At 37.3% G+C, this 128,918-nt stretch overlaps 3 protein-coding genes and 16 non-coding genes across 19 annotated transcripts; 15 read left to right on the top strand and 4 right to left on the bottom strand.

Moving 5' to 3' along the window:
* Positions 1-9,026: 9,026 nt before the first annotated feature.
* On the bottom strand, positions 9,027-17,510 carry LOC115924432. The gene is made up of 4 exons (XM_030986489.1): positions 17,349-17,510; positions 12,802-12,880; positions 11,837-11,960; positions 9,027-9,408 (listed from the first exon to the last, which is right to left on the bottom strand). Exons 2-4 carry the CDS (start codon positions 12,828-12,830, stop codon positions 9,187-9,189), a joined length of 375 nt encoding a protein of 124 aa, XP_030842349.1. The 5' UTR covers positions 12,831-12,880; positions 17,349-17,510; the 3' UTR covers positions 9,027-9,186.
* Positions 17,511-22,858: 5,348 nt separating this feature from the next.
* LOC585840 (transmembrane protein 161B) lies at positions 22,859-38,008 on the top strand. The gene is made up of 11 exons (XM_785646.5): positions 22,859-22,990; positions 25,123-25,170; positions 26,322-26,425; positions 28,038-28,127; positions 28,828-29,100; positions 29,617-29,768; positions 31,243-31,447; positions 32,535-32,660; positions 33,334-33,508; positions 34,316-34,412; positions 35,404-38,008. The coding sequence occupies exons 2-11, from the start codon at positions 25,168-25,170 to the stop codon at positions 35,730-35,732; spliced, it is 1,554 nt and encodes a 517-aa protein (XP_790739.2). The 5' UTR covers positions 22,859-22,990; positions 25,123-25,167; the 3' UTR covers positions 35,733-38,008.
* Positions 38,009-41,130: 3,122 nt separating this feature from the next.
* LOC579925 (serine-aspartate repeat-containing protein F) lies at positions 41,131-86,988 on the bottom strand. The gene is made up of 9 exons (XM_794967.4): positions 86,520-86,988; positions 66,254-66,583; positions 65,600-65,838; positions 64,508-64,585; positions 63,529-63,763; positions 45,468-45,511; positions 44,424-44,858; positions 43,160-43,928; positions 41,131-42,717 (listed from the first exon to the last, which is right to left on the bottom strand). The coding sequence occupies exons 1-9, from the start codon at positions 86,593-86,595 to the stop codon at positions 42,599-42,601; spliced, it is 2,325 nt and encodes a 774-aa protein (XP_800060.4). The 5' UTR covers positions 86,596-86,988; the 3' UTR covers positions 41,131-42,598.
* On the bottom strand, positions 73,731-73,801 carry TRNAG-GCC. Its single transcript has one exon. It is a non-coding gene; the product is annotated as a tRNA-Gly (tRNA).
* A 7,812-nt stretch (positions 86,989-94,800) lies between the features above and the next one.
* TRNAG-GCC lies at positions 94,801-94,871 on the top strand. Its single transcript has one exon. It is a non-coding gene; the product is annotated as a tRNA-Gly (tRNA).
* Positions 94,872-96,840: 1,969 nt separating this feature from the next.
* TRNAG-GCC lies at positions 96,841-96,911 on the top strand. The gene has a single exon. It is a non-coding gene; the product is annotated as a tRNA-Gly (tRNA).
* Positions 96,912-97,438: 527 nt separating this feature from the next.
* On the top strand, positions 97,439-97,509 carry TRNAG-GCC. The gene has a single exon. It is a non-coding gene; the product is annotated as a tRNA-Gly (tRNA).
* A 561-nt stretch (positions 97,510-98,070) lies between these two features.
* On the top strand, positions 98,071-98,141 carry TRNAG-GCC. The gene has a single exon. It is a non-coding gene; the product is annotated as a tRNA-Gly (tRNA).
* Positions 98,142-98,664: 523 nt separating this feature from the next.
* Positions 98,665-98,735, top strand: TRNAG-GCC. The gene has a single exon. It is a non-coding gene; the product is annotated as a tRNA-Gly (tRNA).
* A 759-nt stretch (positions 98,736-99,494) lies between these two features.
* Positions 99,495-99,565, top strand: TRNAG-GCC. Its single transcript has one exon. It is a non-coding gene; the product is annotated as a tRNA-Gly (tRNA).
* Positions 99,566-100,515: 950 nt separating this feature from the next.
* On the top strand, positions 100,516-100,586 carry TRNAG-GCC. The gene has a single exon. It is a non-coding gene; the product is annotated as a tRNA-Gly (tRNA).
* Positions 100,587-101,162: 576 nt separating this feature from the next.
* Positions 101,163-101,233, top strand: TRNAG-GCC. Its single transcript has one exon. It is a non-coding gene; the product is annotated as a tRNA-Gly (tRNA).
* A 543-nt stretch (positions 101,234-101,776) lies between these two features.
* Positions 101,777-101,847, top strand: TRNAG-GCC. The gene has a single exon. It is a non-coding gene; the product is annotated as a tRNA-Gly (tRNA).
* A 248-nt stretch (positions 101,848-102,095) lies between these two features.
* Positions 102,096-102,166, top strand: TRNAG-GCC. The gene has a single exon. It is a non-coding gene; the product is annotated as a tRNA-Gly (tRNA).
* Positions 102,167-115,554: 13,388 nt separating this feature from the next.
* On the top strand, positions 115,555-115,625 carry TRNAG-GCC. Its single transcript has one exon. It is a non-coding gene; the product is annotated as a tRNA-Gly (tRNA).
* Positions 115,626-117,231: 1,606 nt separating this feature from the next.
* On the top strand, positions 117,232-117,302 carry TRNAG-GCC. The gene has a single exon. It is a non-coding gene; the product is annotated as a tRNA-Gly (tRNA).
* A 2,041-nt stretch (positions 117,303-119,343) lies between these two features.
* On the top strand, positions 119,344-119,414 carry TRNAG-GCC. The gene has a single exon. It is a non-coding gene; the product is annotated as a tRNA-Gly (tRNA).
* Positions 119,415-119,673: 259 nt separating this feature from the next.
* TRNAG-GCC lies at positions 119,674-119,744 on the top strand. Its single transcript has one exon. It is a non-coding gene; the product is annotated as a tRNA-Gly (tRNA).
* A 338-nt stretch (positions 119,745-120,082) lies between these two features.
* Positions 120,083-120,153, bottom strand: TRNAG-GCC. The gene has a single exon. It is a non-coding gene; the product is annotated as a tRNA-Gly (tRNA).
* Between the last annotated feature and the right edge of the window lie 8,765 nt (positions 120,154-128,918).

Genomic DNA, 128,918 nt, shown 5'->3' with positions numbered 1-128,918 from the left:
GAGATCTTTCATGGCAGGACCTTAATACTGTATAGTCTTTATTTTTTATCTCATACATGTACCAACCACACATAGATCTACCGCAGTTAGAATTTTACAGATAATATTGCTTATTTTTCTCTTGTGTATATTCTTGTCGAAGCTATAGCAAATCACAGTCGTTCATGACTAGCTGCTACTAAATGAGCCATTCCCTAGTTCATCTTCTTATGTTTCACACGACAAATGAACAACATATCGGGCGATTATCACAATCAACATCAAAGTAAGTCGAAACAGGACCGATGTGCAAGTTATGTTAATTACGAGTCTTTGTCGTGATTGATGATGTCATTAGGCCTAATGTCCGTCTCAAAAGGTTTAGAATGAGAACAATGAATCCACAAATGAATGTTCAAACTGTTTTAAGGAATCCTCATGAGTTTGGATAGCTTTCAATTCAATTCAATTCAATACAGGTCATTTAGAACATGTTCCACAGTACAAAAAATAAATGATATACATGTATGTTTTACAAAGATGTGAATTGCAATTGTGAATAAAACCTTTATTGAATTAAATACCAATTTACATGAAATACTTTACATTGATAAAATTTTCGGCAATGAATGTCAGATGTTGAAAGATGTCGTAAAAAGTATTATCAATGCATATATAATTTAAAGATGATTACATTTCCGCTATCGTTGAACACAATAATATCCGATTAAAACAGTAAGAGGTCAAGGAGAAAAATCTCTTCTATTCATGGACTGTCTACATCCAAGTTACTCAAATTATCCGCAGATATCATTGCAAAACCACTCATTATATTATTTAATCAATCATTAAAAACTTCACGATTTCCATTTGATTTCAAGATTGCAAAAATCACTCTGATACACAAGCGAGGAACATTTAGTGTGAATAATTTCAGGCCCATGTCAACAATTCTAGAGAAAGCCTTACACAAACAATTGTATTCTTACCTTAAAGGGATAGTTGAGTTCTGTTGCAGGGGGCGCTATACAAAATAATTTTTTGTGTAATAATGAAAAACTGAGTGTCAAATTTGAAAGAACATAATATTTAAATGACAAAACCATCTTTGTTTGATTAAAGTCGGTTCATAGACGGCTGAAATTTAACGATTTCTAATACTTGTGTACCACCACAAATATTAGATATTGTGAACATTTTGGGGTCTAAAATTACCTTCATAGCAATTTTAGGTTCTAAAAGGGCACTATAAATGTCATAGATAAGATTAAAAGGATTAACCATGCACTTTGAAGGCATTTGCTAATACTTGTGTACCACCACAAATATTAGATATTGTGAACATTTTGGGGTCTAAAATTACCTTCATAGCAATTTTAGGTTCTAAAAGGGCCGACTATGAATGTCATAGATAAGATTAAAAGGATTAACCATGCACTTTGAAGGCATTTGCAGTCTGAAAACAGAACTCAACTATATCCCTTTAACCAAAATAATTTATCATCAGAACATCAGTCTGGATTTAGACCGAGTCATTCTACAACCACGTGTCTCACAGAAATTACTGATTACCTTCTTGATAATATGAATTCGGGTCACATTACTGGAACAATATTTTACGATCTTAGGGAGGCATTTGACGTTTTTCCACATAAAATAATACTTGATAAACTAATTTTCTATGGCATGAGTAACAGTGTGACTGTATGAATGGTTTATATCTTACTTAATTGGTTGACATCATTGTGTTACTAGATAATCATTGTAGCGAGTATTTAACTGTTAAATCCGGGGTGCCTCAAGGGTCAATTCTGGGCCCATTGATTTTTTTTTATTATTAATGATATTAGGAATTTAAAATGTCATTATAATTCCGAAATCTCACTTATGCTGACGATCCTTTCATTTTAAATAATTTTGATAATATTTCTGAAGTTCATTTATTTTAAATAAAACTTGAATAAATAAATAAATAAATATTAAATATATATATATATATATATATATAAGGGATTTTATTAAACAAATTCCTTTGTCGCAGTCTTACAACTGAATTGCCATTGGAATACAATTGGAAAGTACTTTAAAAAATATGTCGATATTTTATGAATGAGTGACACTCCTTTTAAAAACTGCAACATCCAGATTTGACAACCATTAATATTTGTTCTGGCTGGTATCGCGAATCGTTCTTTTTTTTTAAAAAACATTATATTTGCAGTTATTTTCATTGGTCACATCAGTTGGGTTTTTGATTGAGTTATTTATGAATTGATTGATTGATTGATACATTGATTGATTGATTGGTTCGTTGGTTGTCTGACTCAGTATCAGGATTAAAGCTTAGACTGTAATCTCTATCATTTTATCGGCCACCTGCCTTTGGAAATAATTTTATCAAGAAGGATATTCTTCTTCGCCCCATATCGATGATTATTTTATGTCAACGCTGTATTCTTTCATCACTCGTGTCGACATGCTGTGCGTGTACATGTTCCTCTATTGTTATTCCTACTCCTAGGTTATTTTCAGCCACGTTTTGTTCACAACAACAGCATGATTTTGAGATTTGTGCAAACATCCCTTGCGGGCCAATGGTCCTACAAAGTGATATAAATAAGAACAGTCCGTATACCCAGCTGACAACCATGACTATCATTAGAAATGTCCCCAACTGAACATAACTGAGTACTGTGGCAGGCAACATGCATCCACCTGCAACCAAGGTGGTAAGTGCTGCGAGTGTAACAGCTGAGCCAAGTGTCTGTAATGCATGCATTGACCGAGATGTCCTGTCTGATTCGGTTGCCTGACGGTAAGCAACACCTAGATGAACTGTGAAATCCACTGATAGACCAACAGCTAGAGAGAGGACAGTTGACTCAAATATGTTGAGTTCCCATCCTAGTAGAACCACCGAGGCGATAACAACAAACACGGCACATGTAATGGCAAAAATCGCGTAAATAGTCACTAAAACGTTTCTGATAGTCATCAAAAGGACACAAGCTGCGAAAACAAGCGACATGCCCACAGAGAGTGGTGTTCCCCTAGCTAAACCTTGTTGCAGATCAAAGAACCTCATCTGCAGGTCAATATCACTTATGAACCATCCTCGACGCAGACCCGTAGGAGCTTCAGCCATTCGATCTGCTATGAAATCATTTACATCAGACCAAAATTGACCAATGGTGTCATAGCTCAATGAATACTTGATACTTGTTTTGATTACGAGGACCATTCCAACTACTTCATTATCTGAATTAAACCATAAACCAGGTATATAGCTTCCACAAGCTTCCAAATCCTGACACACAATACCGTAGAATAAAGGCACACAACGATTGAAAAGAGAGGACGAATATGGGAATGTTCTTTGGCCACAACATGGAGAAATATCTCCTAAGCACGTTTTCTCCATGAAACCTTTGAATAAATCAATGAAACAAAACTCGTTCGGCGCAGTCGCCATATTATTATCATGAAAGCTTGCATTTCTAAGATCTGTACAGAAATTATAAAGCCATGTTTGAGCTTCGGGTGATTTGACATCAAAGTTCTTGTCAATGACTGTAGTTCCATCGGAATCTGGATCCCAATGGTTCCCATTATCTACAGGTTCTATTCCCCAAACTATATAAGCCGGCATTTTGTTTTCCGAATCAGTCTCAAAGTTAAACATCTCTTTGTAGACCTGGTCATACTGCTCCAAAATATGACTTTTCCTAAATACCTGAAATTCAGATTGGGATGGGAGACGGAGGCGTGGCTCCACGAACACTACACAGAACCCACCTATTCCAAGACCACTTAGAAGTAGAATCCACAGAAACCGTAACTTAACAATGATAATTGGCAAGTACTCTTCGAACAACTTCCTGCCAACTCTGCTCACATGGTCGTATATTCTCCCCAGGAAAAAACATAATCCACAGCATCTACATAATCCTTCTTGCCCCTCTTCGTCGCATATGAAATATTTCTCATGAAACATGACTGCCGCTGGTATCCAAGTAACTGTGAGGACGAAATTTACCAAAATGGAAGTACCAGCAAAGACAGAAAAGCATCGAACTGCTGTGATGCTGCTGACGCATCCTGCAAAGAGGGCGCTTGCCGTTGTGAGACTTGTAACAAACATGGTGGTCACGGCATGTTTCAGAGTCTCACGAAGTACTAATACTCGATTCTCTCGACCACCACCATGTTCTTTTTTGGCCAACTTCCAGATGTCGACATAAACGAAGCAGTCGTCGGCCCCTACACCGATCACTAGCACTGCTGTTATTACATTGACAAAAGGAAAGAAAACTAATCGAAAGACAGTATGATAGAGAAAGTAAGCTACAACCATCGACATAATAATGCTAAACATAGTCATAATTGTGACAAACAATGAACCCACATACATCCAAATGATGGCCACTACAGCAAGGCATCCGAAACCGATATAGATGGAGTCTGATAAAAGGTAATCACCAAATAAACCGAATTTAAATCCTCCACCAATGGCGACAACTTGTACTGCATCATCGGTTAGTCGAGGTTTATCGGTATATATGTCATATAAAGTTTGATCCCAATTTGGCACAGGTTGAAGCACCATGACAGTTTGCAGATCAAAGGCACCTTTCGCTACTTGCAGTGCAAAGTTCTTCGGGGTGAGATAGTGGAATATGGTGTATACCCCGGAGTTAGCTGAACAGTTTACAGGAACATCACTGCAAATAGAGCCACCATCACCGCCAAGGCATCCTCTTGAGTACAATGCAATGCATTCCTCTAGCAGCTGTTTCATTCCTAGTACATCACTGTCATCAATGTCATCGCAAGATTCTTTGCCAACCATCAATGATGTCACTTGTCCTAATGATATCGAAGGGCAACAATTGCCATTTGTACGATAATCGCAGATCTGATCAAAACCGACGTAACTGCGAAAGTTTTCCTTGTCATGTTGACACACAGCTTTCATGCCAGTAGAAGTGAACATCTCCATTGAGTCGGTAGATCGGTAGACCATTTTGAACCTAGATGAAACTACGGAAGAATAAAAAAAGAATTGTAAAGATATGATATATTCAATATCATTCTGTCGACACGGTCACATAGGAAAATGCATCGCCGCTTGATTATTGTGAGAAAATTATGAATGCATCCTTCTTATTTATACATGATATTGAATTGAGTGAATGAGAGATAAAAAAAAGACTGAATACCCATTATAAATGTGAGCGAGCTTTTGGGGAAAATTAATGAAAATATTGCTCTAAGTCGCTCTATAGGGGCGTATATTATAAAGAGAAAGGAAAAGGAGCAATTATCAGATAGAAGGAGAAGGGGCAATTATAACAAGGAAAAGGGGGCACTTGTCAAAGTAAAACGGGTACCACTCAGATTTTGAATAGGGGCAATTATCAAAAGTGAAAATGAGCACTTCTCGCACTTGTGAGAATGGAAAGTGACATATATGGCAAGGAAAAGGGTCACCTATTAGATTGTGTTAGGGTCATTTATCAGATATGAAAGGGGGCATTCATGAGAAGGGAAAGAGGTTTTCATGAAAGAAATGGGGGGGGGGGCTTATCACAAGGAAAAGGAGCAGTTATTATAAGGGAAAAGGGACACGCGTCAAAACAAAAGGGGCACACACTAAAGGTGAAAAGGGGCACTTATTAGGAGGGGAAGGGGCACTTCTTGCAGAGAAAAAGGGCACTTGTCAAAGTAAAAGTGGGAGAACTCTAAAAGTTGTCTACACAAAATAAAATAATTCAATTTTCTCACGTACGATGGTATATGATAGTTTGGGCGACATACTTTTACTTGATAATATCTGTTCCTTTTTTCTATAATCAAGAAAAATCAACACTTCGAGTCATTTTGTGCACACTTTAAATGGAAGTTATCCTTGCAGTGTATATCGCACATAAATGCCAGTTGGAGATTCCCCATCTAATTACATGTATTGATCTCGATTTTCAAAAATTAATAACTTTCTCATTCATTCTATGTCCGATTTTTTTTTCTCATACTTACACTAAACTTCATTTTATTGTTTAAAAAAAACTTTCTACTTCCTCTCAAGACAAATTTCTATAAAGGATTCTTTTCGTAACTAGGCTATCTCGCGAGTCATCCCTCGATTGCTATAAATTCTCCCTTTCTTCCTCTCCCAATCTCTCTTGCCTACACTTTTCGAGTATTCTCTACGCTCTATCTTTCTCCAATTTATCCACATCTCCTCATATTCCAGTTTATGCACTTTATTAATACTTAAACTACATGTAGATGTTAATATGTTTACAAATGTAAATTACACTCAGGATCCAGCCAATTTCGTTAATCGTTATTTTACATGTACATGTATCATTAACATATGTTTTGAAAAATACCACGGTGATGAGATCGATGTCGTGGCAAAATTCCGGGGGCTGAGCCCCCGGAAGTTCAGGGTTTTTAGGCATTAAATTAAGGTCAGATGAGCATCCAGGGGCCACCTGAGAGCCCTTAGGGGGTCCAGGGGCAGATCCCCCGAAAGCTCAGGGGTTTTAGGGATTTAATTACGGTCAGATGAGTATATTTTAATACCTCATTTGTGACATTGGCAGGTCACTCATTTTTTTTCTCTCTCTGTGTCTTTGTTCCCCTTTTTGACATACTTTTCGAAAATATGAAGGGGGCTCGACCCCCGAGCCCCCACGTTCTGACATGAAGGTTTCTCAATAAACATATTTTTTCGCCCGACTGTAATTTGGGAATTTGTAATTTTCCAACAAACGCATAAAAAGGTATGATTTACCAAAAAATACCTTCATGTCATGTCAGCAACATTAATTTTGTAAATCACTGGTTTCAGATTACAATTACCCCCTATCAGTACGCCAGTATAGGGACATGCGGAATGAATAGGAAATTTAATTCCTGTAAACTTTCCTTTTCTTTGAATGGAATATCATGTATATGTGCTTCAATTAAATTTTTATTATTTTTAATGTTCATTTTGGTTGAAAAATACAAACCATTTTACTCCTTTACTGCTTTAAAAAAAAATTGTGTTTTGCCCCCCCCCCCAACTTTTTGGGTTGGGGGCGAGCGCTCCCTGCCCCCCGCCCCCCCCCCCCCCACACTTCCGGCGCATATGTAGGTAGGACACTGCACTTATTAATCATACCGTTTTTTGGGCAGAAAAATGCAACAACACAAATCCCTTCCGTGGAAGGATGGACCCTCCCTCCCACACCTTTTAGTTCATAATAATTTGTTTGTTGATGGGAGATTCCCCTTGGCGTCCTCTGCTAAATCAGGCGTATGAAACCTCGCCACATTTCTATTCTTTCTTTTAAAGGGAACTCTCTTTTATTTTGCTCCTCAGAACTCAATAGATTTTTAGTTTAATGATTTATTTAATTGCCATAGTTAGCTCGTTCTTTAGAAAAAGAAAATGTCAGAATGATTTATTTTTGTCCCCTACTTTTTCTTTCGTTAAAAGGAAAAACGCCTATTTCATAATCTCGACATACATCCTGATTCCTTGTAAGTGTCGGCTTGCATGGTGATGTAGATATACAGTAGGTTTGCGGTTGCACCATGTGTGAGAGAGAGAGAGAGAGGTTTGAGGAGTCCTGAAAAAGGACTCTGGCTCAGTAATCTGACGACGGATAGTCAACCTGTTCGAAACGTCGAGCCACTCATCCTCTCCAAGCGCTATAGTTCTCCTGAGAACTATATGCTAAGAAAGATAACAAACAGTCCTTTTCAGGACTACACTCCTCCAAGAAAGATTACCGAGTCAAAGTCCTTTTTCAGGACTGTTCAAACCTCTCTCTCTCTCTCTCTCTCTCTCTCTCACACACATGGTGCAACCGCAAACCTACTGTATATCCTGATTCCTCTTTAGAATTTTTTTTCCATTCCACTTTTTAAAAAGAGCTATAGAATTTTCTATTAAAAAGAAAGATGATTGTGAAGTTTTTTAAAGTTCATAATAATCTTGTTTTTTAATGGGAAATTCCCCTTGATTCCCTGTCCAAGTTAATCACGCGCATGAACCCTCACCACATTTCATATTCTTTTTGTTAGAGCCAACTTTCTTTTGTATTCGCTCCACAAAAGTCAACAGTGAGGCGAGGTGAAAAACCCCTAACCATGAAAAGATCTTTTTTTCCATGAGTTATTAATCCACCGTAGCAAGCTCGATCTTTAGAAGAAAAAAAATGTCATAATTCATAAGATTTGTAAGGCGTCAAATCCACTTGACAATCAATCAAATGCTCAAGGCGCAGCTTGTGCGAAAGAGGAAATACATGATAAATAATGATTCCCTAGTCATACCTTCAATATACATCCATAGAAGCTCCTTTTTTATCGTTCGCCTTTTTAAAAGATCAGAATTTGCCGTTTTATAAAGAAAAAGAATTAAAAAAGGGTGATATGATTTTGCATTCCCGATGGTGAGGTGGGGTTTATAATTATGAAAATGGAACATTTTTCGTAAGTCCTAATTTAAAATATAAAGCGATGATTTTTATGGTTCATAATTTCGAAAATTAAATAAACCGGGCTGTTAATTTTTTTCTCACCTTCTTTATCACACGTTTGTAATCTTTTAATCAGGTATTGATACCAAAAACAATATACTTTAAAACGATATAATTTAAAACATTTATTATATATGTAGTACGCCACCCCCACCCCCCCCCCCCCCCCCCCCCCCCCCCCCCCCCCCCCCCCCCCCCGCTGAAAAGAAATTATACTCGACAATAAATGGCGGCAGTGTCCTTTTTGTAGAACGCCCACGCGATTTACCAGAAATCTTTTCCTTATCTTAGCTTCATATAGGTGTACAGTCACATTTTTATGATATTCGGGCTCCTCCGTACTCGAATATCGAAACGTCAGAAATATCGTTGTTTTTGGGGGGAGAACCCCCCCCCCCTTAACTCGTATGTCCATGAGTAACTTTATTAGTATATATAATTATGAGTTACAATTTTGATTTTGATTTTGATTTTTTTTTTTCGTATTTTTTTCGTTTTTTTTTCGTTTTTTTTCTTCTCCATTTTTGTGAATTTGAATTGTTTCAATGTTTCGGTTTCCTATACTTGGTTTCTAGAGGTGGAAGGACATAATTGTAAAAATCATGTCATTTCATGTAAATTATTCACTGTGGGGAGAAATATCTAGTCTCGTGGCATAAGAAGGTTTTGGTCAAATAGCAAATATTTTATTCTTACAATCTAGGGTGCAGCTACCTAGTACATCATCATCTAGAGTTTGGTTTTGGATGTCTCTGGTTACACGATGAGAACACATGTCGCCATCTGATTTGTTAGATGATGATGGGCATGGGTAGACCCCATCAGCACCATACTCCATTCTCCTCAAAGCTTTCAATCGCCCACTGATGACTGTTCCTCGGGCTTCGAATCCCTGTCAAAATGAAATACAATTGAAGGAAAGTCAATCGTCTCGTACCCTCCTTCATATCATAAGATAATTTTTCTTGTTACACTTGTATCAATATCCTTCTGATGAACAAAACAATTTCCCTTCATTCGTACTGAAGTGAATTGATAGCAAACATTACTCAAGAGTTTGGAAGCTTGGGTACAGTAATGGGGCCCTATCTATATTACTGACATTACATGGGAACTCGACAGTAAAACCTTTGAACCATCATGTATATAAGTTATTGCATGAGTAATTTATGTTACAAGAATACCATATAGACAACCTTGAGTAGAATTCTTTTAATAAAACTTATTATTACTAAAAAATAATTATAGGCATTTCTATATAAACTTAATTGTGACGTTTCCGATCACCTCCCCATTTTCCAGTTGACAGAATGTGTTCGTTAGCAGGAGTGTACTTCTCATCTCACAACAAATGAGTCAGTGTTTTCTAAATTAAATTATTGAAATCCTTCAAAGGAATTAAGTCTGAATAATTGGCTTTGTGTAAACAGATGTGATGATACAAACTCAGCATATGAAGCATATTTACATACACTGTCTGGGATATGTAAAAAGTTCAACGGAAAAACAGAGATATTCCAAGAAAACCATGGATAACTCAAGGGATTTTATGTTCTATCAATAAGAAGCAGAGATTATTCCGGAAGTATATAACAAAAAAATATCGTCTAAAAACAGTTCATTATACAAAAATGTATAGTAACAAATCGAAATACATTACTAGATTATCAAAACGAAAGCACTATGCACACCTTTTTGGAGAAAAAAAAATTGAATCTCACTAAAACTTGGCAAACAATTAATGATATTCTAGGAAGAAATAAGAAGGTTAAACTACCGCAATATATCTTGGAAAATGGCAAACAAATATCTAATGAAAGGGAAATGGCTGATTCGTTCAATTCTTATTTTACTAATGTGGGTGCATCAGTTGCCAACGATGTTCAGTCAACATCTAACCACTTTTCGGAATACTTGAATCCCAGGACTTCGAAATCTCTGTTTTTTAATCCTACAGGTGAATGCGAAATTGTACAGATTGTTAAGGATTTGAAACCCAGTTCCTCGTTTGGGTATGATGGTATAAGTACCAATTTTGTGAACAAAATTATACATTATATTTCTTATCCTCTGAAACACATTTTCAATTTTTATTTGTCCATAGGCATCGTCCTAGACAACCTAAAGAGAGCTAAAGTAATACCTGTTTATAAAAAGAATGATCCAAATTCAATTAAAAAAAAAAAAAACTATCTCCCTATATTTCTACTTCCAACTCATTCAAAAATCCTCGAACGTATTATATTTTAAAGACTCTATAGCCGTCTGTCTAGAAAAAGCATTCTAACAAAAAAACAGTTTAGATTCAAACCCAACCAATCCACGGAAATGGCCCTTTTACACGCCTCAGAGCATATAACCCCATGTTTAGATTAAGATAATATACTTTAGGAATATATTACAGTATATTGATTTAAGTAAGGCATTCGATACCTTAAATCATAACATAATGGTACAAAAATTGAAAAATTATGGCGTACGTGGTATACCACATAACTGGTTTGTTAATTATCTCAGCAATAGAAAACAATTTGTTAGCTTTAAATGTTTAGGTTCTGAGACAATGCCTGTGGTATGAGGAATACTACAAGGGAAAATAATAAATTGTTTACGTCTTGCATTTTGTTATATTGTGAATTTTAATGTTTTGTATTTTCCACTTTTGTCATTTATGTTATGGGTCCACCCACTTCCCTCAAGCCATCGGCTTTATCGGGTGCTAATGATCCAGTACACCTCTCAATATATTGTACATGTATGTGATTTTGTTTAATGAAATAATAAATTGAATTGTATTGAATTGAATAGCGACGTCTACATGTATCTAAAAATTCTATTCCGAGGCGCATTCATTATTACCCCGGCTTAAGCCTAGCTGCCACTACAGCGCTCCAGAATTTTAAGGAATTAAGTCCTGCCAGGTACCAATTTACATCGCCTGGGTTGAGTGTGGCAAATGTAAATCAATATCTTGCCAAAGGACATTAGTGCCGCGGCGGGACTCGATACCGAGGACCTTGTGATTGACAGTCTGGCGACGTATCCACTCGACCACGACACCTCTACAAAATTAATGTTTTTGAATAACAAATAAATGAATAGATAAATAACTATATAAACAGTATCGACATACAGTCAACATCAAATTTAAAAAACACTAAGCCAACCAATCTTTCTACTCTTCAGGCGTTTTAATGTTAATGAACAAAGGTAATGTATTATTCAAAATACATTATGGGTGTCCCTTACAAAAGTGATATAGTGTAATTTCAATGCTCAGTAAAATGCAAGCCAAAGGAATATCTCGAACATTATCTAACCTTGGTTGGGTTATCGAAGGAAGATAATTCATTGAGAAGGACACCAAGGCCGGCCGAGATGATGACCACCAGTAAAACGAGTAACATGACCACGGACGGGTATGTGACCAAGAACTGAGAATACCTGAAAGTGTTTAACAAAGCACGTAAATTGATAACCAATGCATTCGATGAAACGAATCGTTTTCTGTAAAAATGTAAGAGATAAAATGACAGAAATATTATGCGAACATAGTGGAGTGCAGTCTCTCTCTCTCTCTCTCTCTCTCTCTCTATCTCTGTTTAGTTGTTTGGGAAAAAAATACACATAAAGAACGATCTGAAAGGTAAAGACCAGTTATGGTCATGCGATTGCATTGTGAAAGAAACGTTGTGGAATCGATCAGAAAAGGTTGATCATCTAGCATCTAGCATCTGCAAGGTTCTGGAATCATCAAAATGATAAGAAACTTGGCCCATTCTTCGTAAAGTTACAAGCACTATACACAGAAAGATGTATATGGGACTACCCTATATCTCTCACAGACCATGATAGAAACAAATTTACCAAATATATGAATTAGTAGGCGGGTTCCGGCAAATTTTGTATCATCATGTATTAGTCAAAACATATTCTTTCACATGATTGGTAATGAGAGCTTCCATTTCATTTTTTGAAATTGGGGCGTTTCCAATACTGGTCTTTACCCTTAATGTATATGAGATACTTTAAGAATGCCATAAAAACCTAGAATTCATCCCTAATAATGATTAACACAAAAATGACTTCAAGTCAGTGGTGGAATGTTTAGTGAAAGAGACAATGGTCCTCTAAATAATTTTAATTCAATAACTCTAGAAGTAACACTGGTTTTCTATCCAAACTTTATTCTGGCATCAACACCCTAGCTCAGAAAGTGCAATTGTAAGCAAAGAGGTTACTAAGCAGCTTAATTTTACGTTTTGTTTTTGTTTAATCCACTAACCTCTTTCCAATGATTCGGAAAATCATCATGATAAAACCAGGGGTTGGTCTCTCTTCAGTTAAACTGACGTCCGCAGGACCTTCGAAAAAAGAAAGGAAAAAAAATTGTTTATATATTTCCTCTTCTATAAACATCGTCTACAAAAACAATTACAAAAGGGATCATAATGTAAAACTTGTCTTATACAATTAATGGTAATAATTAGTCAAGTACTAAGTTTATTAATGTTTTACACATTTGAAAAATTATTATCAAGACCTTGTTACATGTTGAAGCATGCTGGGAGATAATCATGACTGAAATCTTACATAGTTCTTCATACCGGAGTGTTGGCTCAGTCAGTAGAGCGTCCGCCTCACAACCGGGAGGTCGTGGGTTCGAACCCCGGCCGCGTCATACCAAAAGACCTTAAAAGATGGGAGTTGTTGCTACCTTGTTTGGCGTTCAACAATAAGGGATAGAGCAACGTCGATCTGGCGCTGCTCAGTGGCTGCCGGGCTCACGATCAATTGGGCAAAAAGAATTTCCGTTTCGGTTTAATAAAATTTGGAGTGGACTTGTTATAGGCTATTATTATTATTATATACTTATATCATTTACAAAAAGTAAGATGTTGTTGTCCGAGCTCTATTAGGTACAACTACAAGGTCAAACCAATACACGTCATCTTCTTCTCTGATATTATTATAATCATTATTAATATTGTTGGTATCATTATTATCATCACTAGTAGGACCACCACCACCAGCAGTAGTGGTAGTAGTAGTTAGTAGTAGTAGTGGTGGTGGTGGTGGTATAGTAGTAGTTTCACTATCATCATTACCTTCATTTATATCATCACCATCTCTATCATTATCGTCGTCATAATTATTGTTATTATTATCAACTATTATCATCATCAAGGATAATCTAGACTCTAGAAAATTCAAATTTGAAAATGTTTACTAAAAAACCCACAAGATGATAACTTCAAGGCGATATATAATGTATGGGATAGTTAATTATGAAAAACGTAACTTATCTGAAATTCTACTCAATCATGAACATTACCCTATATTGTTTCTCTTTGATTGGACAAAATAGAAAATTGAGAATTAAAACAAATTGTTACAAAAAAAGATGTTGGAAACTTGCACGTAATGATAACAAAATAATGACGAATGACAACATGTACCACGGGGGTAACCCGACACATGCTCCGCCGACGATTGCTCCGCCGACATTTACTCCGCAAAACGCGACAATTGCTCCGCGACATTTGCTCCGCCGACAACTGCTCCGCCGACATTTGCTCCGCCGACATATGCTCCGCCGACATTTGCTCCGCCGACATTTGCTCCGCCGACAATTGCTCCGCAAAACACGACGATTGCTCCGGTGACATTTGCTCCGCCCACAATTGCTCCGCCAACAGTTGCTCCGCCGACATTTGCTCCGCCTGAAGCGACACTTGCTCCGGTGACATTTGCTCCGCCGACAATTGTTCCGCCCAAAAATGTCTTAACAACAATTGAAATTTCTTTCAGGAAGCCTAACACTAAAAGTTGTTTTTGATTCAAAGAGCATCGTAGAGACTATGAACAAATAAGAATAACAATACATTCACTAATACATTTTCAATAATACATTTTCCCCGCCAAATAATCCGAACAATAGAATCAACCGAGGGTAATCAACTGTTAAACGAATGTATCACGAGTCATTGAAAAATTAAATAATACTGCTTGTCAAATTATTGAAGAACAGCAAAGGCGAACGCGATTGTCGCTACAATTCAGAAATCATTGCTTGCATTGCTTTTCTCTCAAAATTACCGTGAGATATCAAGCTACATAGAACTATGATCGACACAAAAGATATTGTCTTAAAAACAGTCGGTCGGCCGACAAGTTTTTTTCCCTACGAACTGTGACTTTGTATCCACTGTGACGACTTCGAGAGTGACTACAACTACAATACTTGTATTTTCTCTAAGTTTCACTTTCCTATAATATCAGCTAAAGAAATCAGAGATTTAACATTTTCAGGGAAACTAAATTCAAACAAGGATTAAGAGTCAACAACGATACGATGAATCGTCTTCTTATCTCTATATTTTGATGAAACGCCAAAATTTCAGCGCTTCGCGCGGGATGGGAAAACTTCATTTAGACGAGTCGAGAACGGTACAATAAATCGTCTTCTTTTCCTAATAATTTAGGGAAACGTCTAAGCTTCAGCGCTTCGCGCGGGAGGCCTAATACCGACACCCCCTAACGAGCGCGCTTCGCTTGCTCACTACCGCCCCTCCCTAAAATAAGATCCTAGCTCCGCGCCTGCATTAAAATATATAGCTATGATGTTGACTAAGTTGACAAAATAATTCGTATATTTATGTCGTCGAGGAAATTGATCATTTGCGCATACGCAAGTACTATAGATAGTCCATAGGAAAAACAATTTAGCCTTCGGCCCCGGGTTTATAGGGTTATTTGTAGATATTGAGACACTTAATTTTGTGGGTAATTGGTGGCTAGTTTTGTCGGTAATCGTTGGCCTCTACACCAGCCCCCCCCCCCCCCCACTGAAAAAGGTCTAGCGACGCCCCTGATACAATGTATTAGGTCATCGTGGAAGTTCTGGAAAGCAACAGGGGAGGGATCAAAATAAGCTTTGAAGGGCACTTATACGTAAAGAAGAGAACCCATTCAGACGGGAAAATTAGATGGCAGCCTTTCTGCTTATTCCCATTCATACAAATCATTTTGTTGCAGTTTGATGTCAGTTCTTCACGATAAGCCAATTGCTCTTCTTCCGGTGGTTCCGTGAGTCCCTTAAAGTCAGTGAAAACAAAGTACTCGAATGAGACGGGGTGTTTTACACACTAATATATATATGTAGTAAAGCTACATACACTTAACTGAAGGAAAGAAACCTATAGAAGACGGACTGGATATTATTGAAAATACTATTCTAAACAAGAATGTACTACATGTACTACATTACGTTACAATTTCACGAGAGAACTAGAACTCGAGAGGGGAAGAAAAGAAGAAGTGATGAAAATGAAAGAAGACTAATAGCATGAGAGGAAAGAAAAAAAACATGGTGACCGTTAATTTACTGTTTAATTAACAATAATACTTGAGCCAGCTAATTGTGGGTTATATAAGCAACACGAAAATGCCAACAAAAAAGCCAACATCGGCATTGGCTGAAATACAACGTAAAAAGGCATTGTTTCGTTTTTTTCATCGGTTTTTTCAAATTTTTCAAAATATCTAATATTTGTGGTGGTACACAAGTATTAGAAATCGTTATATTTCAGCCGTCTCATAAGCGATTTTGATCAAACAAAGATGATTTTGTCATTTAAATATTATGTTCTTTCAAATTTGACACTCAGTTTTTCAGTATCTCACAAAAAAATATTTTGTGTAGCGCCCTCCGCAACAGAACTCAACTATCCCTTTAAGTTTGAATTGAATTGAAAATTTTAGGAAATTCATATGACTTCATATGCAACATACAGGCTTTCTTTTTTATAGAAAGAAAATGTTACTTTTAATAGTAATAATCAGGTTTCTAATTATCATGCACCCGTAAAGAAGGGCTTTTTTACGTCATCTAAGAAGAAGAAAAAAACAGTTTTGTCGGTTTAGTCAATTGACTACTATAACATAACATTGATAGCTCACTACGCATATGCCAATTTTACCTTCTTTTTTAATCGTCCATACGTATTATTATCATATGAATGCAATATAGAATCATCAATAAGTAAACTTAATTAAGAAATGAAGCAGACCGTTCAAATCATTTCGTAAACATAATCATACTTTATACGAGAAAAAAATTCTTCCCAAATCAAAAGAGTTTCTTTCAAATCACATTTCATCCGTATATTATGTAATAAGTTTATTAGCCATTTTCATTATTGAGCCAATAGTTTTGATTTGATTTGATTTGATTTATTTATTTATTTCTGTTTAATTTTCTTTTTCTTTTGCATTTTTACAAATATATAACAAACAAAACATTGCAAATTTTACTCATTTCAAAAGAATATAATGTCGAATAAAGTAACTTATCGAAAACATCAAACAGGAGGGTTGACAAAGTAAGCAAAGCTTGATAGCATGACTACCCTCAACGGATACATAATAATACGAATATGGTGGAACAAAATGTTGGTAAAAGGGGAAAGAGAGAGAGAGAGAGAGGAGAGAGAAAGAAGAAAAAAGAAAGAGGGGGTGTACATCAAGATTCACAGATGTATGTGGTACAATGTAGTTGGATTTCAATTTGATATATGAAGATAAAAAAAGAAGATGCACATTTGAATATTGATAGAATGAGAAAACTCATGAGGATTCTACACAATATGAATAGAAATGTGAGATCAGCGAGCTGGTTTATATAGACTGTAAACCTTTGGATATAATTTTTGCCCATGCCTTAAAAGAAATGTATATACCGTATCATGTAGGGAATCATATAGTTGCTATAAATGAATGAATGAATAATGAAATCTCTACTACTACTTTAAGATATGATGACATATTTACCGTAATAGTGGTTCCACACAAAATATCTGTTAGATCCTTCGTAATGTCTTCAAAAAATAATGCGTTTCTCCCGGTATCGAGGAACAACGTTCATCTCCTAAGTCAAATTAAACGGAAAACTGATGTTGGGAGTACGAGTCATTCGCAAGCCATCACATTGTCTGCGTGTAACAAACATGAATAATGTTATGAACTCGCCCGTGCACGCCTGTTAAAGGTATTACAAAGTTTTGGTATGGGGTCATGAATTTGGTTCAAATTAACACATTGGAAGCGTATGCGTTCCTACAACATTCATTGTTCGTTGTCGCGGTTGAAATCGAGTCTAAAGTTATGAAATTGTAAATAATAAACTTCTTATGTTTATAGCTCCCTCTCAGGTCAAGATATTAATTTAGCTATGAAACAATATTTCTTGACTAAAATCAACCGATTAGCTATTCCCATTTGGAAATTAGATATCACAATTACGTATTCTGAGATTTTCATGATCGCAGCTACCATTGTACGGCCATAGGCGCTATTTGAAATTTATCAAAATTTACCGGGAGCACCGGTAAATTATTATATTCAATTTTTCTCGAAAAAAGAAGTGTTTTAGGGGCTATTTTTTTTAGTGCTTATAATACATCCACAGGGGCATCCAAATATATCAAAATTGTAAAGATTCACTATCCACCTAATTTTCAAAATTTCCCAAAACTTTGTATTACCTTTAAGGTCTTAAAGTGCACCATGGTCTTAACCGTCTTAAAGTGTAACACGGGGCTTTCGCACCTGAAAAATAGTCGCTTCGTGCGGACAACATCGCGTTGACATGCTCCTCGCTCGAGGGGGCTGAGCATCTTCTAAAGTTGGGGGGGATAACAAAAAGGGGGACTTTCTAGAAGAAAAGGGGCATCTCCAAAGGAAAACCTTAAAAGTAATACAAAGTTTTAGTATGGGGTCATGAATTTGGTTTAAATGAATATATTAGAAGCATATGCGATCCTACAATATTCAGTGATCATTGTCGCGGTTGAAATCGAGTCTAAAGTTATGAAATTGTAAATAATAAACTCTTTATATTGTATAGCTCCCCTCAAGGTCAAGATATTAATTAACCCATGAAACAATGTTTCTTGACTAAAATTGACCGATTGGCTATTCCCGTTTGTAAATTATATATCAGAACTACATATTCCGAGATTTTCATGGTCGCAGCTACCATTGTATGACTGTAAGCGCTATTTGATATTCAATTTTTCTCGAAAGCGGAAGTGTTTTAGGGACTAAATTTTCTAGTGCTTATTACATCCACAGAGGCATCCAAATATAATAAAAGTGTAAAGAACCACTATCCAACCAATTTTTAAAATTTCCCAACACTTTGTATTACCTTTAAAGCGAGAATATACAATAATCTGTATACATTAAATACCCCTACATCGTGATTAGACCTACATTGTCAGGGATGATTTCAATATTTATTGTTCTCTTTACATAGTCCAACATACTGTTTAAGCCTCTAACTTTGCAGTTGAATGTGATAGTCTGAATATTCTTTTGCAAGAGAGCAAAGCGAGACAGCAAATAATACAGATTTGTGACGTCGCATAGTTTGACAAATTACATTTTATGAAGAGGAAAAACAATACTGGTGGGGTTTAAAGCACAATCTAATCATGATAACTGAAAATGAGTAACAAGATAATACACTGTCGCTCATAAAGGTGGAATATTTTAGTTTTACCCCCAATTTATGGAATTATTTTTAAAATTATTTAAAAATAATAGATCTATATAATAGTATACATTCTCAGGTTTTATTGAATAATAATTTTCCAATGTGTGTTTTGCGTGACTGCTAAAGCAATTGTGTATGCTATTATGCTTATTAACTAGGGGACCTATGCCCTCAAGTCATAAATGACAGTTACGAGGATTAATGCCCCACAAAAGGGCACTAATATAGCACATCGACACGGTTTTGATCCTGGGGCCTCACAGTTACGAGGTCATTGTTTTGTCACTGAACCATGACTGTACGCAGCGGGGGCTAGGGTAGGGGGCAGTTTCCATAAATAAAAAAAAAACACAGAAAATGCAATAAATTTTCAATAATTTATTGCATTTTACCCCGGTCCCCAACATAAAAAAATCCTCTGGACGGCCATGCATTATGGCTCAAGGCATGGGCACACAGAAGATTTGTATGTTGGGAACCGGGTTAAAATGCAATAAATTATTGAAAATTTATTGCATTTTCTACCTTTTTTTAATAACATTGCTCAGATGAGAGAAAATGGTGCTAAGGTAGTGACTTCAATGGTAAATGTACAATAATAGATAATCAGAGAGTTTGAGTGAAAAAACAGACTATTATTAATGATACAAATTGGGAAAAACTGATCTGATCAATTCCTTAATTCTCTCAACTATATTATTACAATTTCATGTCATTTTAGGTGAATGAAAATCATCACAAAGCAATGCATTTGCTTTATATACCATTCCAAACAGTTAACCTACTAAGGCCGGGCCATTATGCCCCCCCCCTCCACGATTTTTCTGACTGTTCGAGAACGCATATGGACGGCGCCCCGCGTCTCGCAGACTCTTTTCTTTCGAGTCTTGCGCATCTTTTAAAATAATTTTTTTGAAAATCGGACCTACAGTTACAAGGTCACGTGATCTTTTGCCTTTGCATGTCAGCCCGAAAATCGCTCATTTTCGTGATTTGTGTACAACACATATGGAAATATCATTTTTCCTAAAAAAAGATCAAACATTGGTTATTGGGTCTTGTTTAAAGTTTAGGTGGTTGTTTTGGGAGTCAAACAAGTTGAATTGTAGTTAGAAATGAAATAAAACAATAAAAATTAAAAACAATGAAATACATAAGAATTATCAAAACAAGAGATAACATAAGGAATAAGCTGGCTCTTCCAAATTTGTTGTTGTATTCCTCATGGTCTAATGAATATGTGTAGTGAAAAGGAATGCTTAAATATAAATAATATATGATTTCTGGGTAAAAATGTGATTTATGACCATATTTGCATAAATTACCATAAATATGCAAATAAGCAAATTTTTCAAAAAATTTAAATTATCATAGTATTCTATACACTGCACTTGACACGCGTGCAAATTTACGCGGAGATCGGCCGTTTCACGGCCGAGATCTTAAGGGGGGGGGGGGCATATTGCCCCCCGGCCGTACTAAGAACTCAAATAGCCCTGCCTTTTTAGCAAAGGATTTTTTAAAGGCCTGTTTTATGTCTTATTTTCATGGAAAAACGGTTTGAAAAATTCAAAATTGGTTGTGAGAATTTACTGTATGAGGGTGTCACACTATTGCCTCGAAGAAAACCATCAATAATTATGTGGTTCAAGAATTTGTTCAGGATTTGTTGCATGTTAGAGGGTTAGTACAGCAGAAGGAATAACATAAGTAAATTTCATACAAAAATTACGTAGTTTTTTCATCAAGCTTCAACGATGTTACCGAGTCACTTTAAGATTAGAGAAACAAATAAGAGAAAGAGAAGGAGAGAGAAGAGAAAAAGGAAAGAAACAACGAACATGGTATTAAAAACAAGCGGTAGATAAAAGAACGAATTGAAGACATTGTATCAATGTTATCTTGCTCCTTTAAGGTACTAGGTCCCATTTGCCGGCCCAAAAAAATGAAAAGGTTAAAATGAACGGCATTTGAAAGACGATATATTATTTAGAACTTCCCTAAAAAAAAGAGGGCTTGAAAATGTCTTTAAGTGGGAAAATAACGACTATTAGTTGTTAAATCAACTGAGGAGCTATAGAGCCAGTAAGTAATAGTCTGATTTTTCAGACCATTGTCCCGAATGGTCGTACGTTTTATGCTGCGCAAAGATTAAATCAGTTTAATTTTGGCCATCACAAGAAGTGGGTATGATGTAGACAAAATGCTCATGTACCCTTTACAGCTCATTTTATGTATGGTATTACCAAAGATGAAAAAAGCCAGTCAGTCACTCAATAGTGTCTGACAGTGAAGTCTAGCAAGTAAACGGGTTTCCTTGCATAATTTGAATATTAGGACACTGCTCAAGTTTAAATTTCACAGATATGACATACATAACATATTCATAATTCCTGCAAAGTTCTACAGAATTTGATGTTGGCTGCAAAAAGGACATATAAGATTTTTCTTTCGTTTTTCTTTCATTCTTGTTTCTTCTTTTTCTTTAATTTTTTTCTTTCTTTTAAAATATATACATATATATTTTTTTAAAAGCTATACAGCTCTTCGTGGTCGACAGCCAACAGCAATGAAGCAGAGTACACGCAGTTTCCAGGGATTATATCGGCTCGAGCAGACGATTTCTTTCAATTGTTGAACCTTTACAAAATGTCTACTCAACTATTATATTGGGGTGCAATATTTAATAAAAGGCGTGTGAAACTTAAATACAAGCTAGCAAAGCACTGGGATTATGCTGTTCATTATTTTTTAAAATATTAAATCATTGTTAAATTCATCAGCCATATCCTAATCAGGGGCGCAAACATTACGATATCCTGAAACAACATTTGCAAGGTGGAACGAATGAGCTTTAGAGACTTTTGCATTTCAAGCACTCAAAAAAAAAGTTTTTTTAATGCACCTTACCCTGCATATTGGGACGTATAGGTCCCTTTTCTAACACCCATTTCTTCGAAAAAAGTTGCGATGCGCCATCAGGGTCCAGTTTCAGAGGTTGATGGACACGGGTGAGTAGCACTTGTGTATGAGAGTGACCCCCCCCCCCCCCACCCCCGGAACTCCCCCTTTCCCCGGTAGCTCCCTTCCCCATTTATTACCCCACCTTGTTCAATCGCATTTCGATTTCAGCCACTTCAGCTCCAACTTTAATGGATGAGGACCGGAGGGGTCCGCTCATTTCATATTTTTGACCGCTCTCGACTGCCATGGACTGCTCACGTTTTTTTTGCTTTTTTTTGGGGGGGGGTTGGTTTTTTTTTTTAATTAAAAAAAAAATCTTATATAATTTTTTTAAATATCCGTTTGTGTTTTAATTTGGGAAAGGGGGTTATTAAGAAAAGATTTTTTTTCGTTCAAAATAACTGAGTTGTGTATATTGTATATATATGTTATGTTATGTTATGTAAGTAATTTGAAATAATTTGTATTTGTATGATGTACATGTACATGTATTTGGTTCCCCTGGGAACCAAATTTTTTGCAAGCATTGCTTCTTTTTGGTTCCCCAATATTTCACGTTATGTTAATTACAAACAAATTGTTGATTATGTAATATTTTATTGTACTTTAGTCTTCAATTTATTCCTTTAATTGTATTTAGTTTTTTAATGTATTGTTTGTTTGTATAACTAGATCCTACTTGTTCAAATTTATTTGTGAATTATGGAAATAAATTCAAATCAAATCAAATCAAATGTTTATGTAATGAATGACGACAATAAAAAATACTACAAAAAAAAAAAAAAAAAAATACGCTTTGTTCCGCTAAGACATATAGAGGGCGCGCTCGCGCTACAGCATAAATCACGAAATAATTGAACGTTATTTCCGGTCATTTGTTGTGGCAAATTTCAATCATTCGAGATATCCTACATTTTCAGGCCTCTTCCGGCTTCCAATGCTGATGCATGAGGTATGTTATCTTTTATTTCCTTAGAATAATAATTCTACTTGAAAATTGTTATTCGTAGATAGGTAGAACAAGGTGTATGATGCATGAAATAAGGATATTACAAAGTCTGAGTCTGAGTGACTCTTCGCCGGGTTCGCCGGGTTCGCCGGCTGCTTGGCATGGCTTGCTTGTCTGTTTGTCGGCGGTGCCCGGTTGGGTCACTCCCCCGCAGAGGGTGACGCGTCTATGACCGTTACCACAAATGCAAATAACCCCTTTTGCGGTCAATTTCCACTCCAGCAAATCATAGAGAGTCAATACTAATGCGTATTAACCTCTAGCACTCCACTACGTGTTAATTATATAGGCAGCATTTGAATACATGAATAGTCAATACCAGAGTCAGACTAGAGCCGACAGAGATGCCAAGTTCAAAGATCAGCAATGCATAACATTTGCATCATGAATCAGCGCGCGAGCGTGCAGGCGAGGGTATAACACACGTATAAGGTATAGACCTAGCGTTTTTCAAAATCTAGCGCGCGCGTCGTGCGTGAGAGCATTTCTAGACCCTCAAAATGTGTGATGTCACGCCTAGATCTAATGCGTGATAGACCCTACTTGGTAGCTCTGCATTAATACACTCACTCGCAGCACACAAATGCACACAATCATGCTGATGCAGCTGATCGGCAAGTTGGACAGGAGACTTAGCTGTAGGCCTACTAGAGTACTAGACTCACAATTTGTATATTTAGATTATTCTTCCTAACATCAGAAAGTTGAAAAATTGTATTTTACTGCTATTAAGGTGTCATCAATCGTCACTAAAGTAGGGTAGCAATTTTCTGCCTAGAATTCGGTCACACAATTTGTGCGTGGTATCTCCGTTGACAAGGAGCAAAGCGTATTTGCGCACTATTTTCACACAATTGCGCAACAAAGCACTGGGTGTCAATTCGTTGACCGAATACTGGGAGAACAATACCGCATGGCAAGGGTATCGTATAAATACCTCTTGCACATAGGCAAGTGCATCATTTGGAAATCAGCTGTGATGGAGCGAACACGGAAGAGCTCCTCTTCACACACATACTAAATTCATTACGACAGCACACGTAGTTGTTTCGCAATAGACTTCTACATATGGCTATGCATGTTTAAAGCTACACCTATAACGCAATGCGCAACACTACGTGCTAGACAGAAATAACCGTCTGGTATGGGTCATTCTTTAATAAAACTGACATTTGTCAACGTCAGATGTAATCTCAGCGGAACAACCGTCGATATCAGGGACGAAAGCTTTTGAGTTTTGCGCAACGCCGGCTGCCACGACTCTTGACTATTTGACTTTTGTGAAAAGTGAAATTTTCAGGCTCTGTGTTTTGCTGGTGTTTTGCTGGCAATCTTGCTTCTAGACTACTACTAAGCTAAGCCATGGTGTTTGAACGGTTTTCAATGTTCCCTTTTGGATTTTTTTTCACCATTATGGTTGGATAATTGAAAAAATCCACTACTAAGAAAAACACATTTCAAATTTCAATCAAGGCATTTCTATCAAAAGATACAGGCCCCCAAAATCTAGGCAATATATTCATCCAAAATTCCAATTTTTTTTCCATTCTGACAAAAATTGGTACACGCCTAGTTATAATTTTTGCTCAACAGCTGCATAGCACAATATGCAAAGCGTGGAGGGGAGGGTATTTTCAAACTGTAACTGCTGTTTCCTGTTTTTCTTTATTTAGATCTAAATGTATGATTAAAAAATCAGTCATAAGAAAGTATAGATAGTTCTTTCTTATGACATTTGTCAACCTTCCCCATACTCAGACGGTATCCCTTAAGGCTTGCACAAGGGGGAGGGGGAGGGGGAGGGGAGAAAACTAGCGATTTTTGCCAGAATCGGTTGAAAAACTTTCCTGTTTTTCTTTATTTAGATCTAATTGTCTGATTCATAAATCAGTCATAAGAAAGTATAGATAGTTCTTTCTTATATTAATTGTCATTACGTACTTCAAATGGCGAAATTTTGGTATGAAAGTATGATGCACACATGTTACACTTGCAATTACAATGAAGGATAACGGACCAATGATAGTTGGTTAAAAACGATTAATATCTGATATTCTTTCATTTTCTTGTTGCAGAGATCCACCAACTTCTTCATCGTCGTGATCTAACAAAATTCCACCATGGTAAGAATGTGAACTGTACACTTGACATTTTATTTACTACTTGTAGAGTGCATTCATCAATTCAGTGGGTGTGTAATTGGGTTTTTACAGACGTGTATCAATCAGATATGATTATTTATGTCTGGGGACTGACTTTTAACATCACCATCCAAAAGATGTGACTCAGTTTCAAGCCTTCGTCCTCGGCTGAATCAGTTTGTAATTTACATTATTAGCTGGTTTACAGGCCCACGCCACAACGCTCTGTCATTTTAATGAGTCTACATGTATGTGTCTGGAGACACAAGCTGATACCATTGTTCTATTTCCATTATTACAGATAAAGCTTTATCTATGCAATCTTTATGCAATGATGTTGCATTAATAATGATATTCAGATTGATATTCTGGGGGGCATTTCACAAAACTTGTCATCAGTGACAAATGACATTTTTTGTTATAAGCTACTGAAATCCTTGCTTCTGATTGGTTATCAGCAGATTTGTCACTGATTTTTGTCATTTGTCATTGAAAAAAGGCTTTGTGAAATGCCCTCCAGATCATCCGAAGCTAAGTTGAAATATTTAAAAAGGGGTCCAGCTGTGTATATCTAAATTGGAGAGGGGGGGGGGGGGGGCAGAGTTTAAATTGGAGAGCTCATGTGTACAAAATAATAATTGTTTCTTGGTAACGCTCATGCCTGTCAGACTTCTACCTCCTGTTACTCCAGTTGTTATTATGCTGCATTATTGTAGAGCGCTTAGAGACTTCTGACAAAGTAAGTGTTAGGCGCTATATAAGCACTGTAATTATTATTATTAAGAAGGGACAGGTACTAGTACTACTATAAAAATATACAGTCAAACCTGTTTATAACGACCATTCAAGGGAAACACAAAAAGTGGCATTTGTAGACAGGTGGTCTTTGTAGACAGGTTCCTTTAGTACATGATTCAATGAGAAACCTTTTTCAAGGGAACAACAAATGTGGCCTCTGTAGACAGGTGGTCTTTGTAGACAGGTGGTCACTAAAGCAGGTTTGACTGTATTTAGGTTCAATATTGAATTGGATACTACCGGTAATCATGCAGTTGTTGAGGAAAATCAGGAAAATTGTATTCATGTGTGTAATTTTGTTTGTTTGTTTTGTTTTGCTTTGTTTATTTTTTCAGCCTCTGCTAGGTCCTCAGCTGGTGTTTACCCTGGTCATGTCCAGTATCATGCAGAAGGTCATTGTACCCTATCACTCCTTTGCTCAATGGCTCCTTGCTAGAGGGTTAGTACTTAGCTAAGCTCCCCCTCTTTCAAGAAAATAGGATAATTTGCATGATAATATAGAGATATCGACTGCTTTGAGAAACTGTCTGTTTATTATCGCTTGTAAAATGATTTAGGAATCGCAGACAAAAAGCACTGTATGGTGTCCGCGCTCGCACAAAGAAAATTTTAAGACGTAAACTAATGGGGATGTGTGCACAATTGATTTATGTGGCCTGTTACCCGGGGCAACGGATATCACTCATGAACTATTGGCCATTTGCTTGTCTCTTTAAGGGAATATCCAAAATCACGACTGCAATTTCGACTAATCAGATGGCTAGATTTCTAAAGAGAGGGATATATAATCATCTGTATAGTGCCTTTTCCACTGGATTCTAGGTGCTTCTGGATCTCATCCCACAGTCCATACCATTATTAGAATAAATTGAGTGATTAATTCAGTGCACCTAATAAGTGGTGGCTGCAGTGTAACCTGTATTTAGAAATCCATGAAGTTACAATGAGCAGTTGTGGGGGGGGGGGGGGGATATGTTGATGGAGAGCCATTATCTATTAAAACTCTTAAGTGCAGCAGTTACAGATTTGTATGACTAATATAGAATATCTGATTGTCAATCAAACAGTATAAGCATTGAAAAGAATTCATGATGTTGATTAAAGATCCAAATAAATCAATTCAATTCAATTCAATTTAATCTTATTTTAGATTCAAGTACTAACCCGGTGATTGGTTCTTATTGGCAAGCTTTGCGAGAATTTGTTATCTTGACCTCCCTTAATTTGACTGTTAGGCCTTTAAAAAAAAAATGTTGTATTGCCCTTTGCAACCGACCCAAAAATCTTGATATCTACCGTCAGCTTTTTAAAAAAGGTTTTTTTTTTTACAGTTTTTTAGAAGATTTTTTTTTCAAGCATTCAAAACTGAAAGAGGGAGTAAACAACAACAACAAATTTTTTAAAAGAAAAGATTTCCGACCGACCAACCCATGTTTTGACACCTAGAGGGCAATACAACACCTTTTTTTAAAGGCCTTAAAGGGACTGGGTAACATTGTTCAGATGAGAGATAGTGGTGCTAAGGTAGTGACTTCAATGCTAGATGTACAATTAAAGAGAATCTGAAAATTTGAGTGAAAATGGACCATTATTCATGGTACAATGGTACAAATTTGGAAAACTGATCTGATTGATTCCTTAATTCTCCCAACTATATTATTACAATTTAATTACATTTTAGGTGAATGGAAATTGTCACAAAGCAATAAAATGGCTCTACATTCCATTCCAGACATTTAAGTGTTGACAGATTTTTTTATAGCCTGTTTTATGTCTTTTTTTCATGGAAAAACAGTTGGGAAAATTCAAGAATGGTTGGGAGAATTTACTGTTAATCACTGTTAGAGGGTGTCGTACATCGACGCCTTCAAAGAAAACCATAGATATCTTTGTGGTTGGAGAATTTTTCAGGATTTTTTTGCATGTCAGAGGGTTAGTACAGAAGAAGGAATATAGTAAGTAACATTTTATACAAAAATTAAGCAATTTTTTTCATCAACCTTCAACAATGTTTTCAAGTCACTTTAAGTTCATATGATCTTTCTACACAGAAATCTGAAGTACTTCAATTATCCATCCGACGATGACCTGAAGAAAGCTGCAGGGATTATCCAGAGTAGAGGAAGACATAAGAGAAACAGGTATTCCAAGAAATTTGGATCGATCATCCTCTAGCCATTTTGTGATAAAAATGCTTATTCCAATGTACGAATGTTTGATGTATCCATAGATATCTTACCTCTTCACAGTACAAGTTTGATCAAATATTCTGATCATCTGAGGGTTGTTTCACAAAGATCCTAAGTTGAACTTATCTCTAAGTTGGACTTACATGTACATTGTAACAATTATGGAAAGCTGTTAGCATCTTTGAAAATATTTTGTAAGATAGTTAAAAGGCATAAAATGTTGATTCAAATAATTCATATTTTCTATTATCAAGGAGATTTCATGTTTTTGATGTGGAATTTATGAAAAGTCCAAAACTTGAATTTCTGCTTTTGAATATATTTCATTTTAAGGCTACAAATGGCTCTTCCTAATTTTTAAGTCCAACTTAGAGTTAAGTTCTACTTAGGATCTTTGTGAAACACCCCCAGGTTTGATCATGTTCTGACTGGGGAAAAAAAAGTTAAGTTCTTTGCAGATGACAGCCCACACATGTCAGATTTGCATGATTTCACTCTATTCATTTAAAAAAAATACATATTGAAAGAATGCCTCAATATGATAATTTCTTTATAGAAACCCAAAAAATATTTTGTGATCACATCTAAGCAGTAAATGAAACAAGATATGAAAAGATATGTTAAATATAATTCATCCTTTTAAAAACAACAGACCCGAAAACTTCAACAAGAGGAACGGTGCTGCCTTGGGCGACCAGACATTCACTGTGCCCAAGAACATTGACATAGACCTCGGCAGTGAGACCCTCCAGCCGTCCCACCTCCTCACCATCCGCTACTACGGAGAGTTCAAATGGCTTCTAGATTTCACTGTCATGGCGACGGTGGTGTACACGGTGACTGAAGCGTATTATGCTCTGGTCGACACCAAGGGCGATCTTAATCTGAGTCTCATTTGGATGGTCATGGGTCTTCTCTTCACGTTGTATCCTTTTGAACATCTGTGGAAACTGGCTATTATTGTGACAGAATCGGTGGAATTAAAAAAAATCAAGGATTGTCATATACATGTAAGCACTTTGGTTCTAGCATACATTTTGAAGCAAGAAGAACATTGGAATTAAAGTTGCTTTTCACAGAGATTAATGGCTAACTTTGTAAGTAATATATCTAATCAAGTTCAAAATTTCCTAGAAATCTATGGTTATAGTTGGTTCATTATTATTTTGTAATACCTAAAGGTGACCTCATATTTGCACCCTTCTAATCATATCTTAAAGGAGGCAAGATGAATTACCATGACTAGCCTTCATTATTTGATATAGAACTTTTCACATCATGAGAAAATATTGAAGTCCAATACATTGCTTCAAACTTGTGAGCAAAAGTCTAAAGGGCGTACTTGTAAAGCAGTATTTCCACTGAATATACGTACCATGCATTTTGAAAAAGACATTAATAAATGAATATATATTAATTGTCCTTGACGAATGCCCTTCAGACATGTGTTGTTCTCACTGACCTCTCTCTACTTCAAGTCCGATGATGCCGGGGAGATGGTCCTGTGTGTTACCTTTGGTTTCTTATTCCTTATAGTAGCCATGGCGGTCATTGTGATTGATGAAAACTACCTGGAGTTTGGAGTGGACGATGGTAAGTATCGGTCAAGTCCAGGTGTTCTGTCCCATGCATGTAATAATAACAGCCAAAAAAATACACTGGGGGCGGAGGGCGGATTCACCCCGAAAACACAATAAACAGCCCCCAAAATAGGCTCAAAATCCGATTTCGGGGGCGACATCAAAAAGTGAAATGATCTCAAATCGCCCCCGAAACAATTACGAGCGGCCGCGCGCTCTCGTCTAGCTTCATATTCATTGAGTGCATTTCTTGGTCCGCGCGCTGAATCTCCGTGTAAAATTGTATACACAAAAATCAGTCGTAAAAAAACTCGAACCTGGCTTACCATGTCGCACAGAAGTACGCCAAAACACATACATTTTCCCAGTTGCGAGATCGAGACGGAGCGTAGGGGTCGAGTTTTTGATGGTCGATTTTGTTTTGGTAGATCATATTACCTGAATCTAGACCTAAACATCGCGAAACTGCAATCAATTTCCATCACGAATTCACGATTGCCGCAATTTTATAAAGTTTCCATTAATAGAGGTATGAAATTAAAGCCTATTTTGTGATTATTCTTGCCATGTTTACATAATTTTGATAATCATTTCTTCAAAGTAAAGAAAATCAAACAAAATCACTGTGACTGACACGCATACAATACAGTGCATTGCCGCTGTGCGGTGTAAGTGAGTTGAGCTGAGCTGAGCTAGCCAAACTCGAGTCAAAGAGATTTGACACTTTGAAATTGTTATCTGTTGGTTTGCATCATTATTGCTGCGATTTCAATATAGTTTTGTGAATAGACGTACGAAACCTGAGCTTAGAATTAGTAAAAGTATTACTATTGTCTACGTTTTTAAACAACTGTCTGATTTTCTTGTGAAAACTTTACTTTGAAAAATGATTATCGAAATTCATGGCCAGAAATAATCACAAAATCAAATCAATGCATGAAAACTTAGTTATTGAACTAGAAATAGGGGGTTTCTTTTTTAATAGGCAATTATGAAGCAGGAAGCCCGAAACCTTAGCCTACTCAACAAATCTCAACAAACTGTAGGCTTATCCTTTTAAGAATTAATGAAAAAGTAGCCCCAGAAAAAAGAGCCCCCAAAATGGAAAAAAAGAGTCCCCGAAAGTTGAAAAAGTAGCCCCCGAAAATTTCCAACAAATTTGAAATGGAGCCCCCGAAATGAAAAACTTAATTTTTTGCCTGAATAATAATGATATTCCGCTTTTATATAGCGCATAGCACGTAAACCATCTACGATGACTCTAAGCGCTTTACAGATTACCCCGGCCATGCATCTTAGATTTGTAAAACTAGAAACATTGTTAAACGATGCCTTTAAGCAATTAAAGTTGTTAACTTGAGAACAGTTGCTGATTGTTTTTAATCGTTTATAGATTATAGCATGCAGTGTAAGCTTTATTTAAGATTAACTTAAAGCATTGTTAACCTGAGAACATTACCTGATGTTGAATCTCCTCTCCTCTCTAGCCTATGATGATTTCCTTCAAGGAGCCCATGAGCACCTAGCCTACAGTGAGCTTGAATCCCAGGGTCCCATGTCACGCACCACCTTTGAGTTCCTCCTGGCCTTCGTAGCAGCCCTGCTCGGAGCGTTCATGACATTCCCTGGTCTACGACTGGCGAAGATGCATATTGATGCTCTCAAGTATAATGCTCATCTACCACATATGCAGTGAGTATTCTGTTCTATTTTATACTGTTTTCACACTGGCAAAATTTTGCCTAACCCCTGACTATAGGTTTCACTATTAACATGACTGACAAAGCAAGCGGACAAAATATACAGCTCCTCAGGTAGACAAAAGAAGATCCCTTCACTGCTATTATGTAAAAATGTGTAGAACAGGTGTCACATGCATATTCACCTTTTTACATAATGGCAGTGAAGGGATGTTCCTTTATCTACCTGACAAACTGTATATTTTGTCCGCTTTCTTTGTCTGTCATGTTCATAGTGTTTGGTTAAAGGGGGGTCTTAGCCCCACCTATAGTCCGGGTTTAGCTTATTTCACTTTCTGTTCAGACACAAATTTACCAAAGTGGGCTAGCCCCACCTATAGTACAGGGTTAGCTGGCCCTGCAAATAAGTAGGGTTAACGCGCAATTGCGGTGCCAAGCAATTGAATAAGAACAGAAACAACAAATAGTCGGATACTGCGCAATGGAGCAAATTTATGAATATTCATGCTATACAGCTAGTATGGGGCTAACAAATTGCAGTGAGAACACCATGAATTTTCTTATTCCGGGATAGGTGCTTAGTACAGGACTAAAAAAGCATGTGTGAAAAGCCAATAAAGTTTGTCTGGGGTAAAGGATAGTATGGGGCTAACCAAAGTACGGGGTTAAGCAAAACAAGTGTAAAAAGAGTACGATAGAGTGTGAATAAATGTTGGTTTGGTCATCAGTCATTTGTATCTCTCATTGATTTGCAAGCATTACATTGTCAGAATTCTGAGAAACCAAGCTTGTGATTCCTTGCATAAGCTTGAAAATCACCTGCGATAATGAATGAAAGGAGATTTGAAAAGTGTTTTATGTTTAATGAAAAGAATGTGTATGTATATAATTATTAGTGTAAATTTGTTAACACCCCATGCATGTATTGCAATTAACATGCATTTCAATGGGATGTCGATGAACTTTTAGTCTACTTATGAAACGATGCCTAGGTGTGCAAATGCTCTTATTCTGGGTAAAGAAGATCATAAGGAGAATCATAACTAATTTTTATTTTGTGTCCATCCTTTGTATTTCAGGATTCTTCTGCATACCAGTTTCCTGTTCCCTCTACTTATTGCCCTACTGTGGGTGAAGCCAATAGCAAGAGATTATGTTAGGAGTCCTACACTGGGCAAGAAAGTCAATATGACTGGGGATGCATTGTAAGTAAAACAACAAACTCATTTGATTTTCTAATTTTGACTGAATTGTCTCATTATACCTCATTGATCAGGCTGCATTTTTTATGATCTATTATAATACTTGTGTATTTCATGTTATTTAAAATAAATATAATAAGCCTTTTCCTTCCCAATTGTTCTCAAATGAGCATGTGTTGTGTTTGACTTTCTGTTGTCCCCAAATCAATGTCACATTACACCTTTTCATCTGCCATGTTATTCCACTAAGTCTGTAAAATTCAGTTTAAAAATGTATTAACGAAAAAGATATTCCCCATATATCAGTACTGTATAAGTAGTTCTTCCTGCTCTATTAAGAACGGTTCTAACATGATGAAGCGGATCCTAATCTATGATTGGTTGATAGCGTAGACGTGACCAGGCATTTATGTTGCCTAACACGTAATTTTATTAATGACCGGTCATTAGTAATATTCTTACTACCTGAATATGTAACAGACTTATAATAGCTATTGGGCATCTCTCTCTTCCTCTCTCTCTTTTTTCTCTCTCTCTCTCTCTCTCTCTTTCTCTCTCTCTCTCTCTCTCTCTCTCTCTCTCTTTCTTCTCTCTCTCTCTCTCTCTCTCTTCTCTCTCTCTTTCTCTCTCTCTTTCACTCTCTCTCTCTCTCTCTCTCTCTCTCTCTCTCATTCAGAATGAGTGATGAAACATTTGACATTGTTCGGATCAGCTTCATCCCCCTGTTTGCCCTGATCCGCCTGGCTCTGATGACGCAGTATCTACAAGCGTATCTCAATATGGCTCATGAGAGAATAGAACAAATGAGGAAAGAGGCTGGAAGGATCAACAGTCTTGATCTACAGAAAAAGGTGAGAGGGAGAGGAAGAGATTGGCAGAGATGTTTGTAAGTGGTTGATTGTAGGGCTTGCACTCCTCTTGAATCAATCATATATCTTTATGACAAGGGTTTAAGAGGGAGAGCTGGAATATATAAGAAAAAGGAGGAAGAAGTGAGTGTTTAGATGTAGGTAGTTGCTTTTGGCATGAGTTGCAAATTAAAGTTGCATGGATGATGGAAGTTAGGAATAAACAAGTTGGTAATAGACCTGGGGGGTGTTTCACAAAGATCCTAAGTTGAACTTATCTCTAAGTTGGACTTAAAAATTATGGAAAGCCATTAGCATCTTTGAAAACATTTTGTACAAGTTAGTTTGAAAGGCATTAATTGTTTATTCAAATCATTCATATTTTCTATCATCAAGGAGATTTCATGTTCTGGATGTGGAATTTATAAAAAGTCTAAAATACTTGAATTTCTGCTTTTGAATATATTTCATTTTAAGACTCCATTTGCTGTCCATAATTTTTAAGTCCAACTTAGAGTTAAGATCTACTTAGGATCTTTGTGAAACACCCCCCAGGATAATATTCTATTTAATTATTTATTCATAACTTTGTCACCTTCTGCCAAAAAAAAAAATCCACTTTGCTATGATCTGGTCTGATCTGATTTACTTCAGTTTCCAAGCATACCCTCTTAATATTTCAGTATGCAAGTAATGGTGTTCCATAGCAATGCTTTAAATATTCTATTGCAAAAGTGTTTATGTTTTGCTTGTGTTCTTCTTTGTAATCTTAACTCTGTGAAATTAATCTTTATTATTCAATTTTTATAGGTAATCCGAGTCTTCTATTATCTGTGTGTTGTGGCACTCCAGTACATCGCACCAGTTATTCTTCTCTTCTGCTTCAGTTGCCTATTAAAAACATCAGGTAAGAATCTTAGAACATATCTTTTCCTCATTAAGTTGTTGTTGTTGTTGTTTGTTTTTTTGTTTTGTTTTTTTGGGGGGAGGGTCTAGCCTACACCTACATCCAATGCTTGTAATAAGTTCATTTGTATGAATGCAGAAAAAGAAGATAAAAGAATGGCAAAAGTTTGAAATACATCAGACCAATAATAAGAAAGTCATGAATGTTTGAAATATGAGATCACTACAGTTTTGCAAATCTCAAATTGGCAGTTTGGTCAGTGGATTGTGACATCGCAAATAACTCTCCCATTTGTCTTGTGAAAAACTAAAAATAGAAAGAATTTATTGAGTCCAGTTTGGAGTAACATATTTCAAATTTTATATGTGATACTGAGAATTGACGGTTATAATACGTCCAAAACACCATAGGGCCTGTATTGTAAGATCAAAAATTAAAGAGCCCCCCCCCCTACTACCCATCCTCTCGAACCGGCGCTATAGTTCTCTTTAGAACTATAAGCTCAAGAAAGATTACCGACAGTCCTTTTTAGGGCTACAAAACACTCAAGAAAGAAAGATTCAATGTTAGTGTAGTCCATGGATGGTGCCAAGTCTAAAATGAATAAAATTTCCAAATGATGTTCACTGTAATCTTAATGCCCCATTTCTTTTTTTTTACTCTTTTTTTTTTTTTACTCTTTTCTAATTTTGTTTTACTCTGATCGTGCATGATAGTAAGTTTTAGTATGTTCTTTGTTTTTTGTTCTGTTCTTCTGTTCTCGTTTTCCTGTATGTGTGTTTTTAGGGGTAGGCTTTTATATAAGGAACTTCCCTCCTTTCTGCCTATCCCAAATGCTCTTATAAATTGCCATTGTATTTGTTATCACTTTCTTGTTTTTTTTTTAATAACTCCGTTCTGTATTTGTATGTTTTAAATGTTTTTATGAGGAGTGTTGAATAAACTTTGAATTGAATTGAATTAACAATTGAATGACTTTTTTCTCCTTCAGCTGGGTACTCGTATGGGGTATTCGACCACTTCCAATCAAACGCTACAAATGCAAGTGCAACAGCCATGCCAAACTCTCCACCATCACCCTCATCATCATCCTCATCATCGTCATCATCAACGATCGCAGACGACGTAGCAGCGTTTGTGAACCCTGTGCGTGAAGCTAAAGCCCAGCTCGCGTTCGCTTTATCAGTCCTTAAACACGTCTTCTCTCCCGTCTTCTTCAAAGGCATCTTTTCCTTCTTGATTTGGTGGGTTTGTGTGACCTGGTTCATCACCAGTTCCTTTGGTCTTGCCTTCCACTCCTATGTCTCTACTAACAGCTAGTCATCCTGTACCTCAATAGTTAAGTCCATATATTTATTCAATGTTTTTTTGTTGTTGTGCTGAGCCAAATTTTCAGGTAGGTTTCAGATCGTTGATATGTTATGATTCATCATTCATGAATTGTTATTCTATGTCTTCTACTGTTATTACGATCTGTAACAAAACATTAAATGATAGAATTATTATTAACCTGTGATGTGATAAACCACTACGGCAAAAATAAACCATTGAATGTTGTTAAAAAATGGCAAGTGAGGGTACCTGAATGTTGCTTCATGCAATATCAGCATTATGATGTAGTAAAAAGTTAACTTCTTTTCTAGACTTCAATTAACCCAATGGCCCAAATTCACAAAGGAGGTTTGTCGACATGTGCGTCACATGAAGCATTTTGACACGTTTTTACAGAGCAAGGTTTGGAAAAACACGTCATATGACGCACATAAACCTAGGTTTTTTGACAAACCTTCTTTGTGAATTCGGGCCAATTAGTCTGTTACATGGAAGGCAGAGAAGATTATACATTAGATTAAGTGTATACATACAAACTATATACTGAAATATATTTTGCCTGCCCAAGGCATATAAGATATTTAAAAGTCGCTGTAAGATGTATTATTTTCATTGGAGCTGAGCCTTTCTTTCTTTTGACAGTTCTGGGCCCTGTTTCATAAAACTTGATATCAATAACAAGTTACAAGCTACTTTTATAAGCTACTGAAATCAGGCATCTGATTGGCTGAGATCAAACTTGATACCAATACCAAGTTACAAGCTACTGTTATAAGCTACTGAAATCATGGCACCTGATTGGCTGAGAGCAAATTTGTCATAGAAATTTAGCAGTTGCTATAGATAACAAGTTTTATGAAACGGGGCCCCTGTGGTTTTTCTGGGTGGGACAGTTTGAATAGTTGGGGGAAAAAGACTGCCATCCCCTCTTCATGGTATGGTGTTGTGACAATTATATGTTCTGTGCGCTGTCACTAGAAGGTATATGGTATCGGTCAAGCGGTTAAACGATTTCAGACCGACCCATTCTTTTCCATTTAGGGTAATGTCATTTCTTTTTTGGTCTGTTGTCCAGCTGGTCTCCCTTTTGTTGGTGTGACTTATGTGTGTTTTGGGAATGTGTAAATCCGATAAATCTGTTAACTAACATATTCAAATTTTATGCATACTTTTTAAACAAAGGTTGTTCTTGACAACCTGAAAGCTTGCCCAAGGCTTTCCGACATAGCAACAGATATTGTATGCAGAATGGATTTTCAGTGATGTAGTTCATTCATTAATAACGGTTTAATGGAATAGCTCGTCACTAGGTCCCCAGGAAAGATATATCCGTATATTTGAATATCTTAGTAGAAAAGTAAACTGGTCTATAGGAGTTCATATCAGAGATGAGTGTATTTTTTCTAAACCTGATTTATTATTCTCCAATCTCATTTTACTATGTGAGATCATGTATTCACAGTTGTGCAAGATTTTTTTTTTTTTGTACAACTCTGTAATTATGGGTGAAGGTTAGATGACATAACTTCTTGTGGTATTTTCTTGATACTTGTTGAAGCTAGAGTGAAGTGTATAGCAAACAGTTAGTTAAATGATCTGCAGTGAATTTAGCAATGTAGATTTTGTCGGTGTGCAATATATATTTAGCTCAAAAACAGTAAATTGGTCACTTCTTTACCACACAGCATTATACTTGCACAGATGCAGGTTGTTGTTTTTTGCCAAAATATTTTTTGATATACACTTACTGGACATATTATTAACTTTCTAAGCCCTTTTGCTACGAACTTTGTGAATCATCACTACGAACGCATTTAGAGGTTGGAATCGTATCCAAAGTATTTAAAATCAATTTGAAGATATTTGCATGGTGCTTTTTTTTCTGTTGATATAGACTGCTAATATCGTGCATTGAATTTGCATATATTTTGGCTTTCTGGGGAAAGTGGACTACCTCCATGTTCTACTGTCTTTATGAATTACATTTTGACTGGTCAAAGCCAAACGAAATGGCCGAAGAATGTAAGTGAGGTCTAGAAAAAGTTTGAAATTATGTATAAAAGCATAACAAGTTCAACAAATGATAAAAACAATAAAAAAGAAATCTTGGTGCCCAGAGACACTTGCTACGGTACAGGATACCAGTATTTACCTCTTGTATTTAAAATTGTATGAATTACAATTCTCGCTACCCCAAATAGCGATTCTGCCGAGATCCGGGGAAAATCCTGAAAACGCGCATTGCATTATGGGATAGCTTTTCGACATTACAGCTTCCTGTGCAGGCGGCGCGATAGCGCAAACGTAAAACGCCGTCGCCACACAACGTGTATGCACCGAATATGTCGTCTGCTCGGTCTTGTTTTTTTTTCGCAAATATTTCAATGTTTATTTGAACATTTCATTCGTTGTTTTTTGCGTCTTTTGACATCAGTGACGATGGTTTTCTTTTGTGAGGCTGCACAGTGCTGGGCTCATGATTCCAAGCGTAAGAACCCTGAAAAATGGGGGTGGATGAAGGCCGTGACTTGGGATGGGACTCTATACCGGAAGTTGTAGTGACGACCCGAGAGAGTGAAAATTACCTCGTCTCGCGAATTTCGAGATTTTCGTACCTATTTAGGGTAGCGAGAATTGTTACTTATCATTATAGACCAGAGACCTGTTTCACAAAGATTTTGTTCAATGACAAATGACAAAAATCAATGACGAATCTGCTGATAACCAATCAGGAGCAAGGATTTCACTAGCTTATAACAAAAATTGTCATTTGTCACTAGTGACAAGTTTTGTAAAATTGGGGCCCAGGACTGTGTGCACTTTTGAACAGCAGGGTATTTTCATCATTGATCAAATACCATAGCTTCAATGTATAGATATGAATTAGAATATTCAAAGCTATGCAAAATTCTCCTATGAAAACTTTCACTTGTAATGTGAAAGGAAACCTATCAGTCTTAGTATTTTACATCATGAAATTCCTTGTCAGGGAATGTGAGATGTACTTAATTGGAAAGATTGGTTTGTTATCTGTTTTCAATAAATCTTGAGTGAAAAACTTGATTCTAGTACTGTGTGGTGCATTTATGTGAATAATTTAAGAGTCTTGCATACAATTTTGTATTTATGTGAGGTACAGGTATAGTAAGTTTAGAGGACTCTGAGACAATATTGAGCAAATGAGAATTGTTGGATTGTATATGTATTTGTTGTGGTATAAAATCAATGGGGTGGTGCTAAAAATAGGTCTCCGGTCTGTTTTAGGGCAAATCACAGGCTATATCACGTACCCGGAAAAATACCCTCCCCCCCCCCCCAGGACTATTACCGCCGGGAAGATTACCCCCTAAGGACCATAACCCCTACAAATTATCCCCCCCCCCCCCCCCCGTTCATTAAAGGGAAAGGGAAGTAATAATTTGGTTTTAATAAAAGCATATTGGGTGATTCTCTAAGGGTGTAGTTTTCAGGGGGGGGGGGGGGGTAATTGTCATGGGGGTAATTGGTTGGGGGTGATTGCCCAGGGGGTAATTGTCCTAGAATCGCATAATCACAATGAATGTACACTTTTCACTTCAGATTCATGGAACAAAAATGCATGGTTACCTTCAATTTTGAATTTTCAGTAACAATCTCAATTGTTCACTTTGACTGTGCTGTCGAATGATGATATTACCCCTAATGTATAGACATAGAATCGGTTAACTGAACACACCATGGGAGTAAAACCCAACCCTGGGTATGATAAGTTTAACAAAAGGATAATTTAGATCCTTGACGATCTTCAGTTCTTAAGCCCGTCTGCACTAGTTTGGCCAGGAGGGATTAGACCACCCTGCATGATCACTGACAGGAGGTTATCTCATCAAATCAGCTCTCAATTAACATAAGAAAAAGGGATCATGGGGGTCCAACGGGTACCGCTTAGGCATTGTGTGCTATATAGAGGGCGCAAGTAGCTACAAGTAGTGCAGTCCCGCTTTGAACAAAAGGCAAAACCCACAATCTGGTTTAAATTTTGATAGAATATGGACTCGTTTATTTTTAGGGCACATCATCCCTGGTAGCAAGCTGCTTTGAATAGAAGCAGGAAAATATGGAAACTGGTGAAAATTTAAACGAAGTCGGACAACTGAAAAAGTTGTGAATGTTTGAAGCTTTGAGATACGTTCATTTATTTGAATATCAGGTAATTGTAATGCCATTGTGATGTAATGACTGGCAACTCTCCTATTTGTTTATGTAAGAGGACATAATATAACAGCACAATATAATATAGCCTTGAAAGATAAGGACAGCCTCGAATGAAAAGTTTTGATGTCTTGTACAGCTTAATAACACTCGAGTAATCGTATTACCAATGTCCTAATTTAAGATTTTCATGTTTTCAGGATCTCTAATTTCAAACATTCATAAACTTAGCAATCTGTTTTACGATTTTGCTTTCATAACGAGCAAATTATTCAAAGTTTAATTGACATTGTCAACTTTAAGACAAACTACACATCAACACGTTCAATTGTACAATTCCAGTCATTTAATTTCTTATATTTTTTTTCAAACACATCAAACAAATTTGATAATTGATAGAGAATAATAATGAATATATTGCACTGCCACTTAATTGAAATAAGATACAAAGCAATGTTTTCTGTTTACATGTTTAAATTACAATTTCGATGGATTAATCTTTCATTTTCTCCTTAGCGAATCCAAATGAGGAATTTGTGACTTATTACGATTTATAATGCAAATAATTAAACCTCTTCGTTATCTTTCAATTTAGAGAAAGGATTTAGGAAAAAACAGATGCAAAGGAGATGGAAATTAAGTAGTAGGATACAACCCGCCAAGATAATTTAATAAATAAATATTCATGACACAGCCTCTTAATGACTGAAAAATGGATATCAAAGTTTTCAAAACCTCATCTATTTCATGTACAAATGTATCAAAACCTTCACTACAAAAATCCATTGTAAAAACCATGCTCTTCAAACTCACATAAAAAATAACGTTCTTTCCTCACTTCTAGATTCGCTATTATCAATCTCTCTTCATTTTCTTATAAACTATTTTATTTAGATGCAATAGATGATGCTACTAGTTGAAATTCACAGGTATTAACTTAAGATAAGCTCTTCAAATATGTTGTCCTTTAGATGTTCAGACTAATGACCCGTGAGATGGCGAGAAGACTGTAAAGCTTTCGGTATTCTTCCAGACGATAATAATTTGTAAAAGACTGAATTGATCTCTACCCTTCTTCCGCCTTATAACGTGAAACTTCCGTCAGTTATGACAAATGACAATAAATGTGTGTAGAAAATGGGAAAACTGAAAGTTGGGACATTATTTGTAAATTTTAAGGTTTTATAAAATTGTATTTCAAGTCTTGAAGGAGATTAAACCGAATCTCTTGTAACAATGGGTGCATCATAAACAATTATTTGATAACTGATATTGATTTGGAGTAGGCACAGTACATTATTATACAATTCATTGAGCGTCATTCAATCAAATTCCGATAACCTGCCCATCAACAAATAAATGCAAACTACTCTATTTCTAAAATATCTACTTTCAAGTTGAAATTTCGTTCCTTTTTAGAGCAAAGTCAGAAAAGCAACAACTCGATCAAGATGGAATATTCGAACGGGAAATACCGTTGAATCCGAAGCAAATAGCTGAATCAAAATGTATACTTCAAAATAGTGGTGGACAAAAGAAAGTTATATCATTACTAATTACAAAGATACAAATATACAAAAACAACGTGAAAATAGATTGTAGTAATATTTACAACATTTCACAATTGTTTCAATGACTTCGTAAGTCCTTCAAATCAGTTGAATATGATATGAGTCTTGCTAGAGAACACACTATATGGTATAACATATCCAATCAATTTTACTTGGCGAGCAGATTCATATATTATTAAAAATACAATAGTGTAACATATAAACTATATGTACTATATGTGTAATTTTCTGTTTCATCACTCGGCACTTCAAACTGAAATAATGATTAATGGATCAGAAGGAAAATGTATGTCTAAATGTGGAAAGTTCGAGCATTTATACTTTTATCAAGTTGGCCTATTTTGCATCTTCAACAATGATACGGTGTAAATGCAAAATTGCATAAGACGGTCGTGATCAAAGATACAAAACTTGGCAAGTCTAATTCCATGAAATGCTATTCCAATTACCTACTCCGTCATACTGATGCGATCATCAGATTGTCATTTTTCTGTGTGTGTAAATGGTCTTTGTCGAAGTTTATCAGTAAAAAATTCATTATCGGTACGTACGTTTGTAGACCGACCTTGCCATCTGAAAGACACGACTCGGTTTCGAACTGTAGTCCGTCACAGTCGGTTTGTAAGCGAAGCCAGATAGCTGACCACTCGACCAACTTTAATCTTCAATTTTGCTTATAGCTCCACATACATTTGCATGGGCCATTTTCATCCATGTTTAGTTATGTTCTACTTTTTAATCTGATTTTATGGAGTTTTATATCTCAGGGACCGATCCAGGTTTATTCCCAAGGCAGGTATGTGCCCGAAATCCTTGACAATGTCTTACAAACTATGAACAGCCCAAAAGAGAAGAAAAATATTTCAAGATATAAACGGGGGCAGGAGAGAAGGGGTGGGGAGGGGGTGAGGCGGGGAGGTGGGCATGTGGCAAATTCTGTTAGAGACACGACCCCTACCCCGTTGTGCTCCTCTTACTCTGACCGCCTTTCTCTCTTAAGGAAAACTTTATAAAACTGGAAAATTGTTTAACTTTTGACGGAGTAGGTAACTAAAGCGAAACGCTGAAATATCTAACAGTTTTACGCCTTCTTCATTTGCGTTTTAATTTCTTGAGTTGCTTGGCGATCCTTGCTAGTTCTTGCGTAACGTCATCTGTATCTCCTCGTTGTGTGGATCCCGATTGCTTGGTCTTTTTACTTGAAGATTTGCCTGTTGGGAAAAAAGAAAAGAGTCATTAAAGGGATATCGAATATTTGTAAGAAGTTCAACATGGACTGTGCTAAAACAGGAAATCTAAGAAACACGTCGATGAAAGTGTGGAGGGAATCAAAACGAATTGTTTAAAAGATATAATTGCTTGAATGGTTAAATAACTAAATGTACCGTTTAAAACGTATGGAAGTTTCTTTTAGAGAAAAAGACTATTAGGCATCGTTTTCACGGAGATATCATTCTATGCTTCCAAATGCCTCTTACAATATTCATCCTTTAAAAGTATAACATCTTAAATATAAAATGTCAAAAGAATTCTTCCAAACGGAATGAGCATCATATTAACTACATGAAAATGTATGTGTGCCGATAAACTTTAAACAAGCGAATGATAAATCTTCATAAACAATGCACTCGCATTAGAAGTTAACGGCCTTACCGGATTTTTGCTTGTACTTTTTAAGTTGTGACATGAGTTCGTTGACTATGCTTTCCACCGTATCGTCGTCGTCATCAGAATCGCTGTCGCTATCGCTATCAGTATCTTTGTCATCGTCGCTATCAGAATCGCTATCTTCATCTGTGTCGTCAGTGTCTGTGTCGCTCTCGGTATCACTGTCGGTGTCACTGTCGGTATCAGTGTCATCGTCGGAATCATCGTCATCCTCCTCATCAGATGTATCATCACTGTCTGTGTCACTGTCATCGTCGTCGTCATCGGATGTATCATCGCTATCACTATCGCTCTCAGACTCTGCTGTCTTGGAGGACGATTTCTTCTTCATTTTACTGACCTTCGATTTCGCTTTAACCTTATCATCGTCGCTATCAGAATCACTATCATCATCCGTATCATCAGAGTCTGTATCACTCTCGGTATCACTGTCGGTATCACTGTCCGAATCGCTGCCGGAGTCCGAATCATCATCGTCGTCGTCGTCGCTATCATCGCTATCGCTATCCGAATCGCTATCAGAGTCGGTGTCATCTTCAACTACTTTCTTGCCAGAAGATTTTTCTGTTTTCAATTTGGGCTTTTTCGATTGTTTCAGATCACTTTTTACTTTGCTCGGAGGCTCGTCATCGCTATCGCTATCACTGTCACTGTCGGTGTCACTGTCTTCATCGTCGTCATCATCATGATTTTGGTCTTTCGTGTAGTAGGTCCTAGATTTGAACTTGGAAGGTTTGGGTATAATAGACTGAACCTGTGTCAAGCAAATCAAAGAGAAAAATGAAACTTATAAAAGTGGATAATCGCACATGACTTGAACGAGAACAGGTAAGAAAAAATATTTTTTTAAATATAACGAGTTCCCTTTAAACACAGCACTTTAAAGATTTACATGGTTAATGTGAATTGACGTAGGTTTCTTTGAATAAAATGAAACCTACATTTCGGTGAATATACATGTACATGGAACATAAGAGCAAGATAATTTTCCAATCAATATACAATATCCCCTAAATCAACCTGTAATTGAAAATACTTTTCCTTTTTGTCCTAATCTACCCCCCGCTACGGGTAATGCAGTGAAACAAAAGCCGCCTATTTCCTGAAAGGGATCCATTTAGAAATTCATTCTCTTCTCTGAATAAAATTACATTTTTCATTTTAAGCTTGCATAAATTGTTATTTGAATGTATGATCCATTGCAATCAAAGATATTATTAAAGGCCTACACTGTATGTATAAATCATACCATGTTAAAAAGCTTATTAATGAGCGTCTCTTGGTCATCATCGCCGTCTTCATCGTCGGAAGAATCATCGGAATCAGAATCAGAATCAGAATCAGAATCAGAATCTGTATCCTTTTTACCGTCGTCATCAGTATCAGAATCACTATCGGTATCATCGCTGTCGTCATCAGAATCGCTATCCTCTTCGATCTGCTTCTTCTTTTCCTCTTCCTCCGCCTTCTGTTTCTTCAACGTCGCTTTCGACTTTGTTTTTTTCTTGCTCTTCGTGACTACGCTCTCGTCGTCATCGTCGTCGTCTACGGGCGCCTTGTACTTGGACGATGCTTTTTGAAGCTTCTTTGCTGCTTCATCTTTAACGCCTTTTTTCGTTGATTTGCTTTTGAGGGAAGCGAGATCGTTGAGATCCTGTACAAGTGGGTCTTCATCTATTGCATCCTGAGAAAACGGAGAAGGCAAACAAATAATTGTTAACATTGTTTCTAATGTTAGCGTGTATGAGTAAAATAAAAAGTGAGGATTGTGTAAAACACATAGTTTTTAGATTTGTTTTTAATGTCATGTACATATGTTTTAAAAACATGTGTAATTATATTTGTTCTTATGTAATGTTATAATTTATTATGTATCTAGAGCATTTCTATTTATTTGTAAACAATCCATAGATTAAAATTATTACTTCTGTTGAACCTCTGCTACACTTAGCATATTAGAATAGAGAGAATACCATGCTTAGAAATGATTAGAATTGATTCTATACCGTCTGCGTATATAGGTAAAAACAGATATGTGTTATCGTATTCTCTCATCTGTAATGTTATAAATAATGATATATTCTGAGCAGTTTTTATCCATTTTTGGGGTGTTCTTTGTAGAAAACTTATAGATCAAAAACATTAATTTTGTTAAACCAATGCTTACAGGTTACTTATTAGAATACAAGGAACACCATAGGCAATCTATGATATATATTTTTAAAGTCAATCCCTGAATTTTTCAGTAGTTTTGAAATCAGACATGCCTAATTAAAAAAAATAAGCATCTCACCTTCTTGACTGCTTTGGATTTACCAGCCTTGCCAAGGACGACATCTGTAAAAATAGAAATATTGATAAAAGAATGATCAGTCAAGACGAAATTAGTTTTAAATTACGTCATTATAAAACGTTGTTTCCGTTCAACAAGAATGAAAATACACGTACATGATTATGTTATTTAAGTCATACACCAATTGCATGATATTGGGCACATTGCTTTCCTCTGTTTAAATGACATGATGTGGAATATGACGATGAGATGTGGACATTCATATGTCTAAAAAGGAGTGTGAAGAAAAAACGATGGAGATATTTGTTTGTTTTTCAAGCTTCACTCAAAGTTCATAACATATTTGAATAAATATTAAAAATCTCGAAGTATTGGTGGTGGGTCTTTCGAGACTGTAAGTGCTGAAACCGGCCATTCCATTCTCTCTGTATCTCTCTCTCTCTCTCTCTCTCTCTCTCTCTCTCTCTCTCTCTGTCTGTATGTCTCTCTCTGTCTCTCTCTGTCTCTCTCCCTCTCTCTAATTCTCTCAGTGTCTCTTCTTCTTCTTCTTCTTTTTCTTCTTCTTCTTCTTCTTTTTCTTCTTCTTCTTCTTCCCTCCCTCCTCCTTCTCCTCCCTTTTATTCTTCTCCTTCTGCTCCTCCTCTTTCCACCCCTCTCTATCTCTTCTTCTTCTTCAAAATCAATTATTGCAATGTCCGTTCATTGCGTAGTCTCGTAAAGAATTAATAACGGCCTCATTTGTGTGACAGTCACCATAAAAAAACAAACGACAATCTTTAGGATGTTATCTTTAGATGATATGAAACAGTGCTTCATGCATAGGATATCATTCTCGGAAAAATGCAGGCGATGGAAAGGGAAAAGGTAAAGAATTCATGCAAACGTCATGCCCATTGTCTTGAGTGATTGTCCTGAACTGTACTAACATGCAATGGAGATGGAAAGAAAGTAAGGAGATAAGTTGAAAGATACTGGAATTGATCATCAATATAAGCCCTGGGGACTGTACGTGAGGGGAGAATAACTTCTATAGGTGAACGAAATCTAGGTGACTGGGAAATACAGAAGTGATTTTCTTTTTGTTTGTTATCGCAGTTCTTATAATTTACAAATCTATAGCAATAAATCGCAATCAAACTCATTCGCAACACAACAATGTAAGCGGGTCAAGATTAATTGCAATTATCACACGAAGATCTTACAGCGATTTCATTTTATAATCCACATCCACTATAATGTTAGAGTGTGTTCTGTATTTCGCATTGATTTGAACATTGAAGCCACGTTTAACACATTCATTTTATTCTCCGAACGAACTATTCGCCCAATAGATTTGTTGAAAGGTTGACATTTATAATGAAGACAAACCTTCAACATTCGCTGAATTTACCCCTGATAGTATAAATGTTTTGTTGTCTCAAATAAGTTGAAGTGTAATTGTTATTCATCACAGCTCTCTCGACTGTCAGGGAGTAATTCAAATGAATATATTCATGAAATGTCAGACCGATATCGTATTGTAACTCTATCTCGTGGAAAACATAAATATTCCACATCGGTTAGGTGACCACTTGGCGTTTAATTCAGGTCTCATACTTGTTATAATTTTCCGGTTAATATTCATGAATAACGTGCTCCTGCGATGTTTTCTTTGTATAGTATAGATTTGGTTTTCAGCTTGATAATCAAATTGTCAATCATAATTATTATGTATATTATGCCTTAGTCGAGACGTGAAGGAATTATAACAAATAGGCATTGGATTATAAGGGTGAAAAAAAGAGATACGAGTTTCTTTTACCCAACACACGTACGATAAATGCCGTCAAATAAACACATTGCACACTCTATCGTTATCAATGTGGCATCCGTTGACAGACAGTATACTGATTACAATTGTTAAGTTTGTTTTGTTGTACTGATTTAAGAAACAAGCAAATTCTTAAAGTATTAAATAAATACAGAAATCATGAATCGGATTGAACAGAAAATGAGATATTTTTGCCAGTGTGAACATAAATACACGCCTAACACTATGGCCCGAATTCACAAAGGAGGTTTGTCGACAAACCTTGGTTTTCGTACGTCATATGACGCGTTTTACGCGTTTTTTACAAACCTGGTTTGTAAAGAACAAAAGGAGGTTTGGCAAAACAAAAGAAGGTTTGAGCTCAAACCTTGCTTTGTGAATTCGGGCCTATATGTCCCTCATTCCAATGGCATTAAATTCAAAAGGATATTCTGATTCACTGAAACTACACTTTTCCCTAGTCCATTATCAGCACTACTAGCAGAAATCGTGCTCCGCTATTTTATTGATCTAAGACGAATGTTATTGTTTCTACAGTATGTTGATTCTATCTACGACTGTCGAATTGTAAATTAAATTTCGCCAAAAATACCAATAGGGTATTCATCTCTCTCGGGTGCCCGTTCTAACAGTTTCCAATTCCTATGGGGAAAGTCCACACTAAGATACCATGGATGATATTTAAAAAAAGGATATAATTGTGACAATCAATCAGTTTTATATAATAGTGCTGGGATATAGAGAAATTACGTGAGCTACCTTCAAAATGCACTGTATTAAAAAATGTCAGGAAATGGTAAAGCAAAAGTGGGTCACAAACTGACTATATCTATCAAAATGCAAAACAGGCACTCGAAAAATCAGTTCAACATTTCGATTTACCTCGAATATCATTCAGCTCTATCCCACTCCATTTGGAAAAGTTAGCTGCATGAATGAAATAGAGGAGTTATTGAAAATCCGTTTTTTGTAAATATAAATTGGTATATTTCAGGGGATAATTTGCTATTACCTAACTAAACAATAATGAATTACTTGGGGCGCTTCATATAGCAATATTTAAAAATTGAATCGTTGGATGAATATCATAGATGATTTTATTTCGTTCTCTGAGGGAAACGCTCGTACTTAAGACCATTAATCTAATTTTTAACATGTAAAAGAAAAGTGCAAACTAACCCAATTAAAGCAGTAGGATTCGCAAACTTACTGTCTGTTATTTTTGTTTAAATCAAGCTTTAATGCTATAGTAACAGTCATATGATCGTGATCTTCAAACCATTATTCGGCACACCTAGTATATATTCATAGAAATGTTATACAGGTCTGACTCACTGGGTAGTCAACTGATTTTAATATGAAGTGGCAATTTGTCAGCTTCTTCACCAGAGGCTTAGGTACATGGGGAACAAGGGAGCCCCTTCCCACCCCTCCCCCTTGAATGGTGAAAAATATATAACATTTTTTAGAAAAATAGGGAGGAGAGAAGACATCGGATCACATCCTGCACCTTCCCCTCTGATCAGTAGTCTAGTTTGCTTTTCACTTTTCAAACAAGACCCCCCCCCCCCCATTGTTGCAGTACCCCATCATAGGGAGGGGGCTCATTCTACAGCACCGGTCTATGCTCTGTAATAAAATCACCAATACACTAAACCAAAATGTTTCATTTTATTTCAAAGCCCATTTATACAATTTATATAATTAATTTTATTAATCCATTTAATGTTGACACTTTGTACTCTATAATACAAGTTAATAAATTGTCGGAATTAATTTAGTACGCTGTTATGATTAATGAACCATACCAATTATCATCAATACAAGGGTGACGTGAGAGAAATGAAGGGTTTGTGTCACATCAGTCTCAAGGAAGAAAAACACTGATATAAGATGAAAGGGAGAGCAAAATGCATAGACATAATAGCATTACAAGGAATAAATTGAATTACCCTTGTTGATTATATCGAAGAATTAGTTCGGATTAGATAGAATAGCAGTATTGGTATAGGCTTCCAGAAGAAATTATCTTTCTTTAAAGGCCCGGTCACACAGCCCTCCGACGGGCGTATCGCGGCCGAATCACGGCCAAAAATTTCTGCCCGTGAAGCAGACGCTGTTGGACGCTTTGAGGTCGCGATAAAGACGCGATACAGCCGTACTTTACCCGTCGTTACACGCGGTAAGAAATTCACACGCGGTTGGCCGCGCGAAAAAGTTTTGGGCTGCCCAAAAATTTAGACCGCGGGTAATCGCGGGCGGTACTCGTGGTACACACGCGGTAAAGACGCGGTACAGACGCGGAACGAACGTGCTAGGACGTGCTACGGCCGCGGTTAAGACGTGGTTACACGCGGAATTGGACGCGAAATTTTAGCGGGTAATCGCGGGTGGAGCACGGTCATAGCACGTTTGTTCCGCGTCTGTACCGCGTTGTTATCACGTGCATTAGCGTGTGTACCGCGTGTAAGCGTGGTAGGCCGCGGTACCGCCGCGCTTCACCCGCGATAAGGACGCGGAACAGTCGCCGGCGTCTGTTCCGCGGGCATACCACGGGTAAACCGCGGGTAAGCCAATTTTGCACATTTTTCCACCACGGGCAACCGCGGGCAAAAAAAAATCGCGAAATTTTACCCGCGATACAGACGCGAAAGGCTGTGTGACCGGGCCTTAAGGCCCGGTCACACAGCCCTCCACGGGCGTATCGCGGCCGAATCACGGCCAAAAATTTCTGCCCGTGAAGCAGACGCTGTTGGACGCTTTGAGGTCGCGATAAAGACGCGATACAGCCGTACTTTACCCGTCGTTACACGTGGTAAGAAATTCACACGCGGTTGGCCGCGCGAAAAAGTTTTGGGCTGCCCAAAAATTTAGACCGCGGGTAATCGCGGGCGGTACACGTGGTACACACGCGGTAAAGACGCGGTACAGACGCGGAACGAACGTGCTAGGACGTGCTACGGCCGCGGTTAAGACGTGGTTACACGCGGAATTGGACGCGAAATTTTAGCGGGTAATCGCGGGTGGAGCACGGTCATAGCACGTTTGTTCCGCGTCTGTACCGCGTTGTTATCACGTGCATTAGCGTGTGTACCGCGTGTAAGCGTGGTAGGCCGCGGTACCGCCGCGCTTCACCCGCGATAAGGACGCGGAACAGTCGCCGGCGTCTGTTCCGCGGGCATACCACGGGTAAACCGCGGGTAAGCCAATTTTGCACATTTTTCCACCACGGGCAACCGCGGGCAAAAAAAAATCGCGAAATTTTACCCGCGATACAGACGCGAAAGGCTGTGTGACCGGGCCTTTAGAAGCAAACTAGTAGTAGTAACAATTATTATTAGCATTATAGCCAGTGTCGGATCTACGGGGACATGGGGGGTGCCCCTTTCCAAGTGCCGTTGTCACAAGTTTAGACTGTAATAGGCCTTTGAATTTGTTTTTGTTGCTGCTGTTGTTGTTGGATTATGTTTTTGTTTTGTTTTATTTTGTTTCTTCCTTTGATGCGTGTCAGAGATTGTTCGTAATATTGTGACACCGCCCCCCCCCCTCCGCCCTGCAAGAGAATCCAATATCTTCCACAGACTGTCGATTGTATGTTTTTATGCAAGAGAACACTGAAATTTCGCCAGTTACCTAGTATCTCAACAAATGATATCTCGATCAAGCACGTGACAGAGATCGAGGCCCTCCTTTATCTTCCACATCATTGATCACCTTCCCCATACCTCATCAAGTGCATTGCCCATCACCCATCTCGTTGTTGTATCCTTGCATAAGCCGCAGCCATATCTCTTTGGCCGCAGACGACATTTGCGTAATCGGTATTCATATCTTCTCATCTCGTGTCACCGCAATTACTGCAGTGGCGGGTCGAGAAGGAGGGGGTGGACACCATGTGGTGTACGTGCTCCAGCTACACTAAATTTGGTATACTTTGAATACACGAATAGTTTCGTGTGCCCCTCCCCCCCCCCCCCCCCCCCCTCCCGCTGCCCAGGAAACAAAGTTGGACCATAAAGGCATCCAAATGTCGGCCGACTTGCTTGTCTTTTAGAGATCTGAAACCATCACTGTACCGTACAAAATAATTTTTTTTTTTTTTGGAAATGGGGGGGGGGGGGGGGTGGGGGGGGGGGGGGGGGAGTAGGCGAATCAGTATTCACCATGGACGTCCTGCCCTCATTGTCCGTTTAACCATGTTTCTGCTACTTCCCATTGCATTTCTTTCTGATATTTTTCAGTCAATGAGGATAATGATTTCTTCCCACGAAGTAAATCGTAAATTATATTTTATTTCATAATGGCGTTGTCTTTCCTTCATAGGCCTGGCAGTTTTGTATAAAAATATATATCCCTTACTTCCTGTGATTGGACGTAGTACCAAGCGATTGGTTAGATTGTATTAGATAAATAAGCTTTAGAATGACTCCACATCTTGTATCTAAGGATCTTTGTCGCCGTGTATTTTAAATATTTATCCAACCCAATAAACACACATGCAGCGAAGACATGAGCGGCAAAGAGCCTACGTGATATTCACGAGTAATCCATTAATCAATGTTGAATCCACCACCAATTAAGACAAAGCCAATGATATTAACAGATGCGAGGAATCTGGTATAAAAATTAAACAATTTGCATTAATTGAATCAACGAGCCACACATTTAGAATCGGTCCAGCGAACCGCATTCGAAGAATGACTATAATTTGTTTCAAATGGAAAGTTACATGCAATGTTGTGTACTCATTTTTTAGCCAGTTATGTTCAAGAATTTTGCCTCTTACAAATATCAATGACAGATGTTTGGTTTTTAGGCTTTTGTCTTAATTTTGAAAACGAAATAGAGCATTAATTCGTTGAAAGATGCGCAGGCAAAAAACTGCCATCCCAAATCGTGCATTAATGTCACCGATTCAAAACGTTAGAAGTGATTCATAACAAGACACCAAACCCATTACATCGACAATGCGTATACAGAACTGAACAGAACTATAAATCTGGAGAAAAACAAAGCTCGAAATGATAAAAGGCGTCCTTATATCGGATTAATGAATTGTTGAGTCGCTCTGAAAAATAATACCTCATCATTTTGTTTGCAAACTGTATACGAGAAATCGTTTTCTTTTTCTTTTCTTGAAACAGGAGAATAATTCTAACTAATCCCATCGAATCGATTTTCCTTTAGTAACGGCGTAAAGCCTAAGCCTACGCCGTAAGAAATGAGTCTGAAACTTTGAAGGCCCATCTAAGTTTGATGGATAATCTAAGTCATAACTTTAATGTGTATCTAGCGGATACACTTCAGGAAAGGATAGTTTAATATAAACAATGGAATTTAACATCATAATAATAGATCGTTCCACGCATTCAATTACTGTACAGTTTTACTTCTTATCTGTATTTCTCAGAAATCACTACTTTACTCAAGAAAGAAAATCTCGACAAAGATAATGCGATAAGGAAAAGGAAAACCGTTTGAAGTTATCACGACGGGTACTTTCGAAATGGAATATTGTTTTACAGGAAAGGTTGATTCAATTTATAGATACGACAGAAGTAATGCTTACTTCTTCACTACATGAGCAGACATAGGGAAATAGAGAGGGAGAGAGAAAGAGAAAGAGAGAGAGAGAGAGGGGAGAGATAGAGAAAGAGAGAGGGAGATAAAGGAGGAGGAAGAGGGGTGTGGTTATCTCATCCGAAATAGATTACCAAGAGCTAAGTTTTCGTTCCATTTACAGAATTGACTTTCTATAGATCAATTCGTCCTTAGATAGTAAGTTTGTATACATCCTACAGAAGCCAAATTTCTTTGACTAAACAGATTATTTTTTTTACACAAAGAGGAAAGTGAAATCTAGCACTCTGATCTAAATGACACAGCGCATCTATTTTTGTCCCTTAAACATTTTCCTCCATGGTTTCAAAAAGTCAGAAACGTTCTCTCACTTTGAGGTGCCGCATACTATTTACAGTTACGCCGATCGGCGCCAAATTGCCCTTTTTCACGTGATTAATTTAACACTAACCCAGTCGGTCGATCGTAGTGCAAGCAGGCTCCCGTGACACAATTCGGTTATAATTCACTCCTATGACCTTTTATTCAGGTGTTGGGTTTGATGCTAACAACATGACGCAGATACTGACTGGTATTATGATTTTGAATAGAGGACAGTAGCCAGTGGCGTATCTAGGGGAGGGGGGGGGGGTAGAGGGGGAGCGTGCCTCGGGCGTCACTTGGAGGGGGCGAAATTAAAAACTTAAAGAAAAAAGATAAACAGACGGCAGAGAAAAGGGAGGGGAAAATAGGGCTTTTATATGGATTTCGCCCCTATCCAAAGCAAAGTAATATGGCTTCAAAATACTCTCTCGCACAATCATATTTCTATGGATCTCCTAATTTTGCGCCCGGAACATACAATCAACATTGTAAAAGGGATTCTTAAGTTGCAAAGAAAATCAGACTCCAGAAACTGAGTTTGCTCCCTGTAAGCTTAATCTTGATATTGTTTAAATCTGCGCTTCCAAAATAATATTTCACTTGCATTGCTACCGGGCTACAATCCTCTGATATTTCTTCAGGGCTTTTCATCACGTTTGCACTCGAAATTTAGGGAGAATTGTACCGAGTAAGATTTTCAAAATGTGTGAGAAACTTTAACTTTACTAAATAGCTTAATGTACTCCATTTTAAATTTATCTAAAGATTATTATGCATTAGAAACTGCATTTCACGAGGGGCTTAAAATACAAACATCTTCTTTGCTCCCTCCCATGTATTCACCAAAATTGACTACCAATCTCTGTATACGAGCATAGAAAATCACATTAAACTAAGGAATTAATTTCTATTTTTGGACAGAGGGACACAATTCCATTGTTTGCCCCGGGCACAATAATTCATGGGTATAGGGTACTGATGATTGCATTATGACTATCAGCATGAGTAGATTGGTTTATTAGAAGTATGGCATTATACGAGTAAAAGTAGTTTAAGTGATGCACTTGTTGTCGTATTAGTATATTCCATAAGCATGAAATGGGTAAAATAAGAAGAATAAGCAAATGAATAAATAGGGAGGGAGTTGGGGAATCAAGAAAAGAGTGATGGAAAAACAAAACAACGGAAATCATTGCTCATACTGGTTAGGCATTAGAGAAATGAAAGTCATCAGTATATTTATGGCGAGCAAAGGAACTGATATAAGAAATAACTGCAATACAAGGCAGGTGAGAATGAGAGGGGAAAAAAGAAGATGAATGTAATACAGAAATAGTTGGAGAGAGAGAGAGAGAGAGGGGGGAGGAAAGAGAAATAGGGAGAGACAAAGAGAGGTAGAGAGAGAGAGAGGAGAGAAGGAAGGAGACAGGTCATAACGAGAATGAAAGAGATACAGATAGAGATCGATGAAAGCTTAAGACGGGGCTTTGAAATGGTTTCGAATGTCACACGACTACGGCGTTCCCTTTCAACCTCAAATATGACACTTCAAACATTATACTGATTAGCGAATTGGGTATTGAGCTTGGGAGCAAAAAAAATACTGGTTTCAAAATGCAGAAAGAGCAGGAGAGTGGTTAACAAAAGGAGCTTGTGATTTTTAACGAGACAGAGAAAAGAGATGGAAAGTGGAGATGCTGGAAATTGGAGAAGATGGAAGCGAATGCGGGTTCGATGGATGCTCCTTGGAAACAATTTCAGTGTCATCGACATCAAATCTGATGCGCAAACATTATCCGGGTGGTAGGCCTATGGAGGACAGCGAGATTCATCATCAATGGCGGCAATCAATGAGGAAATTTGTAAAGAAGAAAATGTCAGAGGTCTGCTTCACCGATGATGGTTGGTCACGTTACGTCGGGGGTTCGTGCTGAACCAGAGAAGCTGAATCAAATTGTCACTATTCTACTAGCACCAATAGTCTACTCTGGTCAAACCCGCTTTAGTGGAAATTCATCAATCTTTGTAACTATACCTTGATAACAACTATAGATTAATGAAATAAGTGTAGGCAGATTTTCATGGATTCTTCACAGATCATCTGGATCTTTATAGATGCAATCCTTAAGTGAAACAGCTTTATTTTGCATGGTAGCGCTAGAAAATGATTTATTTGTTTATAAAGTAATTTAGAAGAAAAAACTTTCAAAAGAAAAGATGTATTAAAAGACGTTACAAATATGACTGACCAAGTTTGCAAAGGATTAGGGTAGCTGGGATTACTTAAATTGATATCCAGGAACTTTTGGGGCACATTATCAAACAATCTGACGTTAAATGTGAGCCTTCCATTCTTATTCACATATCTGATGCTGTTGTTTGAGCTGCCCCCTCCCCCCCCCCCCCCACATAAAAAGCCGAGCTGGGTAATGTAAGAAACATGTTGACTGGCATTATCCATGCAAGTATGCTCCATGCGGGTTCATGAGAGTGTGGTATGTAACGTATGCTTAAAGGTAAATGTGACTTGGAAATACGTAAAATGGCGAAAGGATTGCGATGAGGATTATACAATGTATAATTCATAACGTCATCATATTATCTTCGAAAAGAGTCATTTATATCACTGGTATAAATAAATGCTATAAAGTACCCGTCTTCAGCAATATATCAAATTAGTAAACTACACGATAGATGTATTTCAATATTACTATCAAATTTCTTCCATGTGATGTGTCTATGTTTTAATACATTATTTGTGAATTTCATGAAATTATACTCGTTGCAACGTTGCCTATATTTTGAAGTATTTTTTATTTCCACATAATCTGATATATGGCTCCCAATCCTCCCATTATAGGTAACAATTTCATGATAATCCAGAATATTAACTAGTTGATTGCTGATATAGTATGTAGATAGTAGGTTCGGGTAAAATATGAATAAAGTAGTAATTGCATCTCCAGTTAAAAAAAAAAACATCCGCCAATAACCATTCAGATAGTCCAGTGTGGATAGATGATTGAGAAATTCTTAATCATTTCAAAATTACATCCTCAGGGCAATACAGCATAAAACGTTTAGTGCTGAAAGGATATATTCATCTGAGTTAGATAATATTAGACTCCATGAGAGTTACATTAGATGTTAGCAAGTATGAGTACATGAATTAGGTACGTCTTTCGAGATGGGGGCATGAGCGAGGGTGTGGGTGAAAACTTGAAAATTATATCATCTAATATTCATAAACGAAGGAAGCTCTGAAAGATAAATATCAATTATCGTATAAATTATAGGTGAAAACGAGCCTTTAATGGTTTCTCAAACCTGATTTTTGTTGGTATAATCCCGCAGCATATAACTATACAATGGTGCATCTGTTACGGTACCTTTCGTCTCCCCTATCCTAAATGACATCAACATAACATCTGTTAACGATCATTGTGGATTGTCCTATTGCAAATTGGCAGACAACACCACACCAAGGTAGAAATATTGCAGAGGCCATTTTACGGAAGCGATAGACAGGGAGTGATGTACGAAGTTTAGTTTGATTACCCTCGATTGTGTGTGTGGGTGTGTGCGAGCGCAAGAGTGTGTGTATGTCCGTGGGGATAGCGTTGGGTGTGGTAGATGGGTTATTTTTTTTTTACATTCTTGACTGTAAATTAGAAAACTGATATGTATATTATTATTAAAGCGATCCATATACAAACAATATATTTTTATTTTATTTACGACGATAGAATAGGGGAAAGGAATAATAATTGTATAAGTTTCCTCTTGTTCTTTGATACAGACATAGTAGTCAGCAGCCCACAAAAATAGTTTTGCCACTTGGACAACATTAATATTGGATCTCAGAGTAGAGTATGATGAATGTATAAGCGTAAAAGGAGCCAGTTTTAAAGTGTGAATTGTTTTCCTTTATATTCTTTCTCAAAACAAATATGATGAACAGCCTTTCATAACAGTGTTTTTTTTAAATACATTTTGGCCCTTATTAATGTTGATTCCCGATACTATGATATGAGTATAGCCTAGCTTACATCAACGATTACCCACATTAAATCCATTAAATTGCTTCATACAAGACAAACAACACAAACTATTTTCTTAATACTTAAAATGCTCTACTTGGATATATTTTCTTAAAGAAGCAAATAAAATACGAATCAAAGTATTAGAGGAAAATGTGTTATGCAACTTTGTGTATGCACTGTATCCACCAGAGCCAACAGTCTTGCCTGGGGATAATGTTTCGCACTCAATCTTGGAAATGAATTGGGTTAACTTTTGAATGAACTGAAATTAGAGACGAAAAGAACTGGAGGACTGAAAATCAAACTGCACAGCAAACATTGTATAGCTCCAGCGTGCAGGCAAGAATAAAGAGGTATACCTGAAAAGACGAGGAGAGAAGCACCTATAAAAAGCAACAACATCCAGTTTGGAATTCCCACTGACTTTGGTGCCTGGTTCTTTGAATCCTTCTCCGCCATCTTGAACTATGACGTCACACTCTAACCGAAATGCAGAAAACTTTGTATTGTATTACAATATCAGTTTATCAGTTGTGGAACGACGTTTTCGCGAAAGACGAGAGAAGTGAATATCGATTTAAATCGAGAAATCTGTTCAGCGGACGGTGATAATTGCCTAATAAAGCAACAATTTTGACTAAAATTTGTCGTTGATAAGTTGATTGGTAATTTACACCACCAATGACAAATAATTGACGTCGTTTAAAGACAAATAATTGAATCACAAAGTGTTAAACGTTGTCTCTTGACGATTATATTTGCTGCTTAAAATTTTTTTTTCGCGATAGCAATTTCAAATTCAGTAACAAAGAATGTCCTTGTTGAAAAGTATCCAGATTTGTGTCCAGCTTCTCCTTTCTTCTAATAATCTAGAAAATTATTCAACATCTGGACGTTTTCCTTGGTAATCCTATATTCCAATAACTTGCAAACGATGACGTTTCGATGATATCACCGTTAAGGTGGAGTCAAAGTTTCTAGGAGAGAAATAATATTCCAGACCGTATGAGCTTCGGTGGAGCGGTGATACCTGAATATGGAATCGGTATGGGGCTGAGCGCATTGATACCACTCTCCTCTCCAACGCTCTCTCGCATTCCAAGAAGAGATGAATGTACTTCCACACGTCTTCTTCTCTTTCTATACTACCAGGGTGTAGTAAGTCCCCCCAAGGCATCGGGGAATGCAAAAGAGGATGATAATTTGTTTCTTTCTCTCACCAGACCAATCGGTCAGTCTTCACTGTAACACACTCTCGGAGAGGCTCGTGCTCTTGTTATAATGATCACAGTCCTGCTGCAGATTATAGCCCGAATGCTTGTGTGAACACGTTTAATTTTGAAGCCAGGGACACGCATACATACAGGCAGACATAGGCGTGGAGTCGAGCACGTTAATGACATTAAAATAAACCAACAACAGGCGCTGCTGGTGCAGCAGGCAAGCATTCGCTGTTGGGGATGCCCTCCCACTCCAAGAGATCATGTGCACATTGCTGAGATGTGTAAAGCATGTCATGCTCTTGAACCCCCCCCCCCTCCAACCCCCTATTGATGGATAACTCCTGGATATGCCATTGTCATGGGAGAAGAAGCGATGGACTGCTCATGTGATGAATATTACCGTTGGTATTTCCCGAGAATACTGGGCCCTGACAAGACAGAGATGGAAGACAAACGATAAAACGGAGAGCAGACAGAGAGGGACAGGGTTACTTACAGGCTAACAAACCTTAAAGAGGCTGTCAATGAGCTAAGCAGCATTATGTAATGTTTGTATATGTATATGATAGTGATAGTTGGATGTTGGTCCAATATGAAAAGATAAGCAGATAAGTATTATCAAATGATATGGATATGATATTTAAAAAACAGGTTTTTATTTAAGGTTATGCAAAGCTAGAGAAAAAGAGATCATTGAAAGACAGAGATGAAAAGGGAAAGGTACATATTATGTACAAGCACGTAACATGAGAGAGAGAGAGAGAGAGAGAGAGAGAGAGAGAGAGAGAGAGAGAGAGAGAGAGAGAGAAAGAGAGAGAGAGGGGTAGAGAGAGAGAGAGGGGGAGTGGGGGGAGATAGAGAGAGAGAGAGAGAGTGTGTGTGGAGGTGGGGAGGGGGGCAACAATTGGATAGACAAAGAAAGGAACAGAACTTATGAGCCCATTATATAGAATGAGAATGGGAGTCAGAGAGAGAGAGAAAGAGAGAGAGAGAGAGAATTAGATAAAGATGGATAGACTGGTAGACTGCAGAGAGAAGGAGAGAGAGAGCGAGAGAGTTTCACAGCTGGAGGAGACAGACAGACAGAGAGCATGAGATGGGGTGAGATGTTGTGACCGAATGCTTGGGATGTTTGCTGGGTCAGATACAGGATGAGGACGCCGAGTACATCCACACACCACGCCGTGCTAGCTACACTGTAGCTTACGTATGATGACGAAACCCCGACCAATCCCTATTAAGCCTCCAGGGTCTCAGGGCTGTAATGATACTGTCCCGTCAAAAAAAAAATCCTCAGTTTGTGCTCATTTCAAAGTCGCGGAGACCAGAGGCTGATTCATGAGTTTGTGAGGTGGAGGAGGAGGGGGGGGGGGGGGGGGGGATTACAAAATGCGGACCTTGTGGCACAATGATAATATGCCACACAAGTTATCCAATAAAGCCTGCAATACTGAATTATTAGGGCAAATGTTGTTAATTGTGTACTTGAGGTATGCCAGTTTGGTTTCAAAAGGGAAAAACAGGGCGAGGGTGCTCCCCCCTCTCCATCAAGCCATCCGTAATTATTTTATCCTCCCATCTTATATGTAGACCTATGGATTTATTAATGGCAAAGAACGGCAATCATTCAAATCTGAAAGGAATTTTGTATAATAAATAACTTCCTTTCAAAATGTATACTTTTTAGAGATTGTATTCCATCTATAATCAATATAAAGTAGATTTTAATGTATTACTGTGATACGCATTATATTCCAAAGTAATTAAAAGCATCACGTTACATAGCTGTGATGCATTATTGTTTATAAACTGAAATTGTTTATTTTATCCATCTTAGGCTTCTGACAAAGGTCCCAATAATTCATTTTAGATCACTGTACTTTGAGATGATTACAAAACTGAATATAACAAAAAGAAATTGTCCAGGTTATATTTCTCGAGTATCGTACTCAAGTGGGTCGTTGCTTTGTGAAGCGCTTTGCATTCAATTATATCCACTGACGAGCTAGAAGAAGCATGCAGCTCTTCAACACAGGCGGTCGACCATTAGTCTACCCCTTTGCCAGACCCATTCGAAATAAGAATTTATGGCAGTGGCGGATTTGGGGATTACAACCGGCCAATGCCCCTTGAAAAGCCATGCGGCATACCCCTAGTAAACAAAGCAAAATGTCCCATTAACATTTTCGACCAAAAAGACATCTGAAAAATAATATTTGTTGTTGTTGCGTATTTATCATAATTTTCCAGTCCCCCCCTTAAAAAATCAGAGGTTCGCCCCTAATTTAAGGAAATAGATCATGGAAGAAAAGTGTGCAGTCTCGTGTTTGCAAAAACCTTGACGATTATTCTCCAAAGTGTTAATGATTATATTGGTTTTTGGTTAGGCCATCAATGTTTTTAAATGTTTGGCACAACCTAAAAGTCTTCGTACTGCATGATGCAATTTTTCTTTTCTTCATCCCTGCATATTTTATCTCCTTCCACGTTCACTGCAGGCAGACAGGCACGTAGATGTGTTATTAAAGTCTATAAATATACCAGCCCTGATATGTCGGGGGAGGGTTGAGTGGTGTTAATGATGTGAATACCCGACCATCTTGGCACCGTCAATAAAGCATCGGCTTTTCATCTAACATCGATGTCACCCCCTGTCAGATATAGGAGTTCACTACACTTTCAATACCCCAAACCCACCTACTATACAGCTGTAGCGAGGTGAAAATGACATTTTAACGGATCACTCTGGTCAAAACCATTCATAGGACGATTTGTGGTAGTAAAGCTTCGATCAAAATTCTTGGATAAATTTATAACAATGTGTCCTCCACTTTTGTTGTTGTCGTTGTTGTTGATGTTGTAGTTGTCGTTTTTTTATGGGTAAATTGAGAACAATGAGCTTTAAATACTCATTCTATTTTGCCTGACTTACTAATCACGAAGGAATGTATCATTTTCCGTAAAGAGTAAGTTTAAAGAACATGATTGATGACGTCAGATACAAAATAAGTAATAATGAGTATTGAACAGGAAACAAAATAATGTGAACACTGCCTGTCGATCATAGAGGTGCCCCCCCCCCCCATTTTCTTGATGTCTGGATACACCATTGGAAAAAATATATCGATCTGACTACGGTCTGATTTTTGACGAATTTGCAATAAAATTTTATGCGAGCATTAAATAGGATCTTAATAGTCACACGATTGATAAAATCTAATTTTCAAGTAATTTCAAGCTTCACCGGGGAGAGGAAAAGCTAAATCGGCTCAGATTCGCTATGACGTCAGACCCAGTAGTTCGATCATCTAAGGTTTGAAGCCAATTCGGCTTTTATTCCGATGAAAAGGCTTACATGCACTACAAGTTCGGTTATTAGTATTCGTATCATTGTTCAAGAACCTAAATCAGAAATATGATGTTTGCTTATGAAATTTCCTTACTAATATAACTACAATTATTTCGAAAATCGGACCGCAGGAGGGTCGTATAGTGTGCGCTGTGCATTTCGCATCTCCGGTAACTTCACATCTACCGATGACGAACAAGTACAATAGGTGCGTCGTTTCATTTCAGGATTGGAAGTCGAAAGGTACACTACAGGGTATACATATATTAATTAGTGGCAAAGCTATTGGAGCATTGGGGCGGGTGTTCTTTCCTATCGTAATGTGAAGGGGGGGCAGAGAGAAAGAGAGTGGTGGGAGCAACGTAAAGTTAATATGATGCCACCCCTTCCACTCCTTCCCTTCACTCGGTATCCTTGTTATCTTGCATTTCATCCATCTAGTACAGCATGTGCCCTAAGAACTGTCCCCCTCCCACTCCCTGTGAAAGAAATTTCACAACGGTCCCGAACTTCTTATATTATAGCAGATAGTCATACCGGTAGTGCTGAATACTGTTTCTTCCAATCTGACCATAGCATATCGAAATGATAATTATAGGGCTATTATAAAAGGCAATTTCGACCGCGTGAATTGTCCACTTAAGAATCTTGACTGCTGTAACTAAAGCCTGGGAACTTAAATGATAGGCAAAGGTGAGAGTGAGGAGGGAGGGTATTATACAAGAGCCAACTAAATTCTAAACACGAAGTCATCAAGCCCATTTTCCATCCGCGTGCATGCCTTGTCTTTGCACAGGCAACACATTATCGTTAGATTATATCAGTCAACATTCACAGCCAAGCACCATGACAACGAACCCTAACAACTAACTACTTGGTCCGACGTAGACCCCATCAATCACATTTGCTCATTTTGCATTGACGCCATTTGCTCGTGATCCAACTAGTATATTGCATCGAGACACAATGGAGTGCTTTCAATTGGCCCTTCGTTTAATTTTCTCTCGAATTTGATATTCATAAGCGTTTAGTTTCTTTGTACACCGCGAGGGAAAAAGTAGAATGCAGACCGGAGAAATGGTATTTAACATTTATACCTCGACAATAATCAGGCATGCAATTTCTCTGTGTTAATCAGGTTATGTATGCAATATTCAATTTTGAATAGTCAAAGTAAATGTGCTAACAAATTAAACAGAAAAAATTAAAGTTCCCACTTGCCGCCAGAAGGTCAAATGTGCCGACATTACCGGCGTTCGTCATTTTGATATTAACTCATTAATACATTCTGAATGTACATTTGTCATTTTGATACTTTGATACTCGCTCTCTCTCTCTCTCTCTCTCTCTCTCTGGCGAGATCTCGAGGAAGCTACTTGGTTAAGTTTTTTCAGGCCTCAAGTAGGAAAACGATTTCTGGTAAATGCTAAACATTCACAGACTATTACATGCCTTATGATAACTAATTGCAAAACAACATGCAAATGAATTGGGCAATCGGTATGACTTTAGTTACAATTAAAGGTAATGTATCAATTTGCGACATTATGGAATTTAAGAGAGCTGAGTCAAGAGCTGCTGTAGATCATGTAGGATTTAATGTTGAACTGAAGCTCGGGGGGGGGGGGGGGGTGGGGTAATTTGGTTGAGGTTCTAGCTATCCATCTAAGATGATGCTGAACTATTCACTAACCTAGACTGTCACCATCATCATCATCATCGTCGTCGTCCTCGTCGTCATCATCGTCGAATTTCTCACTCGCTTGATCTAGATCTTCATCGAGGACCTCTTCAATCAATTCCATTTCAGTCTTGACTTCTTCTTCATTCATAAGCTCTGCCTCTTTGTTGATGAAGGTGCTTTCTGCCCGCTGAAGGTCATCCCTCAGCCCAGCCATGACCGTCTGAGATTTCTTCCCAGGAAATAACTAGAACCAAGGGAAAAGAAAGAGAGAGAAAAAGATAACCCATATAACATCCACTCTCTCTCTTCTTCAGAGGATTTGTCAGATTTGTACTCAAGATATGTTTTCAAAAGAGATGATTGGCACTACAAACTCGAACGATAATGATGAAAAACTGAAAGGATTCGGCCTAAGGACTATCCAGATGCTTGTACCGTAAATCTTCTCTCTAAGTTATCTTCTTTCGATGCAAACCTGTTCTTTAAAAAAAAAAATCAGGATTCGGATTTCTATTCATTCCTCTGGCTTACTTTGGTGAGTGCTTTTCTGCATTGCTAATGTATTCTTCTATTTATATGTTTGTTTTTTATTCAACGTGGCATTCGTTTTTTAAGTCCTTTCCTTCTTCACAATTTACAAAGTAACCATAGTAACGAAATGATATGTACATATAATGGGTATATATGTCAAAGCATGGTGATATAGTCCTGGGGAGACAGTAGAAAATTATATTTGTCCATTAGCTATGCCGTAAAGCAAGGAGCTCGTTTTTACTACACATGAATGACTTTCATAGCAAAGGCAAATGTTGTTGTGTGTTTTTAGAGAGAAGAGGCGAGAAGTACAGAGGAAGATATAGTCGATGCAAATCTGAATGAAATACCTAAATTTATCGTATTTTGTCACAAATATTTGGGAATATAATTATAGTTCAAAATAGAGTTTCTTCACAAACATAAGAAATTTTTCTATCATAGTTTTACTCACATTCGTGGCACACTTGGGCATAGAAAACGGAAACTTGACGACGCGAGCGAGACACTGTATCTTGATTTTCATGTATGTCTGTGGGGAGAATAGAAGCACAAAATCAATATCATTATCCTGATAAAACATGAATATAGAGAACTGAAAAGATGATTGATGAGCCCCTGCCTGACATCGATGAAGAATGTTTATATTCTCTGTTTACCAGGAGGCATCAGATTATAGAAGGAAGAAGAAAATCTATATCAGAACCATTATATGAATCATTACATCCATCATCCCAAATTTTACCCTGTCGTATACATCAATATTGAAAGAATATCTTTAATAAGATTACGGCGATGCTCCAAATGAACTACTTCTTGTTGGGGGGGGGGGGGATAGGCTTGCTAATATGACTCTTTAAAAAAAAAGTTAAAATAATAGCTCAATAGCGCCAAGGCAAGAGGTAACTCAAGTACATTGGTTGCCGCAACATTATTGATTCAACTTGAATTTGTCTGCAAGTGTCTGAATGAACTTGTTAACATACTGACATTGCAACAACTGAAACGTGTTGGTTGCCTATCATTGCTTTCATGATGTTTTCGATTACCATGAATAAGTCGAATTGCAGATTTATGTACTGAGACCAAACCCCTTGATTTACTATGCATTCCTCCCCAGGCTTCTCAAGTTTAGTAGATAAGTGGCTACTACAAAATATTAAAAAAAACTAACCGTAGCTCAGTATACTGGGTGACAGACTAGTGAATAGGGAAGGCTGACGAATGATTCTGATTATGTCGGCAACACAAAGTTTATCGGTAGTTGAAAATGGATGAACTATGAATATGTATGGCATCCCGGGAGTGTGTTTAAAAAATTGAAGAAGTTCAGTGATTTTTTTTCCTTCTCCTTAACCAATATTTTATTCCTGAGACAGTTTTCAATATCAAGGGATTTACAAAATGTGAATGTACCCCAGAGCGAAAGACAAAACGATTTTTTGACGATTATCATGAGACACATGGTATGGATGATTGCAATGGTTTAGAGGAGATTGATGATGGAGGAAACTATTATTGAGCCATTATTTTATTATTTTGTCACCTCAGCTGTTAATCGAGCTATTTGATCATCGTTGAGGCCCGGCTTCGTTTCATCATCTTCTGTTGAGTCGTCGTCATCATCTTCTTTAGATGCCTCTCCATCGACGCTCTCACCATTGACGCCATCTTCTTCGCCATCATCATCCTCGTCATCATCGTCGTCGTCATTATCGTCGTCGCCGTTATCTTTCCCTTCCAGAATAGAAATATCTTCTAGATCATCTTCATTCTCGTTATAACCTGAAATTATATAAAAATGCATCGGCATGAATGTAATGGTGCTCGTTGTTATAAAACTAGGCTCGTTTATCCTCCCTCGATCTAGCACATGCAGATATCATGACATAAACAAAAACTTAGATTTAAGGCAAAATATAAATTATTATTTTGCTCCCTTTTCATTGTTTGTACATGTAGATAGGTAACACATCACCATTAATTTTGAATCTTCATCTTTTTTCACATTACTTTACTTTACCTTATTTTCCTAATACCTTTTGAATCATGAGTTAGAGAGACAAAAATCAAAATGGAGGTTGTCAAAAAAACCTCACAATCACCATGATCGCATGACAAGTTTTAAATTTGTTTCGAATTTGATGAAAAGTGACGCTATAAAGACCTTCATGGTAAAAGAATTTTGTCTGTCACTTACCATTGTTTCCAGAGTCCTGTGGAAGAAATGACTCGCCATCAACATCATCCACGGCCTCATCATTGTATATCACGCTTTCATACACGCCACCATTCGCCTCGTCGTCGTTGGGTTGGACGTCGTCCGTGTTATAGTACGACGATTCACTCTCCTCCCCGGTGTTGTCATCCTCGTCGTAATCGAGCGGACGTTCGATGTGGACATCGTCGGAGGTATCTTGCGGTGTTTCCTTTGCACTTGATCCGGGGACATCGAGTCCTGACGTCGGTGATTCCTGTTCCAGATCGGTCAGCGTATGTGCGCTGTCTCGGTCACGTTGTGGTACTGTTCCTGAAAACCATCAGAGAGAGAGAGAGAGAGAGAGAGATTGTTAAATTTCACAAAAGTTCACAAAAGTTCATACAGCTCTTAAGGTTCGTAGTGATCGCCTATACAAAGCAAATAAGTCTTCTTTTTTTTACTAGCATGATATAGCTTCATAAACGCAAACAAAGATGTTTTCCGAAAGTTTAGTCACAAAAATGGAACATTGAATAAACAAGAGACGAAAATACCAGGCAATGTGGTAGCTATTTTAGTTGTTATCTTGGCATTTTGCTTCTGCGATATTGCAAGAGCAAACAAGCGAATCTTGTTCGGGAGGAAATAAATTATTCATAGCTACATGTGTAACTTTGAACTGTTCAGGTGTTTGTTCATCATTGTTTCTTTTTGCGGTAACAATGTGTTTTCTGGGGTGTTATTTTTAAACTACTCATCAAAATACGGTTTACACGATTTTCTCCCCGAAATGAAATATGCATTTGTTGAAACACATAACTTATTTATAACGAAAGAATCGACACGTGATACACAAGTAATGGATGTCCCAAGATTATATTCACTCGTTGGACAAAAGACAAGCCCATGGGCAATGTTTGGTTGACATTACTTCTCGGTAAATGACATCAGCAAGGTTTTACCCCAAAAGCAATATAATACTTTGAAACTCCTACAAAGACGTTCCCATTGCGGCCGTTATCCCTCTTCAAAACTCGTTGATGAAGGTTTTACCCTCAGATGACCATTGCGCAAATATTCCCGCACTGTCATGTTGTGAGAAGGGCTATACGCGCTTGAGACGGAATATCCGTCACTTTGGTCAGAAGGCTAGAGTGGGGACACATCTCTTCATGTTTCTCCGTGAAATGTCACTTGCTGGTACACGGTTCATCAGGAGGATATTTGTTGAGTGGTCCATTGTGACGAGCTTGGCCGGCGACCACTACACAAATTACCTGCGGACTTGTGACATCTACAGGAGGACATCATGACTTGCAAAGTGACGAAACTCTCTCCATTATTACTCTCGAGGGTGATGATATATGGTATGTCGAGCTAAATCGCACTTGGTCAGTAACCTCTCTTCTTAACAATGGCTTCTTTTTACTCTTCTTCTGGTCACGTGACAAGCTATACATCATCTTCAAGCAGGAGCATCTCCAGAGGGGGGACGGGGGGGGGGGGGGGGTGACACCCATCAAAGTTTCGATTAGAAAACTCATAATTGATGTCATAAAAAATGATTCAATTGGAAGATCAAATCTCATAATAATTAATTTATCTTACTTTAGCTTACTCTATAGAACTTCTATTACCCATGTCGTCACAGTGGAGTATATTTGTTTGTAAATTTGTCAAATTCGGTCCCGACACCCTCCCCCAAATTACTGATATTTCATTCGAAGCCTAGAGAAACTGTCAACTGTTGTTCACTACTTCATAATATTGATAGCTGAAAATCCTCATTGCAGTCAAGCAACTGCACTTTAGGAAAGAAAATTATCATTTACTTTGACCCAAATAGAGGCAATCCAAACAACATATTTCGAACATTCAAAATCACCTTTGAAAGACGAAGGGGAAGGATGCGTGGATGCACAACGGAAAACAAGAATATACTCGGCAGTCAACAAAGCTTACGTCAGTTAATCAATGGGATGTGCTCCCCAAGTTCACCAATTATTTTCCCCAGGAGCAGCTGCCAACCCAAGACTTAAGACGCCAGTATGTCTTGCCGCCAGATTCACCTTGTAATAATAATAAAAACAGATCCTTTCTATCTCTTAGGATGATGTCTGCTCATTTCCTGACTAGAGACAATAACAAAGGAGGTAAACCTCAGGTAGCCGATGACCTTTTATCACTAGGCGGAAGAACACATTAGGTGATTATTGAATGGGAATCCGTAACTTAAGGGCTGGAGGATTGTCTTTCGTATCATGAGGCAACCCGTTCCTGTCTTCCCCCATGCCACTTAATAACGAAACACTTCATTGTATTCAACATGGTGTTGTATTATCAACCCGTTAGGGTGAAACGGGGTCGTATGTATCTTCCCCACTGGCAATCCAACTTCTGCGTACTTCCTCTTTGTTCCAGTTCCTTGCCCTCTTCAGTTTCTTTATTACTCAACGTAATTTTTAACCTCCACCATCGCCTAGCGGTGTTTTATTTTCTTATATGCAGAGGTCTTGTTTCATGACTTGTTTACAATTTAGATTATTACATAGCTTTCTCTTAGCTTCCCCCTAGAACCATGACTGTCCCCCTCTTCTCTCTCTCTCTCTCGACGTCAAACATCATTTACCTTCCCCATCGTCAGGGCGTGCATCATGTAGGGGTAGCAGTCAATTTTGTTGGGAATTTTATGTCTGTAAAGTGGGGTAGGGGTAGCGTAATGGAAAGATAATTGTCTGACAAAAAGAACTTGTGTAACAAAAATCTGATTCAAAACCCTCGAACTTCTTTTTCTCACTTTTCAATTTTGTTTCCTTTGAATGTGATTATTAAGCAAGCTCTTATAGCTCTCTCTCTTTTTTCTCTCTATTCCCACCTCTTTTCCCCTTTATCTTCTATTTCATCTATTATCTACCTCCTCTTTCTCTCTTGAGACATCTTATGCGTCTTCTTGACATGAAGATCGTGTTTCAAGTATAATTTTTCGGGGGATTCCCTTATTTTTTATGGAGACATCAGTTAATGATCAGTATAATATAGAATTAATTCTTTTGTTTGGGATACTGCGGCAATATTAAACCTCAACTTCTTCGTGTTCGTCAGTAGTATTACTAATAAAAGAATAATTCGATGGATATCAGCTATGAATAAGGTGACACAAAGTGTTTACTATTTCTTTCTTCAGCTCTATAACTATATGTCTGAAGAAAATCATAATCAGATCATCATCTTATATCAATTTCATGTGGGTGAAAGGATTCGATGACATTAATTCTTGTATCATAACTACAGACAGCCTTACTTTCGAATATACTCAATGATACGCTATGAAATATTTTTGTTAGATTTTCAAAGGAATGGCCATGTTTTATGGATAACGCAGGTTGGTTACCATGTTGCCATGGAAACGCTTGTAACGATTTGATGACGAGATGAGTCGTGGCGAGACGTCCCACGGCAATTTGCAGATAAATCAACCTTGACAATTCCTAAGAACCATGTACCCCAAGGCGACGCCCTCGGACCAGTCGTGGTTATACCGCTTCTTGAATATCCACCTACGCCCACAGTTAGTGTAACAGATTTGGTCAAAGGGAACTGGAGCAGGGATGCAATTTGCTTCCAAGGTGATTAAACTTTGATATTTTGTCTTCCAAGATTAAATTACGGAGCGCACCTGAGTTTTTTTTTCTGGTGTGATAGTCAAGTTTAAACATTTGATTTGATATCTGCTGCATGTAATCAAGTTTTATCATCAAAATCTATATGATGCATCTGTAGACAGAGAACGCCTACATCATCACAATTGCATCAAATAAGATGCAAATGCGGGATGCAGAGAGAGAGAGAGAGAGAGAGAGAGATAAAGAGAGAGAATAGAAAATGAGGACGAGGAAGAAGGGGAGGGAGATTGTGATTTAGTTAGAATACATATAATGAGGAAGATGGGTAAAGGGAATGAGTGAGAGAGGGAGTATCCGAGGACGTGGAAGACGAGGAGGAAGATATGTATTATATATATTTAAACATTTGAGAGAGGGAGAGAGAGAGAGAGAGAGAGAGAGAGAGAGAATAATTAGGATGTGAATGGGGTCATTATTGGGGGTTTCACAGGCATAATAAGAAACAGGCCTATGGTGTAATAATGCTGCCCGACAGACCAAATTAACCAAGAGAAAAAAGATTAAAAACCTGATGCAAAAGACCATTCAACTTAGCGGTTTAACCAAAATTATGTCCTTAAAATCGTGCATGCATTGGTACATTTATCACCGTAGCATACCAGGGTTTGTTAATTCACACAACCAATGCTATGACACCGTCTCTTGTCAGGTTGTCAATGATACCAAGCTAATGCATCGACTTGATGACGTCACGCTGTTAAGCCGAGCCCAGGTGCTTCCATGGACATAGTTATAAGAGATAACGAGGTGCCTCGGTACATTAGTCCCTGGGCAATGGTTTTATTCTTTACAACGTCAACGGAGAGTGATATACACAGCGTCGATTTCTATCAGTCACACCCGGTTAAAGTTCTCCAGATCTGAAAATGACGAAACGTTAAACCACTAACAGCATAAAATCCAAGCCAAACATAACATAATAAAAACAACGAGAACATAAAAAAACAAAAAAAAACGAAAGAGCAAATGAAGTAGAAAATTGCATTAAAAAATAAGACTACAATGTATGGTAGCTGAGTATTTTGCGCATAAAAAAAATTGAGGAAATCGAAATTATGCACGAGTCTAGCTGATCAAATCATGTAGTTCCATATTAGGCATACGTCGTTTATTTTATTTTACTTTTGTCTCTTCAGCAGCAGCCTGTACAAGTCTGATAAAAAATAGTTGATCAATAATTGAAGATTAATTGTAAGTACGATTTCTTTAAAACGAAATTCGAAATAATCTTGATAGAAATTATTTTAAAGTAAACCATGTTTATTCTTTAAAAAGAAATATTGTAAATGGGTCCATTCAGAATAAACTGTGCGTCACTCATGAGCCATAACTTTCTTTAATTACTCTGAGTTCACTAAAAGCCCACATTAACCTTTTTTACAAAGCTTTAAGAAAATTCATTTCCTTTGAAATAGCTTACTACCCGCTGAAGTTGCATGATATAGAGGCATATTTGCTTTCCTTACAAAAACTCTAAATAATCTTAATCAGAATTTGTTCACTTAATCTCAAAAAAAGCAATTTCAGATGTTCTAGAAGTTTTAGGTGTGGCAATGAGATGAAAAGGATAAGACCTAAAAGAAAATTACTCATTCGTGAGCAGAAAAATGTTTCAATTAATATTGAGTCGTTTAGGTCTTCGTCCTTACTTACAAAGCCTTTAAAAAAAAAATCCTTTAAAGAAATTCTACCGTTCTTTTGAACATTCTAGATGCATGATACAGCAACATCTATTCATAATTTACGAATGCACGCGCCTCTCGTGCCAGGGAAAATAGCTCTTTATAATGCGTGCCTGTGAAATGAAATTAACTCGTCGAATAAAAGAGCCCGTGTTCGACCGAAGGACGGGAGAGAATGAAATCTTTGTGATCTTGTTCAACAAGCTTGAGTGATGCTTAGAAAGAAACCTCGAAATCAGAGCTAGGTCGAGATTGATTAAAGCGGTGTGCTGGAATGAAACTGCATGAGATAGATGTAATTTGGAATGTGACAGACTGACAGCTCCATTCGTGTAACACAGAAACTGTGAACGTATTTATTCGAATGCCTTAAAGATACTATGTCCCTTTTGCAGCCAACTCAAATTCTGTAGAACTTTGCAGAAATTATGAATATGTCATGTGAAATTTTAACATTGGCAATGTCAATAGTATTCAGATTATGCACGGAAACCAGGTACATGAGCATTTGTCTACATCAATAACCCACTACTTGTAATGGCCAAAATTAAACTGAATAAATCTTTTGCAGCACAATACGTATTAAACATTCGGTAAAAGGGTCTGAAAATCAGACTATTACTTAGGTGATTGCAATCACTTAAGTCGATTCGACAACTAATGGCCGTTATTGTCCCACTACATGCCATTGTCGAGCCCTTACGTTTTGAGGGAAGTTCTAAATTACTATTGTCCTTCAAATGCCGTTGGAATTTAAGCTTTTCATTTTTTTACCTGCAAATGGGACATAGTACCTTTAAAGGTACCTTTAAAGGTACTGTGTCCAGTTTGTAACGCTTTTGCACACATCGTGAATTTCGACATGGGTATGCAATCTCAGCCTCCGAATATGTTACTAATCGATTGGTGTCCTCTGCAGACGACACTTTGACGGCATGTCAGTGCCATTGCATTAAAAGGCTCAATTTGGTCGATAAAATTTGCAGTTCATGTTCATTCTGAGGAGACTATTATCAGGTTATATTCCCATATACATCGTTATATGTTGTGATTTTGGGCCTGCCCAAGGTATACCCCACATATAATGAGATTGGAAGTACCTATATATATATATATATATATATATATATATATATATATATATAGGCAAATCTAAGGAAGATATGAAATCATTTCTTTTTTGTTCACCTGTGCTTGCCATTATTCTCAGTTATGTAGATATAGAATATACACAATATCAACCATAATCGACCAACGAAAGTTTTCCTTACAAAGTTATCAGAGGTACATGTTATAACTATGCATTTCTTCTATTCGTAGTCTCTGAATATTTCCAGTCATACGAATAGAATTCAGTTATCCTATTATCCACCAACATGGATATTTGCTTCTAAACTATACTTTTTCATGAAACTGAATATGACAACTTATGAATGTATGAATTTATTAATCAATTAATTGATGTAGAAATCGTTTAAGACCTGAAATTAAATCCCAGATACACCCAGTAATATGTAAGTTAAAGGAGTGCAGATAAAAGTTTACATACATGAACACGCCTATGATATATATATAGATATTTAAGTCCAACAAGAATATTTCAATGGTAATACCTAGGGAGCAATCTCTTTCATAAAACAAACCATGTGTAAACCGAACTAAAGTATCTCGACTTATGTAAAGTAAACATGATACTCTCCCGTGGGTTTAATTCTTCATTTCCGACATCAATGCGATATGAGATACTTCCGTAACGCGATACCTCATCGAGTACTGCCTTGCTCATGAATCCGGTTATTATAAAAACCAAACCAACCGCCATAAAATGTGTCTAATTGTGGCGTTACGGACCATTAAGTTGCGGAAAAGAAAATGACAAACCTCATGAATTTCTCTTTAATCATTTGTGCTAAGTATCAAAATGTTGAAATATGATGAGAGATAATGTTTCACGGTTTCCGGTGTAAAGAGGTCATTACGGTCTTGGATGGACATACACAAAATGGAGTGGCATAGCCCCAGGGTTGGGGGGGGGGGCACATGCCCCCATCACATCGTGAAAAAGTGTAAAGGAGAAGGAAAGAAAGAAAAAACATTAAAACAAAAAGCACTTGCATCGGCCGGGAATCGAACCCGGGTCACCCGCGTGGCAGGCGAGAATTCTACCACTGAACCACCGATGCGCACACATTAAAGTGACTCGGTAACATTAATGAAGATTGATGAAAAAGTGCGTAATTTTTGTATGAAATGTTACTTATTATAGTCATTCTACTATACTAACCCTCTAACATGCAAAAAAATCCTGAATAAAATTCTCGAACCACAAAGATATTTATGGTTTCTCTTGAGGCGTCACTGTGCGACTCACTCTATCAATACATTTTACCAACCAATTTTTTGAATTTCCCAACCATTTTCTCCATGAAAATAAGAAATAAAACAGGCTTTTAAAAATCTTTCAACACCTATATGTTTGAAATGCTATATAGAGCCAATTCATTGCTTTGTGACGATTTACATTCACCTAAAATTTAATTAAATTATAATAATGTAGTTGGGAGATATCGGTCAGTCTCAGTTTCTCCCAATTATTATCATTAACAATGGTCTGTTTTCAATCAAATTTTCGGATTATCTTTAATTTTACATCTTGCAATGAAGTCACTAACTTAGCACCATTTTCTCTCATCTGCACAATGTTACCAAGTCCCTTTAAAAGAAGACGATGATATCCTGTCTACACATCGCCCTAAAACCACGAAGGGGCCTTAATAATTTTCAGGCAATCTATTGCAATACCAGACAGTGCCCTCAGTGATGTTAAGGCCTCCTCAATACTTGGTCCCACTGTATGATTTCTGTAAGGAATGATTTTATTGGCTTTGAAATATTCAATCAGATTGATTACACAGAATCAATCCGTTACTTTTCGTTTTTAAGTTTAAGGGCTAAGCAATTTTTATAGAAAATGTAGTTACTTTCAGCAATTGCTGAATGACAGTGGTGCTGAGATTATTTTGTTCACATACCGCTAATACCACAACACTCTTAAAAATATTAACAAAGCTTAACCAGTATTACAAGATTCTTATTCAGCACGTTTCCAAATGATACCCTCAAAGTAACTATTTTTTTTTACCTGGACTAACGATTTCCGGCCTTTTTTTTACTGAATTGCAATAAATTATTTAGATACATATCCAACGATAACGTATTATTATACATATACCAGGTCGATTGGAAGAGACGGAGACAATTAAGGCAGTAATCTGCATTTGCCATTCGTAACCCAGGTGAAGTAAATGAGCACTCTGGCATGAATTCGTTCCCTAAATGTCAGATCGCGCTTAAAATAGCAGCCGCACTTCTAAAAGCAGGCATAATGGTACTGCCCGTGATACTGAAGCACCAGTTGTCATGTATGACAGACAGACATTCAAAAGCACTCTAATATCTTGTTGTTGCGTTCTGTTGCAGATCACATGGCATAAGGAGTGCATTGTTGATGTTTAAGTCACCAACATGCCCGAGTTATAAAATATGTAAGCCATCTTACACCTTACACTCGTTATTTTGTTATCCCTAGAGACTACGTTACAATCTCATCACGGAGCGTGTGTGTCAATGGCGTTGATTATGCTTGACATCACGCTAATTCAGTCAAACCGCTTGAATTATTGAAAGATATTCGACAGGGAGTGACTTATGTGGAACTCAAACATTAATAAAAGAAATCTCTAAATCATGTTTGAAGCGTGGTTATTATCCTTTGACATACTCTAAGTTCAATGTTATTAACTCGTTTGTGATCTTCGAAAAGAAAGAGTAAGCTACTGATTATTCGAGTTAGAACGCGCGGCTTGTTCAGATATCCGCGATAAACCGCCCCCCCCCCCCCAACAAAAAAATATACAGCGGTTTCTCTGCGGAACAATGATCCTACGCATTTTTCACTTAGCTATGTTTTACAAGATACAGACATATGGAGCGTATTGCACTTTTGTCAATTATTAAAGAAGAAAAAAAAGAGGAAACGTGTCATATCAGAACGAGGCTAGATGTAGGCGTCTATCTAGCCCTAGAGGTGTATGTGGAGGGGCTGTTACACCCCCATTCGAAATGCCCCTGTGTAGGCAAACTGATATTATGCGCTCGTTTCATTTCTAAGGAATATTTTGTTGATAAATAGATGATGCTCACGTTCGAATTACATGCATTCAACATGCATTTTTTTTCCTTCTTCCTGCCACTGTCTGTATAGATCCATCTTCTAGTTTCGCCTGTTGTCATCACTGAAAATGCACATTAGAAACAGTGTCGATATTATTACCAGTTATATAGACAACGCAAGAAAAAAGTCATCAGAATTTTTTGTTTTTAGTTCAGGCAGTCTGAAATCCGACCATCTCAAAAACATTCATCCAAAATGTCGTCAAGTGAAATAACAAGATTTTTAATGTCATTTTGTTAACCTGTCTGTTTGAGGTCAATACACTATTGAATCTCTCTCTCTCTCTCTCTCTCTCTCTCTTCTGTGTGAGTAATATGTTGTTTTCCTGCGAAATAACGCAGACGGTGTAAACTTAAATGAAATGCGAGGGAGAAGAGCCCGATTTCATCTATATAAAAAGTGACATCACTTCCATTCTATTCAATTTGTCCTCATATTCAGCGCGAGAGATTAAACAAAAACAAAAAAAACAAGCGCAAAACTGCTCCCATCCTCACTCTTTTTAGGCCCAATTTGACAAATTGAAAGCGAAAAGAGAACCAAATTTAATGATGATAAAGGCCCGAGGCAAATTGATGACGTGACGTTGAATCGACCTGCTAATCAGTGTCTCGTGTTTTCCCAAGAACAAGGCATAATTTGGTTGGGATAATGGGAAGATGAACGTCAGAGATACTCGTGTCAGGCTGACCGGGTTTTTCTGTCTGATTACATTGAGATCAGAATATGCCGGGGGATATTCCATCATTTTTGTTCTGGGTCAAAAAATTCGTATCAAATTCGAGTATCGGGATATACTAATTGTTTTTTCCTGCCGTACAAACAAACTTCCATAAATAAAGTCAAATATTTTGACCGGGTATGTTGTTGTTTCTCCAATTTCAGAACTTAGGAAACGGATAGAAATTAAACGCAATAATAGTAATTGAAAAATACCTTTGTATAATTTTCCAGACCAATTATCACCAGACACATTTTAAATTTGAACAAAGCCTTGATGCAGGAGATCCACGTCAGTGCGAGCACTTTGGACAATTGAGGTTGACGTGCAGTGTCGGGTGTCTCATTGTGTCGATGCTGAATGACAATAAGGTACAAGAATTTAGGCCGGCGAAATTGCCTTGTTGTGACGAGGTTCCAATGTGTTATATCACTTACCGGTACGTGTAATTCTTTGTTCGTTATGCTAATCTGAAACAGTCATGAAACAAAATTTTGAAAAACATTTTGAAATTAAATGAATAAATACAACGAATGTTATGGAAAAAAAGTATACTGATCGATGTGCTTTTACATGTGCGTGTGGGAGGGGGTGGGGGAGGGGTGGGGGGTGTGCCCTTCACACAAAAAAGTCTGGATCTACCACTGATCTGGATTGAATCAGTAGAGGCGAACTAGCAGATATGTCTTGGTTTCCATTGCGTTTGCGTAAGTATAGGACTACCGGATGATATTGCTTTACATCCAGGTTCATTGACAGAAAGTAAACTTAAGTGGCGTAGGGATAGACGATTTATCTATCTCTTTCTCTCTCTCTCCGTCTGTCTCTTTGTCCCTGTTTCTGTCTCTATCTGTCTCTGTCTCTCTCTCTGTCTTTCTCTCTCTCTGTCTGTCTCTCCATTTTTCTCTCTCTCCTTCTCTATACTCATTCTCTCTCTGTTCTCCATCTTTCTCTTTCTCTCTCTCCTTCTCTTTCTCTCTTTCTCTCTCTTTCTCTGTTAAGAGATTGTCCCTGCAATCTTTTGGAAGATTATCCTCATCCTAAGATTTTATTTCTAACAAGTTTAAACAAAATTATCTGCTGCTCCTGAATTGAAATCAAGACCAGAGCTAGATGGAGTGGGCCTTTTCTGCTCTCGACGAAGCAGTCCCTTTGAATATGGTCCATGGTTGTACCAAGTCCGGGAATAAGAATCCACATTTCATGTTAAGCACAACTCAGAAAGTCATTGACACAAATATAAAAAAAACATAATCAAGCTTAAACTTTTTGTGTGTAACCATCAATTAAACGTCCTTCATCGAGATGAGGCTTCAAAAATGATATCGGAAAATGGCGCGGCTAGGGGGAGCATCTACTGTGTGTAATTATCACATGCCATTTAGGTCAATGTAATGCGCTCTAGAGATGACGGTTTTTGGAACACGAACGTGTTTTCTTAAGCGATGAGGCGGTGAAATTAATGGACATAAAGAGCGCCGTGATGTATGGTAATGCACTACCCACCTTTTTTTTTGTTGGTTGGAAATACGAGTGTTTGTATTTGATGGCATTTTGGAGAAATTAGCTTAAAGCTAGGCTTTTAAACGCGCAAATGACCCCTCCCCCTCACAGAGCCGAATCAATCAAACATGATTAGTCATTGTAAGGATAAGAGCTTTGTAAAGTTTAAATCGCCGCAGCGCAATCTGGTAGCTGTATCAGATTTCCACGTAAATTATACAATACATTTTAACTTACTTCCAAATGACTTTAAATAAATTAAAATAAATTTGCACGGTGGTTCGTTTTGCCCTCCAGAATCGGCTTTATTAGTAAATGGGTGTAATAAAGCTGGAAATCTTACATTTACCATGAAATAGTAATGATTATAAGAAGAAAGAAAGAAGGATTTAAAAAGGTATTATTCAGACTTAGATTCAAGGTATTATCACACGAAGCAAATGTATGCACTTATTTCTGAACAATTCTTGGTAGTGTGTTTTCAGTTGCATTTTGTTTCAATGTCAACATTTCTATTAGGGCCTATTATTATATTGTGTACACGTCATGTTGTATCGCTAAAATGTACTTTGATTTGTATGTTGCAGAAGAAATTAATTCAATTTAATTAAAAATAATGGTTATATAACTACCAGATCACAATTCTACATTCGATCTATCACCAATAAAAATTTCTTCAATATAACAAAATAAAAAAACTTGAATATCACTATATACTTTGTTCTGCAAGCATAAGGCAGAAAGAAAATTGACAGTTTTTGTTTCATCGCCCGGTCTCAATCAAGGTTTCTCAATCCACGTCTGACTTATTTTAAGCAATATATAATTGACGGTGAAACTGTGTTGGCAACAATAATAATAGTAATAATAATAATACACAATATTTATTAGGCGCTTAATACTGGTGTCTCTAAGCGCACCATATTCTGACTAAAAAAATTATTTACCCAAACTTATAATAAACACATTACTTATACATCTGTTCTTTATTCAATAAATCATGCATAAATATTAATAAAAATAAGAGTGAGATCAAACACATGAGGTCAAACATAAAAATACCTAAATAGACCTCAACAGCTTTAATGTAAGAGAAAAATCAAAAGATGATTTATCTTAGACGTCTCGAAGCAAGATTTGTTTCATCATATACTGGTTACGAGGTCAGAATGATGATCGAAGAATGGGACTTATTGTCTCTAGTTTATTTCTTTCCTAATTACGTTCATAATAAAACAAAACTACGTTCATTTCGTCCCTAATTACATTCATCGAAAATCTAAATTACATTTATCTTCATTTCTTTCTAACAAAGGGAGTAACTAATTGTAACATAAAGTAGACATACAAGGTTATCGTTTTGTGAAGCGAAAACTGGGTTAACAGACGAAATGACTATCGCAATCAAGTTTTTCAATCTGAATAGGGTACGAATACAGCATATCTTGTAATATTTTACAGTTGCAATATAATACACTACATTACCTTTATGGATGGTTATATGGAAAATAAAATGGCTTTGTAATTTATTATCATACGATCTGTAAACAGTGGGACCACGATATTAATTTTGACGTGAACTACTTTGGTTCTTAAAAAGTAATAACTACAGTCTTCATTTGGAGAAAGAACATTGATCATATTGAATTTGAAGTAAATAAAAACGATTTCGAATGAAACTGCAAACCACGTTACAAGAAATTAACTATGAATCTAAAGGTTCAGTCCAAAGCTAGATGTCTACTAAAATGTATTTTATATGAGGCATTGATCTTGCTAAATGATAGTGTATTTCTAGTCATAATTATAGCACTGGATAGCATTACATCAGAATCGTTATTGTTGTTGTTCCATTTCTCATACAAACCTACCCATTTCCCTGGGCAGTGACACTCCCCATGTACCCGCAAGGACTTCATCACCCGTGTTTTACCCGACTTGATTGACAGGGGCAATTACCATGGAAACCAATGGAGCTTGCATAAGAAAACATCCCATAAAAGACGATTACTGGTAATAACCATAATGAGATGATCATAATGCTGTGGGGAGACAGGATGGATGGCAGATGAAGGAAAAAACTAAGGCTTTTCAAGAACGACATTTCTGGTCGTTATTTTTCGTAAAATAATCGTCAGATAAAAATAAACTTGTTATTATAGGAGATGTTTTCATCCTAATTGGCAGATATAACTTGTCATTAAGAAATATATACCATTAATGGTCATAGACTACCGCACTTGGCGATTTTCAAAGAACTTGGTAGGTACAGTGTCGATGTATAAAATTACTTTTTTCTTCTCCTTTATTACGATAATGGATCAAATAAATGTCTGTTTATATAAGATGATATTTATATCGACTGTCTTGCACATTTTTGTTATGCTGAGAGATATTATTCAACAATCTAAAATTCTATTTTAATCAATAACAAGTCCTTAAAGTATATAAATAATTCTTTCAGAGACTTGTAGACCATTAAAGTGGACACTCGAAGTTGAAGTGGTAAAATCTCTCTATTGCATAAGTCAAGTCAGACTTGATATTTTACTAATGACTACACAATCGGGATTAAATGAAACAATAACGTTGTATAACTCTTAAAGAACATTGAAATGTACATCTTAATGGAATTTGTAACAACATAAATTTGTTATGATAAGTAAAGTTATATAAGACAGATTCATTGTTTTTGCATAACTGTAAAACAAAAAGAAGGAGAGCATATTATGTAACTCGGTAGTCAAAGAGATAGTTGCGTTCTTGCTTAGACCGCAAATGCCTTCAAAGTGAATGGTTATTGCTCTTATTCTTATTTATGACATTTCTAGTACTCTTTTAGAACCTAAAATTGCTGTAAAGGTAATTCTAGACCCGAAAATGTGTGAAATTTAGGCAATACGACCATACCGATTCAGCTCCACATTAAAAAAAATACGGTGATCTTTAATTAATTAATTAATTGATTAATGATAACAATACACGGGCCGACTGGTTGTGCGTCTTATAACCAAAAACAAAAATCCAACATCGGCATTGGCTGAAATACAACGTAAAAGGCGCTATCTCGTTTTTTCAACGGCTGGTTCAAATTATCAAATATTATTTTGTGGGGCACCACACATATTAGAAGTCGTTATATTATGGATATTTCTGCCGTCTTTGAACAGATTTTGATCAAACGAAGATGATTTCGTCATTTAAATCGTATGTTCTTTCAAATTTGACTCTCAGTTTTTCATTATCTCACTTTTTTTGTGTGTAGCGCCCTCTGCAACAAAACTCAACTATCCATTTAACCTACAGTAATGACCACATTCCACCAAATGACTCTGTCTTGCAACTTTAGTAAATCTCGGTCAACCCATAAAGGGAGAAAAAATACATATAATATAATTGGTTTTCAAATGGTACATTATTTATGGTTATACAATCGATACAATGATGATGTCAAAAGCATGCCTGCTCTCTCCTCTGTCTCGTTCAGCCTAATCAATCCCGCCTGACTAATTAGCTAATTATATAATCATCATGAAAATGATTGTCATAATTCATCAGATTACTACTCCAATCAAACCTAATGGATAAAAGTGATCATATCAGACTGTGTAATTATTTGTTCATGGTCAGGTAAAGGATTATTTAAAAAAAATTCAGTCAGCTCATGTATTCGCCACTATGTCTGTCTTTATCCCCCCTCTCTCTATCTCTCTCTCTCTTTCTCTCTCTCTCTCTCTCTCTCCCTCTCTCGCTCTCTCCTTCTATTTCCCTCTCTAATCCTCGCCTCTTTCTCTCTCTCTCTCTCTCTCTCTCTCTCAACCCCCCTGTCTCTCCCAGCTCTCTCTATTATTTGAATCAAGAACAAAATAATCACAACAGTGCACCAAACCGTTTCCGGTCTATATTTTACATCTGAACATCAGATACACTCGGTTAAACAACAATTCAGGTAAAATGCTTGATACTGCAGACTGCGTCGATCACACCTGCGGACATCGGAGAGGTTTCACCGTTCCCCAACCGTACACTATTTTTTTTTGTGGCGTAACAAAAGAAAAACACACCGGGGACGCGATGATGCCGTGTGTCATTAACCATCTCAATATCTCAATAGCTAGTCCCCTTGGTCACGTGATATGTTTATTCCCTCTCGTCACGTGTTGCCATGGCAATGACATTTTGCGTGAAAAGGGGTTTTGATTCTTTCTTCCAGGAAAGAGAAACAGGCCTAGAGCGTCTCGGGGGAATCGACTTCATCCAATCCATCGTCACATAATTATTCATGAGTTTTATCAGTATTGATCATTATTTTTCGAAGAAAGAATGAGTATTTGGATGGGAATGATGAGATTTCAAACAGTTTGAAAAACCGATCGATATAAGTCATCATATTCTAAATAGACATGGTAACTTGCTCTGAAAAGCCTTTCCACATCCAAGTATCATCTCTTCTATGAATATATTTTCCAAACATTATCCATATCATCATGAAATCTGACAATCTGTACTGAAAATACTTTTAAATACTGAGAAAAAGCTTTGGTAAAAAAAAGAATAAAAATTGAGCACTATGACAAAAAAAAGATTCTGATTTGGATTTGTGATTAGCCAAACAGCTTACAAGAATCAAAAAACATCTCAAAACTGCCTCGAATAGTTGGCCTTGATCATTTATATTCCATCTAACCAGTCAGACCTGTGATCGAATGCCCCCCCCCCCCCCCCCCCCAATTGTGAAATCCTGGATACGCCACTGCACTCGTGGTAAAACTAGGACGTTTCTTTGTTTCCAAAGAGACGTGCTACCGCTAAAATCACAAACCTCTTCGGGGCAGAGATACATCAGACACGAACTCATGTGAAAGGTGGGACACACCGGAAACAGGATTGATTTGAATAGCGGGTATTCCTGCCTTTTCACCTGCTCTCGCTTGCATCGCGTGTTACCGTCTCCCAGCTCACTACCATCGCCATTAACATGAAGCTCTCCGATCGGAATACCATGGTAATTGGATTCTTCTCCTCGGACAACAATTAGGAGATCAAACTTGTAGCCTGTAGCCTGTACACCTAACGACCGATTGACATTATCTACACGTCTTTGCCCATCGATCCTTTCACGTGATTTTCCCTATCGCTCAAATCAACTTAAGGTTGATTGAAGCCTAGCTCGGTGGTCCCAAGATGAAGGGGGGAACCGTCAATCAAACAGGAAATGTACGCAAATTACAAACGCTACCCACTACGTGCTATCAAAGACTCAAATCGCATTACAAAATATGGATATCAAATCCACAAGCTGACATGCGCAGATGTCTCGCAAATTACGTGCGCAGATTAACGGAACAAAAGAGATATATAATATAACCCCATACTCATAAGTTATTGAAATTAATGAGTTACTAGCGCAACAAAATTATTCCAATATATGAAATACTAAAACAGTATGCCTTGTCGTGCCCTAATTTAGCAAAGTGACATCTTGCGTTTCTCAAAAATAGTCAGGAACTTCATAAAAGCAGAAGAAGAAAAAAATCAGGGACAATTAGATTTCCTTTTGTACATTTAGATAGAGGGTTTTTTTTTAATGCTCGTGGGATTTTGTTTCCGTGTTAGAAGTATATTATTACAAATCTTAAAATCTTTGTGTCTGTTTAACTTGAGATTTGATGTTCCCTGCAGCCTTCTGTTACAATAGGAAAGTATGAAATTTATGATAAATAAAATGATTTGCCATCTCCTGAAGATGTGAACGCATTAAAGTAAAAAATAATCATTGATTTAGGACATCATAAACATTTAATTGTTTTATCTTAATTTATCTCAAGACATTTCTTTTTCTTTCCTCTGTTTTGTTTGAGGGGGGACCGATTAAACAACAAAATGTGTTAGGAATTTACTTTGATTATTTCATTGAAGACAGCAGACAGTTTTATGATTAGAGGGGCGAGTAGGTGGTTTCAAAATTAATTTCATTTTTTGAAAATATATGCAAACACTTCAGAAGAAGAGTTTGTACTGTTGTTCTGAGCAATGTAATTCGCTATACTGATATGACATTCTTCTGATTATTTAATTATAAGTGTGTATCTTTTTTTCGTAGTTTGAAGAAGGAAGTATATACATTGATCATTTCAATAATTATCTATCCTTATATTAGGTATATACTTTTAGATTAGATAATAACTGAACCGGCTGCTTCTAGAAAGGCCTATAGATGACGACGGCTTGTCCCTTTTTCTTTAGTAGTCAGTAGATTTTATTATACACTGTCGCTCATAAAGGTGGAATATTTTAGTTTTACCCAAATTTATGGAATTATTTTAAAAATTATTTAAAAATAATAGATATAGATAATAGTATACATTCTCAGATTTTATTGAATAATAACTTGCCAATGTGTGTTTTGCGGAACTGCTAAAGCATGTGTATGCTACTATGCTTATTAACTAGGGGACCTACGCTCTCAAGTCATAAATGACAGTAATGAGGATTAATGCCCCACAAAAGGGCACTACTATAGCACATCGACACGGTTTTGATCCTGGGGCCTCACAGTTACGAGGCCATTGTTTTGTCACTGAACCATGACTGTAGGCAACGGGGGCTAGGGTAGGGGGCAGTTTCCATAAATAAAATAAAATACAGAAAATGCAATAAATTTTCAATAATTTATTGCATTTTACCCCGGTCCCCAACATAAAAAAATCCTCTGGACGGCCATGCATTATGGCTCAAGGCATGGGCACACAGATTTTTTTTTATGTTAGGCACCGGGATTAAATGCAATAAATTATTGAAAAATTATTGCATTTTCTGTTTTATTTTTTATTTATGGAAACTGCCCCCTACCCTAGCCCCCGCTGCGTACAGTCATGGTTCAGTGACAAAGCAATGGCCTCGTAAATGTGAGGCCCCAGGATCAAAACCGTGTCGATGTGCTATATTAGTGCCCTTTTGTGGGGCATTAATCCTCATTACTGTCATTTATGACTTAAGGGCATAGGTCCCCTAGTTGATAAGCATAGTAGCATACACATGCTTTAGCAGTCACGCAAAACACACATTGGCAAATTATTATTCAATAAAATCTGAGAATGTACACTATTATCTAGATCTATTATTTTTAAATCATTTTAAAAATAATTCCATGAATTGGAATAAAAACAAAATATTCCACCTTTATGAGCGACAGTGTACTTGTTTATGTTTATATCTTCTCAGTTTTTTAGTTAGTTTAGTATGTCAGCATTTAAATGTATGTATTATTCTTATCTGACGAGTTTGTTCTTTTAGGACATACTCATAAGCTACTCATGAGGGACCTTAAATCCACAAGCCTTGCTTTCAACCAAGGTCACCTCATCTTTTTATTGTAACTCCATATACTGATCAAAAGCAATGAATACAGCCGAGTCTTTTCAAATTCAATTTTCTGTTCTTTATCCTTTTTCAATCGGAACTGAACACAGTTATATGCTCGAAAACTAAATACTGCTTTCCCGCAATACAAATTCAATGCGTGGGCCCACAGCCACGCTGATTATTGTCTGCCAGCTCGCATATAGTACGACTGAAAGGGAGAGAAAAAAGGCCAGACTTTGAACTGGCTTCCATGAATGAACCTTCTGCTGAACTTGTGAATGAAAAAAGTGAAAGTGGGATGTAAAACGCCAACGCCTAGTAGTAGTCAAAACTTGCCTCTGCGTAAAAGTCTTGAATAATTGAAGACTGGAAGAGAATTCTATGGAGGATTGATGTGGGGAAAAGGGTAATGGAAAGCTTTAAATGCTTCCATTCACTATAGCATCCCTGCTTGATCATGATATAAACCATGAAAAAAGATGGCATTTATATTTCTATAGAGTCCGGATGCGACGCTGGTTTTCCATCATTAATTCCATTGAAGCTCATTTTTTCTTTCATGACCATTGGAATACCGATATTGCTTTACTGTCATTCTGTGCATCACTTCAATACAAGCATTGTATGAGCTATAAAAATGAATTGAATATTTCATCCAATCTCATTATGTATCTCTCGATATTCTATCATGTCTAACTCTGCGTACAGTTAACAACTAAATTATTCATATCCTTTCCAATTTTTGTAATTTTTTGAGAATGTGAAAAATTGTCCCGATCAATGTTTTAGTTTTGTTGTGGAGAATGTGACATCTACAAGGACTCAGTAAAGGCCCTAGATTCAACGAGTCCACTTTTTACTCTTGAGTTACAAAGCAAACAAAAAATTGCAAGGGGTGTAAATAATTCAGTTGTAAACTGAATATATATATATATATATATATATATATATATATATATATATATATAGGTAATCCATTAATCAATGCCAAATCAATGAAATGTTAAATGATCATCTTCCTGAAAAAATATCAGGTATTCGTAAAAAGTAATAAAAAAGATACTAATTGTTTACTTACTCGCTTGTACATCACTTGCGTATACAGTGAACATCAGCCACATCAGCAACATCATTGGTAAAGATCTAGATGTCATGTTGGGATTCAAGTAAAGGCAATTCTAGGATGTAGTAGTTTTCAACAACTCGTCAACACAGGTAGAAACACATATAGCCTCGCCAGAAAACGTGAAATCTGTGACGTTTTTCAAGTGAAAATGACACAAGTCAGCACCGTAATTCGATGTGAGGGATCAACAGATTCACCAACCGGTTTTTCAGCTTTATCGGTTGATTTTCTGACTGTATTTCGGATCAGTCTGCAATCCAAGCTGATATAATTTATAGCTCAGTCGCCACTGTCCGACCAGTAGAAACACCGAAAGGGAAGCTACGAGAGTAGGAGAGTCACATCCACACTGTCCACTGCTCTCTACCCGGTCGTCTGCTCAACTATAGCTACCTGTAAGATTTTTGGCGTTTTTTTCCCCGCGCTTCTGCAGACTGTCGTTCTCGATCTGCGCGCCACGAGCAGGTCGTTTGTCCACAACGCATTAATTGCTGAGTCGAGTGCGTGCGTCATTTTGACACTCATGCTTCTGACCGGATTCATGTATCACTAGTATGTTCTTTTTTTCCCTTGTTCTTTATTCCTTTTAGTTATTTCATCATTTTAAGGACATCTTGCGGATATTTCTTCCGACTGAAATAAATAATGGATTTCGGCACATCTAATTTTCTGGAATCATGATAATAGGGAGGTAGGCAGAGCAAGCTGATACAAAAGTCACTAGTTGCTTTATTAGTGACGAAGTAAAGAAAGGCTCATTAAAGGGAACGATTGAAGAAAAATATGAAAAGAAAGGAAAAAAGAACGGAAATTGAGATAGACAGACTCATATGCCAGGGGGAGGGAAGGGGTATCGACAATTTGAACAAAATAATGAAAAATACAATAGACTCAGTTTTACATATTAAAATCAATTTTTATTCTAATCTATTTTCTGGGGTGTTTTATAATGTAAGTCATTGTACGAAATCTTTGATAACTGTAGCTGATGCGAAAATTCATAACTGGTGGACTTTTCATATGAATCTGCAATCTGCATAGTGGGTCCCATTAAGATTATATGACTCCGAAACTTAAGAATTAATAGAAATATAAAATTTGTATATTATGTAAGTCTACGTGCTGTTTGTGAGGAAATCGACTCAGGTATATTAGGTTATCAATGAAAATAGGAAATCTTTGATTTCTTTTTGTCCTTTTTTCAATGAAAATACTACATAAAACTCGTTAAAGGTATTACAAAGTTTTGGGCAATTTTGAAAAATGGGTGGATAGTGAATCTGTACAGTTTTCATATATTTGGATGCCCCTGTGGATGTATTAAAAGCACTAGAAATTTTAGCTCCTAAAACACTTCTGCTTTCGAGAAAAATTGAATATAAAGATTTACCGGTGCTCCCGGTAAATTTGTATTAAATTTCAAATAGCTCCTACGGCCGTACGATGGTAGCTGCGACCATGGAAATCTCAAATATGTAGTTGTGGTATATAATTTCCGACCGGGAATAGCTAATCGGTCGATTTTAGTCAAGACACATTGTTTTATAGCTTAATTGATATCTTGACCTTAAGAGGGAGCTATGCAACATAATGTGTTTATTATTATTATTTATGATTTCATAACTTTAGATTCGATTTCGACCGCGACAACGATCAGTGAATATTGTAGGATCGCAAATGCTTCCAATAAGTTCTTTTGAACCAAATTCACGACCCCATACCAAAACTTTGTATTACCTTTAACAGAAGGAAAATAAAATAATCGATCGCCCTGTTAAAGGTTTAAGCACTGCAATTTGTAGACAATTATTCATTATTATAAAACGTGCTTAATGCAAGTCTATCTCTTTGATATTGTAGTTAAACAAAGTTATAAATAAAAGCGAAAGTGCATCCCATCGAATTATTTAGTAGACAATAGATCTACGTATACGTTGCTGGCTGTGAAAGTGATAGTAGTTGCTAGGCAACGCTTTGCCAATGGGCTCTTCGCGCCAGAATAACATATCATAAACTCGCGCACTCTCACCGTCATATGGTATGACAAGCTATTATAGTCACCATGTCAGCCGGGTTCTGTGCCATTACGATAATGAGATGATTTCAACGCTTGCTTTATCCATTATTCATCCAACTTCGTATTCGCATTCAATTTCTTTGCCATTGTATCATATTCCCTCTTCAAGAATGAATCATTAAATGGAGAGTGTCGGTGCATCAGGATGATGAAAGTGTATAAAATCGCACTCATAGTGGTAGCCTGCCTTACAATGATAGGATGGGGACTGCTCTTGCGAAACATTACGGCAATAAAGAGAGAGAGAGAGAGAGACAGAGAGAGATGTTAATTAACACATTGCCTACTGAAACCGAGTAGCCCCTGTGTTAAGTTTATGACAATGAACGAATTCAGTAGTTAACTGGTTAATGTACCGATGAACATAACAAAAGTTGATGATTATAACAGTGTACAAGATCTATGCAAGCATCCATTGTGTCCCTGCACATTGCATTCCAAAATGCACTGCGTCGTCATTGCGTTGTAAGAGTTCTCACAACAAGAATATTTTGCTCTAAATAATCTCTTTAACAAAATATTATACAAAATACTTATACAATATCCTTAACTTCACTGTTGCGAGTTTCAATGGTTAATATAATCGTTTTTTGCCTTTTCATCTCGGCATTTCATTTCATTTCGTTTATTTCTATTTCCAAGTACATGGGATTGCATGGTAATTGGTACATAGTTTTAAAAAAATAAAACTGGTCCACAGTGTACACAAGGCTGCATTTCATAATATGCATTGCCTATGCAAATTCTATTTCAGTCTTTGGTGCTTTTTATGTAGATCTATTGTGAAGTAAATGATGGCTCCGAGCGCCTAGATTAGTTTAAAAATATTCAGTAAACTTATTGGCCCGAATTCACAAAGGAGGTTTGTCGACAAACCTTGGTTTTCGTACGTCATATTATGACGCGTTTTACGCGTTTTTTACAAACCTGGTTTGTAAAGAACAAAAGGAGGTTTGGCGAAACAAAAGGAGGTTTGAGCTCAAACCTTGGTCTGAGCTCAAACCTTGCTTTGTGAATTCGGGCCATTAAGTTCACCTTTCTCATAATGATAACGTGTCGTTATGTCGAGTGATTTGAAAACTTGACTACAGATTTGAAATGTCGTTGTTTCCAGCCAGGAAGGTCACTTATATTTAAGCAAATGATATTATCTTCATTTGCATTACTTTTTTTTTGAAAAGCATATTTTTACCTGAAATAGGTGGATGCTCGTTGGATTGAACTTAGCAGAAGGAGCAGTTTTTGTTTATGTGTGTGTGTGGTTGGGGAGGGGTTGTAGGGGCGTTGAGTTCTTGCATTTATTATCGACATGTAACCCGAGCCCCCCCCCCCCCCCCCCCCCGCCCCTCAAAAAAAAAACCTTCATAGCCGCTAATGATTAAACGAGTCCAATTAATTGTGAAGTAATATTGATGAAAAGTGCTAACTTGGAAACTTCATTGTTTAAAATCATGAATGCACGGAGATTACAATAAACGTGTGACTGTTCACAGATAGGTCAGTACCCTGCGCTATAACAATGCAACTCTTATCAAGATTATGCATTTTCATGATGAGGAGAACAAAATTGGTTCTGTTGATGGCAAGGAGACTAATACATTTACAAAACATGCGAAAATGCCGACCGTAATGTCTTTGCAGTAACGGTTAAAAGAAATAATTGTGTTTACAATCAAGGCGTCAACCCTGTACCTATACCATTACACCTTTACCTTTACATAATACATTTTTTTTAATATCATCAAGAGAAACAGTAAAGCGCTTAGAGATATCGTAGATGTATTAAGCGATATATAAAAGGGGAATATTATTATCATTAATATTAATGGATCATCTAGCCACTAGTACGTTTTCAACTTTTAGATCCGTTCCTCTACAAGGATATCATATCGTTGGGATATGATTAGTATAAAGGAATAGTGTTAGGTTTATCATCAACTTAGTTTGGATTAACAGGACGTATGGTTGTTGAAGAAGGTAAACTGTTGGGTATTTGCTGGCATTATGCATCATAATATGTCTTGCAATAAGGCGCATTTCCAGCAGAGTAAATTAAGCACTTTACAGATCCAGGTCGGAAAACGGCTCTTTACATAATTATCATTTTACATAAGCCAATATCGAGCACTTTGGAAGATCTTTCTCCAGCTTTGGTACGAACAATAGAGCCCTTAGAGCAAGACGGGGCTGGGCTAACAACCATATTCAAGGATGTAGTCACACCACGCTCCATCATAGGTTCGTTGAATTCCTTAATGGCTTCACACAGGTAGAAGAACCAACCAGACTAAGAACTATTATTGAACCTTATACAGCAGAATACAAGATGGAATGGAATGGAATGAAATGGTGGTGGTTATTTTACCTGACTGCTAAGAAAGAATGAATGTTTGTAAGTAAGCAACCAGACGACCGACGGCTTTAGGTCCTCTTCGAGGGACCTGGTAATGAGGATTAATGCCTTACCAAAGGGCACTAGCACATCGCCTTGGTTTCGAACCCGGGTCACAGGATTACAAGACCACTGCTCTACCGACTGAGCTATCGCGCCTCCTCGTATTATGTTAGATGGAAATGTATGCAAAAGTATGTAGGTAATGGGTCAAAGCTAATTACTTAATTCTGTCCGAATGCCAATTTCCATGATTACTCATCTTCCTCTCATCTCAATAATAAATTCATTCACTAAATAAATTGCCATCTATTGCTTTCTGACGACAAACGACCGACATATTGATAACCTAAAGTGCAAACAAAACATAGCAATTTCCGCTCACCTTACTTAAATCGAAATGAAATAAATCTTCTGTCACTATTCGACGGGTTAATGTGAAAACTATTTATACACTCGCTCTTTAATATGAATGATTAATGGTCCAGTTTAATTTGTAGTGGGCTTTTGTGTCAGAAATTATTTATTCACGACTCGGAGTGATCAGCGCGAATTTATCCACACTTTAAAATGAAGAAGAAAAAGTATTAGGAAATTGGAAATTCAGTTCAGAGTGACACCACTAGCCTTGAATCGAAGACTCGAGTTTCATCCCAATAAAAAACTGTTCTCATCAGCAAAAAAGTGCATTAACATCCCACACGTATTTTAGATATTTAATTTCATTATAAATTACTTGTGTTCATACTGTCAGACGATATAGAATGGAGCCATTTTATGTAATTTTCATGTTTTAACTTTTGCATATTCCCCAATTTAGATCAAGTATGCGCTGAGAGAGAGAGAGAGAGAGAGAGAGAGAGAGAGAGAGAGAGAGAGGGGGGGGAGAGGGGGGGGGGAGAGGGAGAGAGAGAGACAGAGAGAGAGAGAGGGGGGAGAGTTGGTTACGTGTGAGATTGAAGGAGAAAGATTAGCAAAGAGAGGTGTATTAATGACACCAATACCAGAGAGATGGGAAAGAAAGAGGAAAGGAGAAAGGGAGAATGTAAAGAAGAGATGAGAAGAGAGAAAGAGAAAGGGAGAATACAAAGAAGAGATGAGAAGAGAGAAAGAGAAAGGGAGAATACAAAGAAGAGATGAGAAGAGAGAAAGAGAAAGGGAGAATACAAAGAAGAGATGAGAAGAGAGAAAGAGAAAGGGAGAATACAAAAAAGAGATGAGAAGGGAGAAAGAGAAAGGGAGAATACAAAGAAGAGATGAGAAGAGAGAAAGGAGAAAGGGAGAATACAAAGAAGAGATGAGTTGAGAGAAAGAGAAAGGGAGAATACAAAGAAGAGATGAGAAGAGAGAAAGAGAAAGGGAGAATACAAAAAAGAGATGAGAAGGGAGAAAGAGAAAGGGAGAATACAAAGAAGAGATGAGAAGAGAGAAAGGAGAAAGGGAGAATACAAAGAAGAGATGAGAAGAGAGAAAGGAGAAAGGGAGAATACAAACAAGAGATGAGAAGAGAGAAAGAGAAAGGGAGAATACAAAGAAGAGATGAGGAGAGAGAAAGAGAAAGGGAGAATACAAAGAAGAGATGAGAAGAGAGAAAGAGAAAGGGAGAATACAAACAAGAGATGAGAAGAGAGAAAGAGAAAGGGAGAATACAAACAAGAGATGAGAAGAGAGAAAGAGAAAGGGAGAATACAAAGAAGAGATGAGAAGAGAGAAAGAGAAAGGGAGAATACAAAGAAGAGATGTGAAGAGAGAAAGAGAAAGGGAGAATACAAAGAAGAGATGAGAAGAGAGAAAGAGAAAGGGAGAATACAAAGAAGAGATGTGAAGAGAGAAAGAGAAAGGGAGAATACAAAGAAGAGATGAGAAGAGAGAAAGAGAAAGGGAGAATACAAAGAAGAGATGTGAAGAGAGAAAGAGAAAGGGAGAATACAAAGACGAGATGAGAAGAGAGAAAGAGAAAGGGAGAATACAAAGAAGAGATGAGAAGAGAGAAAGAGAAAGGGAGAATACAAAGAAGAAATGAGAAGAGAGAAAGAGAAAGGGAGAATACAAAGAACAGATGAGAAGAGAGAAAGAGAAAGGGAGAATACAAAGAAGAGATGAGAAGAGAGAAAGAGAAAGGGAGAATACAAAAAAGAGATGAGAAGGGAGAAAGAGAAAGGGAGAATACAAAGAAGAGATGAGAAGAGAGAAAGGAGAAAGGGAGAATACAAAGAAGAGATGTGAAGAGAGAAAGAGAAAGGGAGAATACAAAGAAGAGATGAGAAGAGAGAAAGAGAAAGGGAGAATACAAAGAAGAGATGAGAAGAGAGAAAGAGAAAGGGAGAATACAAAGAAGAGATGAGAAGAGGAAGAAAAGGTTTTATTAAGGTTATAGGGGATAGAGAAATAGAAAGAAAGCGAAGACACGCAATAAATAAGAACATATACATGTGGAATTGGACACTTGGCTTACTAAGAAGATTGAAAAGAGACGCCTTTTCATAGAAATGATTTGCAAAGCTTTCTAAAGATCAACGAAGATGATTTTGGAAATCCTCAATCGCACGATACCAAGGCAAACGTAATGAACAAAAGAAACATTTTGTATCAATAATAATCACTTAAAAATATTGGATGCTTTGAGAATAATCTTTTCATAAATTTAATAGTATTCACCCATATGATTGAAGAGTTCATGAAAATTCTGAGATAACAACAGGAAGCGACAAAGAAAGAATACTGTATATATTCAGATACATTACATCAGAAACAATTGATAACCACTAAATGAATACTATAAAAAGGAGTTTCATTAATTGATACTGTAATTACGAGTTTCATTTATTTTGATGAAAAACATTACTGTGAATCTGAATGCATCATGCAATTCATGCCTGTTCACTCTAGTTACGTATCAACGAAACTGATTTTTGGGTACAAATAACACGATTTGAGGTATATAATTATACTGGGTTACAATAAAGAGGGATGTGTACTGACGCAGGACAAGTCTTGCATATAATATGTTTGTTAGTTTGAATGGAAATGAAGCAACAATGAATATTTTGCCCGTCAAAGTAGGTCTCACTACATTATTTTGTCGGTTTCAGTATAGCGCCACCTTGTGTCACCAAATAAGTAGCATCTTGTCATTTGACACGCACAGATCTGCAAGCTCTTGTCTGTCACCCATTTTGGTAAGGATAGGTCTTTTCTTAGTTCGTGGCATTGTGTATTCTAGCAAGTTTATCAGGACGATAAACCTTACAGAATTAAGTAACTTTGTACAGTATAAATACGATCAATGAAGAATTAAACCACGAAAACAAAAATCTGTTTGAAAAATGAAGGATACAAATATTGTCACAATTAAGATATTCCTACACCTACACACTATATTATTATCTAAACATCTCACAATCATAGGGGCGTAGGCAGGAGGAGTTAAAATGCGTAAACTTCCAAAATGTAACGCCGCTGCCTATCATTGTCACACAGAGAAAAACATAATAGAGCGTAAGATAGTTTGAGTAAAATTTAAGCAATCAAGACTCGTGTAAATTGTGGTCGAGCGCCCTCTATATCATTTTTGGGTCCATTTGTCAACATTTGTTCTGTTCTTCTCACTTGTAATCTGATATAGATGCCACGTGCGCTTACTAATAAAAGTCAGAATGTCAAATCGTTTGAACTTCGTACCGAGTCCATTGGTATTAAACGTTATTATGATCTAGAAACAAAGTTGGAATACAGTGCTAACATCCGATCATTGGAGCGTGAAAGCATCGGTGGTTCAGTGGTAGAATTCTCGCCTGCCACGCGGGGGACCCGGGTTCAATTCCCGGCCGATGCAATTTCTTTTGTTTTTCATTGTACATACAATTGGCAAAGCACATGAAGGTGAAGAAAATCTTTACTGGATGATATACATAAACTTGGATATCGTATAATATGCAGTGAAGACACACTCGATGTGAAGATACTTAAATTTGTTTTACTTTCATGTTCACTTGAGCAGTATCTTGCAACCCTTCGGAGGCACAGTCGTCATGTAGGCAACATTTTGGAAAGTCTTTTCTAAGTTCACGACATTATGATGTTTAATAAAGAAAGTGTGTGTAGACGGTGCTAATATAAAACCGTGTATGGTTATTATCAAGCAACTTTGCAAGATACTACAGAATTTGTCATTGAGATTTTTTACAAACATGAACCTGTATCATGTTTGCCTATTTGTCAATAGACACGAAGTCCAATCAAAATATGAACTTCGTGCATGATCCAGTGGTATCAAACAACATTATCATCCGTAAAAAAAAGGATATTACCTCATCATCAATGAACGTGAGCGCATCGGTGGTAGAATTCTCGCCTGCCACGCGGGTGACCCGGGTTCGATTCCCGGCCGATGCAATTTCCTTTTGTTTTTAAATGTACAAACAAAGAAATTAATTGACAAAACGCATCAAGATATTGAAACAATTTAGTGGATATCCTCCGGTAAACATAATATTCACAGTCAAAGCATAGTCGGTGTGAAGACAAATAATTACTTTTGTAGCATCAACTTGATTATCATGTAACCCGGCCATCTCACACGCAGACCACATTATATGCAATTATTTTCTGGTAAGGGTTAGTTCTTTTAAAACTTGGCGACAAATTTGTTTTGCAGCAAGTTTGTCAGGACGTCACCGTATATAGGAATTTTGCGAGATACTATTTTGTAATCATGATTAATAAAGAAACATGCGCGATACTATTTGTAATTATGATTAATAAAGAAACATGCGCGATACTATATGTAAATATGATTAATAAAGAAACCATTATGATACATAATTATTATAGTATGGGCCTATTTGAAAAATAAAGGATAGACATAATTATTGACACAATTAAGAGCTCTTTTCGTGCCACCTATACCGTGTGAGTCAAAAGAAAGTGTACACCTAGAAAATTGCTTATTATCTTAAAACTCATCTATAAACAGTAAACTATTATACATCTTATGATAGAGTGTTTTACCCAAAATCATTTGGTATCATTTTTGTGTGGTATATTTTCACGTTTGGATGAACAGGGGGCATTGTTTGCGAGAGTGCAAAAATCGACTTGCCACGCGGGTGACCCGGGTTCGATTCCCGGCCGATGCAAGGTCTTTTTATTTCAATGTACAAACAAAGAAAGTATACTTATGCAATATCAAGCCCTGCTCGATGTGAACACATATTTTACAGTTTTACAGCATTAGTATGTAGTCCATCTTAAATTTTCTTGAGCCGTAGGGCTCATGGCAAATTAAAAGTAAAGGGAAGAGATGTGCAAAATAATAATTTAAAACATGAGTAATCCATTGTAGACTTATCAATATTATCATGCAGCAAAAGCATAGTAGTGTGCAGGCAGTTTTTCCGTTTATTATCTGAGACGCAGTCCTAATGTAGGCACACAAAAAATGGGATAAGGGTTAGGTCCGTTATAAGTTGGCCATAATGTTTTTTAAAGCAATTTTGTTAGAACGGCGCCGTTATAAAACCTTACAGTATTAAATAATTTTGCGAGATACTATTTGTAATTATGATTAATAAAGATCATGATCATTACCAAGACTGGGTCAAATTTTTATCATTTTGATGACTCCAAATCCAGCACACCAATATTTATAATTTTATGCTACATAAGTTTATCAGCTTTTTCTGATCGATTCCACACCGTTTCTTTCACAATGTAATCGCATGACTAGAACTCAACTTTATCTGTAAAAAAGATAATGATCTGAAAGCAAAAACAACATAGCGTCTTCCATGTTGAATGTGAGCGCATCGGTGGTTCAGTGGTAGAATTCTCGCCTGCCACGCGGGTGACCCGGGTTCGATTCCCGGCCGATGCAATTTCCTTTCTTTTTTCAGTGTACAAACAAAGAATTAATAGACCAAACAATATTAAACTCTTTACTGGTTATAATTATATGTACGTTGGATATCGTATCATATGCAGTGAATACATGCTCGATGTGAACGTGATTTTTTTTTAACTTTCGCTTGATAGCAGTATCCTGCATGTGTAACCCATCGGGGACGCAATCGTCATTTAGGCAACATTTTGGGAAGCCGGTTAGGGCTTTTCTAAATTCACGACATAACGATTTTTGATAAAGCAAGTTTGTCAAGACGGTGCCAATATAAAACCGTTTTGGATTAAGCAACTAAGCAAGATACTACAGTATTTGAAGTTGAGATTTTAAAAAACATGAACAAAATAAAGTTTAAAAATAAAAGATAAAATATCGACATAATTAAGATGTATCATTTTTACCTATTTGGCAATAGATATGAAGTCAAATCTTTATAACTTCTTGAACTTCGTACATAATGATCTGGAGACAAGGATCTAACCTCATCAATGTCCAATATGAGCGCATCGGTGGTTCAGTGGTAGAATTCTCGCCTGCCACGCGGGTGACCCGGGTTCGATTCCCGGCCGATTTAAGTACTTTTTGTTTTTCAATGTACAACCAAAGAATTAATTGACAAAACACGTCAAGATATTGAAACAATATACTGGAGGAGCCTACTGGATATCCACCGGTAAACATTATATACACAGTTAAAGCATTGTCGAAGTGAAAACATATTTTTACTTTTATTGCATTAACTTTATTATACCTGTAATCCATCTCAGACGCAGACGGCAACAATTTTTTCAAGGATGGCGTAGTTATAAAACATTACATTATCAAGTTATACGAGATACTGTTTGTGATTATGACTAATAAAGAAACCATGCACGATACTATTCGTAAATATGATAAATAAAGAAACCATTACAATAGATAGGCCTATTTGAAAGATAAAGGATAAAAACATTGACCTCTTCGCGCGCCACCTATAACATTTTTGCCCATTAATTTCACACCTGTTCTGTTCTCGCCGCTTCTACCATGTGCAGCTAAAAAGACACGAAGTCAAATCTTTTGAACTTCGTACAGCATCCAGGGGTATACAACATTATGATCTGGAAACAAGAACATACTGCTTTATGAACTTAGCGCATCGGTGGTTCAGTGGTAGAATTCTCGCCTGCCACGCGGATGACCCGAGTTCGATTCCCGGCCGATGCAAGTTGATTTTGTTTTAATATACAAAAAAATAAAATAAAATTCTGGCATCCAAATAATGAAACTCTTTACTAGCAATACGCCTTTGCCCATACAGTTGGAATCATTTTTATTTTACCTGTTGGAAGGAAGACCCAGGTATAAGAGGATAGAAAGACGATAGAGAAATTGATTCGGAATTGGCTACAGAAATGACGAGATAGAGAGCGGTAACCAGTGCCGTTATAAAACCTTACAGGTTTAAGTAATTTCAACGATATTTTTTGTAGTTAAAATTTATAAAGAAGCCATAACAAATATATTTAACAAATAAATTATGGAAACAATTATTAAAGAGCTCTTCAAGCGCCGCTTATAACATTTTTGCCCATTTGTCAACACTAGTTCTGTTCCTCTCGCTTCCACCACAAACAACTAAAAAAACATGTGTCAAACCTTTTGAACTTCGTACAGCATCCAAGGGGTAATAAACAACATGATGATCTGAAAAAAAAGAACATAATCGTCTTCCAATTATTCCGTGAGGGCATCGGTGGTTCAGTGGTAGAATTCTCGCCTGCCACGCGGGTGACACGGGTTCGATTCCCGGCCGATGCAAGTACTTTTTGTTTTAATGTAAACACAAAGAAAATATACTTACAAAACACGATGGAAGACATAATCAAGGCCTACTCGATGTGAAGACAGATTGAAAGTTTTACAGCATTGTAGTCCATCTTAGACACAATCGTGTTAGTAATTTTTTTCTGAAGCCGTAGGGCTCACGGCAAATAAAAAGTAAAGGGAAAATAATAAGTAAAAAAATGAGTATTCAATTTATTGTAGACTTATCAATTTTATATGCAGCCAAGGCTTACTAGTATGAAGACAGGTTTTCGGTTTATTATCTGAGACGCAGTCCTTATGTAGGCAAACAATTATTTTTTGGGGTAAGGGGTCTGTTATAAGTTGGCGACAATGTTTTTTAAAGCCAGTTTGTCAGGACGGCGCAGTTATAAAACCCTACAGTATCAAGTAGTTTTGCAAGAAACTATTTGTAATTATAATTAATAAAGAAACCATGCACGATAATATTTGTTATTACGATAAACAAAGAAACCGTTATATATATATATATATATATATATATAGGACTATTTGAAAAATAAAGAATAAACATATTTACACAAGACCTCTTCGCGCGTCATATATAACATTTTTGCTCATTTGTCAACTCTGTTCTGTTCTCGCTGCTTCTACCATGTACAATTCAAGAGACAGGATGTCAAAATGTTTAAACTTCGTACAGCATCCAGGGGTATTAAACAACATTATGATCTGGAAAAAAATCTAACCCCATCACTAATGAACGTGAGCGCATCGGTGGTTCAGTGGTAGGATTCTCGCCTGCCACGCGGGTGACCCGGGTTCGATTCCCGGCCGATGCAAGTACTTTTTGTTTTAATATACAAACAAAGAAAATAAAGTTCTGGAAAAAAAACATCCAGAATAATGATGATGAAACTCTTTACTGGAAATACGCCTTTGCCCATACAGTTGGAATGATTTATTTTTACCTGTTTTCATGAAATTTATGTGATATTATATGGTTTGAAAGGAAGATCCAGATATAAGTGGAAAAATCGTATGAAGAAGACGGGACGAGACGGAGAGCTGGAACGAGTAGACCTGACCCCCGTAGAGGGGATGATGGTGGTGATGATGGTTTGATAGATAAGGTTTGATCTTCTCAGAACTTTATTGATCAATCGTTATGGCCTTCAGATTGATCAATACAGTCCCCGAGATGATATAAAACTTTATCTATCAAGAATAAACCATATTGTCACAACTATATTATGAAAAGATGTAAATTAAATTGATTTCATCATTATGGGCGACAGTGTAAGTTGGAAGACATATCATATTCAGCCAAGGCATGCTCGATGTGAAGACCAATTTTACATTAACCTGTAACCCATCTGAGATGCTGATCTCTTGTATGCACAATTGTGTTAAGGGCTTAGTTCTTTTATAAGTTGTAAGTTCTAAAAGTTTAGCAAGTTTGTCAGGGCGGTGCCGTAATATAACCTTACAAGTTCAAGTAATTTTGCACGATACTTTCCGTAAATATTATTTATAAAGAAGCCATTACTAATATTAAAAAAATTAAAGATAGAAATATGGGCACAATTTATTATTAGACAGCTTTTCAAGCACCATGCACCTACACTGTATAACATATTTGCCCATTTGTCAACATATTCTGTTCTTTTCCCGTCACCACGAACAACCAAAAAACATGATGTTAAATCTTTTGAACTTCTTAGGCAACATCCAAGGGTCAACATTATAATCTGAAAAGAGGAAGATACAGTCTTCTGTTATGAACGTGAGCGCATCGGTGGTTCAGTGGTAGAATTCTCGCCTGCCACGCGGGTGACCCGGGTTCGATTCCCGGCCGATGCAATTTCCTTTTGTTTTTACATGTACAAACAAATATACACAGTCAAAGCATATAGTCGAAGCTAAAACAAATGTTTACTTTTATATTTTTAACTTGGTAATCCTGTAACCCATCTCAGACGCAGACCTCATGACTGTATGCAATTATCTTGGGGTAAGGGTTTGTAATTATGATAAATAAAGAAACAAACATAATACATAATACGCCTATTTGAACAATAAAGGAAACAAATATTGACACAATTAATGCTACGGTCACAAAGGTTCGTAAGAACGATAATTTCGTACGAATCTCCCTGTTTTTCCATTGTCTTCCAGAATTTCCATTGTCTGAAAATCGTTCGTACGGCGTTCGTAGCTGTTCGTAATGGGATTTGTGACCGAGGCTTAAGACCTCTTCGCGCGCCACCTGTAACATTTTGCCCATTTGTCAACACCTGCTCAGGCTGTTCTGTTCTCGCCGCTTCTACCATATGCAGCTAAAAAGAAATCGTTTAAACTTGGTAGGGCATCCAGGGTTATTAAACAACATTATTATCTGGAAAGAAGAACATGATGCTTTAAAATTTGAATGTGAGCGCATCGGTGGTTCAGTGGTAGAATTCTCGCCTGCCACGCGGGTGACCCGGGTTCGATTCCCGGCCGATGCAAGTACTTTTTGTTTAAATGTGCAAACAAAGAAACTAAAGCCCTGAAAAACACAACCAAATAATGAAACTCTTAACGCCTTTGCCCATACAGTTGGAATGGGTTTTATTTTACCTGTTTTCATGATATTTATGTGACACTATGTTTTGAAAGGAAGGCCCAGGTATAAGTGGATAGTTTATGAAGGAAGACGGTAGAGAAATTGATTTGGAGCTGGCTACAGACATGATGAGATAGAGAGCGGTATCGAGGAGATCCGCCCCCCCCCCCCCCCATAGAGGGGACCCGCGGGATAATGATGGTGATGATGATGGTGATGGTCATTGTTTAATAGATAAAGTTCGGTCTTCTCAAAACTTTATTGATCAAAATTTATGACCTTCAGATTGATCAATAAATTCCTGAAAAGATAAAAACTTTATCTATCAAGAATAAACCATGCATATTGTCACAAAAGAGATAACATAAATTGATCAATCAGTATGGGCGACAGCGTAAGTTCTGAAGAAAAAAATAACATACCGTCTTCTATTTTTAATGTGAGCGCATCGGTGATTCAGTGGTAGAATTCTCGCCTGCCACGCGGGTGACCTGGGTTCGATTCCCGGCCGATGCAGGTTATTTTTTTGTTTTAATGTACAAACACAGAAAGGTATACTTATAAAACAAAATATAGTTGAAAAATAAAGGATAAAACTATCGACATAATTAAGATCTCTTCGAGCGCCACCTGTAACATTTTTGTCTAGGCCTATATTTGTCAACAGACACGAAGTCAAATCATTTTTTACTTCTTGAACTTCGTATTGAACAACATTATTATCTGGAAAGAAGAACATGATGCTTTAAAATTTGATCGTGAGCGCATCGGTGGTTCAGTGGTAGAATTCTCGCCTGCCACGCGGGTGACCCGGGTTCGATTCCCGGCCGATGCAAGATAATTTTGCTTTAATATACAAACAAAAAACAAGACATTACAGCATTGTAGTCCATCTCAGACACAACCGTGTGGGTAAATTTCTGAAGTCGTAGCGCTATGGTAAATAGAAAGTAATTGAGTATTAAATTTCATCAATATTATAATCCAGCCAAGGGATATTTTTGGTTTATTATCTGAGACGTAGTCCTCATGACTGTAGACAAACAAATCGGTAACGTTTCTTTGAATAAAATTGGTTCGAAAAGAATATAAAGGTTAAACAGTGAGCGCAGTTTCATGCCAGGTTTGGAAGACTCATGAAAAATAAATATGTCTCTTGACAAGGAATTGCTCCTCAAGTGCGCTCATATTATTTGAAATATGGCAAAAATAGCTGAAATAAATCAAACGTTCATGCCACGTGTTTCATTAGTCCCATACGCCCATATTTTATGTGTGATGTATAGGCCTACACGTGACATTCAACAAGATTAAGTCAGTTTCTTGACTTTCTTCTTCATCTTTATTTCTTATTCTTGTCTTGATGATTTTGAACCTCTCAAAACACATCAATTCTTATGTATTAAAATCTTTCCCCATTTTTCAGACGGTATATTTTAGCTTGACCAGAACTCAACTGTACCTTTGATGAATGAGGGATATGGGAAGTAAAAGTACTTTGCGACAATCATGAGGTTTTTCACATTTTTGTTCAATCTATCCCTAAACTGAATCGATCCTGGATTGGCCCATATATTTCCTAGAATCCCATATGGCAGCCGACATTATAATCACAAAGTATAGTTTATCATGTTTATGGTGATATTACAAAGTTGTGTAGCCTATATTGGTAAATTAGTTCTTTCCTTTTTAAAAAAGATGAGGGGATGAATTAAACAAAAATGATTCCTCTATGGCCACCATTTCTTCTCTCTTCCTCTTTCTCTCTCTCTGTCTCTGTCTCTCTTTCTCTGTCTCTCTGTCTCTCTCTGCCTCTGTCTCTCTTTCTGTCTCTCTCTCTCTCTCTCTCTCTCTCTGTCTCTCTGTCTCTGTCTCTGTCTCTCTCTCTCTCCCTCACTTTTCCCCTTCTCTCTGTCTTTTTCTTATCTTTCTGCTGTTTCCCTCCTTTTTTCTATTTGTCACTCTCTCATTCTTCTTTTCTTTACATCATCCTGTCTTTTGTCTCGTTAATTTTTTTTTTATTTGTCTGTCATGTTTTTTTTAATTCCGTAATTTTGTTCAAATTAAGTTATAAGTATATAAAGTTTGATTATTATGGTGCGAACCTACACCTAACAAGCATTGCTTTCAAGTAGGTTTGTTTTTTCAATTTCTGTAACAAAATAATGTTGCATTACAAAGATTAAAAAACAATACTCAACTATTATGTAATAACGTTTATTACTGTCATTCATTGTTTATATTATGTGAAAAGAAATAAAAAAGAAATTCGCTCTCTATAGAGCGACTATACTACTGCTCTGCTACATTCTAAGGGCTAACATCCCCACGATTCTACTGACCGACAACAGGAAAGAAGAGAGAAGAGAAAGAGGAGAGAGAGGGACAAGAGAGAAAGAGGAGAGAGAGAGAGAGAGAGAGAGAAGGAGAGAAAGAGTGATTGAGAGAGAGGGGGTAGGGATGGGGAGAAAGAGGGGAGGGAGGAGAGAGAGTGAGAGAGAAAGGGGATAGGGATGGGGAGAGAAAGGGGAGGGAGGGAAGAGAGAGTGAGAAAGAGAGAGAGAGAGAATGTGTGTGTGTGTGTGTGTGTGTGTGAGAGGGAGAGAGAGAGAGAGAGAGGACGAACGTTTTCATGCATACTGATATACTCGGGTAATATGAATCACATTATTTCAATTGAGGAAAATGGTTATGATGAAAATGCATTTATTAAACTACATCATTCTCGATGAAGACAAACATTCATCTATTTTTAAACGTATCGTGTAAATGGGAAGCTAAGGGAATACAATTAACACTCCATCCTATTGTCTGTTGGCCCCATTTCAGTGTAAACGACACGCTGGTCACAAAAGCGCCGACTGAAAATGAAGAGAAAAAAAAATTCGACGGAAACGCTTTTCTTTTCCATATATACACAGTCTGAACAATTATGACAAAATAAACAATTAAGGGGTGAAAGGCAAGAACAATAACATTAGGCAGACGACTGCTGTTTGGTAGCAGACAAACCGACCAGACATGGGTCAATAAACGGCTCTATCATACTCAATGATACATTATGGGATGGGTGGATGGGAGAATGGGGGAAGAGGTGGAGTACAGAATGAAACAAATATAATTGCTTTCATGACATGTGTGATTTCGAGAATTGGTTCCCATTGACTTGCCTCTTACATGAGAGCGTGAGAAAGGTCGTACAAAAGAGAGAGAGGGAGGGGATATGATTCCATTATGCGACTCGTATTTTACTGGTAAAATTGCTTAAAGTGGAAAACATGCATTTGTAATTCGCCTTCACTAAAACTTTTTACAAGAATTTATGTTTCAGTTTTAATCATTTTATCTTTACAATATAGTTTCTCCAGCTAGAAAAGAGGAAAAAGTGGTTCTCGAGCTGCATACATTCCGGAGAAGCAAGGAAAAGGTATCTTGCCTTTTCAGCTGTTCATTAATCCTGACGATGAGGGCTCACTACTGAAGTCGATTGGGTCGAGATGAGGTTTTGTGGGATGCGTGTGCATGTTTCGGAAACATACAATTTCTGACACAAATTTAAGCTCTTGTAGTTTTGGAAGCAGACATCTGCGTTAAATCCTTCAAATAGTTCTTTTGAAGAGACGAGAGGGATTAAAACAGAGTATTAAGATATGATTGAAGCAACAACTACAAGTAAATCGATTTATATTTGTGCATAATTGTAATGATAAAATCAGTCTGGGAATCGTGTTCCGGATCGTGTTGTAGGGGGAGAACGAAAAGGCGTCAGATTCATTATGATATTGTATTAAAGAATTAGAGAAATGGTACAGGATCAGACTAAGGACAGATCTTATAAATGTGTCAGAGCTAAGAGCCTTCGTGGAAACGTTGGGTGTACTCATGATTTTGAATTATTGTATAGAGAGATAGAGAGAGATAGAGAGAGAGAGAGAGAGAGAGAGAGAGCTCGCATTAACTATCAAGTTGTTTTAAAAAGCTGGAAACATCCAAATAGATTAGTAGAACTGCAATAAATATGAAGATAACAATGAAGAGATAGATAGATAGATAGATGGATGGATGGATGGATAGATAAATAGATAGATAGATAGACAGATAGATGGATGGTTAAATAGATTGAGAGAGAGAGAGACACACACACAGGGATGATAGGGTACAGACTAGAGAATAAAAAAAGAACGATATAATATACATATAGGCCTAGGCCTATCCGCAGATACATAACTGCATACAACTTTCTCGCCTTTGTGTATAGAAAGAGATGTGGTAGATAAATACAAGAGAGAAGGAATCCACGAATTGAAAGATCCGTGTAAGTGAAATTAAAAATCAAAACAGATATTGCGCGTGCAAAATATTGGACGCCACTCGACCTTTTTGTTCTAGAAACGCCTTTCACTCGCTCTCCGTTGTGTTTTTCCTACCGCTCTCTGTTTTCGTAGTATTTTAATGAAGCACGCTCGCCGTGAGAGACGATGAAATGTCCTTCAACTTCTGATGTACTATGTCAAGTTAGTTGAGAAAATGGAGCGATGTGGATGTATTGTTATCATAATGTTCTGGCATTCCTTGATAACACTCCACATAATGAAATAGACACGTCGAATACATATGGTCTCAAATATTCTATTTGGGAAAAAACATCTTTTGGGTCTTTGTATTGCGCAACTACAGAGTTGTACTAACGACAGTTCCAGATCTTCTTTTATCTAAACTAGAATATTGTTAACAGAAGTCACTGATAATCACAGTCACCTGGTGAAAGATTTTTTCGCTGGGAAAATTATGAATTTTTTATTCTTGGAACAGGTTTCTGAAAAGAAACATTCCACGGTTTCAGTAAGATCAGGAATGGGAGAATGCGAGGTTAATGCAATGTTGTTTTGTGAGACATGACTCTCTGACAAAATCTCTGTACAGGTGCTCTGCCCATGTCCATGCTCTGCCAGAGCCTGACGTTGGCGATCAATTGAGCGCCTGAAATCAAGCCGATATCGAGCTCACTTTATGATGTCAACCATAATAGTGCCAAGCCCGTCATGAACTTCAGTCCTCAAACGTCCTCTTCCTCGGTTTCCATAATTTTTGTATTTTGATGAGTGCTATTATTTTTAGCGAATATAAAAAATGAAAACATAATATCATAAATGGATAGAATTTGTATAAATATAAGATAACCGTTATTTTATGATTTATATACAGTTATTGACAAAGGTGTTCATGTCGTAAAAGTACAGATTGCCGATACCGTATCCCATTATAATAATGATAAAACAGTATTTTCTTAGCTCGTTCAGAAAATGCAGAATTCAGTTTGCATGAACATGCATTGGAGGTGGAATAAGGGACGACATAGGCGTAATGACATGATTTTGTACGGGAGCTGACGTCTCTTGCAAAAATTATAGGAAATATGAATTAAAAGAGACCGCCTCGCGAGGCCCCTTCGCGTACGTCTATTGTTAGGAGGGCTGCAGCCCCCGAGACATTTGAAATCACCAGTATTATGGCATCGAGCGGCGAGTTGATCTACGATCAATATACCTTATTGGGGAACATTACACTGGGACGCCATACGCCACCAGATCCTTTTTTCTTCTCTCCCTCGCCTCGTTCGCTCGCTAAACATTTTCAGATAGTCGATATCCAGGTTAGAGATGACAGCCTTAAATCCCTCCCGTTAAAATTGTGTGCGTCTATTCGCTTCTAAATACGCACATTGGCATTATTGTTATTACCATTATTGCGGTTGATGATATAATGGTTTTACCATCTAAAATAGAATTCGAATCTACCCGTAATCTAGATTGACTAATGTATTTGATTTTTACTGGGAAACATGGGCATTTCACATTGTTTTATATTTACCGGTTGTTCTGTTTTCTTTCCTTTTCTATTTTCCATTCAAAGTTCTCTCTCGTCCCCCTCCCCCCCCCCTCTCTCTCTCTCTCTCTCTCTCTCTCTCCCTCTTTCTCTCTCTTTCCCCCATCTCTGTCGCTGCTATCTCCAGTTCGATGTCTCTCTCTCTCTCTCTCTCTCTCTCTCTCTCTCTCCAGGGTTGCGTTCTTTTTTTCTCTTCCTCGTTCTGTCTGTCCGTCTGTCTGTCTGTCTGTCTCTGTCTCTCACCCCCAAGGGTTGCGTTCTTTTTTTCTCCTCCTCGTTCTGTCTCTCTGTTTCTCTCTCTCTCTCTCTCTCTCTCTCTTTCTCTCCCTTCTCTCCTTGTCGCTCAGTCTTCTCTCACATCTCTCTTTTCATGTATCGACATCGGACGCTCTGATAACTCGTAACAATTATTGCTACAAAGGAAGAAGAAAAAAAATCCAACCAACATCAAAGAAATTCCCGCTCTATTCACGCCAGGCATGGAGCTGTGTCATTAGCATTATGATTTTATTAATGCATGAAATATTTTGCCACGCTTGCCTTCTATTTATTTTGCATTCATCTATTGAATTGTACGGGTTCGTTTATTTTACAGGGGAAGCTTTCTGTAACAGTTGTTAATATTGATGGCAGGTTTTCGCCTTCTCTTCATCCGCACTGCCTCACGATCAATACTCATGTACTCAAGGTTACATCCCGATATAAAACGATGTTCGCTTGTTGAACAACCATAAATTGAGCAATTACAAGTTCATGCACTACAGCATGCATGTGCAAGGACCACTTTGCATCGGTAATAATAACATTTTGATAGACGCTAGTGCCTTCCCCTATCTCAACATAGTACGATATCCTTTCCCCCATGCGAGTGCAAATTCATTTATCAATTAATATCACTCACGTAGTATTAAATCATGATGAATCCCGTCTCATGCGATTTAAGTAACTCAATTTTAGAATGTGTAACTTTGAAATATCAATTGTAGACCTACATTAAAGTGGAAAGGAAGTTTAAATGCCAACTTGCAGATTATCTTTTTCTTAAGGATGTCCTATAAATTGTCATTCCACCCGTTTCAAATGTTGGGCCCGTAAATCTGCCAACAAATGAATTGTTCTTGGGAAATATCATTCTAAGGTGAAACTTTACTATTAAAGGTGAATATTTACTGTGATTGTTTCTTTCCAAACGCATAACCATTCCGGGTTTTTTAAATATTTATCTAAATATCCCTTTCCATATTTTAAAAGAGGCATTTAAGTCTCGTTTTGAATCAGACTTATTGTAACTTGATCTCAAATTATGCCTTTAATTGAGAGACGTTGTATCCTTAAATATGGTTCAGAAAGACAAAATATCTAGCAGTGCGAACGGCCTCGTGTTCATTAAAATATTTTCTAACCATGTTAACAATCAGGATTTCTTCCTGCTTTGCAAACGTTATGATAGTTCGTTTCTTTAGAGACGGTCCGGCTTGAAACAAGGTTTAAAAGATTGAATGAAATTTAAGTAGGATATATTTAATTCAATTAATCGAAATGTTCATGACGGTTTTAAATGTATTTGGTATAATAGATAATACTATTTGATGTGAAACAAATGTATCAAAACGACTGGAAAAATGTTTCTCGATGCGTTCTATGAGTTCCTTGTTTTTGTCATTTATATTTAAAATAATGGGAGAAAGACAGATGTGAAATGTTCAAACGCATGGTCGCCATCGCCAGGCTTTTGCGATAGGTACCTGTAGAGAGAAATGTGTTATAAACTGACTTTCACTAAAAAAAAACATTGCATTACGTCACAAATGTATTCCATATATTTACTTTCAAAAGCTTTGACAAGAAGAGCAACTCATAACGAAACGGTGACAAATGAAAGCAAAGATAAGCATTGCCGATAGCTACATTGCGAACACAATCATGATAGAGTACATTATGAAACGTATCATATTGCGCGTTAACAATATATACTAAGGATATCAATTATAACGTACCATTATAACATTTAAGAAATAAGTTTTGGCATGAAGGCTGTGGTCGGAATTCTAGACGAATGTCTACGACGTCATGTTAAGTTTATCATATGACTTGTCTACAGTGGTCAGGTCTACTTGTTCATTAAATAATAAGGAGAAAACCACCGGAAGGGGCCCATCAACCCATATCTAAGAATTAATAATGGGGGCAGCCATCTAAACTGGTAAAAGAAAATAATGTAATGACGTAATTCCGCTTTTTGATTAATAAGATCATTTTACAAGATCCAGTTTAGAAAAGTGTTATTTCAAATTGAGTCACATTTTAGATAAAACATTATACATTCGCTAAATCAAAATCATGTAATTTGCAATGAGTGACAGCCCCCCTCCTAACCCTCCCCCTAAAATCCTCGTGTTTTACGAAACATAGTTTTGTGGAACCACAGGACAAGCATAAGGATTTGGGGAATATTAAGCTAAATTTGAAGGCTTCTTTCTTTTGATTGTCGTTTTTTTGTTTAACCTCATAGGATTTCGCTATTTATCGTTTTGTAGTTGATTGGAATAAACGTTTCTGCGACAGGAACAGAGTTAACAATCTGAATACCTAGATTACTTTCTGTCTTCTTCCATGCTACATCGCAAATCTCACCAAAGAAATGCGTCTAAGTAAAACAATTTCTTGTGCCTACAAATTTTGTAGACACAAATATTCTCTAAAAAGTGTTTGATAGTAGACCTGCGGATCTTTATCATGAATCATTGGTGATTTCACATTGAATCATCGCATGTAATGTCTGGTTCTAAAGCTATTGCACTTCAACTTTTCTTCGAAAGTAATAATGCTGTCTCCATAGACCAATGTCGAAACAAAGAAAGACCCCCTTTTTTATAGCTTTGTTGACGAGTGGTGTAGATTGGGCACAGACAATAAGAATAATGGCGTGTCTGTCTCGCATTCAATTGAATGTTGCTCGAGTACAGATCACATGTCCAAGTTTTGTAATTTTGCTTTTATCGGCGACATGTTGGCTCTTCAGCAATAACAGTAGCCATTTCTAGATTCTCCGAGATAATGAACAGGACAATAAGCGATGAAACAAACATTTTTATTTTTATGATCAGACTCCATTTATGATGGCAATTTTGATGCTTGCGTTTTTAGAAATAGACGAGAACTTTTGTTTTTAAACGGTCGGCATTAGTAAACAAAAGCCGCACTGGTAAAAGGAAATCATCATAAAAACAATATATTTCTTCATGTTTAATCATGAGGGTAGCTCTCGGTACCAAAATTGGAAGAAAAGATCATAAGGGTTTGAACTATCCAAGTCCATGATGCTATGTTATTGAAACTCCATTCAGCAAATCTTTTCATTCTTAGCTTGCACTCTCATAATGATAATACCAAAACACAACAAACAGTCGATAGTTGATTGGAGAATGCCATATAATCAAAGTGGTGCCGAGTAGAGTATACTTCGTTTTATGGGTGGATCACTGAGTATGTCAACGTCAGACAGTATATTCCATTTACGAAAGCTCTGTGTATTTGTATCATTTATTATTGATCTTCATGATTACAAGTCGTTTTTTCTTCTTCTCTCTTCTTCTTCTTTCTCTACTCATGTGGCATATGTTTCCGCGCGTTGCGCTTACGGCGCCAGTCAATGTCTGAGTTGACGAGGTTTTCATCGTGATAGTGGCAGGCTTTCATGGAGAAAAAACAAGAGCAACATTCTCCGATCCGACATAATACATTTCATATAATAATAATGAGTTGTGTTATACATTTTGGCGTAATAATGCATGATATGCTTAACGATTACATTGACTCTTGAGGTAATTGCCACCGGCATCATCATCTTCATCATCACCATCATCACCATTGTTATCCACTGTGCGGAAATGATAGCTTCAAACGGCATTCCAATCAAGTACCTGTTATCCTCTATATACAAATTAAATTACATAGATTCAGGTTGACAGTGAAAACGTATCGCTTGACAAAGTATATCTTAAAAAACTCTCTGACGTACGTCAACAATTACGATGTAATATTGCTTCATTTTGAGGTTCAAGGAAGGTTATATTTTTCTTTTCAAAGAGAATATCAGACATAATTTTTAAGAATCTTTGCGGTCTGGTTTACGGGGGTTAAAGAAATACAAAAGGAAAACAAAAATATGCATGTTTTCTATTGTCTGTGTCTCGTATTTCTTTTTTTCTCAAGCCAGACATTATTAATCCCTCTTTTTGCGTCATTTTTGTACTTTTCCTCTATTTCTTAGGGGCATTCAATTTGTTCTTTTATGATTTGTCGTCAATTTTTGTTAGACACTTTAAAGGGCAAAAGCCTTGAGCGTCAACAAACATAAGGAAATTGTACAGAAGTCGCCATCCTCAAAAAGCAATCATTCGATTTTGTGTTGTTCAAAATGTTCTTACTTATACCCCGCTCACACAGCTCTGCGACTTAAGCCCCCATCACACCGAACGATAGTTCTCACTACGTTCTTGAAGATGTTGCCGAACGGGCCCAAACTGTGTGCGAACGGAATTGAACGTAGTAGCAACTGTTTACGATCTTTTTAAAAACGTCATGGACGGACTCGGACGGGCTGGACGGGAGGTTGCTCTAGAACTTTGAGCATGTTCAAAATTTTCCCCGTCCTGCAATTAGACGGGGTGACAACGTACTTAAAACGAGATGGACGTACTACGAACAGACTGATTGTCGTACTATGAACGGAATTGCCGTAGTTTGATCCTACTATTAGGAAGGTGTTACAACGTGACATGGTCGAGCATCAATTAGCAGTATTATGTATAAGCCCCATCACACCAAACTAGTTCCCACTACGTTCTGGAACCGTTCTAGAAAATCGTTAAATGGGTTGTGGTCGGGGTAGAATGTGTAAATAATGTCTATAATACGATCCTAGATCGTTCATATACCGTCCTCGATACGTCCACTTCGTCTCGTCTGTACCCCGTCCACAGTCAGTTCATATCAAGTTCAGATCGGGTATATTTGCCATTTCCAATGTATTATATTAAGTTATATGACAGGAGGAAGATAAAGATGAGGATGATGATGATGATGATGATGATGATGATGATGATGACGAAGTAGGAAGAGGAGGAGGAAAGGATGACGATGAAGAAGAAGGAGAAGAAGAATATCATTAACAGGGAACATGAAGTAGGATACAGGGAGACAAAAAACGACGGAAGAAAATGATAAAGGGGCATGGTGAGATAGTTTACGCAATTTGTCACATAAGAAAAAAGGTCATCAGCCTGAACTATATACCTCCGAACCCACGACGTCACATAATTAGACTGTTTCCTATCATAATTAGCTATCAACGAAATTATCTTGAATATGATATCCGTAAAATGGGGATAACTCATGCTCTTAACAATCATGTTTGCTTAACAGGTGCCTCTTACATCGAATGACACGATTTCATGGAGGGTAGAGCTCAGGAAAATCGAGATAAAAAGTTTTGAGACGTCCCTGGGGCGAGCTGAAATTTTCGAGTGATGTGGACCGGGGTTTTAGGCTCGAAGGGGCTTGTACTGTCTGTGGCGGCGACAGCTCTTCCGACAAGACAAGATTTGAAATAAGTGAATCAAAAAAGACACAATTGATATTGAGAAAGGTTAGCTTTTATTATGTATTTGTTTATTTACCTTTTCAATACCGATACTGTGCAGGTGACAACAGACTCACACAACAGCCTACGTGAGTGACACGACCTACAAAATGGCTGCTCTCCATCCGAGCACTCCTTCGTGAAATGAAAATGTAGTAGCGGTAGAGGGTTTTGGGGGAGAGGAGGTTATAATTATATCATTCTTATCTCTTGCATGAAAAGTGAAACCGTTTTGGTAATTGATGGCATCCCGCACACCTTTAATTTGGATACGAAACCCAGTTTCAAAAAAAGATCTTTTCCCCCAAAGCTTTCTCTATTTTAATTTTGTATTCAATATGTATACACAAAAATGCCTCAAGGGTGTTACATGAATTGTCAGTGATTTTGATCAGATTATATATATATTTATAACAAAATGTTTCTAATGTCAGGATCTCATTTTATATCCTAGAGGATGAGTGGACTTTAATTCAGTCTCTATATTCTCAAAATGGCAGGCATGGTTTCAGAACGTGTTTTCTGACGCACTCTACCTTTCAAGTATTTGCAAACTATTTTGGTTTTGATAGAAAACGTTGTTCATGGCATCTATAATCAGATAATATTTCATCTCTAAAATAAACGGCATGATGCAAGCAAGCAGCCGTGAAAGAAGTTTCCCTAATTCCACCATGGCCATCCAGTCCAGTATCACTCTGATCTAGAATAGACAAATTGATTCGTCTCCAACAAGGATCGATGATTCTGCTTTTTGGTAATTGGGGGTTGGAAAATGGGTGTCTTGCTACATTTCCTATTTGAATAAACATGATAAATTAATTTGTCCTCTGTCATTCCTCTGAATGATCTGTCCTTCTGATCATGATAAGTCGTTTCCGCCGTTCCCCTTGAGACGCCAGACCGACATTTAAAGAAGACCAGTCAAACCCTTACAAGTCCCCTTTCTCTTCCTCCCGCCTCTTCGCAGGCTGCGGAGATGATGATGATGATGATGATGAAAGGGATATTGCGATCAATGGGTAAAGGTCGCTTCTTGTTCTCGACGCGCACCATCTTGTCTCGGGTGTATCAATCTCTAAAACAAAAGCAACTTTAAATAAGATAACAATTTGCTTCCTTTCTTTCTACGATTCATGTAATAATATCTTAAGAACCATGAACAATCGTTTTTTCTCTGTTTGAAATGAGAAAGAGAAAGAGAGAAAGAGAGAGAGAGAGAGCTTTGATTTATAGTTTCCGAAAATGGAAGATGAAATTGCAAATAAATTTGACGTTTTAACTAGATGTATCCGGGTAGCTCAATTTTATTTTACTAATGTTTGACCGTGTTTGGGCCTGATTTTTCTTTAAAGAAAACAAAACGAAAGTCGTTGCTATGGGAGAGAAAGCGACGTTTAGGTCATGTAGTGATTTTCTATCTCAGTAAAAACATCTTTAAAAAGTAAATTTTACTTAGTCTCATAAGACTTTCTAGGTCTCTTTTAGAAGAATCTTGTATTTACTATACAAAGACAGGGACAGTAAGAAGATCACCCTTCTGGTTATTTCTACAAGAAGCCTAGCTTTAAAAAGTACTACTGAGAGGACTGTCTCATTGTTTGCTAAAGGGAATCTTATACAGTTCATGAAAATAATCTCTTCCTATGGGCAATATATGGATATACATGTATATTCAGGCGCGGATCTACGGGGGGGGGGTTAGGGGGTTCAAACCCCCCCTTGGGCGGCCCAAAAAAAAAAAAAAAAAAAAAAAAAAGAAAGAAAGAAAAAAAAGAAGAAAAAAGAACGCACGCTGGAGAGAAACCCTTTCAAGTGCAAATATTGTGAGAAGATATTCAACTCATCTGGTAACTTAACCAAACACATGATAAAAAGGCTGGATATAACTGTGTATTAAGCTGTTACTTGATTTAAAAAGACGTTATCATGGACTACTTTTTATGGTCTCCATTGTGTTAATAGATGCCAGGAAAACATCACTTACGGGGTTCAAATAAACACCCCAAAAAAAATCGGCTCGCCGCTACGCGGCTCGTGGACGATGCTCTGCATCGTCATTATTTTGGTCAAACCCCCCCCCTTAGCAAAAAGCTAGATCCGCCCCTGATATTATAGCCCAATTAAAAGCAATACATTCTTTTATATATTTTACTATAATCTTATCATCCTTTTTGAAGTTTTGGTCGTAGCATTCATAGGTGTTACATGAAAACTTGATCACTTCTATTCTAAAAATATCCTGATCAAATGATATGAGTGGACTTTTCATCCTTTGTATATCCAGATTTAATTAGTAACAGTAGAAACAAAGTGAAAGCGAAAAGATAGAGAAAGAGAGAGATATAGAGAGAGAGGGGGAGGGGAGAAATGGGAAAGAGAGGGCGGGGGAAGGGGAGGAGAGAGGGGAGGAGATCGAAAGAGGGAGGATAGAGGGGGAGAGAGGGGAAGAGATGTAAACGATATTGGGAGGGGCGGAACCGAGAGAAAGGGGTGGTGCAATCGTGGACAAAGTGCCATATTTTGAAACCGCTACATTGCACTTGGTGTAAAACAAACTAGTCTAGGTGAGGAATTTATTTCATATGTCAAAACATTCTCACCACCATCAAGACGTATTGAGATAGTTTGTGCTTTTAAACAACATAATGATCGAAAAGAACAACATATCATCTTCCATTCTGAACGTGAGCGCATCGGTGGTTCAGTGGTAGAATTCTCGCCTGCCACGCAGATGACCCGGGTTCGATTCCCGGCCGATGCAAGTACTTTTTGTTTAAATGTACAAACAAAGAAAATAAAGTTCTGAAAAACACATCCGATAATGAAACTCTTTACTGAATAAACGGTAGAAGACAGAATATACACTGTCAAAGTACAGTCGATGCTTAGACAATTTTTTAATTATATAGCATTATCATGATTATCAAGTAACCCACATAAGTCGTAGACCACTTGTTTGCAAAATTTTGTAAAGGGTAGGTTCTTTTATAAGTTCTAAGTTCTATGGTCTAGTTTGTCAGGACGGTGCCATTATAAAAACCTACAGGTTTAAGTAATTTTGCACGATACTTTCGTAATTTATAAAGAAACCATTACAAATATATATATAAAATAAGAGATAGAAATTTTGACATTATCAAGATCTCTTGTATCACTTTTGCCTATTTGTCAACATATTATGTTCTGTACCCGTCGCTTTGCCACGTTCAACTCAAAAGACACGATGTCAAATCTTTAGAACTTTGTACATCATCTAGGGGTATTAAACAACAGTATTATCTGGAAAGAAGAACCTACTGCTTTTCTGCCACGCGGGTGACCCGGGTTCGATTCCCGGACGATGCAAGGTCTTTTTGTTCTAAAGGCTAAGTCTACTCCCAAAAGAATTTGCTTTTAATAAAGATGCAGAAAAACAAGAGAAACAGAGCAAAATAAATTGAGTAAAATCGGATAACTAATAAGGAAGTTACAATTTTCTTGTTTAGTATGAACAACTATGGAACTTAGAAAATCACTACACAAATTGCCAATTTGGTTATCAGTTTGTGACGTTATTGCCTCACTATATATCAATTGCTTTATATATTTTTTATCCCATTAATTTCCCCTTTTATCCCCCAAAACTTGATTTCCCCATGCCTTTTGCCCAGGTTATATAATGATTTGTATCATATTGCGTGCAATTTTTCACAAAATCTGTGATGAACTTTGAAGAGTTGATACTATTTTCTAAATATTGTACATTCATAATAAACGATTTTTATTTAGATAGTTTATCAAAATTAAAATTTGTCATGACTTAACTGGAAAAAATAACTCTAAATTAGTGCATCCACACAAAAAACATGTTACTTTCAACATAACTTGGATGCTGGCGTGAGGAAACCAAGTCAAAGCACTCGTACCCTTTGGTAAGGCTTTAATCCTCATTACCAAGTCCCTCGGAGAGGACTTAAAGCTATCAATTCCCGGGTTGAATGCTTTCTTAGCAGTCACGTTAATGAGACTGTTGAGCTCAGTAAATCATTTTTGAGCGTTATCATTTTTATTATGCAAGTGGGAAAGAACATCAAAGAAAAAATGTTCCCTGAGAAGCATGGCTCTTCAAATGCTTTCATATTATAAATATGGCATGTAACAGCTTAAGAATGAGGCCCGATTTTTATGCCACATGTTTGTGTAGTCCCATATACATCTCTTTGTGTAAAGTGCTTGTTACTTTACCAGAGCCTTGCAGTACACAGCAATACTTTTTCTGATCGATTCCACACCGTTTCTTTCACAATGCAATCGCATGACAAGAACTCAACTTCATCTTTTAACAAGATGATGATGTGAAAAAACAACATACCGTCTACCGTGTAAGCGCATCGGTGGTTCAGTGGTAGAATTCTCGCCTGCCACGCGGGTGACCCGGGTTCGATTCCCGGCCGATGCAAGTACTTTTTGTTTTAATGTACAAACAAAGAAAAGAAAATTCTGACAAAACACATCCAGATAATGAAACTAGTTGGAATGATCGTTAATTTTACCTGTTTTCCTGAAACTTATGTGACAATATGGTTGAAAGGAAGACCGAGGTAGAAGTGGATAGATTGTTTAAGGAGGACGAACTTAGACGGTAGAGAAAATGATTTGGAACTTGCTATACATGACGAGATGGAGAGGGGTAGCGAGGATTCCATTCCGTTTCTTCACAATGCAATCGCATTGACCAGGGGTGTTTCACAGAGATCCTAAGTTGAACTTATCTCTAAGTTTGACCTAACAATTATGGGAAGCCATTAGCATCCTTGAAAATAAATTGTAAAAGTTATTTTAAAAGGCATATAATGTTGATTCAAAACATACATATTTTCTATTTTTATGTGAGATTTCATGTTCTTGATGAGGAATTTATGAAAAGTCCAAAATACTTGAATTTTTGCTTTTGAATATATTTCATTATAAGGCTACAAATGGCTCTACATAATATTTAGGTCCAACTTAGAGTTAAGTTCGACTTAGAATCTTTGTGAACTCAATTTTATCTATAAGCAATCCTCAAACAGTACCACGAAGTACATTATTTCGAAATTCAAGTCTTGTGCTCATTTTGGAGATATTGTATGAAGGCTCCATGGGCTCTGTTTCTGCGTCTTTCAGCAAAGCTTTACCCAATATCCGTTGTATTGTCACCGAGTGGGCTTAGAGGCGTCACTGCTGCCTAACTCTGAGACTCGTTGGGGATTTCCCCTTGCCTCGTTCAACGATGACAGCATTCGAAGAAGACTCTTCTCCCTTGCTCCAAACGCGGTGTTGGAGTAGACATCGCCTGTTCCGCAGTAAGGTTTTATTAGATAGGGTTAGAGTTAAGATTGCGATCGGATTATAGTTAAGGTTGGGAGTGGAACTTCATATTAGTGTTTGGTTCAGAGTTGAATTTATGAATTTGGTACAGAGTTAAAGTTATGAATTCGGTTTGTCAAAGATGATGACCGCGGTGCAAATGCCCCCCCCCCCCGGAGCACGTTTAGTGGAACAACAGGACCAACCAGGAGGAAGGTGGAAGGATCGAGGAGGGTTCCCATGCAGTTGGCCGACAGCCTAAGAGACCGACAAAATGAATAATTTTTTGTCGGCTGTCGTTCTAGAGGACCGTTGGTTTGATGAACCCTCCGGAAAGTGGCTAGCAGACCCAAAATACAGACATTTTCGGTCTAGTGGGCAGTAGACTTAGGGAGGGGTGTCACGGAAAACTATTTAATAAATTGGCCAACCCCCCCCCCCCCAAAAAAAAAAACAACAACAAACAAACAAACAAACAAAACAAAACAAAACAACAAACAAACAAAAACAACAACAACAACAAACAAATAAATATTAAAAAAATAAACAATTTACAAAATATATATATATATTTACAGACCGACCCACCTACTCAAGAAGTTCTAAAGATGTGTCGACAAGGATATAATGAAGTAATGTCATATTGGCCCATACCACAATAACAGACTGGAAAAATTAGTCCCAAACTACCTCAACTCCCGTCAAAACCTGTTCAGTAAGGGGCTTTGTGTTTTATTATTAAAAGTAGGCCTACTCTGTTCCATTTGAAGCCAACATCAAATTCTGTAGAACTTTTCAGGAATTATGAATATGTCACGTATGTCCTATCCTATCTTAGCAGTGTCCTAATATTTGAATTAGGCAAGGAAACTCATTTACTTTCTAGACTTCACAGTCAAACACTGAAAATCAGACTATTACTTAAGTGATTGCAATCACTAAAGTCGATTTGACAGCTAATGGTCGTTAAATCTCACTAAAAGCCACGTTCAAGCCTTTCGTTTTGAGGAAAATCCTAAGATATTATTGTCTTTCAAATGCCGTTGGAATTAAACCTTTTTATTTGTTGGCATGCAAATGAGACATAGTACTTTTAAACAACATTATGATCTGGAGCCAAGAATCTAACCTCATCAATATTGATCGTGAGCGCATCGGTGGTTCAGTGGTAGAATTCTCGCCTGCCACGCGGGTGACCCGGGTTCGATTCCCGGCCGATGCAATTTCCTTTTGTTTTTAAACGTACACACAAAGAATTAATTAACAAAACACATCAAGATATAATATCGAATTATATTTTCCCACTTAAAGACATTTTCAAGCCCTTTCGTTTTGAGGGAACTTCTAAATTAGTATTATCTTTCAAATGCAGTTGGAATTTAACCTTTTCGTTTTTTTGGCCTGCAAACGAGACATAATACCTTTAAACAACATTATGATCTGGACAAAAGAATCTAACTTCATCAGGTTTGTTCGTGAGCGCATCGGTGGTTCAGTGGTAGAATTCTCGCCTGCCACGCGGGTGACCCGGGTTCGATTCCCGGCCGATGCAAGTACCTTTTGTTTTTAAATGTACCAAATAACAAAAACAAAAAACATCAAGATAATACATTAAAAAAATGGTTGTTATTTTCCCACTTCCAGACATTTTCAAGCCCTTTCATTTCGAGGGAAGTCCTAAATTAGTCCTAAATCTTTCAAATGCCGTTGGAATTTAACCTTTGTTGGGCTGCAAATGAGATATAGTGCTACAAAAGCAGAAATATATTTTTACTTCGACAATACTTTAACTGTGTTTATTATGTTTACCGCAGGATATCCAGTAAATTATTTCGATGTGCTTTGTCAATTACAATTACTTTGTATGTACATTTAAAAACAAAAGGAAATTGCATCGGCCGGGAATCGAACCCGGGTCACCCGCGTGGCAGGCGAGAATTCTACCACTGAACCACCGATGCGCTCACATTCATCATCGATGAGGTTAGATTCTTGCCTTCAGATCATAAAGTTGTTTAAGAAAACGAAATCATATAGTTTTAAAAGAACGTGTGCTTTAATTTATTCGACATTTTATTTTGAACATACAATCTCTAATCATTTATACAAAGACTAGGGACCCTGCTTTGAAATTACTTCAAGTCTAGTGATAACATTGAATCTGTCAGGTCCTAATATAAACTGAGCTAATTAGCTGTCTAAATTGATTAAAGAAATTGTCACTTAATGTTACTTCAATTTGAATTGCAATTATCAAGTCAGATTAACAAGTCAACTTAACAGACAATGTAGCCAATGCATGTTCAAATTAAACAATTATTTACGGACATATGAATATCCTGATACCTGGTGCTAAGTAACAAACAGCGGAATTTATGTCATCGGAACAGGGAAATGGACCCACTGCTGACTCATACTCACAGCTGACTCACCAAGTCTTAGTGGATTCAGAGAAGACAGACTAGCATTCAATTATTACTTATTTTCACCTATTAAAAACAATCATAACGGGATAATACAAACATTATGATTACATGAATACCACAGAGAAGCTGAGTAATTCCTTACACCAAGTTCTGGTCGGTCCCCTAGAATTTAAATCATATCCTCTGAGACCCAAGCAAACCAGGTGGCAGACTAACCGAGTTTGCTTGGAGTCTATCTCCTGACTTTGAGTTTGACCTAGATTGGGTGTATGATGATTACAGGACTAATTTACAGGTCCGCCTCGCCGGTTTGTCTCGATGGTTGTTAGGCAGCTGCTCTCCCCGGTCTGGTCAGGTGGGTCGCTGTTATAGAATGACTCAGCAGTTAATGCCTGACGCTGGAAAATAAACCTGAGTAACCTTATACCTGTCATCTTACACAGACAGTTGGAACGATACTGGTTGAAGTTGTGCAATCATCCAATGATTCGACGGTCATGATGGTCCGATGGCCCAACGTCCCTGAAAAACACATTGGCTTGGCGTTCCAAAGTGACCGAGTTTTCAGAGGTGCATGATCACGTTGATCAATACGACAACCCTATGACCCTACGCCATAATGGCCCGACATCCCTGAGAGCAAAAGCCCTCCAACAATAAGTTCTGGTCTACCTCCTGTTTAAGGCAACAAGTTCTATAAATTCAATCATTTAAACGTTCTAAATATCCACACCCTAAATGATATGAAAATGAACTTATAATAAACTTGTCAGCCATATCAGGTTGTGGCACCATCGGGCTAATGCTACGAGGAATGGAGAGGGTGTTTTGAAATAAACAAACTTTCAAACAAAATTATCTACGAAGAAGCACCGCAGAATGTATTTAAAATCTTTTCATTAGATGTAGGTAGATGTTTTATCTGTGTCTCAAGTATTATTAGTAGAGTTTAAACAATAATATTCCATTTCCAGTGTGTTCAGGGTGAGTTTTGTTGTCAAAACTTCAAATTATCACTTTTTGTGAAACATAATTTGCCATTCGATAGCGGGGAACAATGGAGGGTGATGAATACAAGCCATGTCTAACCTTAACTTTCTTTGAAAACAGGTGTGTACGACCATGCAAACCGCAAGATTATACAAGAAGATCCACTGAGAAGCTGTTGCGCCCCCGTCATTCCCCCTAACTTCCTTCTTATACCCTTTCCGCTTAGTGTCAGGAAACGACGGATAAACCTTGTTTAATCGCAAAGATTAACGAAACAAGCAGCGATGATGACGTAATTTATTATGGTGTCTTTCATATAACAATATGAAAAACATCATCAATGAAAGATATCATTCGTGCACATGGTTCTCAAAGTCGTGAGGCTCGAGAGGACAAATTGGTTTGTATCAGATCGTGATATACTTTCCTAACACAGCCAACCTTCTGTTTTCGGTGAGACTGGAAGCGACGCCTTTCTTATAATAAGTCGTTGTTTTAATCCTGAATTGAGATCAGTCTTTAATCGAATTACAAACCTTAAATCTCAGATCCAGACAGGGTTCAATGTCTGTTAATCCCACAGGATCAAGCGTGAGTGAAAGGCGTTGCTCTCGATATGAACACAATATACCCGAGTCACATCGACCATGCAGACCGGCAACACCCCGATAACAGTCCGAACAGCATTTACATTAAATCAAATGACAATGTGACAAGGTCTGCTAGTGTACCTGGGTCATTAATGATGCATCCTCTTAAATAGAATTGTCATGTGTGGTTGCAATGATGTCGTCTGCATTCGTGAGCACGTGGTGTATAGACACTGTTGACTGCGTTTGGTGCACACTGTCGACAACACATTTTAAATGACTAGCAGTTATTAGAGATCTCTAGTTAATGGTACCTTCTACGGTGTAACGTTTTGGGGCTTTGACAATGAATCCATAAAAACTATTGGTACATCGTTGTAAGAAATAGAATAAAAAGCAAAATGAACAATAAGCGATATGTTATTTTCAAATAAACACTCTGGGTTAGTTTATTCAATGAACTACATTGTTGCAACACTTTCCCCGATCTTTAACAGAAAGAAAATGGTGGATGTGCTCGCGTTAAGGGGTGGTGACATAAAGTCAAGGCAATTGTTAATAGGCCTTAACATTAATGCATTCATTACATTTATCTAAAACATATGTTTAATGGTTTTATTGATCTTGTATTTTGTAGTTTTCTAAACATCAAGGGGTTGCTTTAACAGACCACATGGTGTCCCAATATAGACACTGTCCTTAGATTTGACGCTTAGAGTCGCCCTGTAATACTCCGTCTCCTTTTCGATTAGCAGATTATGATATCAGAGACTCGCCTGATGTGGACTCCATTTTTTTGGCGGGAAATCGTTGGGCGCAGTAGCTCGGCATCCTCGTCCTGTCGCCCAATCGATTACCCCGGTGTCTGTGATCGTGATTTGAGAGAATCTTTTTAAGGGAGAGGTCTTGTTAGATACAGACCTATACATATATATCTTGATGTCAGAGGGTCGAAAAGGGCGACGTTATTGCAGGGCGTGGGAGATCGTGATCAGTGTGATCGATCGGGCAGGATATCAATAATGATAATCGCGGAAGTCGGTGTGTGAAGTAGTCTGCTTGGTTAATCGTTTGGGCGGGAACATAGCAACATTGGACTAAACTGTATCTCTCATATCGTCTGCAAATACTTCTTCCACGCTATGACCTCCATGCACGTGAATCAGTAAACGTATACCATCACATTTTGTACACCCCTTTTTTCATACATTAATGTTGTTCATCATCAATAATGACCGTGTATTTATAATTTGGATTAAATGTCTCAGTTTCCGAAAATATTTGTCTGTACCACTTGCTTAACTTCTTTTAGAAGAGGTCTTTGGGGAAGTTAACCATTTTTAATCAGTTATCTTGAGTTATTATCCAGTTATTATATTCAGTTATAAAAAAGTCTGAAACAGGGATTGGGTGGGGTGAAAGAGAAATGGAGGGGGAGGGGGAGAGCGCGGATGAGAGAGAGAGAGAGAAAGAGAGAGAGAAAGAGAGAGAGATGCAGAGAGAATGTCTATATGTGTGCATGTGTATTTAAGGGAGTGAGAGGGGGAGAGAACGAAAGAGAGAGAGAGAGAGAGAGAGAGAGAGAGATGGGAAATGAGTGGAAATTATAGGTATCAATTCATGAAGAAAGCACCAGAATCTACAGAAAAGCGAGAAGGGGTAGAAGATTTCCTGCCATTTTCGTCTAAAGGGTTCTTTAAAAATATCATAGAGAGACTGCAAAAATTAATATTTAACTCAGCGATAAGGGGCTCGGGTGAAAATAGCATCCACAACTCCCTCCCTCGTGCCTTGCCTTGAAGCAACATCCATGCCCACTTAACAAATCAAAATTGACTCTCAATTTCCCGAACCATCGAGATCTCATCCACGATCTTACGGCGCTGTACTCCAAGAAGTGGTTTATCTCCACGCTGTCTCGCCGCTCCTGATTAGTTAATCTCTAGTGGATTAGTGGAGCATGTCCTGGAAGCTTCAGGGGGATCCGGTTGTCTCATTTAATCCCTGAAGAAGTCAAGAGCCATGAACCGCTTGGTTAAAGACCTCAGTCCCCAGTGTCTTATGATATCAGTGGTGGCGCGAGGCGTTGTGCAGCCCAGAGGCAGAGGCACTTGTCCGCTGGCTGATACTTTTGTGTTTTATTGGAAAATTGTTTATAGTAAATTCCCCAGTTATCTGATTAGAACAAATTACTATATCATTAATCAAAAGAATGATAAGTGATCTCTGAAGAAGAAAAGAAGAGCTCTGCAAACGTGGCAAAGGCATAGCATTTTGTTTATTCGGATCCATACTGAATTGACAATGCACACTTCAATATATGAGAAAATGACCTTCACTTGTATTTAAAAGTATATTTACAATGGTAGGGTACATAATCGACTTTCTTGTCTGCTCGCAAGTATATCTAGTTTGCTTTTATACGTGACAAACTGTAAAGTCTTCAAATGAAGTCATGATTCAAACCGTAATTACTCCTGCCTTTAATGAGCGGAACAGCGAGGGAGTTCCCCGTCCTCTGGGACCTCACATGAGGCGACACTCGCTGATATTTTAAGCAACGATTAAGGAGCGAATTTAGATGAACACATTTTTTTGTGAGGATGACATAGTTTACAGAAGCCGTTACGGATTTCATTTTGATCCTCGCCGTGACTGTGCACTTTAAATAGTCCCCTCGATTTCACACCTCATCTGCTCACGATATTACCCCAAATGTACTGCTCTTTTAGGTTCATGATTGCACTGAAAATTCTCTCTGTGTTTATTTCGATTCTTCAATTCATCACAGAACTACTGCTTGGTCTTGGTAGATTGTAGAAATAAACCGTTCTAAGAACAGACGAATTGTTCTACAAAACACACAATCATATAATATCAAGGGAAACTACAAGCTTTATTTTGACATTCTTACATTGCTGATGTGATAGGGAAAAAAAAAGAAAATGTGAAAATATGTAAACATTCCATAAGTGATAAAACTATATATAAGATGACAAAATAATATCAATTCTATTTTCTCACATCTTGAGAACACAACACAACTAGTGCATTCTAACTTTGCATCATTTTCATCAACACAAAATCCTGTCTAGAATTAAATTCCAATTAAAACTACACATGTATGTTGGAATTAAACAAAGGGCACAGTGGTAGGAAAAGAATTTTTAAATCTATGTTGACAAACCATCTTCATATTATATAACATTTATTCCAGTCATAACATTATAATATTCCATCTTGATTCATTACTTGAACATTCAAATTTGTGTGATTATTGCTGCACATTTTCTGTGATGTATTCATTCTGCTTAGATGCTAAAAAGTCTGGTGCAATGTTATTCGATGTATACTATAGCACCCATATTTTCTTACTTGGTATCACGTCACGGATGACTATTTTCCAAACTTCTGTCACCACGTTCCAGAAAGTGTATCTGCACGCATATTCAGGGCAACACATCACTCACTCAAACGAATATTTATCCCTCCCGTCATTAAAGACAAAATCATATCTATTCAGTCCTCCGAGCTACTTTCACAACAAGGAGACGAAGCTCCCTTCTATCTCTTCATATCAAATCAGCTATAATTATGTTTCATTTATCGGTAGTTGGGAAAGTAACTATACCTTTGTAAGATTGTTATATTTCAAATATATTAATTGGCAGACGTCACATACTTATGTTTCACCTTGCATCGCTTCTTTTTGGATTCAGTTTACACAATTTATTTTTAATTTATTTCATTTTCCCCTGTTTCAGTTGATTCGATCGATCCAGAATCAAAGTCAAGAAGCTGCAAAGATGTTTAATGTTTGATATAAAACGATATGCACAGCAATTTTGTTTTGTTAAACATTATAATACGGGTTTGAATTATGAACATCTCCAACTTTTCAGAATCAATGTATCGATACAATGTTGTTTGGACATTTGCACCGGCAACAACAACTATGGGCTTTAGCTTGTCAAGGATATAGAGCTAGCGTTGGTTGCGACTGAAATTAATATTCAATTTAGGGCGAGGGGTTAATGTTTTGTTTAGGGTTGGGGTCCATCGTTAAAGTTAGGTATTGCCTTATGTCAGACGTTGACCAAGGGGCTAGTTTTCCATGGAGTATGAGTCGTTCGGTATCATATTCAAGTGTAAAGCTTTTTGAAGGATTCTAAAGGATTATTGTATCATTGTTGGAAAAAGTCTCAAGATATTCTCTGCGCAGATGAGATCAGATTATCTGCCTGGACATTTTTGCCGATGGTAATGTGACTTTAAGGATGGGCTGTTGTTAATAATAACGTGTGTCGTCGATGCTGGTCGGCCGCTTGGAGACATCGAGATACCGTGGCAGTGACCCGGAGAGCGAACTCCCTGGGTCTGCTCAGTGTACATGTATATATGGTTAGCAGGGTTTAGCTGGGCTGCCGTGGGTAAGGAAGGAGACCAACAAGGAGTGGAACAGGAAGATGACAGGATGGATGGATGGATGGAGTGTGTATGGAAAGGAGGGAGGGAGCGGGAGAGAGAGAGAGAGAGAGAGAGGGAGAGAGAGAGAGAGAGAGAGAGAGAGACTATAAACAAACAGAGAAACAGAGAAACAGAATGATATAGAAAAAAAGGAAAGAGAGAATATTAAAGAGGGAAAGTGAAAGCGAGAATGAAAAAGAGAGAAGGAGAGAGAGAGAGAGAGAGAGAGAGAGAGAAAGAGAGAGAGAGAGAGAGAGAGAGAGAGAGAGAGGCATAACACGCCTTGAAGCTATTGCCAATTTTCATTGCAATCTATGGACTTGTTAATGAAGCAAGGAAATAGAGATTAAATTTGTTTCGACTTGTCTTCTAGCAGTCTCACAGTGGAGACACCCAGCAAATTACGGAATTGCTGGTAACTATAGGCAACTAAATTTATCTTGTAAATTGTAGCTGCCGTGGCAAAATCGTAGCCAAGCCCACTTTACCATTTCCCCCATCTCTCATTTCTGTGGATCCGAAATAGTTTGTGCTCTGATAGCGAGATTTGATTCCTGACCATTAATGCTGGCGGACATGGCGACTTTCTAGGACGATTATCTGATTTCCGTGGGTATTCCCTGGCGTCTCAACATCATGATTCCTTCTCAAAATATGGATTCATATACACAGCATCCTACTTCCTCAAGTTAAGGAGGAGTAAGGGCTTCTTGCTGGTATTATCTCTAGCTTACGTTGATAATATGTATTTTTTTCATTTTTGTAATGTTTATATTTTTATATGTAGGTGTTTGGTTGGAAGAGTGAAGGGAGAGCGAGAGAGGGGCATGGTGAGAGAGAGAGGGGGGACAGAGAGAGAGAGAGAGAGACAGATAGAGAGAGACGGATAGAGACGGATAGAGAGGGGAGCAGGGTGAGAGATATATATATATATATATATATATATACAGAAAGAGAGACAGAGATAGCCCGAGACATGACAAAGACACAGATGGAGAGAGAGGGAGAGAGAGAGAGAGAGAGAACGATGAGAGGGAACAAAGTGTGGGTTCCTTGATGAGGATAAAGGCTACCAATGTTATATTCCTGTCACTATGGAAATAATGACGAGAACAAGGACAACGAGAATTATTAATTAATCTATAAAATTGTACGACCATGACTATTTCAACTTGAATTTTACAATGCGTCCAAGAATTGCTTGCATTAGCTAGGGTCTCAGTATTCGTGTTCCCATCTTACATAATGATGAAAGCTTTACCATTCATTTCATTTCCTCCAAGAAGGACGTTATGATTGGTTTATTATTTCAATGACGTCACAGGCTGGCAAGGAGACACGGAACATATCGCCGATATTATTGGCTAGCCACCAATTACAGAGTGTTCATCGTAAAAAGTAATTTAATTAGAAATTGAGAAATCGTTTCAATGTTAGAGATTTAGACTTAATTTTAAGAACGGAAATATATTACAGGAAGGTTTGAGGTGGTTTTCCTTGACATGTATAATGGTGAATAAAATATTAGTATTTGACATAGGAGGCAAATAGGTACAGGTAGCTATAGTAATGTTGATAATCTCACTGAGCGGCGAATGCTTAAAGATGAAGTTGAGTTCTGGTCATGCGATTGCATTGTGAAAGAAACGGTGTGGAACCGACCAGAAAAGGTTGATCATCTAGCATATAAGAATTTGTGTGTATTGCAAGGTTCTGGAATCATCAAAATGATAAGAAATTTGGCCAAGTCTTGGTAAAATTACAATCACTTGCACAGAAAGATGTATATGGGACTACACGAACACGTGGCGTAAAAAGCCGGCCCCCCGATTTTTACGATGTTACATGCATATTTAGAATATGAAGGCATCTGAAGAGCCATGCTTTTCAGGGAACATGTCTTAACTGATATTCTTCCATACTTGCATAATAAGAATGAGTAATATTCACAAATTATTTTTCACCTCTTCCCAGAACTCAACCTTCTCTTTAATTGCGAACTTTGCGAATTTGGATTCGTCAACTTTTCTGACGAATGTTGGCCAAAATCGGGTTCGCCTAGGCGACATTTAGCGACTTTTAGCGATGTTTAGCGACAATTAGCAACATTATGACAGATTGTTTGCGAAATTGTTTTCGAAATGCATGCAGTTGGCGACTATTAGCGACTGTAAGCAAATGTGAGCGACAGTTTTTGCGAAGATTTGCAACTATTTTCCAATCCTTTTCCAATCCTTTGCCACTATTTGTGAA

The sequence above is a fragment of the Strongylocentrotus purpuratus genome, unplaced genomic scaffold (assembly GCF_000002235.5).
Source record: "Strongylocentrotus purpuratus isolate Spur 01 unplaced genomic scaffold, Spur_5.0 spur5_contig_838, whole genome shotgun sequence".
Lineage (NCBI taxonomy): Eukaryota > Metazoa > Echinodermata > Echinoidea > Camarodonta > Strongylocentrotidae > Strongylocentrotus > Strongylocentrotus purpuratus.
Note: the sequence above shows the minus strand (reverse complement) of the source record. Positions and strands in the feature narration are given on the sequence as shown.

What these genes read in the sequence shown, in the direction of transcription:
- LOC115924432 (XM_030986489.1), bottom strand. Translation starts at nt 12,830, where the DNA reads ATGATGATTTTCCGAATCATTGGAAAGAG. An exon ending in TTCCGAATCATTGGAAAGAG is followed by an intron (nt 11,961 to 12,801) that starts GTTAGTGGATTA and finishes AAACACTTTCAG; the next exon opens with GTATTCTCAGTTCTTGGTCA. An exon ending in CCTTCGATAACCCAACCAAG is followed by an intron (nt 9,409 to 11,836) that starts GTTAGATAATGT and finishes TCATTTTGACAG; the next exon opens with GGATTCGAAGCCCGAGGAAC.
- LOC585840 (XM_785646.5), top strand. An exon ending in CAATGGCTCCTTGCTAGAGG is followed by an intron (nt 26,426 to 28,037) that starts GTTAGTACTTAG and finishes CTTTCTACACAG; the next exon opens with AAATCTGAAGTACTTCAATT. An exon ending in GGAGTTTGGAGTGGACGATG is followed by an intron (nt 29,769 to 31,242) that starts GTAAGTATCGGT and finishes TCTCCTCTCTAG; the next exon opens with CCTATGATGATTTCCTTCAA.
- LOC579925 (XM_794967.4), bottom strand. Translation starts at nt 86,595, where the DNA reads ATGACATCTAGATCTTTACCAATGATGTTGCTGATGTGGCTGATGTTC. An exon ending in ACAGGACTCTGGAAACAATG is followed by an intron (nt 65,839 to 66,253) that starts GTAAGTGACAGA and finishes ATATAATTTCAG; the next exon opens with GTTATAACGAGAATGAAGAT. An exon ending in AAAGTACAAGCAAAAATCCG is followed by an intron (nt 42,718 to 43,159) that starts GTAAGGCCGTTA and finishes TTTTCCCAACAG; the next exon opens with GCAAATCTTCAAGTAAAAAG.